The sequence below is a fragment of the Panthera pardus genome, unplaced genomic scaffold, assembly GCF_024362965.1.
Source record: "Panthera pardus isolate Hobbes unplaced genomic scaffold, ASM2436296v1 HiC_scaffold_2, whole genome shotgun sequence".
Classification (NCBI taxonomy): domain Eukaryota; kingdom Metazoa; phylum Chordata; class Mammalia; order Carnivora; family Felidae; genus Panthera; species Panthera pardus.
In genome coordinates, this window is record NW_026526765.1 from 94,880,004 (window position 1) to 95,024,182 (window position 144,179).

Genomic DNA, 144,179 nt, shown 5'->3' on the forward strand with positions numbered 1-144,179 from the left:
TATTATTTGAAAATATGGAGGTAATAAGGGAAAACTGCTAAAATAATTGAAAGTGTTTGGCTCTGGAGAGGGGATTGAAAAGTAGGGTGTGGAGAAGGGAGATGCTATTTTTCATTTTATGTTTTGTCATGTTTTTGACATTAAAAAAAAAACAAAAAACAAAACCATTGTGCATATGTGAATTTAGCAGAAATAAAGGAGAATGCAATTACCAGGAAGAGTGGGGTAAGGGCAATACAGAGCTCTGATTATTTTTCGCTTGGGGTCCCAAATGTATAGCTCTTTGTTTCTAAATGAAGACTTTGTTATTTATTGTAATTGAAATCAATACAATTTCCGCTAGTAGTTTGAGGTCCCTAGAGAGTTTATAATGAAGATTAGAGAAATTTCTTCTTTTTTATTTAAAAACTAACAGAAGGGTTCCTGGGTGGCTCAGAGTGTCCCACTCTTGGTTTTGGCTCAGGTCATGATCTCACAGTTCCTGGGTTTGAACCCTACATTGTGCTCCTTGCTGACAGCTTGGGGGTCTGCTTGGGATTCTTTCTCCATCTCTCTTTGCCCCTCCCCTGCTCATGTTCTTTCTCTCTCTCTCTCTCTCTGTCTCTCTCTCACAATAAATAAATAAACTTAAAAAAATAAAATAAAAACTAACCAAATGCATCACTAGGTTGTTGTTTTTTTTTAAAGGTGAGAAAATTTTAGGGAGTTAGAGTAATTAATTTTATTTGCTTTTAAGCCATTATTGAACTGGACACTAAATTATAATGAAGGTTCATGGGTGTTTATGACTAGCTATTTTCTTTAATAATATGAGTATATACCACTGTTGTTTTTAGTTCAGTGAGTGTTTTTTTTTTTTTTAATGTCTATTTATTTTTGCGAAACAGAGAGAGAGAGAGCAGGGGAGGGGCAGGGAGAGAGAGAGAGATACAGAATCCGAAGCAGGCTCCAGGCTCTGAGCTGTCAGCACAGAGCCTCAGAACCTTGATATCATGACCAGAGCCAAAGTCAAGACACTTAACTGACTGAGCCACCCAGGCACCCTTAGTGAGTGGTGTTTCAAACTCAACATTGACTTCTACTTCCTAAAAAGGAAAAACCAAAAGAGCACTTCAAATTAGGGAGGAGAAAAAAGCAAATTATAAGCTGGTTATTTATAATATTTCATATATACATATATAATTATATTGCATAAAAGGAACTAATTCAGTTAATTTAAGAAAATTTTTGTGGGGGAAATATTTCACATGGTGTGCCAAGAGCTAGTCTTATTAAAGAAGGTCTATTACTGCGTATTCCTGAAAAACCCAAATCAAAAGAGATGGACTGTAAAAGTATCTACATGTGAAGAACACCATGTACAACTGTCTTCCTTGAAAAAAGTCTTCAGAGTACTTAAAATAAAATTAAGGTGCCACTGTTTTATGTTATGTCTGCTGACATTACTTCTCTTCTTGTTAACTAACCACAGATGCAAAGGATGCTACCAACCAGCCCTTAAATAGTAACAGTACAGCCCTCAGAGCAAGGAAGGTGGTAAACCTCTACACAAGGCCACATGCCTTTGAAATCTTCCAGCAGGGATGGGGGAATCAGCTTGCACAGATTAGTTCTCAATATCCTTTAAACTTCTTTATTAATATCAGTCAGGGCTGCTATTCAGTCTGCTTAAGAAGGCCAGGCCCTGTTTGGCATGGTCTATAGGGGTGAGTTTATCTAATCCTTGGAGAGTGTATGTCATTCCTTCCTCCCTTCCTTCTTCCCTCCCTCCCTTCCTTCTTCCCTCCCTCCCTTCCTTCATGAGAGCAAGAGAGAGTGAGAGAGCAGAGTGATCTCGAGGGTGAGCGTGAGTTGGGGAAAGGCAGAGAGAGAGGAGAGAGAGAATCTTAAGCAGGCTCCATGCTCAACTCAGAACCTGCCACGGGGTTCAGGGCTCCATCCCATGACCCTGGGATACCTGAGCAAAAATCAAGAGACAGACACTCAATAAATTGAGCAACCCAGGCGCCCCTTGGAGGGGGCATTATTAGCCTTGTTTTGAAGATGATAAAACTGAGACTCACAGGTGGTCCAGCCAGTTCTGGGTAGAGTTAAAATTTGCAACTTCCTGACTCTGGAAGCTTGGGCTTCCACTATGCTTTTCTGTACCTTGTGGCAGGATTGACAAATCCCTGAGTTATTCTTTCATTAACTCCCCAGCAGGCTGGCAATGATAACAGTCACAGAACCCTCCCACATTAGAATTGATTTGGCAGAAAGGGCACAGGATTCAGGGTCAGGAGGCCTCATCCTGCTACCAGCTCCGCCTCTATCTATCCCAGCAGTCCCTGGTGAGGATCCTCTGCCTTCTTGAGCCTCAGCTACCCTAACTGGATAGGAGGCTTGTATCCCAGACAGCTCAAACGTACATAGATGTCACACCTCCCCTTTCCCAGAAGCTGTTTGGCTCTTCCCAGATGGACAAAAACTCTAGATGTCCAACTAATCTCCCCAGGTGAGAAATGGGGCCAAAGTGACCTCTGTTTGGGATGAGTTACAGGCCACCATGGAGCAGGTTGCTGCACTAGTCTGCTTCTATTTATGCTGTTTTAATTTTTTTTTCTGCTTTATTATTTCCAAATTTTAGTTAGAGCCACTTGTTGTTACTTTCCATGGCTCTGAGTAGGGCCTGCTCCATTATTTTTCTTCCTCTAAACTCAGGTATTTGAGATTCTAGGAGATCCTGTGCAGCTCATTAAAAACTCAGTTCCCATTAGACTTTGTATTCTCCAGCTTCTATTCTTCGAGAGAAGACACTCACTCCTTGGCCAAAGGCTCTGTCTTGAAAGCGAGCCCATTTAAGGGCAGGCTTTGCATCAAGTGCTAGGGGATCAGACAAGTGGATTCCAGTCCCAATTTTGCTTCTTCAGCTTTGCTGTGAAACTTTGGGCAAGTTGTTTAACGTGTCTGGGCTTTAGTTGCCTCATTTGTAAAATGGGTACAGTAATGTTTATTTTAAAGTAAAAGGGCATGGGGCAAAGTTCATAGTAACAAACTCCTCTTCTTGAAGTGGCTGCGAGGAGAGCAGATTTCGGTACGGAGAAAAACTAGGAGTGCTCTGTCTTCTGCATGTAAAAAGCGATTATTGGGGACCCGTTTTTAAAGTAGGTCGGGTGAAAGGAGGCAGGGATGCAAACCAAGTCCCTGGGCGGGGATGGAGGCTGGAAAATAGACCAATATCCAGGGAAGGGAGGAAAGGGCTCTCACTATATCGCCCCCAGAGTGCCTGGCAGAACAGCCAGGTGCCCATAGATTCAAGGAAACTTGGGCAGAGGGGCTTTTCCCTAAAGTAGTTCAGTTTTCTTGACAAAGGAGGGAGGTAAGGGATTTCAGAAACAGGAATCCAGGGGGTGTCTTCGTTGGCGCGAGGCAGTCAACCCGCACTCGGTGGTCCCTACTGCGTCGGTTCGGTTCGGTTCGGTGCAGGTCACTCAGCAACCGTTCAGTTAAGGATTTAAGCTTTACTGGAGCTAGCAACCAGCTCCTTGACTGGAGCTGGGGGTCAAAGGGGCGCTGCGCTCTCCTCAGGACCGAGCGGTCAGGCCGGCGCGGGAGCACGGGAGCGCCGGGCCCGCCCGACGGTGGGCGGACTTCGGAGCTCTCACTGCACCGGGAAGTGATGGCAGCCGCCCCGCCGCCTGACGCCAGCGGAAGTGCGAGCCCCGGGCGAGCCTGCTCCGCGGCGGACCGCCTGGGAGGGGGCGGGCACGGGGCGGAGCAAGGGCTGTCGTGGCTCGAGGGGGCGGGCGGGGTCTGCAGCGGCGGGGCGGGGTTTGGCGGCGGTTGTTTTCACCCTGGCGGCGGTGCCTGGTGCTTGGCTGGGGCAGATCGGCGTGGAGGCGTGAGCTGGTCCAGAAAGGGGTGATCGCGGCTGGAGGGAGCCAGGAGGGCCGGAGGGACGCGGGGAGCGGGCGAGCAAGCCCGTGGTCGTCAGCCGCCAGGATGTCAGCGCAGTGCTGTGCGGGCCAGGTGAGCTGGGGGAGCGTGCGGCGGGGTGGGGGGTGGGGGGAGGTGGATCGGGCTACGGGGTGGGGAGCCCAGGCACCTACGGCTTCCCTGGGTGCAAGTCCCAGATCCACATCTTCGGCTGAAAGTGAGGCGGGTGGTGGGTCGCCCGGGACTGACACTGCGCAGTCTAAGTGAGTGAGTGCCTCGGGCCCGAGCGCGGCGCTCAGCCGTCGGGGAAGCCCTGTGCCGTGCGCGAGCTGGAAGGCACTCGGGGAAGCCCAAGAGGAGACCCTGAGGTCTTCCCGTCCGGTCTTAGGGACTTCGCTTAGGGCGGGGCAGGCAGGGCTCGGGTGAAGGATCCCGACTGGTCCTGGAGAGTGTCGCCGACCCCTCAAGGCAAGGGTGTGTGGGGTTGAGCCCCGTAGCCCACCAGGTTCTGCTTACCTGATGAGTCCAGAAAAATACGTACGTTTGGGCAACGTCTCCTTTCTCATGCGGTGAACAAAACTCGGGTCATATGGCGCAGGCAGTTTGCCCTTGGCATCTTGCAAGCCTAGAGCATTGGCTCTGTGCCTTCCAGAACGTCTCGAAACCTTGTTTCCAAAGTATGGTTCTCAGGGCCGCGCGCAGGGAAGACTAACCCAGCCCTGCTTCCTGAGTTTCCCGACGCAACCCTCGCTGCACGCTACCTGCTGCCTGGGCAGAGCTCGAGCCTTCCCGTCCCTTCTTTCAACTGAACTTGCCAGTTACCCTCATATAATATCTTAAAATATATTTGTCTACTTTGGATAGGCGACTCCTACTGGTTAGTAGCGCATCTGGGCAGAATTAGTAGGTTTTAACTCTTTAATGCTAATTTCACGCCTTCCTGCCTAGTAAGAAAAAACGAAGTAAGCAAAGCCTTCCGGATGTCGAACTCCCTCTTGCCTATCCTCCCTATTCTGTACAGCATTTCTGCACATAATTTTAATGGGGTGTTTTTGTTTGTTTGTTTTCAAATGAATGTAACTCCGGGGGCATTCAGTTACGGGGATATTCTTGCTTCCGAATCCAGTCAACCTCATGGCAGTCAAAGCCTGCCGGTAAGTGATGCAGGGGTTAAACTGTGAGTTTTCGTTACTGGCCGATTATTCCGGCAGATAATACGCCCTCTTTCGAGTGGCCGTGTGACGCTGAGAGGTCTAATACTGTACCTGACATGCATTCGCGTTGTTCTTCTTGGAGATGAGGAAACTATTTTTAACTCGAGGTGTAATGCCTTGCCTTGAGTCCGGCAAGGAGAGAGAGGATGCTTACCCCCTTACCAGGGCTTCTGAGACCAATGTGGACTGGAAAAGCTATTTTCTGAATGTTCACAATCTCAAAACTTTGCACATCTTTCATTGTTTCCAGTTGCTTTCCAATTTGATGCCACACTTTCCATTAGTTAGTAATTATAGATATTTAGGAGCATCTGTCCTCCCCTATTCCCTTGAAAGGCCCTTGAGGCCTTCTGTGACTCCAAACAGCTAATTTAGGGCTTTGAAAATGATTACCAGTACTGAAGTGGGTCTTGTAAAAGAATTATTGGTATGGTTGATATTTTGGCAGGATTGAAGGACTCGTTTCTAAAATCCCCCTCTCAGGACTTTGGAAAGAACCAAATCCTGGCCATTCATCACAGGAAAGTTAACTTCTGCTTTCTCTGGACTGCTTGAGGCAACACTGTGGTGGGTCTCAACACAGTGAGGGGGTGATGACACTATGATTTCCTACGAATGAGGCTGTTAGGTGTCCATTAAAAGGACTCAGCATATCGTAATTAAGTCTACCTACCTATTTATTTAAATTAATTAATTAACTGTGTTATTTAGTTTATCTTTTATTCTACCAAGCTTTTGTTTAATTTGAGCACCTACAAACTTTTTACTCACAGCATTTCTGATACCAAATGTGTGGGGTTTTTCCCCCCTCATACCAACCAGTTTCCCAACTCCCTGGACACCAATTGGACATAAAACAATTCAATTCAATTATGACACCACCTGGATTTAGTGTCCCACAAGTTAAGGGCTTAGTTGGGTAAGACTGCCCCTAGCCCTGAATTTCAGAAGCCAGTCACAGGTCTCCTTGGCCTCCCATACCAGGGAGAAAGAAATAATCATATTTCTGGCTATCTCACGATATCATAACATCTGTTTTGTTCCAGGAGCTAGAGATAGGGCAGTGAGCCAGACAAAATCATCTCTGCCCTCAGGGGTCCATTTATTTGTGGGTGGGGGTATTCCGCAAACCATGTAAACAATGAAACAGTAAGTGCTAGTGCTGGAACAAGACCTGGTGGCAGAGTGCCTTTGGGTGGGACCGAAGGGAGTCCAGGGGGGCTGGAGTATCATCAGTGAGGCCGGTGAGGTAGAGAGGCAGGCAGGTCCCGATGCGGCCAGGGACTGTCAGCTGCCTTTGGAGTTTGGGTTTTGTTCTTGTTTCAGTGAGAACTGTGGTTTGATTTACACTTTGATCACTTCGGGAGCTGTGAAGACTCAGCCATATTAGGGACTGGAGTGGAGGTAGGGAGAGCAGTCAGAGCTGTTCCTTCAGTGAGTATTTTTTAACTGCCCGTTCTGTGTGCAAGCAGGCTGCAGCAGTGAACAAACATGCCTCCTGATGGAGCTTAAATCTTGGCGATCTGCTGTTGCTATAGCCCGAGGAGGAGAGAGTGCGGTACCTTAATGTAGGCTGTTGTGCTTACAGTGGGATGTTGCTGGCTTCTGGGCAAATTTTAGAGGTAGAGCTGCACTTTTGTGTGGATTAGAAATAGGGTGTGGGAATAAGAACGATTCTGTATTTGGCTCCAGCAACTGGATTGATGATGGTGCCATTTATGAGGTGAGATAGGAGGCTTAAAGGGAGGAGGAGGACATTAGGGAAGGAAGAGCCATAGTTGTCTTTTGGCTTTGTTACATTTGAGATGCCTATTATAAATATTTGTTTATTTATTATTTATTTATTTATGTATTTATTTATTTATTTTGAGAGAGAGAGAGGGCAAGCATGTGCACATGTGCAGGGGAAGGGCAGAGAGAGACAGACAGACAGACAGAATCCGAAGCAGTGTTTGCACTGTCAGCACAGAGCCTGATGTGGGGCTCGATCTCGTGAACCATGAGATCATGACGCCAGCCGAGGTTGGACACTTATATGACTGAGCCACCCAGGTGCCCTGAGAAGCCTATTATTATAAATTAAATGGAAAGGGTAAGTCACCAGTTGGATATTTAAGTTGGGAGAAGTGTGAGGCTGGAGATAGAAATTTTGTGGGCTTTAACTGAGGACCATCAGGAACAATGTGTAACTCAGAAAAGAGCCTGGGCTATGGACTCACGTCTGGGTTTGAATTGGGAAATCTGAACAACAAGGGCGGTGTGAATGTGCACGTGTTACCTACCCTCTATTAACCTCAGTTTTCCTCAGCTGTAGAATGGGTGTAATAATACTTCCTGGGGTTATGAGGATTATATGTGATCTAGACATAAAGTCTCAAAGTACATGATTTAGCACACAGTAAGGAATCCCAAAACTCTTAGTTTGTTAGTGGCCCGTACCCACCTGCACCTCACCTCTAGTTCATCTTATTTTTGCCCTAACTCTGCTATACACTTAGATTTTGCTCATGCTGTTGCTAATGGATGCTAATGTAAGGAGAGATGACAAGAGAGAGTGGTCACTCAACACTTTCAGTCACTCAGCACTGTCGTGGTAGGTCCCTGAGGACTGGATGATGAACAAAGAAATTCCTTGCTCTCCTGGAACTTAAGGGCTAGTTAGGGGTGGAAGTGTGGGGGAAACTTGCTACAGAAAATGACACTATACACCGTCAGGTGAAATGAGATGTGTAAGTGAAAAATCCAGGGGTGTGTGGATGCCTCAGTTAAGCATCTGACTTTGGCTCAGGTCATGATCTCACGGGTTCGTGAGTCTGAGCCCCACATCGGGCTCTCTGCTGTCAGTGCAGAGCCTGCTTCACATCCTATGTCTCCCCTTCCCCCACACGCGCAACGCTCTCAAAGATAAAAATAAAACATTAACAAATTTTTTTTAATTTTTAAAAAATTTAAAAAAAGAAAAAAAAGTCCAGACAATGCTTTCAAGGCAATTTGAGAATAAAGCTTGGCAGGGTTTATGCCAGGCAAGTATAAACATTAATGATAGTAAAAGCAATAGCTGAAGTTTTAATTTCATGTCTACAATGTGCTACCTGTTTTTACCTACATTATGTCATATATTTTTCACAGCAACCTTCAGGGGCAATTAATGTTCTAATTGGACTTCTTTTGCAGGGGAGGGAGCTGAAATACAGAGAAATAAATAATTAACTTGACTGATGTTACCTGGTAGTGGAGCCAGGCCTTGAACACTGGCCCACCTGACTCAAGTTGGGGCTCTTAACTGCAAGACTGACATTCCTCATTATTCTTGCTCTGTATAAATAATGAGTAACTGTTGCTTATTATGGTTGCCTATAAAGGACCAAAGGCAGTTGAATACACAGCTATTGGGCTGTTTTGATTGATATTGCTAGCTGCCAGTCGTGGGTGGATAAGGTCTAGCTTCTTCCAGACCAGATTTTGCTGTTCTAGCCAGCACCTGAAACAGGCCCCAACCTCCTTTTCTTAGAGCATTTACCAAAGAGGGCTTACAGTTGTGCATTCTTCCTGTGCCTTTGAGATGTGTAAGTATTCCCTACAGCTCAGAGCTTTTCCAGACTAGAACTGAAAGGCAAAAGACAGATGGGTCATCCCAGGGATGCAGCCTTAGGCTGCCAGAGGCCATGTTAGAGTTTGGTCAAGTTCCTTCATGCAAGGGTTTGTGAAGAGTGGCTTTGTGTTGAGATTTCTTGTAATTTCCACCGTTTCTCACTATTAACAGTGGTTAACAAAACCTGGCTTCCTCAGAGTTAGAGGTAACCAAAGCCCACACAGGAGACTCTTAGACTGTGGCCTCTGAGGAAGTGTGAACTGGAATGGGTCTTCCTCATCAGGGCATCTGATCACCTCCAGATTGTAGCTGAAAACACACACAAACACGCACACACACACACACACAGAGTCCATGAAGACTTCCACAAAAAATAAATAAGCTCAAGAAGCATTTCCTTAGTAATGATCTTCCCTGAGCTTTGAGAGTTCTCTCTGAATGTGCACTTAGATTTGTCCACACCACCTAGTACTTGGTCATCTGATGCACAGGACTTGTTTCCTGGTTACTGCATGTATGAGTTTCCTCTCTCCCTCTAGATGGAGTACCTGTCATGAACTAGGTGATCCCCCTGTTGAGTGCTTTTGGATGGAAAACTCTCCCTATAGCTCTTTGTTAATAGTGATTGGAAATATTAGGTCCTCATTACATCACATGATGCTTCCTCCCTTTGGAAGACATCCAGGCACACATTCTGTTCATGACTGATGTGCTTTTGAATGAATTGGGGGTATTTGTGAGACTCAAAGGGAAAAACATCACACTTACCAACCAGAGAACCATATTCTGATATTTTATAGTCCAGTCACCCATATTTAGTATATGTGATTTTACTTAGCAAAATTAAGGTTATACTGTAGGTGCTGTGCTGTATTTGGTCCTACTCTTTGTGAAATATTGGGTGATTGAGGAAGTTTTGTTTCTGTTTGTTTATTTATTTGTTTATATTTGAAAAATACTTATTGATTTTGAGAGAGAGCATGCCTGAGCTGGGAAGGGGCCGATAGAGAGAATCCCAAAGCAGGCTCCTTGTTGTTGGTGCAGAGCCCTACACAGGGCTCATGAACTGTGAGATCATGAACTGAGCTGAAATCAAGTCAGATGCTTACCCAACTGAGCCACCCAGGCATCCCTTGTTTATTTTTTTAGAGTAATCTCTACTTCCAACGTGGGGCTCAAACTCAAAACCCTGATATCAAAAACCGCATGCTCTGCAGACTGAGCTAGCGAGATGCCCTCTGGTTGGGGAAGTTTTCAACAGGCACTGAGTACTGCTTTGCAGCCATCCATGTTTTCTGGGCTAACAGTCAGGTGTAGGTAGTCTTTTGTCTTCAAACATGATGAATTCTCCAGAGGTGTTAAATAAAGTTGGATGAGTGGAAGTTAATTCATAAGCATATGTGTTAATAGGTTTGTGTGTTTTTCTATTCCTAAAATACCAAAAACAATGAAGGAAATCTGAATTACCCTCTTTCAGTATCATCATTGAAGATTTATTTCAGTCATTTTTAACAATTTCTTTAAATTTGATCTTTATATGTATAGATTTATATAGATACTATCTACCTAGATGGTGTTTGAGTCATTTTTTTCCTGCTGTACGAAGGTGCCCATCTCTGTTTCAGTTACATTAAGTTTGAGTCTTGTCGTATCACTAGTATCAGCACTTTTATTTTTCTGTTCATTTTTGAAAAACACAGGCAGAATGCAGTAAAGTGCCCACATAGTTGCTCTCCCACACTGACAAAGGGTGGGACAAGGGGACTGGCTGATGTTGAACTCTTGACTAATATAGCTCACTGGTGAGCTGAGACAGAAAGAACGTTCAGAGATGTGTAGTTAGCCAAGTTCAGGTTGTTATGAACACCAGTCTGTCACTTACTTTAAGCAGTAGAGAGTGAAGGTGGCCATGTTGGTTGGAGAGTTAGCTTGGGGGTGGATCACTCAGATTTGTTTTCTTGGGCTGCTTTATAGCTGACCTGGGCAAGCTGACAAATAGCTTTCGGCTGTGTGGGATGCTTGGCTGGGAGTCTGAGTGGGATGCCTTGGCTGGGAGGCCTGAAGAGGGCCGACCTGTAGGGAGTGGAAGGCAGCCTCTGACTGTAATGAGATAATCTCTTCTCCATTGTTTGCTTCTGCCTGGTTTTCTGTATAAATGTCACCTGTAGATTTGCCACAGCTATTCAAGATCTGGGAGTGAGTCAGCTATGACCCTTGGAATCTTACCTTTCCATGTCCCGGGTGTTTTAATGTGAACTGCAAGGGTAGAACAAGAAGCATGGCATCGTCTACTTACAATTCAGAGTACATTGTGGCCAGTTCATCCATGATAGATAATTTGACATTAAAAAGGGAGTCCTCATATAAGATGGGATGTCTGCAGAGCTAGCCATTGGATACAATTACATTTTATCTTTTGAGTTGTTTTCAGTACCTGTAATTATAACTATCGTTAAATTAAAAAAATTTGGGGCACCTGGGCGGCTCAGTTGGTTAAGCGTCCAACTTAGGCTTGGGTCATGATCTCAACGGTTCGCGAGTTGGTTGGACCCCCACATCAGGCTCTGTGCTGATAGTGTGGATCCTGATTCGGATCCTCTGTCCCCTCCACCCTTGTCCCTCCTCCCTCTCTCAAAAAATAAATAAGAAAAATCATTTAAAAAATTCAGTTGAGTAAATTCTAAAGATCTAATTGGCTTTATTAATTGTTTCATGAATCAAACTTATCCCATCTAGCAAGTAGAGGGGAGCATCACAGAAATACAAGAAAGGAAAGTTTTTTTTAAAGAAGAGAGGGGTGGAAAAAAGGAAACTATTAGCAAAGAATCCATTGTGTTAGGCAAGGTCGCCCTCTTAAGGGGAGGGGAATGGATGTATCAGTAAATTTCCTAGTGCTGACCAGGAAATTCTCATGCCAAGTGGTTAAGATTACATATTTGGAGGGTTGAAACTGCACTTAGATTAGATACGAGGTCTTGGTTTACTGACTTGGGGGTCTTTCTTTTTAACACTCTAAAGATCCTGTGTTCTGTGTGTCTAGTGAAATTTCCTTACATGTTGAGGTTGTCAGTTGAATTTGGGTTGAGATTGGATCTTCAGAGCAATATTAATCCAGTTACTAATCTAAACCACTGTGATTGTCTTAAATGATCAGGTTTTCCAAGTAGTCTAAAGTGAGCCTTTGCAAGATTTTAGAACATAATGTGGGAATCAGTGTAGTGTGTGTGTAAGGAAATTCAAATAGTGGATTGGTTTGGTTACATAAAACATCTGTTTGAATTTTAAAGGAAACAGGATTTTACTTTGGCTTTTCTGCTGTAGTTTGCCTTGTAAGATTAAAGTTGAGCTGATTGTTTAAGGAAAGCAGCTGTTATGGAAAAAGTTAGAGGAGGTTTTTATCACAGAATAGATTTTGAAACCACTTGCGGGTTTGGAGTAAGGTTGCAGTAGACAGTGATTAAACAACATTTTTTCCCCCTCATGAACACTGTCCAGTTGAAGCAAAAGTGGGAAAAACACGTACACACAACCCCTTAAATCTTATTTATGCAAAGATAACTAGGAGAGCTGGAAAATCAGACTTCGGTTTGTTTATCATTTTTATAAACTGGTCAGCTACACTTTGAAATAAAGCCCACAAGGTCTTCATAGGATTTATTTTCCAGTTTTTTGTTCTTGCCTTGTATCTCCGTGATTTCACTGTGTCTCCTAACGCTGGGATCCTTGGTGTGTGTAGTTCACCAAAACTAGGAAAGAATTCAGTCTTTTGGGGTTCACTCCATGCTCATTGAACTCCTCCAGTGATGTTCTCAGAAACAATGGCAGTATTTTGTAACCATAGTAATGAAAATGTTCTCTGTAATAGGATTCTTTATCAGCACGAATTTTCTTCAGCTTTGGTAGCATTATTCCCGTTAAATAACAAAAGATTCAACTGACTAAATTTTAAAGACCTAATTGGCTTTACTAATCGATTCACAAATTGGGCAGCATTCCATCTAGTAAGTAGAGGGGAGCTCCAGAAGTCTACAGAAAAGGAAGCCTTTTTCAAAGGTTGGAGGGAGAGGGAAAAAGGAAATTATTGGTATAGAATCCATTGTTTTAGGCAAGGTTGCCTTCCTAAGGGGAGCAGAAGGGGGAGGGTTCTATCAGTAAACTTCTAGTGCTGACCAGGAAATTCCATGTTGACTGGTTAACAGTTACATTTTCAAGGATTGAAACTGCATTTAGGTTAACCTAAGTGACACCATTTTGGGCCTGTGGTTTTCTTTTTAACATTCCTAAGGACACTGTCAACTTTTTTACTGTTAAAAAAAAACAAAAAACTTACAATTCTTTTTTTTTTTTAAATTTTTTTTTCAACGTTTTTTATTTATTTTTGGGACAGAGAGAGACAGAGCATGAATGGGGGAGGGGCAGAGAGAGAGGGAGACACAGAATCGGAAACAGGCTCCAGGCTCCGAGCCATCATCAGCCCAGAGCCTGACGCGGGGCTCGAACTCACGGACCGCGAGATCATGACCTGGCTAAAGTCGGACGCTTAGCCGACTCCGCCACCGAGGCGCCCCTAAAAAACTTACAACTCTTAAAGCAATATGTCAGTTGATAAATATTCATTGGGTACCTAGCATAATATTCGTCCAAGGCTACTAAGCCTACTTTCATGCTTGGGAACAACTAGTGAATTGATGCTGGCTTTTCTTAGTATAAGATCTCTCCTGGGGCAGAACATCTTCAAAGACTTATTTGAGGTTTGTGTATCTCAGTTTTGGACCTTTTTTGCCTGTGAAAGGGTCCACTGGGGGAGACGCTTCCCTAGGAGTAAATGAACCAACCCATGGGGACATGTGGGGGAACTGGGGTCCTCAAGAATGTGTTCTAGTGGTTTCCTGCAGTTACACAGTTTTTCTGAATACTTTTCCTAGAAGAGAGTTCTTAGTATCTCTCAGCTTCTCAAAGGAATCTTACAACCTTGGAAAAACCTAATGTAGAATGAGAAGGGAAAGACCAGCAGTGGAGACCTCTCCATTTAAAAGGCAGGCAGGGGGCGCCTGGGTGGCTCAGTCAGTTAAGCGTCCGACTTCTGCTCAGGTCACGATTCCCCAGTCCGTGGGTTCGAGCCCCCCGTCAGGCTCTGTGCTGACAGCTCAGAGCCTGGAGCCTGTTTCAGATTCTGTGTCTCCCTCTCTCTCTGACCCTCCCCCATTCATGCTCTGTCTCTCTCTGTCTCAAAAATAAATAAACGTTAAAAAATTAATAAATAAATAAATAAATAAAAGGCAGGCAGGCTTTCTGAGGCACCTGGCTGGCTCGGTCAGTGCATCAAGCGACTCTTGATCTCCAGGGTGTGAGTTCTAGCTCCATGTTGGGTGTAGAGATTACTTAAAAAAAAAATAAAATCTTAAAAAAAAAAAAAAAAGAAACCCAAAACTTAAAAGGCAGACATTCCTGTAGCAAACATAGAAAGAAAATAAAGTGATGGAGGTTACAACCCGCTTGAAGAGGAAAGAATCTGGGGGTTTGGGGTGGGAGAAGTTTGGGTTTTATCAGACAGCACCCTATACTCTAGAAGTTAGTAAGGGGGAGACCAGGATTCCTGGGGTTTTTGGCATCTTTGGTTTCCAGAGAGCAGAAGCTATGGCACTGGGGGTTGGAGAGTACTGGGGAACTAAGGAATTGAAGCCAGGGAGGGGAGGTTATGATCTTTTAAGACCTTTGGCAATGGAGGGGAGACGAGTAACTAGTGGGGGATGTGGCATTTCAGTGCAATGTGGTTTGGGGTGTTAAAAAACGTGTATTACCTGAGTAAATATGAAGATGTAATTGGCCTTACTAAACACTTCATGAATTGGGAACGCCTGGCTGGCTCAGTCAGTGGAGCATGTAACGCTTGATCTCTGGGTTGTGGGTTCGAGCCCCACATTGGGCGTAGAGATTACTTAAAAATAAAATAATTTGAAAAAAAACCCCAACAATTCATGAATCAGGCAACATCCCATCTAGCAAATAGAAAGGAACTTCAAGTTTTATAAAATGGAAGATTTTTATAGAAAGGAGAGTGGAGCAAGGAAGTTACTAGCAAAAGAAAAGAAAGAATTGTTTCAGGCACTGTCACTTTCCTTAGGAGGAATAACATGGGGTCTTAACTTGTAGATTTCCTTATATCCTTTGGGTGGTGGATAGAGAGGGCCATGCAGCAGATGACCTCATAGGTGCTGACTGCAAAATTCCTGACTAACTGGCTAAGACTATATTTCTTGAGGGGGGTGGGGGGAAGGGAAGACTACATTTTACAGAGGGGTTGAAACTGCATTTAGGTTAGGTATTAAGCCCTAGTTTGGTTACTTGCCTTGGTGTCAGTGACTCTGTCATGGGCCTGTGGTTGATTTTAGAGAGGGATGTGAACAGATTGCCATTGTGAAAGAGGAGTAGGTTACAACCTGAGCAGAGTTGGGGCTGGCCCTTGGTATGAGTAGTGAAGGGGTTTGGATACTTCCTGTCTCCAGATTGCAGGATGCTGAAGTTCATGTACTCTTAAGTTCTGTAACCTGTCAAAATTTAGTCTGGAGGTAGCCTCCATCCCCTCGATTTTTCTCTCCCCCTCTAACTTCCTTCCCCTTATTTTTCTGTTTAAATTTCTTTGATCCATTTGGATTTTATTCTTTAAAAAATTTTTTTTAATGCTTTATTTATCTTAGAGACAGAGCACAAGCAGGGGAGGGGTAGAGAGAGAGGGAGACACAGAATCCAAAGCAGGCTCCAGGCTCCGAGCTGTCGGCACAGAACCTGACACAGGGCTCGAACCCATGAACCAGGAGGTCATGACCTGAGCCAAAGTCGGCTGCTCAACCGACTGAACCACCCAGGCGCCCCTTTTTGGATTTTATTCTTAGGAAAATCCTGTTCAGTGTGGAGCCCAACGCAGAGCTCAAACCCACAGACTGAGATCATGCCCCGAGCTGAACTCAAGAGTTAGATGCTCAACTGAACTACCCAGTCTTCCTTGGAAGACATTAAAAGGCATCCCTTTTAATTCCCCATCTGAAGCTTAGATGTCTTTTTATTTTATTTATTTATTTTTTAAAGTTTATTGTTATTTATCTTGAGAGAGATGTTGAGAGAAAGTCACGGGAGGTTAGAGAGAGAGGGAAACAGAATCCGAAGCATGCTCCACACTGTCATTGCAGAGCCCAATGTGGGGCCCAAGCTCACAAACCATGAGATCATGACCTGAGCCAAAATTAAGAGTCAGGTGCTTAACTGACTGAGCCACCCAGGTGCCCCCTAGATGTCTTTTTAAAATGCCCCTTCTAATTTTTTTAATTTTTAAAAGATTTTTTATCTTTTTAAAGTTTGTTTATTTAGTTATTTAGAAGAGGGGTAGGTGTGGAGAGAAAGAATCCCAAGCAGGCTCTGTTGTGAGTGCAGAGCCCGCTGCAGGGCTTGATCTCACGAACTGTGAGATCATGAATTGAAGTGAAGTCAGTTGCTCAACCGACTTGAATCACCCAGACACCCCTCTAATTTACTTTTGTGGTAATCAAAGAACATATTCTGTACATATTAATTCCTTTTAAAGCTATTGTTTTATGTGAATGTTCCATGTGCTCTTAAAAAAAAAATATGCTCAAAGAACATATTCTGTACATATTAATTCCTTTTAAAGCTATTGTTTTATGTGAATGTTCCATGTGCTCTTAAAAAGAACATATATTCTACAGTTATTGGGTACAGGGTTCAAGTTGATTGCTGGTATTGCTCAAATCTTCTCCATTACTGATTTTTTGGTGGTGGTGGTGGAAATCATCTAATTCTCTCAGTTACTGGGAGAAGGGTGTTTTCCAAACATGATTGTGTTTTTTGTCTCTCCCATTCTGTCATCTTTTATTTAATGTATTTTGAAATTCTATTAAGTGTACACACATTTATGATTGTTGTTTCCTTAATGAATTGATCCTCTTTTTTTTTTTTTTTTAATTTTTTTAATGTTTATTTTTGAGACAGAGAGAGACAGAGCATGAATGGGGGAGGGGCAGAGAGAGAGGGAGACACAGAATCAGAAACAGGCTCCAGGCTCTGAGCCATTAGCCCAGAGCCTGACACGGGGCTCGAACTCACAAACCATGAGATCGTGACCTGAGCTGAAGTCGGACGCTCTACCGACTGAGCCACCCAGGCGCCCCGAATTGATCCTCTTATAAAATGATCCATTTTATCTCTGGTAATATTCTTTATCTTCAAATGTTTGTCTGATGGTTATGCCATCCGTTTAACTTTCACCCTATTTTAGCCTTTTTTTTAAAAGTAAGCTCTATGCCTAATGTAGCCCTTGAACTCAGAGATCAAGAGTTGCATGCTCTACTGATCGAGCCAGCCAGGAGCCCCATCAACCAATTTGTGTCTTATACCGTAAAACCTTGGTTTGTGAGCATAATTCATTCTGGAAGTATGCTTATAATCCAAAGCACTTGTATATCAAAGCTCATTTCAAGAACCATTGGCTCAGTTGTGATCATGTGATATTTGGCGTCACATACTAATTGTATTGCAAGACATGGCTTGTCTCTCAAGTTAAAATTTATTAGAAATGTTTGGTAGTCTTGCGGAACACTCGCAGAACAAGTTACTCGCAATCCAAGGTTTTACTATATTCAAAAGTGTGTCTCTTATAAGCAACATGTAGTTAGGACTTGCTTTTTGATCCAGTCTGACAATCTTTGCCTTTTAACTGGATGTTTAGATCATTTACATTTAATGTAATTATTCATGTTTGAACCTGAGACTATGTATTATTGGCCATTTTCATTTTCCCTTCGGTTCTTAATTTTTTATCTTTTTTTTGAGGAGGGGAGCATTCATTGAATGTTTTTAAGTAGTCTGTCCTCCTCTATTGCCTTTTTATTTCTTAAAATGTTGTAAGCATTATGGTATTGTAGCATCTTGAAGAAGGGATATAAGTCAGAAATTCACCATTAGTAATGGAATCCATTATAGGTGCGTCAGTACTAGATACTGACCAAATCTTTATAGCAAATGATGAATTAAGTAACATTCATGATATTTCAAAACTGTATTTCTGCCTTATAAAAAATAATACATAGTTATCAGAGGAAATCTGGGAAATAACATAAAAGTATAAAGAAGAAAGTAAATATCATTTGTAATCCCAGAGAGAACAAACCCTGTTAGTATTTTGTTTTGTTTCATTCTAGTATTGAAGTACAGTAAATTAGGGGTGCTTGGGTGGCTCCGTCAGTTAAGTGTCCAACTCTTGATCGTGGCTCAGGTCATGAACTCACAGTTCATGAGATTGAGCTGTGTCAGGCTCCGTGCTGACAGTGTGGAGTCTGTTTGGGATTCTCTCTCTCCCTCTCTCTCTCTGCCCCTCCCCAGCATGTGCTCTCTCTTTAAATAAATAAATAAATAAGTAAACTTAAAATGCAATAAATTAGACCATACTGTATGCACTTTATGTATGTATGTATGTATGTCTGTATTGTGCATGAGTGGGGAGTGGGGGCAAAGGGAAGGAGAGAGAGAAAATCTCAAGCAGCCTCCAGGCCCAGCTCAGAGCTTGATGTGGGGCTTGATCTCATGACCCTGGGATCACTACCTGAGCTGAAATCAGGAGTCAGATGCTCAACCAATGGAGCCACCCATGTGCCATGATGTTTACTATTTTATATCCTAACTTGTTATCACATGACATTGTGAGCATTTTTACATAAGACTTCTGTTTACATATATATTTGAGAGAGAGAGAGAGAGACAGACAGACAGAGGATCACAAGCCAGCTCTGCACTGACAGCAGAGAGCCCGATGTGGGGCTCGACCCCACAAACCACTAGACCATGACCTTAGCCGAAGACCAACAGTTAACTGAAAATTCTTAAAAGTAAACATTGTAATTGGTGTATCGCATTTAATCTATCATATCAACATTTATTTCATATTTTCCTTTTATTAGATAGTGTATTTCTTTTTATTTTTAATTTTGTTTATTCATTTTTTAAGACTTTAAAAGTAATCTCTGCCCCCAACATGGGGCATAAACTTACAACCTGAGATCAAGAGTCCCATGTTCCACCAACTGAGCCTGCCAGGCACCCCTATTGTATTTCTTACAAACAAAAACAAAAACAAAAACAACACCACACACACACACACACACACACACACACACACACACACACACAATTATTATAAATAAGTCTTATGTACTCTTTCTCTATGTCCTGCCTCTTTAGGTTAGAGCTCTGGAAACATTCCTGTTGTCACACAATGTGAACATGCATTCCTAAAAAGTCACACTATGCAAAATTGCGTAATAAAAACCACAGGCCTTAAGGGAAAATGGGGACGCCTGGGTGGCTTAGTCGGTTGACCCTCTTTGACTCTTGATTTTGGCTCAGGTCATGATTTCAGAGTTACGGGATCAAGTCCTTTGTGGAGCTCTGCACTGAGTGTGGAGCCTGCTTGGGATTCTCTCTTCCACTCTCTCTCTCCCCTCTATCCTCATCTCACCCCACCTTGTACTCTTTCTAAAAACAAAACAAAACAAAAGGCAAACTATTTAAAATGGTATCACGGTTTTACAAATGTTAAGTGGTTAAGAAGAAATACATAAATACTATGAAAAGTTTGGTACTTGATCTCAAAAAGATGGAAATTTGATTGTGAAAGTAGGTGTTGAAAGAGTTGTAGCTTATGAGTTACTGTGAAGTTGTGGAAGGAGGGTTATCTGAAATTGGATGTGTGTAACACCACATGTGCTTTGGAAGTTCCTAAGTGCTGTTTGAACTGAGGCATGCATTTCAAGTATTCCTGTGTAGCTCCATTCAGCTGAGTGCAGTTTTCTGCCTTCAGTGAGTGTCTCCCACAGACATAATTACACATCCTGCTGTGTTGAAATTGTTCTCTAACATGGCAGGGGAGGAAGAAGTTTTCTTTGACTTTCCTAGTATGTCTGGCTGACACAGACAGATTAACAGGAGAAAGCCATACACGTTTATTTAATATAAGTTTTATGTGATTTGGGAGCCCTCCGAATGAAATAAAGACCTAAAAAAATGGCATAACCTGCTTGCTTTTATATTAGGTTGAACAAAGAGAGGCAGGTGTGGAAAAGTGACTTAACTGTGTGGGGAGATCTAGAAAGAAAAGAATTATTTTAAAGTTTGTATATTTATTTTGAAAGAGAGAGAATCCCAAGCAGGCCCTGCACTGGTGCAGTGGGGCTCGGAACCCACAAACTGTGAGATCATGACCTGAGCCGAAATCAAGAGCTGGATGCTTAACCAACTGAGCCACCCAGGTGCTGCAAGAATTATTTTCACAAGGAATGTCTGTTTAGGATTTGCTCCATCTCAACTTCTGGTCCTTCATGGGTCCTTCATAAGAATGTCTTCCTTCTTCCTGGTAAAGGGAGGACACCTTACCGGAATTTATCCCCTGCTTTCAAGGAGAAAAAGGAAGGCCAGAGTGCCCTTCTTGTACCTGCTGTTTCTCGGGTGCCTTTAACTTAAAATAATCAATATAGCAAAGTATTGTATTTTGGGGTGACATGCTCTAACGTCCTGTAGAATCAACCCTCTTGGAACAAATATAGCTCAGAAGCCCCGGGCATTGGAGACGTTCCTCACTAAGGCTGAGCGACCAATTCATGCTCCTGTTAGCCGTATGAGGGAGTTGGCCCCCCTGCCTCCCTTTGGACTAACTCCCAGAAAGTTGGTGCTGGAAGTGGCTGGAAGGGTCTTCTGCTCCTCCTCCCCAATTGTGCTCAGATTTCTTGTACTATAATAAGCAAATAACTCCAGAGACCGGAACTTCCTATCTTTGGAAGCAGCTCTCCTTCATTTTAGGGAGCTCTGGTTTAATTCTTCCTGTGGGCCTCCCAAGGCTGAAATGACCCAGTGGCTGGGATCTTGGAGGGGGAGGCAGTCATTTTGCATAGTAGTAAGAAGAGGCAGGCAGTGTTGAAGGTGGGCACAGGCTGTAAGAGGACCACAGTTGGGGGCACCTGGGTGGCTCAGTTGGTTAGGCGACTGACTTCGGCTCGGGTCATGATCTCACAGTTTGTGAGTTCGAGCCCCACGTCGGGCTCTGTGCTGACAGCTCAGAGCCTGGAGCCTGCTTTGGATTCTGTGTCTCCCCCTCTCTCTGTCCTGTTCCCTGCTCACATTCTGTGTCTCTCTGTCTCTCAATAATAAATAAACTTTAAAAAAATTTATAAAAAAAAAAAAAAGAGGACCACAGTTGTGTTGATGCTGCTGCTTATGGGAATCCACAGCGTCCATCCAAACCATATACTGAAAATTGGGACATGCTGACAAAGGGGAATTGGGCCTCTGGGTAGGAGAAATTTCAGTTGGAAGCCAAAATATTTGGAACTTTTAGTACACTTAAATAGTTTTTAAGGATAATGGTCAGGCAGTTTGAAATTAGAACCATTTTGGGAAATCTTTGGTTGGTGGCAAGCCACCTAAAGTCTCACTGCTGACTTTCTGATGGGAGCAATAGCTGTCACTCCTGGTCGTGGGTTACTGTTTTCACAAACAAAACACCCAGGTGTCCCATCCCCTCTCTTCTCTTAAACTCCCACGTAATTCTTTAAATTTTTTTCCCAGCGAGGCACCTGGGTGGCTCATTCGGTTGGACATCCAACTTCAGCTCAGGTCATGATCTCGTTGTGGTTTGTGGGTTTGAGTCCCATGTCGGGCTCTGTGCTGACAGCTAAGAGCCTGGATCCTGCTTGGAATTATGTCTCCCTCTCTCTCTGACCCTCCCCTGCTCATGCTTGCTCTCTCTCTCGAAAATAAGTAAATGTTTTTAAAATTTTTTTCCCTAGAAAATTCTACTCTGTGAGTCATGGGATTTAACAGAAAGCAGTTTTTAAGAATGTGCTTTCTTACCCAGTGATGTAGTTTGTGAAAGTTGCAGGTTGCTGAATACGGGATATTAGGCCATTTAGAAAGAGCTGGTTAACCAATGAGCCACTCTATGCAAATTATCATGCTCAGCAGTAGCTTCTGGTTGCAGGCTTTGAAAAGCATGAAGTAGTAAATTATTTCCTTATGATGGGGGGAAGAGAGCAATGAGGGTTGTCATGAGATTACATTTTCTTAGGAGCAAGAGGTCCAGCAGAGCTGAGTCTCTGACTTCTACACTTGATCTTAGCCAAAAGGCCAAGAAGCGATTCTCTGACTTCTTTTACCTGCTGTGGTGTGGCAGAAAGAAAGCAGGGCTTGGAGTGCTGGAGAAGAAGGCTAATTAATGCTCATTCCACTTGCCTCTCATTATGGAGAGTCTGAGGGTATTCCCAGATTACTTGGGAGATGCCCCTCCTCTCTTCCAAGTAGCATTATCCATCCATTACCTCTTCCTGATGTTTGTAAGACTTTGAGAATAGTAACTATTAGTACTGTTAATAAAGTCTGGAGCTCCTGATCACATATTATCTATTCTATAAGGCTGTCATTAGAAGAAATAAAGAGAAAGCTGTAGACTGGTTAAATGAGCTATAGCATTTGGAAGGACGGATGTGAGCTAGTGTGTCCCAGGGCAGTGCTATTGGTATGTTGGGTACGTCAGTTCTTTCTTGTGAGGGACTCTTATGAAGAGCTGACATATAGCATTCTTAATAACCCTCAGATGTCAGTAGCACTCACCAGCCTTTGTGAAAACACTGTCCCCACCTTTATGACCTGTGACCCACAAAGCCCCAGGAGGATGGCCTGGTGCTGCCTAGATAAGAACTACTGAATGCTCTGGGCTTGATTTTTTTTTTTTTTTTTTTCATACAGGTTAGAGTTCTTGCAAAACAGACTGAATCCTCCCCAGTGTGGTACAGCTATAGAGATGAAAAAGGACACAAGCAAAGTAGATTATTCTCTTCCACAGCACCACCTTGACATAAAGGAAATACAGTAAAAATTTGACACAATGATGGCAGGTTGTACTTTGGATGTGGTTTACTTGATTATTATTATTTTTTATTTAAAAAAACTTGTTAAAGATTTTATTTTTGAGTAATCTCTACACCCAGTGTGGGGCTCGAACTCACGACCCTGAGATCAAGTCGCATGTTCTACCCACTGAGTCAGCCGGGCACCCCTGGATGTGGTTTACTTAATTGTTTTATTTTTTAAAGTTTATGGGGCGCCTGGGTGGCTCAGTCGGTTAAGCGTCCGACTTCGGCTCAGGTCATGATCTCATGGTCCGTGAGTTCAAGCCCTGCATCGGGCTGTGTGCTGACAGCTCAGAGCCTGGAGCCTGCTTCAGATTCTGTGTCTCCCTGTCTCTCTGACCCTCCCCCATTCATGCTCTGTCTCTCTCTGTCTCAAAAATAAATAAACATAAAAAAAAATAAAGTTTATTTATTTATTTGGGGGGAGGGGAGACAGAGGGAGGGGGAGGGGTGGAGAGAGAGAATCCTAAGCAGGCTGGAACCCATGAACCGTGAGATCATGACTTGAGCTGCAATCAAGAGCAGGGCGCTTAACCGACTGAGCCACCCAGGCACCCGGATGTGGTTTGCTTTAAATGTTACTCAGAAGTATTATATTAAGATTTAGTGCTTTAGATATGCCAGTTAAATGAGCTTATGTTTGATAGGAAAAGGAAAAAGCATGCTTTATCGTGGGAGAGAGAATTCATTTAGACCTATTTCTGGTGTGCATTAAAAAATTTTTTTTTAATGTTTATTTATTTTTGAGACAGAGACAGAGCATGAATGGGGGAGGGTCAGAGAGAGTGGGAGACAGAATCTGAAGCAGGATGTCAGCACAGAGCCCAATGTGGGGCTCGAACTCACAGACTGTGAGATCATGACCTGTGCCAAAGTCAGAAGCTCAATGGACTGAGGCCACCCAGGTGCCCCTTTCTGGTGTGCATTTTAAAAAGGCTTTTTTTGTTGTTGTTGTTGATAGTCCAGAGGCAGTATAGTTGAGTAGCTGTGATGGGCAGCTTGAGTTTAGATGTAGTCTCTGCCCCTTACCATTGGTGTGCCTTTCATTGGTCCTTTAGTTTACCTACCTGTGAAATGTAGTCACTGATATCTTCATAGGATTTTGCACTTGGAACAGTAACAGACCCAGAATGTGGGTTCATAAATGTTCCCTGTTAGGGGTGGGCTGGCACACTTTGTTGGGATAACAGTACGCAAATTCTAAGTTGTGAATAAGCCTCTTTTGAGGTTTGATCCGTGCCCTTTACATCAGAATAGATAATGTATAGCTCTAATATTTAACCATATTAAAGTAGGTTAAAGGGATCCAAAAAAGTCTTAAGAGAAAAGATTAGTGAACTTCTAAAATAATGATCTTGGAATGCCTAAGGTTTTTCTAGTTGTGATGGAAGATACATAAAACAAATTGATGAATTTGACTATACAAAAGTTTAGGAACTTGTCCTGAGTAAAAGATAAATAAAGTTGAACAAAGTGATTTATAGGAAAAAGGTCTGTTTTCCTTAGTGTGCCAAAAGAGTTTTTATAAATCAGTGGAAAAGACACACAGTGGAAAAATGGACAAAGGGTAGGGATAGACACCTTAGGGGGAAAAAAAAAATGGAAATAGCTGGTAAATATGTGAGAAGGTGCTCAGTCTTACTCATAACTAAAAGAAAAATGTTTTTTAATGTTTATTTATTTTTGAGAGACAGAACATGAGCGGGAAAGGGGCAGAGAGAGAAGAAGACACAGAATTTGAAGCAGGCTCCAGGCTCTGAGCTGTTACCACAGAGCCCGACACGGGGCTTGAACCCATGAACTGTGAGATCATGACCTGAATTGAAGTTGGTTGCTTAACTGACTGAGCCACCCGGGTGCCCCAACAGTCTTACTCATAATTAAAAAATTCAATTAAAAATGGAGATATTTTTTCACTAATCAGATTGGTAGTTAAAAAGTATAATACCCTTGGGGTACATGGGTGGCCCAGTTGGTTAAGCATCCGACTCTTGATTTTGGCTCAGGTCATGATCTCACTGTTCCTGGGATTAAGCCCCGCACAGTGCAGAGCCTGCTTGGGATTCTCCCTCTCTAATAAATAAATAAACATTAAAAAAAAGAAGTATAATACCCAGAGTTGACAAGGTGAAAAGAAACCAACCTTTGTGGGTTCATGGCTCATTCATTTCTGAAGGAATATTTAAATTAGCATAATCATTTTGAATCATCATTAAATTGGTCTGTGTTCGTGGATCTAGTAATTCTACTGTTTTTTTGTATTGGAAGTAAATGTGGAACATCTTAATTCATCATTAATCATGAAAACTGATTTAAAAAAAATTATTAGTCTTCCATCAATGGAATATTAGGTCGCCACTAAAAAAATGAGGTAAATTTGTGTGTGCAGACAGGGAGAGATGTCTAAGATGTGGTGTTTAATAGGGATTAAAGAAAAGTGTGTGTATAATGAACCCAATGTACAGGGGTTCAAAAGGAATAGGCACATATGTATGTAAGTATGTCAGCATTTGTATATGCATAAAAATTTCTGAGCGTTTTAAAGACCTATTGTCATGTGTAGAAACTGTTACATATGGAGGACTATATACTGTTATATATACAAGATATATATAGAAACTGTCAACCGTGGTTATTGCTTTGGAGTAAGAACAGGAGGTTGGGCGGTAGGGGATAATGTAGGGAGCATTTGTTTTTCATTTGATATCTTGATGTGCTGTTTGAATTTATTGTGAGCATGTGTTGGTTACTTTCAAAATTTTCAGTCTTAGATTGTAGCAAACTGAAACAAATGTGTGAATTTCAACATGTTGTATAATTGCGTTTTCTGGCACTGTTTTCATTCTTGATACTACCTCTGCCCCTCAAGGGAGATGGTGGTGGTAGTATATATGTTATATATATGAAATGGGTTTAGACGTAATAGATTTAACTCATTTTTACATTGAGACAGGAAACTGAGATGATTAATTTGGCTGCACAGTTGGTACAGATATGTAGTGTATCTGCATTATCCACAAGTTGCATATGTAAATATAGATTTTTCATAACTAAAGTATACTAAAGTGAATAGAGCTAGAAAAAAAAGAAGATTATAGTTAAACTGTCAAATCAGTTTTTGTAAGTGTCTCCAGCTGGCTGTGGATTATTAGGATGCATTGAGAGGGCTGCTTGATATGACAAGAAAATTGTTGGAGAAATGGGAGCTCCAATATCATCCATTGCCATTGTACAGTCTCTTAAGAAAGCTAAATGTTGAAAGGTCCATGAAATACTTTATGTAAACTTTACAAAGCATTTTATAGCTGACCAATAAGTTAAGCACATGAAACAATTTCAACTTTTCCAAGCGCTAGGAATTTGTCCTTGGGGACACTATATTCCTGTTTAAATTAACAGGTGTTCAAAAAAAAATCTCATAGTTTCATTTTTATTCTTAAAGTGGAGTTGGAGAAATGCCTAAGCTTTTACTTTTCTGTTGTGAAATATCCAACTTTAAAAAAAATCATGGGGATACTATCTGGGTGGCTCAGTCGGTTAAGCATCTGACTTCAGCCCGGGTCATGATCTTGGGGTCTGTGAGTTCAAGCCTCTCGTTGGCCCCTGTGCTGACAGCTCAGAGCCTGAGCCTGCTTCAAATTCTGTGTCTTCCTCTCTCTGCCCCTCCCCTGCTCATACGTTGCCTCTCTTTCTCTCTCTCTCTCAAAAATAAAATAAACATTAAAAAAAATTGAAAAAGTCATGATTTGAGGTTGTCCCCCCCCACTTCCCTGTTTCTTTTTAAAAATAATACTTAATTGTTTTTTTAACATTTATTTATTATTTATTTTTTAAGTTTATTTATTTATTTTGAGACAGAGAGAGCAGGGAAGCGGCAGAGAGAGAGAGAGAAAGAGAGAGAGAGAGAACACTCAGAGCCCGATGCGGGACTTGAACCCATGAACTCTGAGATCATGACCTGAGTGGAAATCAAGAGTCAGAGTCAGACGCTTAACTGACTGAACCACCCACGCACCCCATAATGTTTATTAATTTTGAGAGAGAGAGAAAGAGCATGTGTGTGAGTTGGGGAGAGGTGCAGAGGGAGAGGGAGAGAGAGAGAATCTTAAACAGGCTTTGTACTGAGCTTGATCACACCACCCTGGGATCATGACCTGAGCCAAAATCAAAAGTCAGATGCTCAACTGACTAAGCCACCCAGGTGTCCCTGTATGTCCCCTCACATTCTCACCAACTGTCATTATTGTCCTTTTTTTTTTTTAAATTAAAAAAAGTTAAAAAAAATTTTTTTTAAATGTTTATTTATTTTTGAGACAGAGAGAGACAAAGCATGAATGGGAGAGGGTCAGAGAGAGAGGGAGACACAGAATCTGAAGCAGGCTCCAGGCTCTGAGCTGTCAGCACAGAGCCCGACGCGGGGCTTGAACTCACGGACCGTGAGATCATGACCTGAACCAAAGTCGGACGCTTAACCAACTGAGCCACCCAGGCGCCCCTAAAAAAGTTTTTTTAAACTAGAGTCACCCTAGTGGGTATGAAGTAGCATCTCATTTTGATTTTGATTTGCATTTTCCTGATGAGCGATGATGTAGAACATCTTTTCAGGTGCTTACTAACCATTTGTATATCTTGGGAGAAATGTCTGTTCAGATCCTTTGCCCATTTCTAAACTGGGCTTTTTTTTTAAATTACTGAATTAAAAAAAATTTTTTTTTAAGTGTTCATTTCTTTTTGAGAAAGAGACAGAGTGCAGGGGAGGGTAGATAGAGGAGAGACAAACACAGAATCCAAAGCAGGCTTTAGGTTCTGAGTTGTCAGCACAAAGCCCAACATAGGGCTTAAACCCACAATACCTGAGCCAAAGTCAGACGCTTAACCGACTGAGCCACCCAGGTGCCCATTTTATTACTGAATTTTATAAGTTCTTCATATATTCTAGATACCAACTCCTTATAAGGTAGGTAATTTCAGATATTTTCTGTTACTCTGGGAGTTTCTTTTCACTTTCTTGATGATATCATTTGTAGTATAAAATATTTTAATCAATGTAGTTCAGTTTATCTATTTTTTCTCTCATTGCTTGTGCTTTTGGTTTTGTACCTAAGAAATTTTTACCTAACTCAAGGTCATGAAGATTTAGTGCTGTGTTTTGTTCTAACAGGTTCATAGTTTTCACTAATACGTTTAGGTCTTGGGTACATTTTGAGTTAATTTTAGCATATGGCATAAGAAAGGGGTCCAACTTCATTCTTTTGCATTTGCATGCCCAGTTCCAACATCATTTTTTGAAAATACTCTTTTTTTCTCCATTGAATTATCTTGACCCACTTGTCAAAAATTCATTGGACCATAAATGTTAGGATTTATTTCTGGCCTCTCAATTCAATTAATTTCTAAAAATTGACTATACATTGGAGGAATTATTCATCTGGGATTTAGACACAGTGGGACTGTCAATCAGTGGGCTGGAAATTGCAGTTTGGTGACTGGTGACTAGTCACTCTTAGATGGTTGACTCATCTCTGTGTGATCATGAGATTAAATATTACTGTGGTTTAATTATAAGTAACAAAAGGCTGTTGTTAGAGGCGTGAGAAATGATTTTCTTTGTGCAAATCACAGAATATAAATACTGCAGCAGTAGAAACTGGAGCCATTCATATATCACAGTTAAACTGCTCCTGGGTAATGGAGTTGTCAGGATTAAAGTGCACTTCCTTGCCATATGGAGCAGTAGCTGGTTCTTTATTTGATATTTTCACTTATCAAAAAATAAGTTGGGGTGCCTGGGTGGCTCAGTCGGTTGAGTGTCCAACTTCGGCTCAGGTCCTGATCTCACCATTCCTGAGTTTGAGCCCCGAGTCGGGCTCTGTGCTGATAGCTCAGAGCCTGGAGCCTGCTTCGGACTTGGTGTCTCCCTCTCTCTCTGCCCCTCGCCCGCTCGTGCTCTGTCTGTCTCTCTGTCTGAAACAAACAAAACATTAAAAAAATAAGTTAATTGGAAAATGAATTTTCATTCAGTTTTCCAAAATAATAATTTTTTAAAGCGCTATTACCTTTCTCCTTTTTAGCTTTTTTTTTTTTTTTAAGTAATCTCAACCCCCAGACATGGGTTTCAGGCTCACGACTCAGATCAAGAGTTGCATGCTCTACTGACTGCGCCAGCCAGGTGCCCCCCCTTTTATATTTTCTATATTCACCTGGTTAGGTGGTTAAGAATGCTGACTTTCTTTTTTAGTTGAAAAGGGCTGGCTTTGAAGTCACGTCTGGGTCTGGCCCTTGTTCTCACCCCTAATGAGCTGTGACCTTGGGTGACTTATTTTCTCAAGCCCAAGTATGTCATTACTACAGTGGAGATAATAATAAAAGTAACTGCCTCCTGAGTTGGGAGAGATTGTCCACATATAACAGAGCCATCAGAGCACTTGGAACTGAGTGCTGCACAAATGGGTGCAGTTGCCTTTGTTGTAATTTTTTAGATAGTTCTAACCTACCGCTCCCTGTGCTCCCACCATCCCCCAAGCCCTCTCTGGAAAACGTCGACAAACAGGAACACTGAGGGGATTCGATTTTTGGTCAGATGTGACGTTTGGGTGATGGGGCTAAGAGTGCTTGAGCTGCATGTTCCTGGAGCAGGTTGAGCTGCTGGGAGGAAGGGAACCGCTGGGAGTTTCCTTGAGCGTTGGGAAGCAAGCTGGCAACCAGGGAAGTCTTCCTAAGCGTCAGCTTCATGTTGAGTGCGAGGAAATGAGATGATAGATGCTTTGGAGTAGCTAGGTTCACATCCTAGTCCTGTAAATCTCCAAGCTTCTTCCTTTTTAAGAACACTAAGAATAATATCGGTCACTAACATTGTTGTGAGTGCTTTGAATACCTTTTCTATCCCAATAATCCCATGATGTGGGAAATACTATTATTTCTATTTTGTACATGAGGCAACCAAGGCGCAGAGTAGTTAAATAACCTTATAGTGAATGGAATGAGCGTTTATTTATTTTTTTAAGTTTATTTATTTTGAGAGAGAGTGTGTGTGACCTTGCAAGCGGGAGAGGGGCAGAGAGAGAGGGAGAGAGAGAATCTGCACTGTTAGTGTGGAGCCCAGCTCGGGGCTTGAACCCACAAACCATGAACTCATGACCTGAGCCAAAATCAAGAGTCAGTCGCTTAACCGATTGAACCACCCAGGCACCCCTGGAACGAGCATTTAATATAAGCTGCTGTAGAACACTGATTTATGTGCCAGGCACATGGGCTAATAAATAAGCACTTTAGAGGGCTGATCTCCTGTAATCCTTACAGATGTTCATCACCATAACTTTGATCATGGGGGAACTGTGTTTCGTATTGCCTCGCTGGCTAAGAGATTCTGCCTTACGTTAGGGAGCAAGTTTCTGTTGTTCACTTTTACTCTTTTATAGTGTTGACTTAAACTACAAATGTTTAATGCAGGGGAGTTCAAATTCTTATTTGTTTCTATTGATCATTTTTCAGTCTTTTTTTTTTAACTTTATTTTTGAGAGACAGAGAGAGACAGAGACGGGGTGTGAACTGGGGAAGGGCAGAGAGAAGAGGGAGACACAGAATCCAAAGCAGGCTCCAGGCTCTGAGCGGTCAGCACAGAGCTGGACATGGGGCTCAGTCCCATGAACCATGAGATCATAACCTGAGCCAAAGTTGGATGGTTAGCTGACTGAGCCACCCAGGCGCCCCTATTGATCATTTTTCAGTTATTTGCTAACTTCAAGATTGGTCGCAAAACTATTTTATTTCATGCAGTCTGAAAAGAGATGATTCCAAGATGTTAAATTAGCAAAAATTTGTTTATATGTATGTAAAATCTTCAGGTGATATGTGTAAATAAAAATATATATATATATATATGTATGGTAATTTTTATACGATCCATGATCTTGGAAGGTGGTATTTTGAGGGAAAGGGAATTTTCTGAACTTATCACTAAATTTGCTTTAAGCCTACATATAATTTTTGTTTTCTGTCTTTTGCTTTTGAATCAAGTTGTAATAGTTAATTTCCTATGTATCTTAGAAGGAGTGGAAGGTATTCTAGTATTAGCAATGGGAAAAGTGAATCATGGGACATTTTAGAAATGGACGTTTTGTACAGAATCATAATGAATGAAAATGGAAGCACCTGTAAAATTCTGTACTTACTAGTTGAAAGAAGGCAGCTAATGGTACAGGAAACTTGGATTATGGGTTGGATTCTAGACTCCCTACAAGTGCCAAGCTTGGTTTCACTCTGTTTTATGCTTAGTGTCTGCATTAAAAAAAAGTTGTTTTTTTTTTTTTAAATGTTTGTTTATTTTTGAGAGAGAGAGTGCGGGAGCAGAAGAGGGGTAGAGAGAGGGGGATAGAGAATCCAAAGTGGGCTCTGTGCTGACTGCCCAGAGGCTGATGCTGGGCTCAAACTCAAGAACCGTGAGATCACAAAGTCAAGGGTCAGACACTTACTGATCTGAATCACTCCAGGTGCCCCAGTGTCAGCATTTTTAACTGGGGCCCCAAATAATTGCTAGAAACTTTTTTTCTTTCTTTTTTTTTTTTTAAATGTTTATTCATTTTTGAGAGACAGAGAGAGACAGAGCATGAGTGGGGAAGGGGCAGAGAGAGAGGTAGACGCAGAATCCGAAGCAGGCTCCAGGCTCTGAGCTGTCAGCACAGAGCCCGACGTGGGGCTCGAACTCACGAACTGTGGTGAGATCATGACCTGAGCCAAAGTCGGGCACTCAACCGACTGAGCCACCCAGGCACCCCTAGAAACTTTTGAACATCACCTCTCTCTGTAGAACATAATTTTATCACGAGCATGTATGTCTGCAGATCTTGATGGCTGCTCCATTTTAGAGATGGCACCGGAGAAGTCTGGGTAAGTTTTAGGGCCTTGCTGACTGAGTTCATATCTCAGGACCATAGGAAATTTCCTTCACTTCTATCTGCCTCAGCTTTCTCATGTGTGACAAAATGGAATCTACCTTCTTTTTCTGTGTCTTTTGTTAAATAACAGAAATTCAACCAAGTCAATTTTAAAGATTTGGCTTTATTCATCCATTCATGAAGGGCGACATCTGATCAAGCAAATAGAGGGGAGCTCAAATGGCTAGAGAAAAGGAAAGGTTTTTAAAAGTAGACAAGGAGTGGAAAAAAGGAAATTACTAGCAGAGAATACATTTATTTAGGCAAAGTCCCCTTCCTAAGGGGAGTGGAAGGGATCTGTCAGTAAATTTCCTGGTGCTGGTCAGGAAATTCTATGTTGATTGGTTAAAGGTTACATTTCCGGGGAGTTAACACTGCAGTTGGGTTAGGTATTAAGTCTTGGTTTACTGACCTGGGGTCTTAATCTAAGTGACACCATTTTGGGCCTGTGGTTTTATTTTTACCACATGGCTACTTTACTATTTTGTCTTTCCAATACCTTTTTAGAGTCCCTATAGCTTATATAAGTTTTCATGCCAAAAAATTAAGTAATACTTTCTCATTTGTGAAAAATGGCAAAAATGCCAATGAAAAAATGGTTAAATGAGTATCTATCTTGTGAGGTTGTGAGGATGAATTGAGTCTATGCTGGGGCGCCTGGCTGGCTCAGTTGGTGGAGCATATGATTCTGGGTCTCAGGGTTGTAAGTTCGAGCCCCACATTGGGTGTAGAGATCACTTAAAAATAAAAACATCTTTAGGAAAAAAAAATACGAATCTATGCCAAGAACTTAGGACCCTGCCTGGCACCTGGAAAATACATAACACAGTTTTTTATTATTTAAAGTATTAGTATTACTACCACTGCCAGAATTTATAAGAAGAGTGAAGAATGCCTTTCAGAAACACGGGGATGCCAGAGGCTGTGTCTGTGTTCTTACACCATTGGAGCGGTGGGGGCAGATCAGGAAGATGCGGGTCCAGCGGGCTCTGCCTCAGGCCTTATGTGCATGTATCCATCTGCTTTACCGTCTCTTGATTTTATGTACCTCTGTGGGGTCAGGAGAAGGAGGCTTCAAAACCCTGCACTCCACGTCTCCTGGAGATGTGATGATGTAGCAGAACTGTTTTTGGAATCCTTCTGGTCGTTGAAATCAGAAAGTCAGTTTTCCTCATGTGTAAGATGAGGATTGTGACACTTACAACATAGGGCTCTTTTGAAGATTAAATGGAGGAATGTCACGGAAGCACCTTACTGCAGTGCCTTGATACAGAGGAAGTGTTTAAGAAATGGTGGGTAAGTATTATTTATAATGAGTACAGGGTAGAAGGATCCGGTTGCCTGAGACAGTCTCATCTTTAATTATCAGTGTTTAATAGCAGCACAGCATATAATTCTCTGCCTTAAGTTATGGAATTCTCTGCTTAAATTGTGGAACTTGCTGCAAAGTTTGTTTGCCCTTCTTGAATTCATGTGCTCCGTGCACAAACATGCTTACATATGCAACTGCATATTATACCTGCACAGGAAATAACCCTATGCTCTCAAGGCAGTATTGAAGTTATTTCAACTGCCTTTTCTAGTGTTAGCGATCTCCACTCTCTCCTTGGTGCCATCTAGGTTTTGCTGCTCATTACCCTTATCCTTGCACTGTGCACTGTGCTTATTAGAATAAGAATGAATTCCGAAAGGGATGTAACTTACCTAGGCTTTACATTCAAGTCTATAATGGGAATAATGCTACTCTGCCTGCCCATCATGTAGGGTGGTTAACAGGATAGAACAAGAGGAAGTTTGTGAAGGCATGATCCAAGTGTTACCCTTGAAAAAAAATTTATATGTATACATACATATGTATATATTTAAATGTTTCTTTTTGAGCCAGAGGGAGGGAGAAGGCAGAGAGAGAGAGAGAGAGAGAGAGAGAGAGAGAGAGAGAATATCCCAAGCAGGCTTGCACTGTCAGCTCAGAGCCCAACACAGGGCTTGAACTCATGAATGGTGAGATCATGACCTGAGCCAAAACCAAGAGTCGGGACGCTCAACCAACTGAGTCACCCAGACATCCCCAAGTGTAACCCTTTGATGGGAGTGTAAGAATGGAGTGTTTAGCCTCATGCGGGAAGTAAGTACAGGCCTCAGCAAAGAGTTCAGCCCTTGCAAGTGAATGAAGTCAGGGTACAGCCCCCTGGAACATAGAATTCACACAGTTCTGATTCCATAATAGGCCTACCTGCTGTTATAATCTTTAAAATGAAAAGAGAGGAGCACCTGCCTGGCTCGGTAGGTAGAGCTTGTGACTCTTGATCTTGGGGCCATGAGTTCAAGCCGACCATGTTGGGCATAGAGCTTACTTGAAAAAAAAAAATGAAATGAAACAAACAAAAAAAAAGAGGCAAATGCCTTCTCTTAGGTGGTAGAAATATTTTTATATTTGTCTTTGGTCTATGCCAGACATTTGGCGCTAATAAAAAAACAAATAAGCAGGCAAAATAAAACACGACCTGTCTCGCAAGCATCCTTGATGACCTCAGTTCGAAGTAGCATCTCCCTCTTGGGGGGCTGCACCATTCATTTAGCTCTCTGCCGGTCCATCTCATACCAGTTACTTCAATAAGAGTTCTTTCTCTCCTGGTAGACAATGAGCTTCTGAAATATTCAACAGATATTTACAGAGCACCTGCTTTGTTGCAGGCCTCAGGCGAGGCACTGCAGACATTGCCTAGAATGAGATGGACAGTCTTTGCTTTGATGAAATATAGAGTCTAGTGAGGGAGGCAGATTTTAACTAAATCATTCCCAAGAGACCTAATTCCAGTGTGATTAGTTTTATGAAGTTAAGACAGTTTAAGGAACTTAATCCAGCCAGTAGGATTAAGCAGGTCAGGCAGCAGCTTGGGGAAGCATTAGCCCTAGGGCTGCCATATAAGGTTGCGTAGTACTACGCAAAGGTAACCAGCTGAGAGGGAAGGTGGGAGCTGAGATGCTATGCCTGCTGGCTTGCTCATGCTGTGCCTTTTTCTAATTTCCAGAAATGCATCATGTAGAATACCAAGGGGCAGTTCCTGTTAACCGAGCCCCCCCATCTTTTCCCACCCTCCCAGCCCCCCGCAAAGGTATTACACTGATAATTAAACATTATAAAGCAGTGGGAAAAAATTGACTTAGAAGGCACCGAACTGAAGCAGAAACCCCAGTTCTTTCATTTACTGGGTGTGTCTTGGTTATTTGATCAACTTTCTCATGCATAATAGAGCTGGATAACACCATAGGGTTATGGTGAACATTAAATTCTATAACATATGTAAAGAGTTGAGTAAAGTATATGATGCACAGAATAGGTACTCACTAAATTGTGTTCGTAACAAACTTGTCAGTTGCTTATGTTAGCATTGTTTCTGTTACCCATTTTGTCCTAAGTTTTCTCAGTATTTCCCCAGTTTCTTCCTTGCCTTCTTTGGGAAGACTGGACATTGGCTAGAATTTCTGCATCACGCCTTCTTCCTTTCTAGTTGTTGAATGGGCAGCTGTATCATCAAAGGTTTAAATCTTCCGGGTTTCTCCATGTATGTCTGACAACTACTTTTTGTTTTGTTTTGTTTTTCCTGCTTTGGATTGCTTCATTTCAAGGTCTCCTGGATGCCTAAGGGTAACCTGGAATTTAGTCTGCAAAATGAGTTTTAATTTGATCAGAGCATTGACTCTCAGACTTGTTCTCGGAGTGGGGATCCTCTGTAAAGTCTGGTGTCCCTTATGGAGTATTCTGAAAAACTAGATAAGTTTTTACAGCAGAACATGATTATTATATATGGCCTATAAAATCCCAACATGTTTGTTCATGAAAAAGCAAGCTAAATATCACCTTCTGATTCCTGGTATTCCATTCCATGAATGGTTGTGATGTGTTCTTTCTGCTTGCCCTCTGCCTGTATACCTAATTAATTGAGAGTAGGTGAAGTTTCCCCAGGCCTCCTCCTGTTGCATCCACAGGACTCCTGAAACAATGCTACGGGCACCAGTGACTGTCACAGCAAAGTTTATTGCAACGAGAGGCAAGGCCGACGGATCAGGACTGACACTCTCGATCTTGATCAGAGTGCAGCCTCGAACAGCTGGGGTACAGTTTTTATAGTCGACCACATCGTCTTATCATCACCTGGGAACAGAAAAAAGAAATAGCTCCCAGATGGGGGTGGAAACAGTTCTGCCCTTAAGCCACAACCAGTTGACCTCCTTGACCCTGCCTCTGGCGCCCCTTTTAAAACAAGGCTGTTATCTCTTAGCCTACAGTGTCAACCAAAGCTGTTATTTTTCAAGGCTACAGGTTAGCCCCTACACTACAATTTAACCCTTACACTCCCACCATCACCAGCAAGTCCGGGTCCAGAAAGGTTTCTCAGTTATTTCCTACTTTATTGCCATCCTCCCTCACCCCTCAGCTTCCCACCTGGGAACTCAGGCACAGTGCTGATTCCTTGGTCTCCATGGAGGGTGGGGGTACCCACTTCACTGGCAGCCCCGCCCCAACCTGTCCCACCCCCTGGGGCTCCCTGAACAACAAGACCTTGGATTTCTCTGGTGAAGGAAGGAGGGGCGAGACAGATCTAGAATCTTCAAAAGAGCCCTCTATTTGGTCCATCACCCACTCTGCCTAGATGAGAAATGCTAGGTTTGATTGAACAAATAACAGTAATTAAGGTCCATTTTCTGAACTGCCCACCCCTGGGGCCTGTTTACCTTGTAGCCGGATAACCATTCGTTTGGTGTGTATGTCAGCCTAGCCTTGTCGGCTATTGTGTTCCATTTGATGCTGGGTAACTTCAGTCTAGAGCTGATGGAAGAGCTCTGTCTTTATAGTTTTAAAAGCAGAGGGAACACCACTCCCAATATGAGTAAGTAACTTCCTGCATTAAAAAGAATGCCCCAGGGGAATCCTCTCTCTTAGGCTCCTCTGCTCCACCTTGCACTTGGTCACATAACCAGTGCTCCGATGAGTAGAAAATAAGAAGGCAAAAGCTGGGGTAGGGGTCCCCTCTATGAGAATATTTACACTTCTGTTGGTATTTTGATAGAAAAAATGTGACTCATAGGTTCCTTCATTTGGCCCTGGTTCCTTCTGCAAATTTTAGGAACAGCAACAGGACGCGTCTCAAATTGGGGGTTGGTTGCAGGGGAGGAGTTGCACGTGTATGACACTTCTCTGCTGGTTGGTACCATCGAGGCAGCTATACTTGAAGAAAAGCATCATCATAAATGCTGCCTCGGACTTTGTGCCAGCTGGCTTTGTCGTGAGGACCAGGCTGACAAGAGGGGGTAGTGATGAAATTCGCTGGGCATCTGCACAGCACTTCAAATGAAAAAGGCAATTAACTGCAGATATTTGCTTGTGGGGGAAAGGCATACACCCATTCATTCGTTCCTCTTTATGCTAGAAGTGGGAGACAGAGATAGATTTTGAAGATGAAAGGAGAGCAGAGTTGATAAGGCTTCCTGAAGTTTTGAAGGACTGAGGAAGGGTGGAATTAATGGCGAGAAAGTTTTTTCTCAGCTGTAGGAAAGCAGTACAGCTGTTACTTCAGCTCCAAGAAAAAGCTGTTAAACCAGGAGGCTTTCATCCTGAAAGATAGAGGCAGTTAGAGGGTGGAGGGCGGCCAGTGGGAGGGACGTGAATTTACCCATGAGAAATGAGGAGTCCAGGCCAGTGTGGGCCTTTCCTCTGTCCCCCTCCTCGCTCCTGCCCCCAAGTGCTGGAGCCTTCTGGGTCCGCCCACGGGTTTTCCAAACCAGAGGTCCCACGCCTGACATTTTTGTTTCCAATTTATGTATTCATTTACGTGCAAAGAGGTTCTAGATGTCACCTTCTATTGGGCTCTTTTGTGAATCTTAAAAAGTAGGATCGAATGAAATCCTGACTGCTGGAAAACCCGACGTAGATGGCGCATACAGGTTTTTCCTTGCACAGAGCCACTGGAGCTAGACTAACCTTCACAGAGAGGCGTCTTGCCAGCGCGCGGAGGGTCAGAGGTGTCTCTTGAGTAGTGGCTTCTTTCTATGGCCTGGAAGAGGACTGGCCAGCACTAGACCCTGCACTTAGGTTGTGTGTGAGATTGGGGGTGGGGGAGGGACTTCCTGCTCTCTGTCTTCTCAGAATGGGGGGAGGGGAGAGGAAGGGAGGTACAACAGGGGACCGGGCACTTACCAGCCACAGCCTATGGCTGTTCAACAGCATTCAGTTTTGTGGCCACCCCAGGGTTAACTCATCGTGTGCCAGCCTTTCATTTTAACTGTTTTGTGATGGAAACTTTTCAAACTGTACTAGACACTTAGACCCTTACTGCCTTCTTACTGTGGTCAACAGTGTCATTTAAACCAATTTGTGGAGGGGCACCTGGGTGGCTCAGTCGGTTGAGCGAGCATCTGACTACAGCTCAGGTCATGATCTCACAGTCTGTGAGTTTGAGCCCTGCGTCGGGCTCTGTGCTGACAGCTCAGAGCCTGGAGACTGCTTCAGATTCTGTGTCTCCCTCTCTCTCTGTCCCTCCCCTGCTCATACTCTGTCTCTCTCTGTCTCAAAAATAAATAAAAACATTAAAAAAAATTTTTTTTAAACCAATTTATGGAGACTTCATTTAGTTGTTTTGAATATCCGTTAGTCTTTGGCACTATAGATACAGAAGTGTGGGATCCAAAGGCTTGTCCCTCCTCCAGATGTACTCAGTTGTCTCAAGTGGCGTGTGTTTCCTGGTCCACTGATGCTCATCACTGAATTTGTCCTTGAGCCAAATCACCTAACATTTCTGGGCCTCAGATTTCACATCAGCAACATGAGAGGACTGGACTGGACCAGAGGCTTTCACCCTAAGTGCTGGGTAGAATCTGGGGAATGCTGAATTTGACCTAAATCGACTAGAATGCAAGCTTCATGAGGAACTGTACCACCCGCCCCTGGTAGTGCCTGGTCGCCAGTAAGCATTAGGTAAATTTGGTGTATGAACACGTAAGCACATTTGTAGTATTATAGTGCATCCGTACCTTTTATACATTGGAGTTGCACAAAGGCTTCCATTTGTTGGGGAGAGGAGTGCCCTGCCAACCCACCTGAGCTCTGAGGTCACCCCCGCCCCAACTGTCTGATACGCTGAGACAGGCCTGTTTCTGTTCTCCATCCCAGAACATCCTTGCATCAGGTTGGCTCTGTGGCCTCCATCCCCAGCCTGGGAAGTGCTCTGTGACTCGGTGGAGTTTGGGGATCAGGCTGGCAGGAGGCACCTCTTGGAAGGGGTTTGGCAGATTTTTCCCCTTGCAACATAACCCCATGACAGAATTAGGCGAATTTTGGGGTTTGTGTTTCATTAATTGCTTGTTGATAAGTAGAACAAGCAGGATTTTTCCTCTCTTATTTTGATGAGAAGATTTTAAAAGTTTTAAAAAATGAACACCTCTCTTCCCATCCTACACTTACCATTTTGAATTTCAAGGTTTCATTTTCTTACACTTTTTTTTTCTTCTCCCTCCAGAACTTGCTTAACTCCTCCTTCTTAGGTCTGTTCTGCTGCCGGTATTTGTGGCTTCAGTGGGTGCAAATGAATGTTCTGCCTGCCTTGTTTGTTCCTTACTGGAAGCAAAGTACAAAGATGGCTGTAGCTTTTGGCGGGTGGGAAGTGCTTCTATGTAAGTGGTCCAGCTTTTTCCCAGGTTGCTAGGATGCTCTCCTGGGTTTGGATCTCAGGAGCTTTATTCCCAAAAGTAGTTTCCTTCCAACAGATGGATTTATCAGCCATGTTAGAGCAGGAAATGAAAACATTGCTATAAAAGAGGTATTAATCATTTGGTCCCACCCCCCTCTCATCCTTACCTCTTTCTTTAGAACCTCAAGGACCAAGGAGAATGGGGATCTAGGGAGGAGGGACATGACAGATGGACTGATGATGTGTACACCTGGCTCTTTTTTTTTTTTTTTTTCCTATCACCTTGTGCCAGGCTCTGTGTTAACTTTATATGAATTGTCTCATTTAATCTTACTAACCGTCCTTTGAAGTAGATGTTTTTATTCCCGTTTTACAAATGAGGTCATTAATACTTAGGGGGTGGTAAAGAATTGGTGCACGGCCACATAAGCAGGCAGTATTCAAGCTTGGGTGTGAACCCAGATGGCCTGACCTCATAGCTCTTGATTTTAACCCTGAAAGCTGTGGTTTGCAGCAGAAGGGGGGAGGCAATTGTTCGAGACATTTCTGATTGTCACCACTTGTGAAGGAGACAGGGAGAGTGCTCCTGGCATCTAGTGGGTAGAGGCCCAGGAGGCTGCTTAACATCCTACCGTGCACAGGACAGCACCCCAACAAAGACTTACAGGGCCCCAAAATGCCCTAGTGCTGAGTTTGACCTGCCTCCTGGGAATGTTTGTTTTCTGTTGAACTGCCAGGAAGTGGAGTTAGTTAACCTTTTAACCTTAAACATAATAGATTCTGTCCTCTGACCTACAGAACTATATCAAATGTGGTGTTTTTTAGAAGAGATATAAGTGGAGGGTGGCGTGATGGAATGAGTCAAAGAATCCAGCTGCTATCTGAGGACCGAGAACTTGATCAACTTTTTTTTTTTTAATTTTTTTTAATGTTTGTTTATTTTTGAGAGAGTGAGAGAGACAGAGCGTGAGTGGGGGAGGGGTGGAGAGAGAGACATACAGAATCTGAAGCAGGCTCCAGGCTCTAAGTGGTCAGCATAGAGCCCGATGTGGGGTTCGAACCCACGGATCACGAGATTATGACCTGAGCCAAAGTTGGAGCTCAACCGACTGAGCCACCAGGCCCCTCCCACTGTGTTTTTTGGGTGCTGAACGTAACCCTAACCTTGTGAGAAAAGAGACTCTCAGGGAGAACATTTTTGTCCAGGTACCACTGATCCCCAGAAGCCAGCGCTGGCATCGTGTGTGTTCATAGCGTGCCTGTTTCAGACTCAGTCCCTGGGTACCCAGTGCCATTTAAGGAAGAACACTGACCCTTGACAGTGCTTTTCACTGAAATGATGTTAAGGGTAGAAACCAGTATATTCTGGTATGTCGAAACCTGCGTGAGAAACTACCTGTCAGAAACTCCTTTCTGGCAAACCCCCAGAATCTGGTTCCCACGGTCATGGCCAGGATTGTAAAAAACTCGGAGTTTTAAGGGATTCTTGAACTCAAAAGAGAAAAACTTAACAATTTTATTTATTTTTGATTATTGTTATTAATTTTTTAATGTTTATTTATTTTTGAGAGAGAGAGAGAGAGAGAGCGAGTGAGCAGGGGAGGGCCAGAGAGAGAGGGAGACACAGAACTCAAAGCAAGCTTCAGGCTCTGAGCTGTTAGCACAGAGCCCGACATGGGGCCCGAACTCACGAACTGTGAGATCATGGTCTTAGCTGAAGTCCTATGCCCAACCAACCAAACCACCCAGGCACCCCGAAGAACTTAAGAATTTTAGATGAAGGAAATATAAGAGCAGATTTTTGGGTTAGGCAAATGTATAGCTTCTTGTTCAACTCCTTGAACTTTTAGGTAGTTGTTTAATTTTTGTCGTTTCATTTTTATTTGCTTCAAATTCCACCAAGTAGAGGTTTCCTTATATGTATTAAATACTAACAAATATTACAAGGGTTAAGGAATTATCACTTTTCTATTGTGGTAAAAAATAGAAAATTTACCATCTTAACCAATTTTAAAGATACAGTACAGTAGGAATTTTCTGGTTTTATCCCCCCAGTTACAGAGATGGTTCACTCTGGCTTTTCTCTCTCATATAGCTAAATTAGTAGTTTTCTTTTACTTATTGGCTGATTAAATTAATAAGTATTTGAATGTTTACCACCTGTGAGAACAGAAACTTTGTTTTGTTTTCTTCCAAAATAGAAACGTGTTGTCATGTTTTTCTAATTAGAAGCTATGTGCTTGTTGCAAAGAGCTTAGAAAATACAGAAAAACATAGTTAACTCCTAATCCTACAGGTCTATTAATGACTGTTGCCATATTGGTATATCCTTTCAGATTTTTTTTTTTTTGCTATTGTTACTGCCCTAGGTCTGGGTATGTTGTTACCTCAAATGCTATCATACTCTATATTGTTGTGTGTTATTTATTTTCAGTTAATACATTGTGTATATCTTTCCATGGCAATAAATTTTTCTGTATCTACTATATAATCATTGTGGTGGGTTCATTGAATTCAGTGATGTGAATGTACCATAATTTCAGTGGCTAGTACTCTTTCATTGAACATCCAGGTTTCCTTTATCTCTCCAAAATGGCACGTAGACGGTTGTTCTTAACACATATCTTTGTATTCTTGCTTAGCGAGGGAAGAAAAAGGTCTCTTGTTTTAATTGCTTCATTCCCAGGAACTAATGCTGTGCATAGTAGGTTTGTAGTATAATAAATATTAGTTGAGTGAATGAATGGCTTAGTTATTTCCATAGGATTGGGAATAGGGCTTTTAACGTGGGGTAGGACGCGGTGGTTCAGGGAGCTTGGTGATTGGGGGTGTTGAGCTGCTTGGGACAGGGCTGTATTTAAGCGGGATCATTCAGGTCCACTGAGGCCAGAGATTGCCTGCGAGAGCGAAAGGGGCACAGAGAAGGAGATGCCTTCTTCAGATATTTGTTGAATGCTTACTGTACACCCAAGGGCAGGCAAGAAAAAGCGCTTCCTGTCTTGCTGCCTCCTTCCCACGCAGCCAGCTTCCCTTTTGTAGGGATCCAAAGTTTCAGGCCAGCGTTGTCTGTCCTGCTCACCCTCGCTTGCCAGCAGCAAGGAGAGACAACCAGATTCAAATTCAGGCTCCCCCACTCATCAGCCTTCTGACCTTAGGTTGCCTAACCCCTCTGAGCCCCTGTCTCGGCTCTGTAACTTTGGGGTGACAAAACAGCTAATAATACTATTTGTGCCTTGCAGCAAGTAAGAGATCAATAAGTGTTAGCTATTGTTAGCTAATATGATAAATTAAATAAGCTTTAGTAAATTGCCCTATGTTCTTTTGTATGGGAGAAATCCACTGTAAGCCCCAACCCAATTTACTAATGCAATTGTAGCATGGTTGAGTTTCCGACAGCAGGATCATTTTGTGTGTTAGGGACTACCTGCCAAGTGTATTTGTTCTTTGGGGAGCTCCTCCTTTATTGAGCAGAGGGAGCTGCGTGTTCTTGACCTCCTAGTTTTCAAGTTTTACCATTCCCTTGCACAGCTACCACTAAAGGACAGCACGTGGCCCCATGCTGGCAGGAATTGAAATTTACCACTACCTCTGCCTTCTAGTAGTAGTGAGAGATGTGTACAAGTTTGGTGGGAAGCTGTTTTTGCACTTGGAGCCTGGAGAATGAGCGGCAAAATGTTGGTTGGGGGCTCTAAAACTTAAATAAATATTGCTTGTCAAAGTGGAATCAGTTGATTATCTCTCTGCTAACCCCCGGTGATTCATAGGGGGTTAAACCTAAAGCCTAAAACCTCCAAAGAGAAGGAAGGAAAGCAGGCTGTGACATTGTATGTGAAGTATTGTATATTACCAAAAGATGTGGAAATCCAAATTTAGTTAAAGGATAGAGAACGCTTTTTACCTGAATTAAAAAAAAAAGGGGGTGCCTGGGTGGCTCAGTCGGTTAAGCGTCCGACTTCGGCTCAGGTCATGATCTCACAGTTCGTGAGTTCGAGCCCCGCATCGGGCTCTGTGCTGACCACTCAGAGCCTGGAGCCTGCTTCACATTCTGTGTCTCCCTCTCTCTCTGCCCCTTCCCTGCTCGTGCTGTGTCTCTCTCTGTCTCAAAAATAAATAAACATTAAAAAAAATTAAAAAAAAAAAATGAACCTGGAGCGCCTGGGAGGCTCAGTCCTCCAACTTCGGCTTAGGTCACGATCTCACCAGTTGTGAGTTTGAGCCCGGTGTCAGGCTCTGCGCTGACAACTCAGAGCCTGGAGCCTGCTTCAGATTCTGTGTCTCCCTCTCTCTCTGCCCCTTCCCTGCTCACATTCTGTCTCTCTCTCAAAAATAAATAAACATAATAAAACCCAGTTTTATCCTTTAATGTTTTTCTTCTATTTCTTTGATGTTATAAGCCCTGCAGCATGCTTAGGAACACCTGGGTTCTGCTTTTCACAGCTTCAACAGCTTCAGTATTTGGGGAACTTCCCTACTGCTGCCCCCTCTCTCTCCACCGTTTATTAAGGGACAGTATTAGAATTATTGTAGTTAACAGAAGTCTCTGATGTCTTTCCTGCATTCTGCTAGGGCTCCCATATTTCCGAGTTGGGAAAACCAACTGAATGACAGTTGGTGTCAGGTCAAGATTTCTTTCTTTTTGCAGTTGGGACTTAGTTTAGACAAACCAAAGCCAACTTGGCTATCCAGAACTCTCAAGGAGTAAGTCCTTTTGAATGAAGGTTTTCCACATTGCTTAGGGATTTACATGCTCCTAAACTAAAGCAGTGGAAGTAAAACATGTGACCCTCTTTGGAATGGTTCTTGTGGCAGAAGTATCCTTCTTTGCCTTCCCAAGAGGAATGAAGGGGACGTGGTGAATGAGTTCTCACAGTGCCCTGTGAGCTATCCCCTGAATGCACAGGCCCCAAGCAAGTGCTGCTCACTTGCTCTAGTGGGAGGGCTCCAGTTGAAATGTTAGGTGTGTGTATATATACACACAGATACACTCACACATGTATATGTATGTTTTAAAAAACATCATAGCACTATATAGAGTGAAAGTGAAATGAGAAAAGTTTGAAAAGTCAAATCCATACAATGATACATGACTTTAATGATAGGATAGGAGTATTCTAAGTAAGCAGTATGATTTTCATTTCACACTTTGCATGATCACATTTCTTTTGTTACTATTTGCCTTTGAATAATAACAAATAATATATAAAATAATTTATATAAATATATATAATAAACATGATATAAATAGAATATATATGTATATATATTTATATATACACATCAAATCCATTTATTTTCCCCCTTCTGTGGAGATGGTTTAAATGTTGATTGTACTATGGGAATGTTCTATCATGGGAAGGATTAACTGCTTTAAAAATATTTCTTTTGGGGCACCTGGGTGGCTCAGTCGGTTAAGTGGCCGACTTCGGCTCAGGTCATGATCTCACGGTCCATGAGTTCAAGCCCCTCGTCGGGCTCTGTGCTGACAGCTCAGAGCCTGGAGCCCGTTTCAGATTCTGTGTCTCCCTCTCTCTCTGACCCTCCCCTGCTCATGCTCTGTCTCTCTCTGTCTCAAAAATAAATAAACGTTAAAAAATAAAAATATTTCTTTTGGGGCACCTGGGTGGCTCAGTTGGTTAAGCGTCTGACTTTAGCTCAGGTCATGATCTTGCGATCTGTGGGTTCGAGCCTCGTGTCGGGTTCTGTGCTACAGCTCAGAGCCTGGAGCCTGCTTTGGATTCTGTGTCTCCCTCTTTCTGCTCCTCCCCTACTCGTGCTCTGTCTCTCTCTCAAAAATGAAACAAACATTAAAAAATTAAAAGAAAATAAAAGTATTTCCTTTCCCAAATAGAATAAATATCCTACTGCATTTGAATTTGAAATGCAGTCAGTAAGACTGGTTATTTAAGACCATAGAACTAAAAAAAGTTAGCAGGCAACGAAGGAGACAATTGGGAAAGAATTTGGGAGGCAAGGAGGAGGAAGGCAAGGCCCAGAGAAAAGGCAGCCCTGCCAGTGGGAGGACCCCATACAAGCAGTAGTGTTAGATTTCACCCGTGTGATCTGTTAGCGCCGCCTGAGTAGAGTAGCTTATCTTACAAAGCAGCCTAGTCTTAGGATGCCAGAAGAGTCTTGCGAGGAAGATGGTTTGGAAAGCAATGTAAGATGGAGAGAGCCCATTATAAGCGTGTGAAATGATGAAATACTACACAAAGTGCTCAAACAGTGGTGTTACTGGACAGAGAACCCGTTCTGAACTCTGGTTTGGCTGCTCGCCTCTCAAAAATCAATACTTGAGAGACAGGTGATGGTGGGAAAGGAGAGGTTGGCATTACTGAGGAAGCCAGCAGCCTCGGAAGATGGTGGACTAAGGTCCCAAAGATCATCTTCTCGTCCAGGCGAAGCCGGAGGGTTTTAAAGAGGAAAGTGTGAGACACTGGGGTTGGGGGTGGGCTACCTGGAGGAGAAGGTGGTGCCCAGGCATTTAGTCTGCATATGCCGACATGACCCTCATCAGGCTTGCGGGCACCAGCAGCAGCTATTTTCAGTCATCAGGACTTCTCTTCTGGGCAAGACTGGTCCTTCTCTCCTCAAGGCCAGTGGTCTGCAGATCTCAAGGAAAGTAAGTGAGTTTGGTTCACTCAGACCAAGGGAGTGCATAAGCTTAATGCTGGTTAAGCCCTAAGACCTATTGGAGTGGTGTTACAAAGGCAGTTTCCTGCAGTAAATGAAGTAAGATGTGATTATAGCCTCTTGTCTGATACCTATGATCTCTTCCCATTGGCAGATGAGATGTTTACAGTGTGATGCTTGTTTTCAAACCATTGCAGGGTCCTGAAGTGCCTTCCAAATCATCACCAAGAGATAGAATTTTTAGGTTTTAGACTTCTTCTCTTACTCCTTAGCTGATCCCTGAAATCTTTGTTTCCCCTCAGAGAATGATTATAGTGCTTCAGGTGAACTGTGACTTTTCTTTTTTAATGATTGGGCATCTCCCACGCCACAGTCCCTTCTTTTTATTAAAGACAATATCAGACCAATTCTGGTGAAAGCTTCATTTGCACACTAAACTGTTACTGCACGTTCTGTAGGCAAGATGGCTCAGAAGACTGATAGCCTGGGAGGTCGACCTGCAGCGGTCTGGGGTTAATGGGTCCGTAAATGAATGGCTCTAAGAGGATGTTTTGTGTTCCTTTCCTAGTTGGCCTGCTGCTGTGGGTCCGCTGGCTGCTCCCTCTGCTGTGACTGCTGCCCCAAGATCCGACAGTCCCGGAGCACCCGCTTCATGTATGCGTTGTACTTCATTCTGGTCGTCCTTCTCTGCTGCATCATGATGTCAAAAACTGTAGCTAATGAAATGAAGGAGCATGTAAGTCTGCCTCATCCTCCCTCCCTTCTTTTCTTTTCTTTTCTTTTCTTTTCTTTTCTTTTCTTTTCTTTTCTTTTCTTTTTCTTTTTCTTTTTCTTTTTCTTTTTCTTTTTCTTTTCTTTCTTTAATGCTTTGGATTTATTTATTTTGACAGAGAGATTTAGAGCATAAGCGGGGGAGGGGGGGGCAGAGAGAGAGGGAGAGAGAGAGAGAATCCCAAGCAGGCTCCATGCTGTCAGCACAGAGCCCGATGCCAGGCTCAAACCCACAAGCTGTGAGATCATGACCTGAACCGAAATCAAGAGTCGGACGCCTAACCGACTGAGCCACTCAGGCGCCGTGGCCTCTTTTGAACTCTTCTCATTTGATGATGATTGGTGAGGGTGTGTGGGAAAACTTTCCCTGTAAAGGATGGGGGCCCAGCCACGCTGGTGTGGGTAGAGGTATACTCATTATCTCCAGACCTTCCTGAAGCCTCTTCAGTGCTTTCCTGCCAAGCAAGGGAACCATTCAAAGTCTTGAACTTTAGCAGTAGAACAGATACAGTCTGTTCTTTGGTGTATTGTGTGTTCGGTCTATGCCTTGTTTATAACTGTTCCTCCTAGATGTACAGTCTTTTCTTGTAGACTTGGTACTTTTCCCTTGTTGTAAGGATGGCTTCCAGTGTCTCAAGTAGCAGCTGTTATAATAAACTCTATTTGGCCTACTTGGGAAGCCTGATAAAGCTTAGAAAATTCCACAGATGATGAGGAGTGGGCAGTAGGGCGATTTTTACTTTGCTGACATGTCATTTGTGGTTCGGGTGTCTCCAAGGGTGAGGAGTGGATTTTTAGACATTTCTTGGGCAATGTATGCAGAAGTAGGCCTGGTTTGTGATGCTGATGAAGCAGGGCGTTTTCCTGGACTTTCCCCATAGAAGGCATTTTAATCAGCCAGATGACAGGGGCACGTGTTGGGGTTTTTGAGGGAGCCCAGTAAATAACATTTCCCCTCTTAGTCTCTAAACAAATAGGCAAAAAAGACCGAAGTGTCAGTAGATAGATGCCAGACATCACCCTCTGTCCCTCATAAAGCTCATATGAGAGAGTATGGCTTGAATCTGCAGAGAAGTGGGCCTCTTAGTACTGAACCCTAAAACAAGTTAGACTTTTCCACTGAGGGAGCCTACCCAGGCGCCAGTCCCCCTAGGCTGGGCCATACTTCCCCTGCAGAGATACAATTTCCCGAGAAGAGTGGCAGGGGCACTCTTTGCCAGGGGCAGCTCTTGTCTAAGGGAAAGGGGGAGAGCAAAGGCTAGCTATCCAAACCCAATTTTCCTGGGGCCCAGCAGAATGAGGAGGGGGAGAAGGCTAGGGCCAGCACTCTGTTGGAACCCCACCACCGTGGAGACGCCATCACCAGGAACAACTCCCGAGCAAGTGTCTCTTTTCCCCAACCTCATGCTGAAGCTACAGGCTATCTTAACTATACTCTCAGTGTAATGCCCCCGATTTCGAATCCGAGAGACCACCAAGGAGCCGATACCGATGGAAACGCACGAGGGTTTATTTGCAAGCTCAGCTTGTGCCCAAGTATACCCGACACAGCGGAGCAGGGACTTGGACCCCTAGGTTAAGAGGTGTAGCAGTTTTATAGGGGCCAGTGGCCAATGAGATTGTAACACACACAGAAAGTTGCATAGTCATGTCGGTCCACACGCAGGTGGCCAATTGAATTACAATTTACCCTATAGTTTGAACTAGCCTATCACTCTGGTCGGAATTGGCACGCAAGTTTGGCGGGCAAAAGGTGGGGTTTAAGAATTGGTGTGCAAGTTTTGCAGGCAAAAGGTGGGGTTTACATTCTTTGGCAGTTAGGGGTTCCGCATTCCTATATGAGCCGGTTTCCAGTAAGGGTGTGCTCAGCGGCTTGACTAGGGTGGGGGAGTGTCTTAAGCAATAAGTAGGTCATGTGGGGGTTATACATGAGATGGTGGGTGTAGCACAAAATGGAGTTAGTCTTGCTCTGCTTGTCCAGGGGTAGGGGATTTTTGTTAAATTCCTTGGGTCCCACATCAGGAGATTCAGAACAACCATTTCCTTAGAAACACTCGACATATTCTTATCCATTAGGCTCTCTGAAGTTTTCTGTTGTGCATTACTTTTTTTTTTTAATTTTAATTTTTTATTTTTTAAAATTTACATCCAAATTAGTTAGCATATAGTGCAACAATGATTTCAGGAGTAGATTCCTTAATGCCCCTTGGCCATTTAGCCCATCCCTCCTCCCACAACCCCTCCAGTAACCCTCTGTTTGTTCTCCATATTTATGAGTCTCTTCTGTTTTGTCCCCCTCCCTGTTTTTATATTATTTTTGTTTCCCTTCCCTTATGTTCATCTGTTTTGTCTCTTAAAGTCCTCATATGAGTGAAATCATATGATTTTTGTCTTTCTCTGACTAATTTCATTTAGCATAATACCCTCTAATTCCATTAGTTGTAAATGGCAAGATTTCATTCTTTTTGATTGTCAAGTAATACTCCATTATATATACACACACACACACACACACACACATACATATACATATATATATACACACACACACCACGTCTTCTTTATCCATTCATCCATCGATGGACATTTGGGCTCTTTCCATACTTTGGCTATTGCTGATAGTGCTGCTATAAACATGGGGGTGCATGTGTCCCTTCGAAACAGCACACCTGTATCCCTTGGATAAATGCCTAGTAGTGCAATTGCTGGGTCATAGGGTCGTTCTATTTTTAGTTTTTTGAGGAACCTCCATACTGTGTTCCAGAGTGGCTGCACCAGCTTGCATTCCCATTGGGCATTGCTTTTATAATTGCGAATGTATGGTCTGGAATTTGGGGAAACTACTGTCAAAACCTGTGACACTGCACTTCTCCCCTGATTACTTTAATTTTTTTTTTTTAATGTTTATTTTTGAGAGAGAGAGAGAGAGAGAGAGAGAGAGCAAGGGAGGGTCAGGAGAGAGGGAAACACAGAATCCATAGCAGGTTCCAGGCTCGAGATGTCAGCACAGAGCCTGATGCGGGGCTCGAACTCATGAACCATGAGATCATGACCTGAGCCAAAGTCAGATGCTTAACCCCTGAGCCACCCAGCTGCTCCGTGCTTTAAACATTGGATGTCTCCTCAGTAAGGCACTGCAGTGGGAACTCTGGAACATTCAAACTTGTGAGAAATGGAGCTTATCATCCATCAGTCATCTGAGGCATAGAACAAGGGGGAAATTAGTCAGTGCCATATGAGAGGATGCATGAAGCACTTTGGAAATTTGGAGGTGGGGAGACCCAGAGCTAAGACTGCCTCGTTAGGCTACATCAGGCTGTACTGCACCTTAGTGGTAGTTAACCACCAATTGTCTTCCGCATACCATGGTTTTCTCTTGTATGTTTGTGGCAGGACGTTTGAGAGGAGGAAAACTGAAAGGGCATTTCATCTCCCTTTTATTACCTTTGTTTTTCAGGTAACTTCATATTCTCTTTGTAAATTCAGCAAGCATCGGTTTGAGGATCCATTGTGGTTGTGATAGGAATTCTCAGCGTGCGTCGGTTGTCTGTGGTGCATTTCCAGCCCTTAAGAAGTTTTCAGTCTTGGTAGAATTTAGCTTTGGATCCAAGAAACAAAACCTGAAAGTATACAAATGTGTAGTGGTGAACCCATGAGCAGCATTACTGGAGGTAGGGTTCATTTGGGAGCCACCGGTATACATTTTAGGACATGACTTTCTTTTTTTAAATTTAATTTTATTTTAGAGAGAGAGGGTACAAGTGGGTGAGAGGGGCAGAGAGAGAGAGAGAGAGAGAGAGAGAGAGAGAGAATCTTAAGCAGCTCCATGCTCATGAGATCATGACCTCAGCTGAAATCCAGAGTCAGATGCTCCACCAAGTAAGTCACTGAGGCCCCCCCCTAGGATATAACTTTCATAATACTAATTTTAATATTTGATTGCCATCCAACTAACCTGCCCCATGAAATAGTCCCTGACAACTCCAGCTAGCATGTATGGTTTCTAAGTGTTGGTAGAACATTTAAGAAACAGAAAGCATTTCACTAAGGGAGTGGTATCACTAAGGGAGGCTTCATGGAAGTGACTTGTGTGAGAATAATGAGTACTTTAATTGCTAATATTTATTGGGTAATACCACGCATCAGGTTTTATTCTGAGCATTTTACCTGAATTATCTCGGTTCATCACTGCTGCACTCAGCTAAGCATTATTCCTGCCTTACATATGAGGAAACTGAGGCATTGCATCCTTTAAGTACCTTATCCGAGGTCTCCAGCTCTAAGGGGTACAGTTGGGATTTGAACCCAGGCTGAATGCGTTCTTAGTGATTGGCTGTGTAGGTTGACAGGAGGGAAGAGAACAAGGACGAGGCACGTGTAGAAGGACAGAGATGAGACATGGGGAGGTAAAATGACCTTGCGGGAATTTTATTGCCAAAGTTAGGCATTTGACCGTGGTCTGATGGCCAGTTGGAAGCTATTATCAATTCTTGAGTAAGAGTATGTCCTTGTCAAAACAGATGGATATTTAGGGAGGTGAGCCCAGCAGTTCTTTGTATGTACAGTGTGATTTGGGGTCATTGCAGAGGGAGGGACGGAGGAAGGGAGAGAGCGAGAGGGAGAAGGGGCCGCCCGGACACCTCACACTGGCTCTTGTAAATGTTTCTATGCCTGTCTCCTGAATGTACTTCTTTAAAAATGGTTTGGCTGGGCTTTCTGCATAAGGAATGAGGTCCCTGTGGGCGAAACCAATCCTTTTCCATCTTTAGGGCTTCATATGGGCAGGCCAGCTGGTCACAAAGTCAGCTTGTTTGCAGCCTATAGAGTAGAGGCTGACCTCATCCTCAGGCGATGCTTGAGGGCGGGCGTTGAAAGGTCCCCTTGTGGGGACACACACTGGGCTTCTGCTGCAGTCCTTCCCCCGCTTTTGTTGGACTGTGGTAACGTTTGAGGATGTGACTGGAAGAGGAGAAAGCATGTGTGCTTGTAACTGCCCAGATGGGAGTGTATAATTGCCTCCCACCCGGTATTCTCACCTTTATGTGCAGGGGACGGGGGCTGCTGGGGTTAAGAACACGAGGGCAGCCTTCCTATTCAGTTGTTTTCAGTGTTTGCCTTGGTTTCAAAAGGTGGCCTGTGTTTAAAATTGAGCAAGAGGGAACTGCAGGGAGCCGCGGGGCCGCACTTATGCTGCCTTGTGTCACTAGGCAAACTCCTCTTTCCCGTGAGAACTTGGGCTCAGAGGAAACTGCTGTGCTGGTGGAGTGGGGCGTGACTTCTGTCTTCTCCTGGAGCATGGTTCCCATCTTAAATGGAGGAGCCATTTTACTGCAGGACATTCATGTCATTAGGCATGTAATTCAAGCAGGTATGGTCTTGAGATACTTGATGCCTAGGGGATTAAAAATCCATTTCAGAATGTAGGATGACCAAAAAAACCCCCACAAAACAACTCCCAAATGGGGAGGGTAGCTATTTTGAGAGAGATTTAAGTCTGCCGACCTGCACCACTAAATCAAGATGGAACTTCTCTGGAAGCAAATAATGACACTTTGAGGTTTTGACCCCCCTGTAATCTGCACTGGCTCCCCCCCCCATTTTTTTTTTTTTTTTTTTTACATTTATTTATTTTTGAGAGACAGAGAGCACAAGCAGGGGAGGGGCAGAGAGAGAGGGAGACACAGAATCCAAAGCAGGCTCAAGGCTCTGAGCTGTCAGCATAGAGCCTGATGTGGGGCTCAAACCCATGAACCATGAGATCATGACCTGAGCCGAAGTCGGACGCTTAACCGACTAAGCCACCCAGGTGCCCCTCCCCCCACCTTCAATAAATGTTTATTCACTTTTGAGAAAGTGTGAGCAGAGGAGGGGCAGTGAATGGGGGACAGAGGATCTGAAGCAGGCTCTGTGATCATCACCTGAGCCGAAGTTGTACGCTTAACTAACTGAGCCAGCCTCCCAGGTGCCTAGGTGCCTCTGCTGTTTTTTTTCTTTCTTTCTTTCTTTCTTTCTTTCTTTCTTTCTTTCTTTCTTTCTTTCTTTCTTTCTTTCTTTTTTTTTTTTTTTTAATTTTTAAAAGTTCTTTTTTTTCCCTTAATTTGAAAGAGAGAAAGAGAGAGAGCGCATGCAAGCAGGGGATGGGGCAGAGGCAGAGGGAGAGAGAGAATCTCAAGCAGGCTCTACATTCAGTATGGGGACCAATGTGGGGCTAGATCCCATGACCCTGGGATCATGACATGAGCTGAAATCAAGAGATGCTCAGTCTGCTAAGCCACCCAGGCGCCTCTGCACTGGCATTTTGAGAGGGACAAGAAAGAGAGGTTCTTGTTTCCTGTGGAGGAGGGGCCTCTGAAACCAAACGTACATTGGAGAAGGAAGGACAGGTGATTGATATGGCCCTCAGGCCTTCTTCCCTCTGAGCTCAGTGAGCCAGGCCAAGTAGGAAGAGCCCTAAATGCACCTGACCAGAAACTTCTTAGGTCCTTTCCTTCACTCCCATCTTATGTTATCACCACACTGCTCTAATCCTTGAGATGGGCGGTAGGTCAGTACCTGAGATGGCTGGACCTTTGCATTTTTTTTTCTTCACAACCAAAACACATCTTCCACATTATGGAAGACTGGTTTTTGTGCTGTATGTTTGTTTTAAATTTAAATTTTGAAGAATTAGTTTGTGTATCGAGAGGAAAGGCTACTAAGATCTTTTGTTTTTGATAGCAGCCTTTTTTTTGTTCCTTCATTTGTTTATTTGTTAATTAAATAATTAATTAAAGTAAACTCCATGTTTAACATGGGGCTCAAATTCATGACCCCAAGTTCAAGAATCGTGTCCTCTTCCAACTGAGACAGCCAGGCGCCCCCCTTCATTTGTTTTCCAAGACATTCTGCTTTGTTTGTAATCTTACTTTTGGAAACATGTTTTACTTTTTGCAGTATTTTCTCCTCATGGGTTTAGGTCCATTTTCCTTTAAGGGAGTAATAATGCAGAAAACTGCAGTCCTCCTGTCATTGGTTATTCTTGCCCTGGATGAAAAGAGCTTTTTGTCTATTCAACACAGGGTAATAATGCTACAGGGTAGAGTGGGCTTTAAAAGAACTGTGGACCAGGTCTAATAGGATCGTGAGCAGGACTCTTGGCTGCAGTTTCCTCAGTGTCTTAAAAGCAATTCCTAAACTCCATTCTCTCCGTGAACTTGGTGAAAGTTAGCCAGTCTGACGTTAGAACCCTGCCCTCGCCATCAGCCAGTGCCACTCCCAGAGACTGCAAGTGAGTCTGGCCAGTGGTTATTATCGTTGTTGGTGTTGTTATTTTAAAATTTATATTTGGCTCCTTCAGAGAGGGCGAGCATGCCGTAGCTCATCGTAGGTCCCAACACAGGTTGTTTGCTTACAGTGTCTCACACATTTACCTTTACCCCTTGCCCCGAAGAAAGGCATTTGGATTTGCCACTCCTGAAACAGCTTAAACTCTTGAGAAAAAGCTGTAAGTATGAGAGTGGACACCAGGCTTCTCTTCACCCACCTCTGTTACGGTGAGCAATAGGGAAGTTGCTGAGTGGAGTGTGCTAGAGCGGTCTGTGCACGTCTACACCCGTAGCCCCGGGCTGAGATCCAAGGAACCCTTCTCCACCGGAACTAGTCTACCCCTTGCTTACTGCAATCAGGCATTTTTATCCAAGTAACTATTTAGAATTTTTCTTGATCCCTTTGGTCCACTGGGCTCAATGGACCACTCCATTTCTGGACTAATGTGTGGTGGAGGTGGGACACTGAGTTGGGTCTAAACCAGGCCCTTTCTTTCCCAACTAATAATCATCACTACCCGCCCCCCCCCCCCCCGCACCCCACCACCACTTTTAAGATCTTAACTACATACTGTAATTACAATTTCTACATTTATTGTGAAGTCCAAAATGCATCAGGTAACAGGAAAGGAGGTGGATGTTAAGGCTGCTAACTGTGGATTTAGGCTCTTTGAACAAAGGTAACAAGATAGGCTTAAAGAATTTTTCTCTATTCAGAAAATTCTGTCTCACGACACATTCCCTAGTGTATGCTATATAATTTTTTTTGATCTGTATTTTTCAGTAATTTTCACTGTTCTTATTATCTTAGAAGGAGGAAGGAGAAGGAGATGTGGTAGCAGGAAATTTATGTATATTACCAGCATTAATATAAAATTATGTGGAAGTAGATGAAAGCAAAATAGTTAAAGAATTATTTTAAGCCAGGGGCGCCTGGGTGGCTCAGTCGATTAAGCGTCTGACTCTTGATCTTGGCTCAGGTCATGATCTTAGGGTTCATAAGTGTGAGCCTTGCATTGGGCTCTGGGCTGACAGCATGGAGCCTGCTTGGGATTCTCTCTCTCTCCCTCTTTGTCTGCCCTGCCCCCGCTCAGGTGCACAACATACATGTGTGCTGTTTTTCTCTCAAAATAAATGAACTTAAAAAAAAGAAACGATTATTTGTAGCCAGTTTAGTGCCAAGGCCACATCCAAATCTTGTAGTATCCATCATCCAGAACAAAGGGGTCAACTCCTCCTTGCCTAAGCCTGAGACACGGTCCTCTGCCCTTCTCATCTGCTGCCTTTCCCCTTTCCCTGGGGCAGCTCATTCATTTCTAGCTTTGGTTGTACCTGTATGGATTATCTGCTAGTTAGGGCATGCTCTTCTCAGGGCTGTGCTGGGGACCCTGGGAGTTGCCTTCCCCTTCTTTTTTCCAGATCTAGTGCTGACCACGTACTTAACCACAGACAGGTCATAAAAGTATTGGGTTTCCACTGTGCATTCCAGTCAGTTCTGATTCACCTCTACGCTCCTTGATGTCACATTCCAGTTGTGTTATTTGGATTTGGATTGTTCCTGAATGTCCCCAGCTTCACACGTTCACTTCCTTTTGACATCTTTCTCCAGGTGGCTAAATCCCATGAATGACTGCTTGCCATTTGTATTTCTCCCAGATGACACCCCATTTCCAAATCCTGTTCTCACCACAGTGTACAGATGAGCTTTCTAAGGAAAACTACTTTCCTTAGAAACAACTTTGAGTTCAGAAGGCTTTTTACAAGTACATGCTTTAGTCCATTGACATTTAACAATACTTCGGTAGTTCCTAGTGTTGACAGAGTTCTGATGCAATATGTTTGAGGCTCTGAAATTTGGTAGATGAGCACTTTACTTTTATTTTTAACCTGTAGTATGAAGAGGAATGTGAAGGCATTAGAGTTGGTATTGTTGGTGGGAAAGCCCTCCCTGTGGTAGTCACAGGTGATTTAAAAAGAAAGAAAGAAAGAAAGAAAGAAAGAAAAAAAAAGAAACACTGAAACACAGTTTCTAGGCAAAGGATCTAGTTAAACAGATAAATGGAAAAAAGATCCAGCTTACATTTATGATGTGTTCTACTTTGTGAAGAGACAGCAAGTATCCTATGGTTATGATATGATAAGGGTTATGCAGGGAAAATTATTATCTCTTTTAGAATATGATTTAAATGATAAGTTAGAAGGTATTTTGGAGTTTTTGTTGTTGTTGCTTTTAAAGGTTTTTATTTTTGAGTAATCTCTCTCTACACCCAGTGTGAAGCTCCAACCCCCCAAACCCAAGATCCAGAGTCACATGCTCCACCAACAAAGCCAGCGAGGTGCCCCAAAGGTTAGAAGTTTTAAAATGGGAGAATCTTACATCTTAATCCTAACCAGACCCCTCTTTTGCCAGGTGAATGGGTGGGGCCCCGGGAAGTGGCTTGTCCAAAGCTGTGACCCCAGGTGGAGCTGAGACTAGAACCCAGGAGTGCTGGTCTCCTGCCTGCCTGGCCAGTGCCTTCTTCTGCACCGCTGGGTCTGGTTGTCACTTAGATGGTGATGGAAGTATAACAGGGAAGGCCTTCGCAAACTTCTTCCTCCTGACTGCTAATCTTTTTTCTGTAGCCAGTGGAGGAGGAGGATTCCTTCTGGAAACTACCATCTTTAGCAGCTTTCTTAGCTTATCTCCCCCACCTGCTTCCTTCCTGTTGTGAGGGCCAAAAGCTGGGCTCAAGAGACGACTTGTTGGTCTGAAGTAGAAAATAGGAGCAGTCACAAATCTAGTATTTATTTATCCAGTGGCTTTGCATGGAAAATAGAAACTGCCTTCAAGTTGTGTGTGCTGTAATTATATTTTAGAAGTAAGCAAACAGCAATGAAAAATATTCCAGTTTGATCCAAAACATTGAGTGGTTTGTCCCAGCATAGAATGGCAGGGATTCACACCGAAGCTGGAAAATCTGGCTCTTATTTTGATTTTGATGTTTACCAGCTGAATGTTAAGAAAACTGTGTACCTGAGACCTGGCAGGTGTTATTATGGAGCGTTAGAGCTCTGTAGAGTAGAACTCCCCATTCTTAGCTGGCATTTTATGTTTTTGTGTTAGAACAAGAGTCACATTAGCAGAAAAATAATAGTAATTGCTGACCTGACCCAGTTCTTTGATTCTGGAGTTTGTTCTTTTTGTTTTGTTTTTGTTTTTGTTTTTAAATTCAGCTGGGATAGACTGCTTCTCAGAAGTTGTCTTTCTGAACAGCAGCTGAGTTCATGGTACTGTTGTGCCTTGCATGTACCAAGTTTATGAATGAGTATGTTTCTCAGCTTAAAGGTGGATTTGGGTCATCAAACCCCAAGTCCTTTGTGAGGACACCGTGGGAAAATTCTCACTGTGCCCTAATGAAAATTTTCCTGTGGGGAGCTGGTAGTGAGGTTCCACCTCTTAAATGCTCTGGGTCCCTTCCCTTCCAAGGGGGAGGGACTTTGGGGACACATGTTTCCAAACAGTTTTATCCCATCCAGACCTAACAACATGTGGGAGAAAACAGAGTCCCTGCAACCCTCCCATCCCTCACCCCTCCCCTCCCTCAGGCCTCACCCTTCTGCACACAAGTGAATTCCGAATTCCAGGGGGAAAATGATGGTGGGAAATAGTTCTGTACTACAAGCAGTCATTTGAACTAATGGATACCCTGCTGAGAGTCTTTTTTTTTTTTTCCAGTCTGAACCAAGGGCAGAGAGGTTTGATCCTTGTCCAGTAATAATGAGCTTGCCCGGAGCCAGAGAAAAAGAAACAATAGTTATTGTCCTTAGACCTGCGGGTCTGTTACCTAGAAACTTTGGGGGAGGGGCATCAGGTGTTAAGAGGATCTCTGTTTCAGGGTGGATCTGGCTATGGGAAGTGAAGAATGATAGGATGTGAGAACTCAAGTTTTCCTGCCCCCTTTCTCTGTCATCCTCAAAAGCATCTCTTCAGCAGCTGTCTGCCAACGGGACCTTGGAGCGCTCCGCAGATAAATAGGGCAGACAAGAGCTTACAGTTGGAAATGAACAGTTCTGTCATTATAAAAATGGGCCCGAGGGAGCAGACAAATGGCACAACACAGAGGGAACTAGGAGTGGGTAGCCTCAAAATACTACATAAATATTGTGAATAGTTGAGTCTTGATGCTCTTCAGAATTTAACTGGGTGATCATGTTACTTGGTTACACCGTAATCTGAGTTCGTGCTTGAAAAAGTCTTTTAAGTCCTATAATTCCTTCTTTCCTCCTGTCTTTCCTTCTTTACTATGTAGATGCCAAGCACTGTGCAAAGTGCAGGAGATGTAAGTATGAGTAATAGGGTTGTTGTCCTTAGAGAACCAGACCTCAGGTCGGGGAGAAAGAGACCAGTTTGGTGAGTGTATGCAGAAGGAACCCCTTGATGTGAGAGAGGCCGTATGCACGTGGGTGTGTTTGAAAGCTCCAAGTACGAGAACTCCATTAGCGACTTGGAGACCTTGCTGTCAGCTTAGCCATCATTTCTATTGACCTTTGGGGTCACATTAGCACTCAGGAATGTTTTCTCTGCGTCTTTGGACACAGCGAAGCTAAGGTGAGGTGGGAGGTTTGTAATGGAATGGAGCGTGTTGACCTCTAAAGCAGCCTTGAGCTTAATCACTAGGGGGTCAGGCATTTTGGGGCTGTGGTTTTTACATTTCAGTGAGACTGTTTCTACAGTTTTAAAATAAGTCTAAAATTATCTTCTGAAATGTCGGCTTTCATCAGTGTGGGTTTTATTTTTGGTTGCACATGGCGTGTTTGCATAACAGATGTGAGGACTTTTTTCTGTTAGAGCTGTTGAGGGCTTCTGGCCTGCAGAGAGGAGCATTGGAACTCCCAGGCATGTCCTCCCCCCATCTCCTCCACCACCCAGCAGATAAATTAAAACACTTAATGTACTGCTCTAAAAATGGCATATAGGAGATGTACAGTTGAATTCATTTAAAGCACAAGTTCCATTTTGGGACAGCAGTGCTCTAGAGGAGGGAAAGAATCTCCGTGGAGGTGAGAAGGCAAGGCGGAGTCCTGGACACTCAGAAAATCCTCCAAATGGACCTCTCTGTTCTCTGCTGGTCCTTTGGCTTTTGATCTGTAGAGTAAGTCATCACCACTTGTCATTTGCCTTTGAGATGTTAATTTTATTCACCCTTGCTAACTCCTCAGCTGTTATTTCTCGTAGTCTAGGCTGTTAACTTTTCCTGTGGAGAGTCAGCTAGAAAACATTCTTTGCTCTGACGGCTTTTTGGCCTGTAACAACTACTCAAACCCTGCCATTGTAGGGCAAAAGCACCCAAACAATGTACCGACAAAGGAGCATGGCTGTGTTCCAATAAAACTTTATTTGCACAAACAGAAGCTAGCTGAATTTGACCCATAGGCTGTGAGTGTTTGATTCTTGTGTTTGTGGCTCTATGCTTGTCATAGGCAGTTAATTCTCTCCTCTCTGGGGGGAGAACTTCAGTGGCTTAAACTTTGTGTTGAAGACACCAGAGTCCTGAAGTTGCAGATAACTGGGATGGGTCAACCACATGTTGTGTCAACGAGACAAGAATAATGTGCCAATAAATTTAGTGTGACACGTTTAACAGTCTGTCTTATTCTATGTGGCCTTTTGAAATAAATGGTAAATGATTAAAAAGAAAAGAAAACTTACATTTTTTTTTATATAGCCAAACCAAGCATTTTGGTGGTCAGCAAGAAGTGGGGATGGAGAAAATGAGATTGTGGGTCCCCTGTTGCTGGGGACACCCCATTCCAGGTCCAATAAATGGCAAAATGGGAAAGATGCTGGGTCAGAAACCTGAGTGTCTGACATGTCCTGGTCCTCAGTACGAGGACTGGGGACCAGGATCTCTCAGAAACTTGAGGTCCTGTGTATGGTAGAGTCCGATCTTTTGGGGATTTAAGATTCTCATGTCCCACTTAAGGCAAAAATCATGCATGAGCAGTGAAAATTAACCATGAAAATGCTTGAAATACCCATAAAGGAGAGCACACGTGGTTCTGTGTGTACAGCATTTCACTAGAAAGTTAGCTTCTTGTCAGCATGGATTTTATTATTATTGTTGTTGTTGTTGTTGTTGTTGTTTATTTATTTTGAGAGGACAGAGACAGCACAAGTGTGAGAGGAACAGAGAGAGAATCCCAAGTGTGCTCTGCACTGTTATTGCAGAGCCCAATGCCGGGCTTGAGCCCATGAAGCTGTGAGATCATGACCTGAGCCGAAACCAAGAGTTGGATGCTTAACTCACCGAGCTGCCCAGGCACCCCAGCATGGATTTTTTAAACCCATTTTATTCACTGCTTGTATCCCTATAACCTAGCACAATACCTGCACATAGATGTGAATGAGTGAGTGAACGATGATCTCTGTGCTATATTGTATATTGAATTGTACAATGTAATGTGTAGTATGGAAGAAAGATTTCACATGCAAGCTCTAGTTTCGCTGGTTTAAAGAACTTGGTTATAGAAGACAGTCACACAGTTGAATTTGTGTATAACATGTCATCGCTGTATTGCAAGTCCACATATTCACAAAGAAAGCCTGTTTGGGGCTCACTTAGGCTATAAGCATGTCTTTTGTCTGATAAGTTATCCGAATAGAAAAGTTTTCCTGTTGAGATGTTTAGTCTTCTTGTTATAGAACCCCCAGCATCTCTGTGCTCACGAGTGATTCTTTATTGACCTTTTTCCTCCCAGGACAGCAGAAAGTCCTGCATCCAGACCCTGTGTTCTGTGGGAGGAGTAGGGGGGCAGTAACCACTAAAACAAAGTGCAAACCTCTGTAGTGAGTTTTAAGTTGTCTCTGGGGTGAAGTGTAGATTTTTTCCTTGATCTCAGAGGGTCCCATTCCCACCCCACTTGCCTTGATTATCGGGGCAGTGTGTAATGGGTGAAGACACTCAGGAAAGAGGATTGAGATGCTGACCCCCAGGGGGCCAGTGGAGGATTTCCTGGCTCCCAGGAGTATATATGTGGCTCTCCTGACATTTTCTTTCCTTTCTTCTACTCACCCTCTTACTCTAAGCCTAGAGTTCACAAAAACCCTCCCTGGGGAGAGTTTGGCAATATCTGTTAAAATTTAAAACATACTAAATTTATGACCCAAAGTTACCTTCTTGGTGTCTGCCCTCCTTAATGTTTTACACGTGTGTAGAAAGATATGTACAGTGGGGAAAATATCCATCATGCATTTTTTTTCAAGTTTTTTTAAAATTTGATTTTTTGTTTTTTTTTAAGTTTACATCCAAATTAGCATATAGTGCAACAATGATTTCAGGAGTAGATTCCTTAGTGCCCCTTACCCATTTAGCCCATCCCCCCTCCCACAACCCCTCCAGTAACACTCTGTTTGTTCTCCATATTTAAGAGTCTCTTCTGTTTTGTCCCCCTCCCTGTTTTTATATTATTTTTGTTTCCCTTCCCTTATCTTAAAGTCCTCATATGTGTGAAGTCATATGATATTTGTCTTTCTCTGACTTGTAAGGGTTAAATTGTAGTGTAGGGCTAATGCTTAGCTTGAAAAATAACAGCTTTTTGTTGACACTGAAGGTTAAGAGATAACAGCCTTGCTTTACTCTTGTAAACTAAGCCTCATCCTCTTGTAAATTAGGCTTCACCAATTAAGGAAACAAAAGTTCAAAGAAAAGAGCATCAGAGGCAGGGTCAAGGAGATCCACTGGTTGCAACTTAGAGGCAGAAAGTCTAAAATAAACACCTCATTAGGCAACTGTTTTTAACTCATCTGGCAATTGTTTCTAACTCATCTGGAAGCTGTTTCTTTGTTCTGTTCCCAGGTGATGATAAAACGATGTGATCGGCTATAAAAACTCTGTACCCCGGCTGTTCAGGGCGCTCTCTTATCAAGAGTGTTGGTCCCGATTGGTCCGCCTTGCCTCTCATTGTAATAAACTTTGTTGTGACTGTCACTGGTGCCCGTAGCATTCTGTTTCAGGAGTCGTGTGTATGCAACAGACTGACTAATTTCACTTAGCACAATATCCTTCAGTTCCATCTGTGTAGTTGCGAATGGCAAGATTTCATTCTTTTTGATGACTGAGTAATACTCCATTGTATAGATATACCACATCTTCTTTATCCATTCATCCATCGATGGGCATTTGGGCTCTTTCCATACTTTGGCTATAGTTGATAGTGCTATTATAAACATGGGGGTGCCTGTGCCCCTTTGAAAGAGCACACCTGTATCCTGTGGATAAATGCCTAGTAGTGCAATTGCTGGGTTGTAGGGGAGCTCTATTTTTAGTTTTTAGTTTTTTGAGGAACCTCTAGTTTTAGTTTTTTGAGGAACCTCCATACTGTTTTCCAGAGTGGCTGCACCATCTTGCATTCCCATGCATTATTTTTATAAGAGTGAAAAATCAGAAACAACCTAAATGTCTGGCAGTTGGGTAACAGAAACTAAATTAGGGTTGGTACAGACATGCAACCATCCCCAAGACATAGTGAGTGTAGAATAACACAGCAAAGTGTCCATAAGGGTATGCACGCAGCTGCAACAGTGCTTACCTCTGGGGAGCAATCAAGTTGGAGGTGGGGTGATAATGGTCAAGAGGGTTGTATTTTCTCTACCTTTATTGTAATTTACATTTTCCTTGGCAACAAGAATGTAATTATTAAGTATTGCGTGAATAATCACAAATCAATAAAATTTAGGAATGATCCTTGGCCTTTGCCGCTTGATTTCTTGGAAGTATGGGCAAAAGACCTGCTGGGTTCGCTTCCTGACCCATACCCAGACCTGGGCTATCTCCTCAACCATCTGTAGTTCGGCTTCTGCTCCCACTGGCTCTAGAGAATATTTTGATTCAATGTCCCAAATGACTCTTCTTTGCCAGACCCAATGTTACTTCTCAGTCCCCTCACATTGGCATTATTTGACACTGCTGACCACACTCTGCTTCCTTTTTTTTTTTTTTTTTTAAATGTTTGTTTTCATTTTTGAGAGAGTGAGTTGGGGAGGGACAGAGGGAGAGGGGGGACAGAGGGATCTGAATGGACTCTGTGCTGACAGCAGGCAGTCTGACTCAGGGCTCAAACTCATGACCTCACAAGCCGTGAGACCATGACCTGAGCTGAAGTCAGATGCCAAAGAGACTGAGCCACCCAGACGGTCCACGTTCTGCTTCTTGAATGCCTCTCCTTCCACTTCTCTTCTTCAGTTTGTAGTTTTTCACTTTCTTTCTTGAGTTTTTTCCTTCTTCCCAGCCCCTGAATATTTGCATTCCCCAGCATTTGGGGCTGTGTCCACCCCTGTCCCCCCTCCCCTCCTTCACCACATTCCTCTCCCTGTGAGTTTACCTATGATTGCCTCTTTTACCACTTCTGCTGGTCTACCAAATCTTTATCTCTAGTCCAGCTATCTTCCTGGAGCACTGCACCTTGCTTAGTCACCGGCTCATGCTTCCCATTGATACAGACACCTCCAATGCAATCTGTTTTTTAAGTGAATTATTGCCCCACCACTGGTCTGCCATCAGATCAGCTCTCAAGCTAGAAACCAGGATTCCTGTACCTGAGTTCCTCTGCCTTAATTTGTAGGCTCACATCAAATCAGCAAATGGGACCTATCCATTCCATGGCCCCCATTCCCTGATGCTGTTGCCTTCTGAATTCAGAGCTATAAAAGCTTTCCCTGGGATTAACTCTTACTTCTGTTACTGGTGTGGTGTAGTTTGTACATTCTACCTTCGATCTTACCTAATTCTCTTCTAGAGACTGGCATTAGTTAATCCCTGTTCTCCCGTGGAAGATCCTTTCATTCCATCATAATTAGTCAGTCCTCGGGGAGTTGTTTTGTTTCTGTTGAAAGCTTTTTGTTGACAGTTTGAACAGAGTTGTTTTCTGTCTAATCATATTTGGGGCTGTGCCGATCCTGATGAAATGCTTGAGGTAGAGGAGCTGTGAGTGCTAATGCCAGCTCTGTATCATGCCTCTGTGATTCTGCAGAGTTACTGTTGGAGGCATTGAGTTCCTGATTTCAGAGGTGGCAGGGTCAGATAAAACTAGACTGTGGAATTTCGTTCCTCCTGTGGTTTTTAACAATGACAAATGGAGACTTGCACCTTAAAAATATTTTTAAGAGAACACTCACTCAAAGAGAAGTGAGTGTTGGTTGTTGGTACTGATTTTAAATAGTCCTGCCCCTACCCCCAGGGGGCGCTTGGGTGGCTCAGTCCATTGAGCACCTGACTCTTGATTTGGGCTTACTTAGGTCATGGTCTCACGGTTCCGTTCGTGGGATTGAGCCCTGCATTGGGCTCTGCGCTGATTGTGGAGCCTGCTTGGGATTCTTTCTCTCCCTCACTCTGCCATTCTCCCCTTCTCATGCGTGTGCGCTCTTTCTAAAATAAAAAAATGAAAATAAAAACCTGTACCCCATCACAAAAATGGCCTCAGAGATAATCACTTATCAAGGAATGAGCCCAGAGGTGGTCTACATAGGAGGATGGAAGCTGACTTCGGTGTTCCCCATTTCACAGCTCCTGTCTGTTGGCGGGTGACAGATAGACATCACTGATATGGACCTGACATTATTCCACAGAGAAAAACAAATTGCCTTAGAAAGTTTGAAGATAAGTGGAATACCAGAAAGAGGAGAGGCAGACAGAAAGAGGCTCTGGTTATGAAATTCATTGTCAAGAGATATTAAACAGAACTTGCAGAGCTAGTTCTTCTGGTTTTCATGCTATTACTCATGCCAACCTGCCCAAAGCTTTCCTTGCAGCTTGTATATGGAAATTTTAAATGGAAATGCCCTGGAAATTTTATATAATGTAAGAATCTTTAGCTTTACTAATATGCCATTTTCTCATCTCTCCCAAATAACACTTTCATATTAGGAGGACACACCTCTCATCTTCCTCCTCTCTGCTTCTGTAAGAACCCTCCCAAAGTCCATACTTTTTTTCTAAGTTTGTAGCATCTGGGCCTTGGGCCAACCAGACCTGTGTGTAGGCCTTTCCATAGCTCTTCTGTGGGTTCTTGATACTTACTCCTCTGAGCCTGAAGTTGTTTGGGGGGCATAGCTGGCATCTCTCCTGTGTAGGAAAAATTGTGTGGATTTCCTTCCAGCTTCCATGTCTTTGAGCTTCATACTTGTGTTGATGTTTTGAAAATATCTTCCCTGATTTGGGAGTTCAGATATATTTTCTTTGACCAGTGGCTAGGTCTCTGAAAAACAGATAAATGAATGTTGTTTTTTGGAACTCAGTTCTTATATAAATATACCAGGGCAGGAGTCATCTTATTGGAAGTTAGCCTGTATCTTGCAACACCAATCCTTTGGTAAAGTGAGCAGAGCATCTCCTGATTTCTAAGATGCTTATTCCCCACTGTGTTTAAGTCAGAATGCAGCAACCCGTCAGTTGTTCATGTAATGTGCTGATTCCCTCCCTGGAAAGATCTTTCTCCCTCCCTCCCTCCCTCCCTCCTCCCTCCTCCCTCCTCTCTTTCTTTCTTTCTTTCTTTCTTTCTTTCTTTCTTTCTCTTTAAAATGTTAATTTAATTATTTTGGGAGAAAGATCAAGAAAGCATGTGGGGGGGGGGGGGTAAGGGGAGGGGCAGAGAGAGAGGGAGGGAGAATCCCAAGCAGGCTCCACACTGTAAGTGCAGAGCCCAATGTGGGACTCTATCTCATGAACTGTGAGATCATGACCTGAGCTGAAATCAAGAGTTGGATGCTTAACTGACTGAGGCATGCAGGCACCCTCCCCCTTTTTAATGTTTATTTATTTTGTGTGTGTGTGAAAGGGTGTGAACAGAGGAAGGGCAGAGAAAGAGAAAATCCCAGTCAGGCTCCGAGCTGTCAGCACAGAGCCCGACGTGGGCTCGATCCCAGGAACTGTGAGATCATGACCTGAGTCAAAATCAAGAGTTGGACACTCAACTGACTGAGCTACCCAGGCACCCCTCCTCCAAAAGTTCTTTTTATAAAGTAGATAGTACTTTAGAATTTAAGGCAGTTTATTTATTTAATTTTTTAAGTAGGTTCCGTGGCCAGTGTGGGGCTTGAACTCTTGACCCTGAGATTAAGAGGCTCATGCTCTGAGACTGAGCCAGCCAGGCACCCCAGGAAGTTTAGTTAATGGCTATTATGGATTAGGAACTGTGGCAATCACTTTACAAGGACTGACTGATTTAATTCTCAGGACAACTTCATAAGGTAGATGGCAATTTTATTTCATTGTACAGATACGGAAATTGAAGCTCAGAGAGGGTGTGTAATTTGCTCAAGTTAGTAGGGGAGCTGGGGTTGGAAGTCCACTGAGTCCTTGTTTATTTTTTCTGATAATTTTATGGCTTTGAGTTTGGCTGCCTTGAGGGTTGAAAGGAAACCCTTTGCCCACAGGTCCCTACAGAACCAACATAGATGTAGTGTCCTTGGATGCCCAGGGCCCGACTTAAGGAGGCAACACCCTGAGCCAGCCCATTGCCTTCACCCCACAGTGTGGAGCCTGTGTATGATGTGTGTTTTCTTTTTTAAAAACTGGGATGGAGCTTGGAAGAGCAAATATTGAACCAGAGCAAATTCCCCCTTCGTGAATCCTGCCAGCTTGTTCAACGTAGAGGTTCTTTGCCTAAAAATATTCACCACTTACTGAGGACTAACTGACTAAGTCACCCACAGAGCATAAAGCAGGTCTTAGTACTTGGAGCAGTGGGTAGTTTGGCTACTTTCATTTTGGATGAAACACATACTCACCTTTTGATGAGCTTGAGAGCCTCTGGGAGTAAATAAGGGAGGGGGGTGGTTAGAGTGGAAGTTTAGGCCTCCTGACATTAGTGTTCTCCTTGAAATGGGTTTGGGGAGGAGAGGAGAGAAGTGGATTTGTGGGGAGTTAGGCAGAGAAGCGCCTGAAGTTAAAAGATGGGCTGGTGTAGATGAAAGGGGTACTGACATGCTTGTGTCATAGTTGAGGGGGGAATGTCAGAAATTAGTTTTGCTGACTGAGTGGAAGAGAGAAGGGAAGGAGGGAGAGGTGGATGAGTATTGTAGAGCAATAAGTTCTGTATAAGTAAAACAGCCTAATGGGGTGTCTGGGTGGCTCAGTTGGTTAAGCATTGGACCCTTGTTCTCAGCTCAGGTCATGATCTCACAGTTTGTGAGATCGAGTACTGCGTTGGACTCTGGGCTGACAGTGCAGAGCCTGCTTGGGATTCTCTGTCTCTGTCTCTGCCCCTTTCCCACTTGTGTGCGTGCTCAGTCTCTCTCGCTCTCTCAAAATAAATAAATTAAAAACATTCTTTAAATTAAGCTTTTATCTTAATTCCGGTTAGTTAAGGGGCAGTGTTAATATATTAGTTTCAGGTGTATAATATAATGAATCAATTCCATACATCACCCGGTGCTCATTTTAAGACAAGTGCACTCCTTAATCCCTGTCACCTATCCCCCCACCCCTCTCCCCTCTGGTAACCATCAATTTGCTCCCTATAATTAAGAGTCTGTTTCTTGGTTTGTCTCTCTCCTTTTCCCCCCTTTGCTCATTGTTTTGTTTCTGAAATTCCACATAGGAGTAAAATGATATGGTATTTGTCTTTCTCTGACTTATTTTGCTTAGCATTGTACTGTATAGCTCTATCCATGTCATTGCAAATAGCAGGATTTCATTCTTTTTAACGGATGAATAATATTCTACTGTATGTGTGTATGAACACCACATCTTCTTTTTCCATTCATCTTTCTTTTTAAAAAAAAATTTTTTTTTTAACGTTTATTTATTTTTGAGACAGAGAGAGACAGAGCATGAGCAGGGGAGGGTCAGAGAGAGAGGGAGACACAGAATCTGAAACGGGCTCCAGGCTCTGAGCTGTCAGCACAGAGCCCGACGCGGGGCTCGAACTCACAGACCGTGAGATCATGACCTGAGCCGAAGTCGGCCGCTTAAACGACTGAGCCACCCAGACACCCCTTTCCATTCATCTTTCGATGGACACTTGGGCTGCTTCCATAATTTGGCTGTTGTAAATAATGCTGCTATAAACATAGGGGTACATGTATCCCTTTGAATTGGTGTTCTTCTGTTCTTTAGGTAAATACCCAGTAGTGCATTTGCTGGACCATAGGGTAGTTTTATTTTTAACTTTTTGAGGAACCTCCGCACTGTTTTGCAAAGCGGTGCACCAGTTTGCATTCCCACCAACAGTGCGTGAGGTTCCCCTTTGTCCACATCCTCACCAACCCCTTTTGTGTCTTGTGTTGTTGATTGTAGCCATTCTGACAGGTGTGAGGTGATATCTTATTGTAGTTTTGATTTGTATTTCCCTGATGGTAAGTCATGATGAGCATCTTTTTTTGTGTCTGTTGGCCATCTGGATGTCAACTTTGGACAAATGTCTGTTCATGTCTTCTGACCATTTTTTAATTGGATCATTTGGTTTTTGGATGTTGACTATTTGAAGATTTTTAACCCTGTGAGTTTGCTCACTTATGGTAAAACACAAGCTAAAAATTGAGACTCCTTCGGAAAGCACTTGCTGACTTCTCTTATTACCTGCATGGGAGTGCTCCCTGTGTCCTTGGGCCTAGTCCGAATCGCTGTCCTAAAGCAATTTCCAGACTAGACATTTTCACTGGGATGCCCCAGGGTGCCTCCAACCCTGTATGTTAAAACAAACGCCTGATCTGTTCTAGTTCCCCTGTTTGTCCTATGCCAACCCCATTCCCCCACCACCCCAAACAGTACCCACCGCCCCCTCCTTCACTGCATTCTTGTCATTCATATAGTCCTACCAGTTAGGACTTTTACCTACAGAATTTCTGGTCTCCCTACCAGTGGCTTACCTTCTTCATCTGTTACCTGGACTTTTGAACCAGGGCCTTCCACCTTACCCACCTACTGAAACCAGTCATCTTTTCATCTTTCTAGCATGGAGTATACCTGGCCCCTTCCAGAGAGAGCCTGACTTCTTTTGAACTTTATTTTATGACAAGGAATGCTTTTTTTTTTTTTTTTTTTTAGCATAAGTATGTCCCAAATATTGTATGGAGCATTGTTAGAAGGTAGAAGAGGAAGAGTAAATTATTTCTCCCAAACTGAGAAGGCAACTTTGAGACTGGAAAACGAAGCAGGCAACTCGATACAATTTATACAGAGTTTTATTTAGGGTAACTTACTGAGTGTGGGGGTGAGGGGTTGTGGGGGGTGGATCTGGCAGAGAAGGATCGGCAGCAAGTGCAGTTATTCTCTGCAAATTCTGGACCTTAGTTTGGATTTTACAGAGGGAGGGGACATGCGTGAGAGCACTGTAATGAGGTCAGAGGGTTCACATGTACCTAATTGACAGCTAACCTTTAATTAGATCTTTTGGCACCACCTGTGCCTCAGGAAGAGGGAAGACCATGTTCTATCTAACTGATTCACAGGGCCCAAACAAGCCTCCCCCAGCCTCCATCTGGGCTTGGCAGGCATTTCTAAGTATATTAATCTCCAGGGCGCCCTGAACACCCAGCCCCAAGAGGGGTCATCAAGTGAACACAAACTAGCAGCAGGGCCAAAGATGGAGTCCATACTGTCAGCACTCCTGCAGATGTACTTACACTAAAAAATCTGTCATTGTTTGTGCAAAATTTAACTATACATTTTGTATTTTATCTGGTAATCCTACACATGCTACTTTGTTTTATAGCCTGTTAAAAAATATAGTAGTGTCTCTATTCTTTTACATCTTGAACTGATCTAAAAAAAAGAAAATTGCGGTTGTAGAAACTTTCTGACTACAAAATATTTGACATTTCTTTATGAAATCTTGTGTATCTATCTGTTCAGAGACAAGGACCTATACTAATTGGTTCTCAGTAACAATGCATTTTTGCCTGAGGCATTTACTTGAAAAAACATGCTGTTTTGGAGAAACATGTTTCAGATTCAGGTATTATAATGACTGCAGACATTTTCTTTTAAAAAAAATTTTTTTTTAACGTTTATTTATTTTTGAGACAGAGAGAGACAGAGCATGAACAGGAGAGGGAGACACAGAATCTGAAACAGGCTCCAGGCTCCGAGCCATCAGCCCAGAGCCCGACGCGGGGCTCGAACTCACGGACCGCGAGATTGTGACCTGAGCTGAAGTCGGACGCTCAACCGACTGAGCCACCCAGGCGCCCCACTGCAGACATTTTCTGAGTGGAGGGAATCTTCGTTCAGGAAAATGAACTCCAATTAAATTTAGTTTTCCTTTTGCTGATGGAAATCTGAGTAGCCTTTAAGATAATTTCTGGAGAGGGGCATCTGGGTGGCTCAGTTGGTTGAGCGTCCAGCTCTTGGTTTCGGCTCAGGTCATGATCTTGCAGTTTGTGAGTTCAAGCCCCGCGTTTGGAATTCTTGCTTTCTCTCGCTTTGCTACTTCTCTCTCTCTCTCTCTCTCTCTCTCTCAAAATAAATAAGCTTAAAAAAATCTTTTCTGAAGAAAAAACTAACTTGTCATGCTTCAATTTTACTTCCAGCTTTGTGTCATTTTTTTCCCCTCTGCGATATTTTTTTGTCTTGTGAATAACAGTTACAATGTGATTTTCAGCTTATTGTTTTGTTCTGAAGAATGTTCCACTTTGATGTTAATAAGAAGCAAGGTTTCTTTTCTTCTTTTTTTTAATAACCATTGACTAAATCTTTATTTTCCAACATTAGTTAGAAATATACTGCTTATTTTTATTATGGAAAATTAAAAAAATTTTTATTTTATTTTATTTATTTTTGAGAGACAGAGAGACAGAGCACAAGTGGGGAGGGGCAGAGAGAGAAGGAGATAGAATCCGAAGCAGGCTCTAGGCTCTGAGCTGTCAGCACAGAGCCTGATGTGGGGCTCAAACTCACAAATCATGAGATCATGACCTGAGCTGAAGTTGGACGCTCAACCAACTGAGCCACCCAGGCAGGCGCCCACCCCTATTATGGAAGATTTTAATCATTCTGGTAATGCATATAGGTTTTATATTGAAACCTTATAGTTGGACTAGAAGAAACCATTGCCAACATTTATCAGAAGATTAAGACTCAAATAACAGTGTCAACAGATCAAGAAGAAAAAAAGCTCAATTAATAGCCAATTCACAGAGAAAAATGCAGATAGCCATAAATTTAACAAAAGATATGAATACTACTCATAATGAGGACATTGAAACAAGATAGTGTTTTTTATTTTGGGGGAGGAAAATTTTTCCTCACCCTTCAAGAATTTCCTGGCTGGTCTAAAAATTAAATTGATACAAGACAGATTAATAGGGGAAATCAAACTTAATTTCATACTTTCACAGAATCCACATAATCTCATAAACATGAGATTCCAAAGATAGACAAAATGAGGTATATATGTCATCCTGAACTAAGGAGAAGGGGGAAGGGGCTTGAGACTTCGAGACTCCGATGGGAAGGAAGACAATTTACTGGAAGATAAAGGGTAAATGTTTGGTAAACAAATTTGGTGGGACATATGGAAGCAAGGGACAGAGGAATTTTCATAAACAGACCTTGCTGAATTCCTCCTTGTCTACTACCTAGTTCATAGTATGCTGTAGTTTGTTCGCTTGCCTGCCTTCCTTCCTCTCCTCTCCTCCCCTCCCCTCCCCTCCCCTCCCCTCCCCTCCCCTCCCCTCCCCTCCCCTCCCCTCTCCTCTCCTCTCCTTTCCTTTCCTTTCCAAGAGAGAAGCAGGGCGCACCTGAAGCAGGGCTCAAACTCAACGAATGGTGGGTGAGATCATGACCTGAAGTCAGATGCTTAACTCCCCTCCCCTCCCCTCCCCTCCCCTCCCCTCCCCTCCCCTCCCCTCCCCTCTCCTCTCCTCTCCTTTCCTTTCCTTTCCAAGAGAGAAGCAGGGCGCACCTGAAGCAGGGCTCAAACTCAACGAATGGTGGGTGAGATCATGACCTGAAGTCAGATGCTTAACTGACAGCCACCCAGGTGCACTATGCTGTACTGGTCTATGGTGGTAGCTCCCTTCCTGGAACAAGTCCTCTATTAAATTCTCCCCTGCCCCCATCTAATTTTTTTTTAGGCAATTAGCAAGGAAGGCCAAAGTTTTTTAAGTCTTCTGGAACTTGATTGTTTTCAGATCAATGTAGTTCTTGCACCAAAGTGGCATATCTTGGGGCCATTTGTTATGAACCTTTACTTTATCTTTAAATTGCAGGTTCAGGTTGGAAATGTGAGCAGTCTCAGATATTACTGATGAGACATGAATTGCTACAGTCTTTGAAGTGTGGTTTGACTCTAACTCTTGAAACTAAAACTTGAATCCATTTCTAGGTCAGGAGTCTTTCCTGTATAAATAATGGCATGTGTGCAATGAGGAGGCATAGCAATGTTTATTGAGTCAGCATTTGTAATAGCAAGAAAACATATAACAGGAAACAAAAAATTGTCTCTAACAAGTTCAGTGTGTGAAGCTTACCAATTTTGATCTAGAATTCTTACTATAAAATATTAAATAGTGGTTAAGAAGTGGGTTGGGATTTTATGTATAATTAATAGGGAAAGATCTCCACGGCTTACTGTTAGTTGGAAAGAAACATATCACAGAACAATACGTATAATCTTTTATTTAATAAAGCTGTTTTTTGTATATACTATATACATGGTACCACACGTGTGTGTGTGTGTGTGTGTGTGTGTGTGTGTGTGTGTGTATTGTGACCAAGTATGGGGATGAGGACACACACACCTGAACTAATAAAAAATACCCACCAAATTGTTAACTCTCTTGAGGAGAGGAGTGACATTTTGGGTCAGGAGTGAAGGAAGTTTCTCACTTTTATTCTGTATGTTTATGCTTTTCAAGAAAAATGACAAGTATAATTTTTAAAAATTCCCATGCTAGATTTCAAAATTCATTAGGATAAGTAAAGGTGAAGTGGTATGCTATGAGCACTGTGTCTTTAAAAATGATTCAGAGAGGGGCGCCTGGGTGGCTCAGTCGGTTCAGCATCCAACTTCAGCTCAGGCCATGATCTCACAGTCCGTGGGTTCGAGCCCTGAGTCGGGCTCTGTTCTGACAGCTCAGAGCCTGGAGCCTGCTTCGGATTCTGTGTCTCCCTCTCTGTCTGCCCCTGCCCTGCCCATGCTGTCTCTGTCTCAAAAATAAGTAAAAACATTAAAAAATTAAAAAAAAAATGATTCAGAGAAAATTGTTTGTTTCTCTATGCCCAAAGTACATTTCCACATTGGACTTTGATTTGCAGGCTCAGGGAACACTTCATGACAGCCCCTCTTTACCCAACTTTATTATTATTATTTTTTAGAAGTTTGTTTATAAAGTAATCTCTGCATTCAACATGGGGCTCAAACCCATAGTCCCAAGATCAAGAGTCAAATCTCTTCCGCCTGAGCCAGCCAGGCACCCTTCTCTTTACCCAGTTTTAACAGATGACTTTTTTCTGTTTTTTCCTCAGATTCCTTTTTACGAAGATATTTGTAAAGGCATTAAAGCTGGTGACACCTGTGAGAAACTAGTAGGGTATTCTGCCGTGTATAGAGTCTGTTTTGGAATGGCCTGTTTCTTCTTCATCTTCTGCCTTCTGACCTTGAAAATCAACAGCAGCAAAGGTTGTAGAGCGCATATTCACAACGGGTGAGTCTTCAGTCTTGGGGGTTGGTTTCTCTCTTTTTATTTTGAATAGTAATTTATTTTGAGAGAGAGGGAGTGTGAGCAGGGGAGGGGTAGAGAGAGAAGGAGTAAATCCCAAGCAGGCTTGGCACTGTCAGTGTGCGGGGCTCGAACTCACAAAGCATCAATCCGATCGCGACCTGAGCCAAAATGAAGAATCAGACGCTTAACCGACCGAGCCACCCAGGCGCCCCTAGTTTCCCCTTTCCTGATATTCAGAATAGTGTTCCTTGACCTCTTCTAATCCGACCATCTGACTGCTCTTCCTGTAGTTGAAATTGACACTCATTTTCGGGAAGGGGGGATTTGTCACCCCTCAGTGGCCCAAGAATTAGAATCCTATTGGTCACGCCAGTACCACAGTGAGAAATGCAGCAGAGGTAGGCGTTTTTATTTCTGGTACTAAGACCTACCCCTAGGTCATTTCCAGCCCCCTGCAACAAAGTGATGTTTTGCACAATCAGCGACCATGCTGAATTGGTCTTAATTATGGGACAAGGCAGTCTCCAGTCACTTAATTACTTCCTCTCGATTTGGAAGGAACAGTACCAATGGTAGAAACATGGACTGACATGCTTACCTTCTCTCTCTCTCTCTCTCTCTCTCTTTTTTGAGAGAGACAGAGCATGACTGGGGGAGGGGCAGAGAGCGAGGGACACAGAATCCAAAGCAGGCTCCAGGCCTGAGCTGTCAGCACAGAGCCCGATGCGGGGCTCGAACCCATGAACCGTGAGATCATGACCTGAGCCGAAGTCGGACGCCTAATCGACTGACCCACCCAGGCGCCCCCTGACATGCTTACCTTATAAAAGGTCTTTTGTGCTTCCATGAATATCATTTAAATACTTTTCCTCTTTTTTTCTTTTTTTTCTTTCCAGCTTTTGGTTCTTTAAACTTCTGCTGTTGGGGGCCATGTGCTCAGGAGCTTTCTTCATTCCAGATCAGGAGACCTTTCTGAATGGTACAAATGGGGTATTTGGGGTACCTATTTATTTTGTTCTTACCCATTTTGTAAAATTGTTCAAAAGTGTAGTCCAGGGTGCCTTTGATATTTCGAATTAGTGATTTTCTTGTGGTTTAATAAAAAAAAAATTCCTGCCTTACCTGCCCACACTGTATCCACCTTCCCCACTCCCTATCCCTTCCTGTTCACTCCTCTTTCTCCATCTAGATCTTTCCCCTGTTCCCTCCCTTTCTGGCCAGGTATTGCTCTACAGCCTGGAGAATTCAGTTGCTAATTTTAAGGTGATTGGCCTGAAGGGAAAATGGGGCCCTGCAAGTCTCTCTGAAAAACAGTTTAGCATGTTAGTATGAAACCATCACTGAAGGCGTTCTGGGACGCCTTGTTCTTTCTGAGCACTGCCCGGAAATCCGCCTACGCGGAACACGAGGCTACTGAGTTTTAAATGAGCTGCAGCTATAATGAGATAAGAAAGGCATCATCCAGCCTTATTTCTAAACTTACCTAGGTGAAACTGTATATAATATTGGATTACATTTCTTATTCCTAGAATTTCCCGAACTTAATTTAATTTGGAACCGTTAATCATAGGTGAAACAGGGGTCCTTCTACATGAAAACTAGGGAGATTCAAAACATTGTTTAACCCAAACGAATTCATTTTCCTAATTAAGGTAGTAAAAACATTTGCACTATGTCAGTCCCTAAGGAAAAGACTACGGCCCCTCAAATGGTCACTAGGGTCTGGCTAGTTTTTAGGGGCATAACTAGCTGCATGCACTCCTGAAGGAGGTCCTCTCCGAGTCTTATTTTTTCCTAAAATGCTGTTAACTAGTTTTCTGTTCCCCACAGATGTACTTTTATGTGTTAGAAAGATAGATTTAGAATGGGACGGGGCTAACAGTTCTTTTTATAGCCAACTGCAGTTCAGCCATTTTCATAGACAACCTGTAACCTAGAGACACGGAAGGTTAGAGCATCCTTGTAGCAGAGCAAGGAGTGGATCTGAGTCCGTGGCCCCCAGTCTGACCCTCATTTCCCTACTAATTTCTGGTGGCTCACTGCCTTTTTTCTTCCTAAGATATGTTTTTACTTACAAATCGTGGGTCGTTGTTGATTTTGTGAATAGCTGCGTCTTTTAGGGTAGCTGTCAGTTACAGTGTGTAGGTTCAGCTTAGATGCTCAAGAGCCACACACACTGCTTTGTGTTCACATCCCAGCTACGTCCTTTACTGGCCATGGAACATTTTTTTTTTTTTTTAACGTTTTATTTCTCTTTTGAGAGACAGAAAGAGACAGAGTATAAGCTAGGGAGGGGCAGAGAGAGAGAGGGAGACACAGAATCCGAAGCAGCCTCCACGCTCTGAGCTGTCAGCACAGAGCCCCATTCGGGGCTCAAACCCACAAACTGTGAGATCATGACCTGAGCCGAAGTCGGACACTTAACTGACTGAGCCCCATGGTTGTGGGACTTTGTCGATTTGCATAGACTCTCAATTTTTCTCATCTGTAAAGTGCGTGTAACAATAGCACCCATCTTATACGGTTGCGTGGAAATTAAATGTGTTGCAGGTACAGTAAGAGTGTAGTAAAGATAAACTGTAGTCATTATTCTCCTTTAAGCTCAGCACTTGGAGTGGTCACCTCATCTCCTTTTGGATGGTCTTCTTTTGCAGCCTGGCGCTATGTGGGAGCCGTCGGGGGCTTCATCTTTATAGGCATCCAGCTCATCCTGCTCGTGGAGTTTGCACATAAATGGAACAAGAACTGGTATGTGCAATTTGGGAAGGTTTCCAAGTGAACTCAGTCGTTGCTCGGGGAAACTGCCTGCAATACGGTGTTGATAGAGGGTCTACCCCGAGCTGTGTTGGCAGGGGTGGGCAGCCTGCTCGTGCCAGAAACAGGTTGGCGCACTTTCCCTTCATTCCTCTCCTCTACCGGTCTTCCTCTCCTTTCTTCCTTTCCTTCTTCCATGTTATTTCTTTTTCACTTTTTGGCTTTTCCCTGTGTTCTCTCATTTGGGCTCTGAGTCAGCTGCTGTTGTGACTTAGCCACACTCAACATCCATTGCTGGCACCTCTTGGCCCTGGCTCCCCGGTTGTGACGCTAGGTGCCTGAAAACTTGGGCAGGTTTTATCTTATGCCTCCATCCTCAGGAGATTTAGAAAAAAGTACTTTGGGGGCACCTGGGCGGGTCAGTCAGTCTGACTCTTGGTTTCAGCTCAGGTCATGATCTTTCATGAGTTTGAGCCCCATCAGGCTCTGCACCAACAGTGTGGAGCCTGCTTGGGATTGTCTCCCTCTTTCCCTCCCTCTCCCCCACTCGTGCTGTCTCTGTCTCTCTCAAAGTAAATAAATATACTTAAAAAAATTTTTTTTTGGTTCTTTCTCAATCTGCCTAAGATTATAAAGACCCTTCGTTAGGAAAGTCTGTTGTGCTACCTTAGAAAGCCATCCTGAATTTAAAAATGTAGATTCTTTCTAAGCGCCTTGACATGGAATTCACATCCTAGGATAAGTAGGAAATGCCAAATTATTAATAACTAGTTTTATTTCTCGCTGAGCCACACAATTCAGGAAATGGCAACTAGGTAAGTGTCAGTCCCTTGAGTGCTAAAGGCCAGGCTGACTCCCTTTGTGCCCCCAGGCAGGGCACTTTGCTGCTCTTGTTTGCTTAGCTTCCTTATAAAATAACAAATGAGAATAACTATCTGTTGTGCCTAGGAAGACTTCTTGTTGTTTTGTCATTTTTATTCGTATCATGTTATTTTAAACTGTTTTGGAAAAAAGAAATCAGTAAATAATGTATGAAAATGAAATTTATTTTTTCTCTTGGACAAAACAAAATATATGGTCCAGATTCCCTCAAAATAACTTTTCACTCTGATTGTATTCCTCAGCTTGGTGGTAGTTAGTGTTTCATTGGGTTTGGTTTTGTTTCTTTAGAGATCAAATCAAGAGATGCCTGAGTGAAAGGCTAGTGTTATCATTTTATAATTTAGTGAATACTAAATACCCAAATACTTAATAGTTTCTAAAATATTTACAGCACATAGAGGAGTCACATAAGTGATACTACAGAAATTTATTTTGTCTAATATAAAATCATTCTAAATGTTTCCTAAAATTCTTACCCATATAGGTCAAAATAGGGAACTTCATGGTGGAATAATACCGTTTTTGATACTGGGTGCCTGATTTACCCAGTAAGCAGTATGTTCCCTTGACAATATTTGAGCTTCTTTACTCTGACTTGAATGTTTTGCTCAGTTCTGAAACCATTTTCTGGGACTAATTATTCATGCTAAGTTTTAACAGGCATTTGGAAGAGTTTGGCTGCTGTAAAAACCTTCCCGAAACCACTCAGTAAGAACAACTTAAGCACTTTGCAACCGATGATGTTGCTGTTGTCTACACATTGAGGCCAGTATCCCAACAAAATCCCTTAATGTCAGCATATTCATAGTTGATTTGTCTGCCTAAAATTAGGATTAAGCTAGGCAGCTCACTAATAATGTATTTTCAGATAAATTAATCTAATTTACTAGGTTTGTTTTTTAACAGAGACTATTGCTTACAAGGATAGTGTAGAAAATATAATACATCACTTTTCATGGAACAACCAAACTGCTTTTTCTTCCCTTTTCCTCTCTGTTTTCTCTCTCTCTCTCTTTTTTTTTAAGTTTACTTATTTATTTTAGAGAGACAGTGGGAGAGTGAGAGGAGAGAGACAATCCCAAGTAGGCTCCCTCCCGACTGTCAGTGCAGAGCCCCATGTGGGGCTTGATCTCACAAACCAGGAGATCATGACCTGAGCTGAAATTGAGAGTTGGCCGCTTAACCGACTGAACCACCCAAGTGCCCCTGTTTCCTCTTTTCAAGAAATATCTTGAGAAGAAGATCCCAAAGGCAGTAGGATGGAGGCCATGGGTCCGGAAACCAGGAGACTGCAGGTGTCTGTCCCTCTGCTCCTCTAGATCGCTGTTTCCCTTTGGGCATATTACTTGGCCTCTCTGACCGCTGTTTTCACACCTGTAAAATAATATGGTCACGTTAGAGGTTTAATTTTCTTTTTCCTTTCGACCTCAGATATTGTGATTTGAAATAACGCTTCTATATCAAAATTGAAATAGCAAAAAGTAGAAGGTACATTTAGGTGTTTCTAACAAAGACCCATTTTCTAAATGTGCTAGATTTGTCATTTCTGTTGTGGTTAGGTGTTATTTACTCCAGAACCCGAGCCCAGCCTGGTGCCAGCATACTGCTGGGTTGGTGCACTCTGCCCCGTTGTCTGGTCCTTTTCTAATCTCTTTTGAAGCACTTCTTCTCATTTAGCATTTATTCACAGTTTTGGAGAGTATTAACTGTGTCCCAGACAATGTGGTAGGCACCGAGAGTATAAAGATAAGTAAGTCATGGCACTTGGGTTATCTGCAAAACAAAAGGTCATCAAGGAGGATGTCATGAATCTGGAGCAGCAGGAATAGCAGCCATTCTCCTAAAACACTGCTGCACAAAGTTATTATTTTTTTAATGCTTGTTATTCCTAAGAGAGAGAGAAAGAGACAGAGTACAAGTCAGGGGTGGGGGGCAGAGAGGGAGGGAGACACAGAATATGAAGCAGGCTCCAGGCTCTGAGCTGTCAGCACAGAGTCAGACACAGGGCTCAAACTCACAAACCTTGAGATCATGACCTGAGCTGAAGTCGGACGCTCAACCAACTGAACCACCCAGGCACCCCCACAAAGTTATTTTTTAACAGTTGACATTTCTTACGCTAATATTCAGTAGGCACCTGTTTGCCAGGCACTCGATAGCAGGAGAAGAGCAGTGAACACAGTGATGTCCTGCTCTATGAAGCTTACCTTCTCCTGTAGGGGAGGGCAGGAGGCATGGACAGCCAATTTATGATCAAGTAAATAAGTAACAGGTTCAATGGGAAAAGACCGGAGAAAAAGAAAGCGGGGTGTGGGGGTTGAGGAGAGCAGGGCAGGGAAAGGCTTCATGATCAGGTGTGAGGGAGACCACTGCAAACAGAAGGAAGTGTGGAGGCTGAGGCGGGACTGTGCCGGGCCCATGCCCGGCTTGTTTGGGGGCAAATGGGGGCCCACTGTGCTGCACCCCTGTGGTAAGGGATGGGCACCAGAGGTGAGGTAGGAGATGCCATTTGGCCAGACGCTGTCGGGCTTCTGGGGCATTTGTGTGAGGTAGGAAGGGCATTAGTGGGGTTTGAAACCAGAGGAATGTGATTCAAAGTCTATTTTAATTCCAGGAAAGGTTAGGGGGTGTCAGAGGTGCAAGTAAGGAGGCCCGTGGAAGATAATCCAGGTGAGAGATGGCTGTAGCTCAGACGATGGTAGCAGCAGTCAGATTCTAGTCTATTCCAAAATTGGAACTCATGGACTTTGCTGATGGTGATGAGGAGGTGGGGTTGGGTGGGGGGGAGGGAAAAAAGACTGTAGTCACGAGTTCTTTTCTTTTTTAAAAAAAGTTTCCCTTCCCAAAAGGAAGGAATGGAACTGCCATCTTCTGAGTTTGGGAAGATGAAGAAAAGCAGGATTAGGGGGTAGAGATGTGCATTTGGGAAGTTGGTTTGGACCAGCCCCCTTCCCCCACCCCCTGCGCTGAACAGTTGGATAATATGAGTCTAAAGATGAAGGGAGAGGTTAGGGTTGGGAATTTAACTTTGGGAATGTAGACCTATATTGACTATAAGAAAGTCTTCATATGCTAGCGACAGCCCAAAAGACCAGTAAAGGAACAGTTGCACCCCACCCACACACTGGTCAGCAGTGTTTGCCTTTCTCTATACATTGCATTCTGTTCCTGTCATCGATTACCATTTGGCTTCTAGATCCACTCCCCCCCACCCCTTCTCAAGTCTTACTCTATTATTTCCTTCGTGTGCCTTTTATGTTAGACTAATTCTGTGGTCCCTGGCGTGGTTTCAGGAATATGATGGTCATTATGATTTTGGTCTTCCCTCCCTATTTGTCTCTGGCTGCAGTAACTTTTTCATCATTAAAACATTTTAGCTGAGTTGCCTGAATACTTTCCAGTTCTGTGAAAACATTAAGCAAGTTGCTTTCTCTGTGAAGGTTTGTGAGAACGTGGTTACAGTGCGGCAGTTTAATCATAAGGCAGATGACAGTGATTCACCCGTGCTCCCTATGGTTCTACCGTCTTGATTGAGCGGTTTTGAACTCTTGTTTTGTTTTTGTCCTCAATGATTTCTATAGATTGTTAAACCACCGCTTAATTCTCTTATCCCTTTATTAATATTTACATAAACTAGAGAGAAAATTAATCTCTTCTTTAAGGGTTTTTATTGTAAATCCCATTACAGTTTTTTACTCCTTTCCTAGCTGATTTTATTCTTTTCAGACTCTCCCTTGGAGCATCTGGGTGGCTCAGTCAGTTGAGCGTCCGACTTCAGCTCAGGTCATGCTCTCATGATCTCATGAATATGAGCCCCTCGTCAGGCTCTATGCTGACAGTGCAGAACCTGCCTGGGATTCTCCCTCTCCCACTCTCTGCCCCTCCCAAAATAAATAAACACCCCTCTCAAAATAAATAAACTTAAAAAAAAAACAAAAAAACAACTCTCTTTTAATCCTATGTGGCATCGCTTTGGAGAAGCAGTACCACTACAGACCCTTTGCAGCAGAGGGATGAAAGGGCCGAGGTCATCCAGTCTTTGAGTCAAGTTTGTCTCTCCCTAAAGAGAAGATGGACATTAGCAGAAGCTGCTACAGCAGGCCCTCCAGGCTCTGTGTTGAGAGGGAAATCACAAAGAGAACTTAACTAAGAGCTACTTTTTTTTTTTTTTAATTAAAAAAAAATTTTTTTTTTTTAACGTTTATTTATTTTTGAGACAGAGACAGAGCATGAACGGGGGAGGGTCAGAGAGAGAGGGAGACACAGAATCTGAAACAGGCTCCAGGCTCTGAGCCATCAGCACGAAGCCCGGCACGGGGCTGGAACTCACAGACCGTGAGTTTATGACCTGAGCCGAAGTCGGATGCTCAACCGACCGAGCCACCCAGGCGCCCCAAGAGCTACTTTTTAATACTGCCGAAACCTATCCCAGGGCGATTCCTTTTCAGAATGGGGAGGTTACGGAGCGCCTGGGTGGCTCAGTTGGTTAAGTTTCCAACTTCAGCTCAGGCTGTGATCTCATGGTTTGTGTGTTTAAGCCCTGCATTAGGCTCCACACTTGGAATTCTCTCCCTCTCTCAGCCCCTTCCCCGCTTGCACCCATGTGTATGTGTGTGTGTGCACTCTCTCCCTCCTCTCTCTCTCTCACAGTAAATTAAAAAAAAAAAAAAAAAGAATGGGGAGGTTAGAGTCAAATCTGTGCAAGTACATTTTAGTTGATGAATACATATTTAAAAACGGAATGTTGTAGTGTTTAGGAAAAATTCTAAGCCTGAACCAAAATTGTTTTGAGATGTTTACCTGTACCTTCTAGCTTTGATTGAGCCTAACTGTTGATAAAATGATAGTCTTCCGGACAACTGGGGTGATAGCAGCCTGGGGGCTGATAGCATTAGTTACCGCCTGAGAGACGGTCAGAGAACAGGGGCCTCATCACCTTGTCTTCTCTCCTCTCCCTCTTACCATTTCTGGAGAAACAGGACTGCCGGCACAGCTACCAACAAGCTGTGGTATGCCGCTCTGGCCCTGGTGACACTCATCATGTACTCCATCGCCACCGGAGGCTTGATTTTGATGGCAGTGTTTTATACCCAGAAGGACGGCTGCCTGGAAAACAAAATTCTCCTGGGGCTGAACGGAGGCCTGTGTCTACTTATTTCAGTGGTAGCCATCTCGCCTTGTGTCCAAAATCGTAAGCACAAGTTTTTTCCATCCCTCCTGATTTATATATTTTTTGTGTGTCTTTGACCAAACCCGGTGTTTTTGTTTGTTTTGTTTTGTTTTGTTTTGTTTTTAAATTCTGGCCACTCCATAATTTATCATGGATGGGTCAGCAGTAGGAAGGGTGGGATTGAAGTCTTCACTTGGGCTGAATGGGATAGTTGGCATGCTTCTTATCAAGAAAGATCTCAATGTAGTAAAGGCAATAAATAAGATAGCTATTACCATTATTATTTTTTTAATGTTTATTTATTTTTGAGAGAGACAGAGACAGAGCGTGAGCAGGGGAGGGGCAGAGAGAGAGGGAGGCACAGGATCCGAAGCAGGCTCCAGGCTCTGAGCTGTCAGCATAGAGCCCGATGTGGGGCTTGAACCCACAAACCGTGAGATCATGACCTGAGTTGAAGTCAGACGCCCAACCAACTGAGCCACACAGGCGCCCCAGCTATTAACCATTATTAATGAATGCACCACAAGGAGTGTTTAAATGGAAGATGCCCTGATTGTATATTAAGTTCTTCCCTATAATCTCTGTGTAAAACTTGAATGAGAAGGCTGAGGAAGGAGTGCTTTCTGGGCTCATCTTTCACTCAAGGCCTGTGGACCAAAAATCAGGGACCATGTGGTCTAGGAGTCAAGAAGCAGGAAATTTGATCTGGCTGAGCCAGCAGCTGGCCCACAAGCTAACCTTCCTCAGATCCAAGTCCTTTCTCAGTAAAGCCAACAGAAATCTGTAAACCTGACATGACCTAAGGTTGTTTCAAAGGCAAATGGAAGAGGGGTGCCTGGCTGGGTCAGTCAGTTGAGCATGTAACTCTTAATCTCCTGTTGATGAGTTCAAGCCCCATGTTGAGCATAGAGCTTACTTAAAAACGAACAAACAAACAATCCACAAAGGCAAAGGGAAGAAATAATGGGATTTTGGAAGTGCTTTAGAAAGTACAGACTCGAGTTGTCTTTTATAAACAACTTCTGATGTCTTAAGCCAGACTGCCATCTTTGGTTATAGAAAGAAGTGTCCATGGCCTAATTTCCTTGTAGAAAACCAAATGACATTCAGGTTTCTAGATAGGAAAAGGGCAATGTGGCCAATAATTTATAGCTCTTCAAGTCATTTCTAAAATGGTGATTTAATAAGTTAACTAGTATTGGTGTACCTGGATGGTTTAGTCCCTACTGGAAGAATGATCTCCAGGTCGTGAGTTCAAATCCCACATTGGGTATAGAGATAACTTAAATAAATAAACTTTAAGGAAAAAAAAATGAACTAGCATTGGATAATTTAAAGGTTTTCTGGCAGTGAAAATTTCAAGTACATTATTGAAATTGAGAGTACTAATCTTCCAGTCCCTTTAACTGATCAGTTAAGAATTCCCTAAAACATATTAGTGTTCAGATTAAAATACTGTTTGGGTTAAATCCTACCTTTTAAAATAGTTGTAATATTTTGAAATATTTGGTTTAATGTCATTAGTTGCTAAGGTGAGTCTTACTCTCGTGCCAAAGAGCAACATTATAAAAGAGTCTATAACTCTTAATAACTACAACTCAAAACACATTTAATCAGAGGGAAGACTGGATGAAATAAATTTTTTCATGTAGACAGGTGGTAGAAAATTTCACCAAAATTTGATAAATTCCTTTTATCATATCTTGGTTATTCTGAATGATAAAAACACTTAGTTTAGTTTAAATATTATAACATATTAAAGCCCTTCCTCAATGAATGCCGAGCCCCAGTGCCTTCCTCTCTGACCTGAACTGCTATTCCCACAAGTTTTTTTTGTCTGTTAACAGATTGAGCTTTTTTCTGCTATGATATCTCTATCATTTACCTCACTAAGCTATGTGGTCTCACAAATAATGATGGTGAATTTTCTTCTGAGATCTTAAGATTTAAGAGCTAGTGTTAATGAACCTCAGGAAGACTAGGCAGAGCGTTTAAGTACAGTTGTAGTTATTATTAAAATAACGTGATGGTAGGTAGAGAACTCGGCAGAACTTTGGAGTTAGGTTTGGCCTAATCAACCTTTTTAATGTTATTTGGAAAACATGTTATACCTCTTCTTTCCTTTAAAGATGGGGGTCTCAGTTTGAAGAATATCATTTAGGGGTGGGGAGCTTTTTTTTTTTTTTTTTTTTTTTTTGGCTTATTTATTGTTGAAATGTAAAATGCTGTGTTGAAATCTATCACTTTCACTTTCTAGGACAGCCACATTCCGGGCTACTGCAGTCGGGGCTCATAAGCTGCTATGTGACCTATCTCACTTTCTCAGCTCTCTCCAGCAAACCTGTAGAAGTAGGTAAGCCAGCTGGCCTCTTAGGGAGCAGGTGTTTGTGGTATTAATATTTTCATTGCGGAGGAAGGAATATGTCTGCTGAGCTGTTGTTTAGAATGTCAAAGATGCAATAAATCGAAATAGAGAGATCTAGATTTTTCTCTAAATAAAGTCCTTAATGTGGGATGTGAAAATGAAAATTCCTTCTTCTGAGTCTTCCTGCTGTGTAGGAAAGACGGAAACAAAGATGGGCTGTTGAGTTTGCTTTTGGGCCTAATCTGTGTTTTCGAAGAACTTTCGTGTTTTTCTTATTTTTTTTTTTAATTGATTATTAATTAATTTTCTTCAAGTGGTGGTCATCTCTCTGTCAGAGAGACTGGGAAGAACATGGGAATGGGAAGCAGGAGACAGGATTTGACTTGCCTCTATCATATGCTGGCTGTGTGACTTCGAATCACTCATCTTAAATAATGTTTATTTTTAGAGACAACAAAACATGTGTGAACTTTGGAGGCGGAGCGTCTGGCTTTATAGCCTGGTTCTGCCCCTTCAGTAACTTGTAGAAAGTTATTTACCTCTCTCTGCCTAGATACCTTGTCTTTAAAATAAGGATTTTAATTATTATTTTAACAAGGTAATTAAATAAGATTCTTATTTCATAGGATTGTTTTTAAAGAATTCAAAGAGAGAGAGAGAGAGAGAGAGGGAGAGAGAGAGAGTGAGTGTGTGTGTGTGTGTGTGTGTGTGTGTGTGTGTGTGTTCCTGGCATGTAATAGGTGCTCCGTAAGGGTTAGCTGTTATTACAGAGTAGTTGAAATGATTACTGAAGAACTATAAGAGCCCTATTATATTATAAATTGTTATAATAATGAGCACCTGAAACTTGCCAGTAAAAGACCAAAAGACCATTCCATCTTTTGATTTCTAAGCTCATTTTATTTCATCATCTGTTTCACTTTTGTGGTATATAAATGTGGATATAAATGTATACACACATATATACACATAATTATATATAAATGTGTGTGGGGGTACATTTTGTCTTGTATAAATAAGGTTAAATAAATATACTGTCTTTAGGAAATTGAAGTTGTTTTCCTTTTTTAAATGTAGAAAAAAATGCAAAGATAATTTTGAAAGTTTTATATACACATACTGTGTGAGTCTTGTCTTTATGGCTACTTTTGGTGCAAAACGATACAGTCGTAGGTCTTATATTAATTATAGTCTATCCTGGGTTCAGTTTTTTTAATAGCTCTATCTTGACTCTACTTAAAAAAATTTTTTTTAATGTTTATTTATTTTTGAGAGAGAGGGGAGGGGTAGAGAAAGAAGGAGACGCAGAATCCAAAGGAGGCTCCAGGCTCTGAGCTGTCAGCACAGACACAGGGCTCGAATCCATGAACCCTGAGATCATGAACTGGGCTGAAGTCGGCCTCCCAACTGACTGAGCCACCCAGGCACCCCTAAGTCTAGTTTCTTTAAGACTTTCTTATATATGTATGTGTGTATTACACTTCAGCAGGGGAGGGGCAGAGAGAGAGGGAGAGAGAGAATCTCAAGCTGGTTTAGTGCTTTCAGTGTAAAGCCCAGGGGGCTTTTCCCAGGAACTGTGAGATCGTGACCTGAGCCGAAATCAAGAATTGGATGCTCAGTCAACTGAGCCACCCAGGTGCCCCAACACTTTCTTTTATGACTATTAGTTTTTGGTTTTAATTTAATGAGGTTTTTGGTTACAGAATTTTTCTTCTAAATGGCAAGTATCACTTAAAAACAGAAAAAAAACTTATTTTTAATTTCAGGTGGTACTAGTTAAATAGAAAAGTTAGTATTTTGGTCAATTAAAAACATTTTATTGGGGTGCCTGGGAAATTTATTTTTTGTTGGCCTAAGAATAAAGATTCCTTAAACCACAGCATACACAGTTATTTTTACTGTTTCAAATGTGGGTACCGGTAATAATTCTGGTCTGACTTCAAATACTTAGAATGTACATGTGTGTAAGATGATTTTTAGACTGTTAATTTATGTTTATGTTTCTTATTGGCAATCAGATCTAACTTGGATATTTAAAATTGAAGTTCTGGGGGTGCCTGTCTGGCTCAGTCAGTAGAGCCTGCAATTCTCTATCTCAGGGCCATCAGTTCAAGTCCCATGTTGAGCGTAGAATTTACTTAAAGATAGATAGATAGATAGATAGATAGATAGATAGATAGATAGGAGATTCTGTGTTAAGTAAAAAGTACCACTGATGGTAATATGATAGAAATCTTTATTATGATGTAGGCTTTCAAAATTTTTAAGAAATCCTGAAAATCTCAGAATATTCCCAGATTAGACAATATTTTTTCCTCCATCTTTGCACAGGTAATTTTATTCTCTCCCGTGGGTATCGGCAGCACTCATAGATTGTAATTTGAAACATTCAGAAAGCATGTACCTGAATATTGTCACATTTCTTTTTTTTTAATGTTTTTATTTACTTTTGAGAGAGAGAGAGAGAGAGAGAGAGAGAGAATGAACACGAATGGGGGAGGGGAGAGAGAGAGAGAGAGAGAGGGAGACACAGAATCTGAAGCAGGCTCCAGGCTCTGAGCTGTCAGCACAGAGCCTGACGTGGGGCTCGAACTCATGAACTGCGAGATGGTGACCTAAGCAGAAGTCAGCTGCTTAATCGACTGAGCCACCCAGGCACCTCTCACATTTCTTTACATTATGATTTAGTAACTATTAGCCAGTTATGCCTATTAAATACAGTGAACAAAATGATGTTTATACCATCCCCTTGTAAGCAAGGTTTTTGTACATAATAGTAACAAATGGAATTAATGCACACCGCAGTATTGTTGAGGAAAGACCTTTTCTTTAAATAAGCTATTCTGTTTATAAATAAACTGATTTTTTTAGCACCATAAATTTAGATATCTGATCACTAAAAAGAAACACGACATATATATAAATTTTTTTAACAAAAGTGTAAAGAATTTAAAGAAATGAACCGCTATGGGAGAACTTTCCTGGGAAAGTGGGTAACAAGCAAGCAAAGGATACTAGAGTCATGACCATCCTGTTACTGGCAATTAAGGGACTTCACATCTGGGTAGAGGCTGTTGGTCAGGTGGCTGTTGACCAGCTAGTCATGTCTGGTTGTTGAGTAGCCTCACCACTCTTCCACAGAGGATAGACAACAGTGGAAACTTGCTAATGTCTGCATCCTACCTCTGTTCAGAGCCTGCTGAGTCAGCTGATAAATGGATCTAATGTTACTTTTTGCTACTGTTTGAATAGTACTGAGAAGAGCAAGACTCTTACTACATCATGGAACAGAAGAACCCTTTGGTGCTGGAGCTGGAATCTGAGGGTCTTGTGCTAAGAGGGTGCTTAGGTGGGAGGGAGTGCTTTGACATAGCAACAATCTAGTCTAGTCTGAGTCAAGTTGGGCTGTGGACTAGAAGTTTCCAATGATAAGTCTTCACTCTTCTAAAGATGCGCAGATTTTCCCAAAATGAATGCGTCTGTGAGTTACAAAAAGCTTTTCTGATTAACTGTGATTATTTTGTCTTTTCCTCGTAAGTTCTAGATGAGCATGGGAAGAACGTTACGATCTGTGTGCCAGAGTTCGGCCAAGACCTGTACAGAGACGAAAACTTGGTTACTGGACTAGGTACCACTCTCTTGTTCGTGTGCATCTTATATTCATGGTAAGTCTTAGGAGATAACTTGAGACCATCCTTGCAGACTTAAAAGTGCAGAGAAAAATTTAAGTAAGTTGTAGCAACTATGAGATAGCAAAACAAATCCCATCTGAGGAAGAGGAAAAAATAGCTTGAAGTTAAAAGTTTGTATTACAGCATGGAAGCACAGTGTTTGGACTTCACTTTCCTTACTTGCATTTATATGCATAAATAAATTAGATACATAGTGCATTGTAGCCATTCAGGAGACGGTTGGATATTAGTTGCTAAAGCATTATTGGAGGGCAAGGGAATACAAAGCAGGGAAGAGATAGTATGTGCCAGAATGTTTTGGCAGCTTTCTAATCCAAGGGAAGTATCGTTTGTTCTGCTGCTGATGGAAAGAATACAGAGCAGTACTTACACAGTCATTTTGTGTTTGGCCCGAGAAAGACAGGAAACGTCCCTTTTCTTTTATGCTAAAACCCACAGTGCTGTTAAAGCAGACTGTAGTTCACATGCTAGTCGTGGGGTGTGTTCCACCTCTATTTAGAATGTTTAAGAGTTTGCCCAAGGGAGAAAAGTAACAGGTAGAAATGCTTAGTTACTGATTCTGGTATGTATTTCGCTGATCACTAAGCTTCCTTTTGACAGTGACTTTTTCATGTTTAGGTTTTCCGCTTTGTTTATTACGTTTCAGTGTATAAAAATTTCAACTTGGCATAGGTACATTATGATCATCCCTTGGCTAATAGAAATAAAATGTCTTTCTGAGAACGTTGGCACGTTCTCTTACAGCTTCTAACACTCCCTACTTTTAGAAAGGGACTGACAGACGTTTTGAAGATGCGGGAACTGGGTCTTGAGTACTTGTTCAGTCACGCATCAAGCCATGAAATGCTTGCTTGTGTTGCAGGTGGTTGTTCCAGGGACAGTTGTGTGATACTGGTTCTTATCCTGCCCCTGACATAGTGACAGATTCTCCTTCTTGCAGCAGAAAGGACCATGGTCACCATTTCGACCTTTCATTCTTATTAATTCCATAGTTGTTCACTGAGTACCTACTACGTCCAAAGTAGTGGATGGGATTCAGGCTCAAGTTCGTGAATGTTTTCAGGAAAACCATAAAGCCAGCCAAATGCTGACTGCCAATTCTCAGCTCTCCTTTTTCTGAGTAAGCTTTTCCTTCCTGAGTCTGTCATTATTGAGCTTTGGGGGAAATGGCAGTAGCGTGACTAATTTCATCATTTATCACTCAGTTTTTTCGGTATTAGTATGTAAAAAAATATTGGCAAATTATGTGGGAGGAAGTAGATTACTAAAATGTAATGACAGATGGTTCCATTTTAAAAATAAAATATAGGTGGGGTGTCTGGGTGGCTCAGTAGGTTAAGCGTCTGACTTAGGCTCAAGTACTGATCTCGCGGTCCACGGGTTTGAGCCCCATGTTGGGCTCTGTGCTAATAGTTCGGAGCCTGGAGCTTGCTTCGGATTCTGTGTTTCCCTCTCCCACCCCAGCCTGCCCCCTGCCTTGCCCCCCCCCCCCCCCGCAGTCTGTCTCTCTTTCTCTCTTTCAAAAATAAATAAACATTAAAAATTTTTTTTGAATACAAATGAAATATGGTTATGTTTACTTATATAGAAAAAAATCACCAAACCTATAATAGCGGTGGTATTAGAGATAACTTATTTTTGTTGTTGGTTTTGTTTTATAGGGAGGTAGCATTTCTTTTGTTTTTGTATTATTTTAAAAAACCTAGAAAGATATTTGACAGAATAAAACTCTATGTTTGTGTGGGTTGCTGAATGCCTCATCACACATGAAAAAAGGTGTCTGCTGCTTAGATGAAACAGGGCCTAGATTTGCTATAAATCTGTCAGTGGAAAGATGGCAACAATTCTACTTAGTGTGCTGATAGAACTGCCACATGGTGTTGTTTTGCAGCATGGACTTTTCACCGTGTCAGATTTTCACTGCCACCCTTGCGTGAGAGGTGATAAATAAAACCTCACCCCTTTTGGTTGATATTCCCAAAAGATAACAATTTTCAAAGCTGACCACTGCTACTTAAAATCTGTCTGAATGCCGGTAACAAATACTCTGAATGCTAGTAATGAGACCTGATTTGGGGTGGGGGTGGGGGGCGTTAACAGCATCTCCATGAGCGGGGTGCAGAGTGACCAGGAGTGTTTGTGGGATGCAGGGCAGGAACACACTCCCTGTGATGGGCAGCTACTTCTCCCAGGACTCAGTGAAGCGCCCCTCCGGAGGCTGGTGATTAGTGTTCGCTGCGAGGATCTGTGCAGCTCCAGGAGGAGTCAGCTTTGAGAACTCTCTAGTCAAGTGTCTTGGGCTCCCAGGGAAGTGAGATCAGGCCCAGTAGAGCCTCAAGTCAGGGAATGCTGCTGGGAAGGGGAGGCAGCCCAGTTTACGTTTTCGGATCTTGACTTTCTAGAGATTATGTCTCTTCCCAGACTCAGAGGAATGAGAGATTGGAAAATGTTACAAAATGAGGCTCCATTGCTTGCGTGGAAACTGTCATTTAAACATGATTGCAGAAAGGGCGCCTGGGTGGCTCAGTCCATTAAGCATACAACTCTTGATTTCAGCTCAGGTCATGATCTCACGGTTCATGGGATTGAGCCCCACAACGGGCTCTGTGCTGAAGGTGTAGATTCTCTCTTCCTCTCTCTTGTCTCTTGCTGCGCGTGTGCTCTCTCTCTCAAAAAAAAAAAAAAGAAAAAAGATGATTGCAGGAATATCTAGAATTCCCCCCCCCCCCTTTTAAGGAATATTTAGAATTCTTGATAGACATTGTAGGAAAACTGAAGACTGTGTAGTTTGAATGTTACAAGGAGAAGAAGTCACACATTTTCTTTTCTTTTTTTTATTATGCTTTGAAATGTCTTTTTAAATTTTAATTCCAGTATAGTTAACATACAATGTTATATTAGTTTCAGGTGTACAATAGAGTGGTTGAACAATTCTATACTCACTGCTCATCGTGATAAGTGTTTTTTCTTTTATTTAATTTTTTTAAAAACTTATATCCAGGGGCGCCTGGGTGGCGCAGTCGGTTAAGCGTCCGACTTCAGCCAGGTCACGATCTCGCGGTCCGTGAGTTCGAGCCCCGCGTCAGGCTCTGGGCTGATGGCTCGGAGCCTGAAGCCTGTTTCCGATTCTGTGTCTCCCTCTCTCTCTGCCCCTCCCCCGTTCATGCTCTGTCTCTGTCTGTCCCAAAAATAAAAAAAATAAAAAAAAAAAATTATATCCAAGTTAGTTAGCATATAGTGCAACAATGATTTCAGGAGTAGATTCCTTGATGCCCCTAACCCATTTAGCCCATCCCCTCTCCCACAACCCCTCCAGTAACCCTCTGTTTGTTCTCCATATTTAAGAGTCTCTTATGTTTTGTCCCCCTCCCTGTTTTTATAATATTTTTGCTTTTCTTCCCTTGTGTTCATCTGTTTTGTCTCTTAAAGTCCTCATATCAGTGAAGTTACATGATATTTGTCTTTCTCTGGCTGACTAATTTTGCTTAGCATAATACCCTCTAGTTTCATCTATGTAGTTGCAAATGGCAAGAAGAAATCACACATTTTCACTGAAAGTCACATGATTGCTTGGGATTGGGGTTAACTTTTTTGTAAGGTCCTGGAAGGCTCACTGCACTGTGTCTTTCCCTATCTGGAGCCAGCCAGCTCCACTGTCCCTCCGTCAATGCACAGACATACATGCTTCTTTAGGGAGCTCTCATGACTCACTCTGAGTATGTTTTATCTTTGCTGTCTTAGCTTGAAAGAGGGCTCAACCTAAACCTACTCCCTAGCTTTCCAACTGAAGTCAGTTTTCCTCCAGATGCCCCTTCTACTGTACCCAGGCATCATTGCTGTGAAGAAGTGTCACAGCTTGGACCCCATGTAGGAGTTTCCCCAATGGCTCTTTCTATAGATCCACCCTCCTACCCCCCCTTAGGCCTGGATCTTTGCTGTAATGGGCCCCACCCTCCACTAACTATTCCTTAATCCCCTTCTTGGTCTCTAGATTTTTAAAAAATGTTTTATTTATTTATTTCGGAGAGAGAGAGAGTGTGAGCAGGGGAGGGGCAGAGAGAGGAAGGCAAACAGAGAGTCCCAAACAGGTTCCACACTGTCGGCACAGAGCCCAATGTGGGGCTTAAACTCACAAACTGTGAGATCATGACCTGAGCAGCAATCAAGAGTTGGACACTTAACCAGCTGAGCCACCTAGGCATCGCTAGGTGATTGAAATTACTATTTTGTTGGCTTCAAGTTGAGACTGTGCAGTCTGGCAGGATCCTGGGGGCAATAGCGTCAATTCCCTTGTACATAAAAAGGAAACTGAGGGGCATAGAGCCTATTTCTGTGATTTTCTACCCCCGATCTCAGGAAACTTCTCCTTGAGTCTCCTTTGCTAGAGTACTGGGAGAGGCATGTTCATAATCACTTTTGCCCCTGGAATTGCTTGGAGTCAGGTGCTTCTCTGAGGTACAAGGATAAGCTGTATGATTTGTCTCATTTTGTTATCGGGGGAGGTATTTGTGCTGTAAAATGGTCCTGGCCATTTCAGTGTTAACTATGCCTATGAGAAAAAATTATTATTTAAATGTTAAGAAATTTGAATAGAAAATTAGAAAAACTACGGATCTTTATTAAATGTCAAACAACTTGCTAGGTCAAAATGAAACTTTCGTGGCAATGGAGTAGACTATGTAGAAGTAACAATAAGGTTGGTAAGAGAATTGGAGAGAAGATTGGCTTAAACTGAGAATTGGCAAATCAAGGTGTCTATTCTTTTGGTGTGTTTTGTGTCTGCCACTTTTATTTAAGAAAGGCGGATCTATTAAAAAAAAAAAAAAGGAGGAACGGTGTACAGCCTTTATTTTAGGAATCCTGCCACTTCCTCACCTATCAGAAATCTTCCTGGCTCAGGGCACCTGGCTGGCTCAGTCAGAAGAGTATGCGACTCTTGATCTAAGGGTTAAGAGTTCCAGCCCAAGGTTGGGTGTAGAGATTAGTAAAAAATAAAGAAACTTAAAAAAATTTTTTCCTGGTTCTGCATCAGGGGCATGTTAAGGCATCCCCCCCCCCCCGCCCAGTTCACATGGGATGGTGGTCTCCTTTGGGAGCTGTGAATCACCACTTATACTGTGTACCAGGAACATAATTGAACTTCCTCCCTTTAAGGGTGGGAATAGTCATGGGATCCCTCAAGGGCCCTGTAAGTTTGTCAGGGAGCAGAATCTATGGTCTCCAACAGGAAAGTCTGGACATGTTCTGTAGAGATTTTCTTTGATCTGGGGGAGTTTGGCCAGTTCCAAAAGCAGCTGAAGCAGGTGCGGAGGGCCACCTGCATTTTGAATCATTCTGCCGATATGGAAGAGGCCCTGGGCATGGCGGTGGGAGGGGGTGGGTGGCTGGAGGGGAGGTGTTTTTTTTTGGTTGTCACAATAACTGCAAGACAGTGCTGGCTTTTTGTGAGTGAAGACTAGAGACAGTGAATAGGCTATGACTTATCTGTATGGTGATACACTGTCCCAACCAAATGTTGTCAGTCTCCTTCCACCCCCCGACAGGAAGCACTGGGTGAAAGTTGCTCGTACCTTAGCCCTGGAAAGGAGGAGGTTATGCATAATCCAGGAGTTGCTGTTTAGCAACTCGTCTTGTGCTCACCAAACAGATGGCTCTGAGTAATAGAATGCAGACAATAAGAATTTCCTAGGCTTTTAAGGAGTTTGTAAAACAACGTTTCTAAGGTAATTCCAAGAAGAGTATTTTGTGGGTAAAGGCCATGACTGAATTATAATAATATTTTATAGTAGCATCTATTTACAGAAGTTCTGTGTCATTAATGATGAACTGAATGCAGGTATTTTTAGAAGAACAAAAGCTTAGTTTATTGCTCTCTGACAATGGAAGTAAAGTAACAGAGGTGCCAGAATCAAAACCTAACTTTTCCTTCACAGAAATGATATATTAAATCATAATTTACATGCAGAAAATACAGCATGCTCTTACATGCAGGAGCAAGGTGTGTGTGTTTCTTGGGTGCACAACCATCAGGAAGTATCTCTACAATTCCTCTGATTAGGCTCGAGGTTAGGAAGTGGGAATGGAGTGGGCCTCCATTAGCATCCATCTGTTCAGAGCAGAAACCAAAGTGACGCTATTGGGCTTGAGTGGCTCACAAAAGGAGTGCGCTTGGATCCCAGAAGACTTTTTTATGAGGAAGTCTTTTTATTGTTTATTTGCATCTCATTGATCTCTTCTCTCCTTGAGAAAGAGGATGAGAATGAACAGAGAAAGCAGTGTTGCCTCTTGGGGTTTATTTGGTTGAAATGAACCTGCTAATTCCTGCTTCTCCAGTGGCCACACTCCCTACCCGCCTCCAGGCTGGCACATAGGATATGTCCGTGCGTGCGTGGTTTCGTGCAAGGGGCTAGGGATTGTTGTCTTTTTCACTAAATTCCCCGGGGCTTAGAACAGGACCTGACACATGGCAGGCCTTCAGTAGATATTTGCTAAAGGAATTTATAGAGTTAGCTGGAAACTTAAGTATTTATACATTTCTGTTTGCTTAAAGTATTTCCTTTTCTTCGCCCCAGAAAATATACCTTTATTACCCTTGTAAGCCAGATTTTATAACATTTTACCTATCTGGGTGTAGGGAGAGTGGTAGGAAGAATTTTTTTTTTTTTTTTAAATCACACTCACAGCTACTCTATTGGATTTGCAAACAGAAAACCTTGTTCTGCCAAAGGTTGATTATCACAGTAAGTAACTGTGACCTTTGCTTTTCACGCCCTTGCTTTTTTTACTGCTGTATCTGGGTTCTTTTGTTGATTTCGATCCCTTCTAAGTGAGAGTAGTCAAAGAGAGGGGAAAGATAAAAGGGAAATCAGAAAATTATTTTGGGCAGCTTGAGAGAGAGAAGTGAAAACCAAGATAATAGGACCAAAAGATTTATTTCTTCATCTGCAGACCTCTCTTTGCTTAAAATGATCTAATGCAATCCGTGTAAAAAGACATGAACTATAAAAATGGTGCATCTATTTTGGAATAAAGTGGGGTACTGAAAGATGAAATAGACTTAAGCAGCCCCAACAAGAGGGTGCAGGGACGCGGCTCTGCCCTTCCTTTGATGTGATATAACATGTGTTTGTTTCTTAGCTTGACGTCCACGACAAGGTCAAGTTCTGATGCTCTTCAAGGCCGATATGCAGCCCCTGAACTGGAAGTAAGTTCATTTCCTCCCCTTGTTCTGCTTCATCTCAGAAGACCTATTTTCCAGGAAGGCTCTTTACGTGTTTTTGCATCTTTATTGATTGGCATTCCACGATCCCATTTTTCTCCTCGAAGAAGAATACCATATTTTTGTATAGAACAAACAATGCCTTGTAGATACTATGGGGATTCAAATGCACCTTTGATTTTCCTCCAATGAAATTAGCCTCTGCTGGCCCTTGCTGCCCATCTCCACCAGAGGCCTGGGTAGCTTGGTCCGTCTGCTCTCTGCTCTTTTCCTCTGTCATAATGGAATGTGTGTGAGTTTTGTTTTGTTCTGTTTTAACTTCTAGTGCATTCCTCTGTTACATACCTGTCTTTGTCCTCCGTATATAGCATGACCATGAGGTTATATGTAATAGCTGTTTGAAGAAGGAGAAAAAGACGGAGAAGGGAAGGAACCAGCATCTGCTCCATGCCATACTGCTGAGCAGTGTCGGTGCATGAGCTTATTTAACTGTGTCTGTTCCTTCACTGCGTAAAGAATTGTGAACAGTAGGCGTCTAGAGAATCAGGGTGGTGAACAGATGCCTATCAGTCAGCAGAATGCCTGTTATTTCCTTATTTGTGCAAAAGTCTTTTGCTGGGGCCCTCTGGAACATCCACTAAGGTCAGGAAAGTTCTAATCGCATGGAGGCAGCCAGGAAAAGACTCAACCCTGAGCCCAGGAATGGAACAGGAGGTTCCAATGATGGCTGAGACTTACAGCACTTGCTATATGCCAGGCACTATTCTAAGCACTACATTTGTGATTTCATTTAATCCTCATAAAAACCCAGTAAGGGTTTGATCTCTGTTTTACAGAGGAGAAAAAGCAGAAGTTATTTAAACTTTTGATTGGCTGGCATGTAAACCGTGCGCTCTGGCTCCAGAGTCTGTGTTCCTGAATGCCGCTGCCCGAGAGCTTGGCTCCTGGCTCCTGGCCCTGCTGCCAGCCCTGCCTGACACGGGCCCCAGACAGTATCCTGATAGCTTTCCCCGGATGGAAGAGCCCTGGTGTCTCTCCAGATACGGGCACTCTTCTCTGCAGCTGGGTCTCTGGGGAGGGTCTTTCCTGCACCTGACCTGGAGATAGTGAACATTATGAAGGGTTGTCAGTCTGCCAGCAGCATTCAGCAGCTCTCTCTGTCACTTGAAAAAGGAGAAATCTGTGCTGAGTCTGAATAGGTTACTGCTTATTACACAGAAAAGAATGGTCTCTAGAAGGCAGGCATTTGTTCTCACCACTGGCTGGGTGACCACCTGCTGCGGTTGTGCCACTGTGGCTTCAATGTCCCGATTGTGTAGAGCGTAAGCTCAAAGAACAGCAAGTCTCTAAGTTAGATTTAAGAGGATGTTTTCCTTCTCATTCTAAGGAAAGTGTCCCAGTGTTTCCTTCTGAACCGAAGAACGTGCAAAACAGAAGTTGGTTTGCTCTCCTTCTATCCCGTTTCACAGGATACACCTTTAAAAGAGAGAGTTGGTAGTTTCTTATGCTAAATGAAGCTTCAGAAGAACTAGGACCCCAGGGCACCATGTCTTGAGCCCACTGAATGATTAGACTGTGTAACTTGATCCAAGATTCTGTCAAGGCCAATCCCTTTATTAGAAGTTTCCCTGATGTAGTAGGGAAACAGGGGCTTGGCCTTGAAGTATATAAAAGAGACAAAGGCTCAAGCACCTATGTCCTTATCCCTGGCTCTCTGTTCTTTCTAGTAAAAACATGGTCAGCCAGGAAGTGCCAAGGACCCAGCATTTCCCACCTTGTCTTGGTACATGTAATGTTTTTTACCCCGTTTACCAGAATCCTTCTGCAGTCGTGTAGTAATTTTTCACAATCCAATTTTTTTTTTACTAGTTTCTTGTTTTGAGTAGGTCATGAACATGGTACCACGTTTAAAAGGTGCCAAAGAGTCTTCAAAGGAAAGCATCCCATCCATCCCGGTCCCCGGCTCCCCTGCCTCCATAGAGGCAGACAGTTGAGCAGCCTGATTTCATAGGAAATGGAGGTGGGCCTCCTGCTTCCAGACCTCATAGCCTTAACCATTTCTGATTCTGCCAGCTCCACCGTCTCCTACATTTCACATGCTACCTGTTGCGTTTTGTGAATTGCGGGCCTTGGATTTCCCATCCTGCATTTATATCCCAGCTCTGTGACTAAACTAGTTTTGTAACTTCAGGCCAGTTACTCACCCTGCCTGACCTCAGTTTCCTTACCTGCAAACGGGATAATAATCCTAGCAAGGAGAGCAAATCATCACCAGGAGTGAGCTCCATGAGAGTGAGAATCTGTCTCATTCACCTTGTGATTCAGGTTGAGTTTTCCAGAAGCAGCTGCCAAGGCAGAGTTGATGTGCAGTGTGTCTGTTAGTGATCAACACATGTGGAAGGAAGGAAGAGGAAGGAGGCAGAATTGGGCAGAGTGTGAAGTCAAAGGGCACTGGAGGCCGGACAAAGCCACTGTTGACTGTTTTGGTGCTCCAGAGCCATCAGAGCTGTACCCAAGGGTCAATGGCTGTGCCTTTACACCCCTGCCATGTGCAGTCATTTAATGTAGCAAAAAAGCTTGCTGTAGGGCAGAGTAATGCTCTGTGGCTGAGCCAAAGCCTGGGAGCTGCCATCCAGAGGATGCTCACAGCATTCTAAGTAGCTGAGCAATCACTAAGTGAACACCTTTGAGGGGGTGTGCGTGGCTCAACCCATGTGTGTTGTGTTTCCTATCACCAGCACAAGAGCACTTGGGAAGAACAGATGCTTAATCAAATCCTTTGGAAGGGAAAGAATGTGCGCAGTTCAGAGCCTGGGATACAGTTCCCACGGGAAGGCTTGGCACATCACACAGATGGCCATTAGTACTTTACTGATGCGGAGGTAGAAAAGTGGGATGCAAGCCACCTGACTCTGTTGGGTTTGTTCTTCCAGGTGGCACGCTGTTGTTTTTGCTTCGGCCCCGATGGAGAGGGTGAGTAGAGAACTTCCCCTTCCTTTCAGCCTTGTGGTGCTGCGGACCTGTGGCACTAGGCTGTAGGTGTAGGTATTTGGGATTCAAGCAAAATTACTTGAATGGTAAGAGGAGATTCTTACTCCAAAGCTGGTTTACTGTTGATATACTTTCCATATTCTTTCTGAATGGTTACTGGGTTTTATTTGTGTTCATATTCTAGGAGGCAGGAATCAGTTTATGTTTTGGTTCACATGTAAGTTAAATTATACAGAGAGACTTAGGGAAGGAGGAAGTACATTTTTCAAAGGAATGAACATTTGGATCGGAGCATCCCAGGGGCTTGAGAACCCCTGGTGTGCTCCCTCACTGTCATCTGAGCTTATCATAAGTTCACGTTTGGAAGGGCTCTCTTCTGCTCTGTTCAAGTGAATGTGATGTTAGATAACTCAGCCTGTGGAGGACAGTTCTAGAGTTGGGGCGGGGATTGTGTTTAGGGTGTGGATGTGGGTAAAGGTGGCTTTCGACATCTTCCCTACTCAACAGCCCCTGGGATTGAAGTTAGTGAGTGTGGCTTTGCTGAAGTGGCAGGCGTGCATGTGTTCACTCTATGAGCTTGCACTCGCTCTGTTGTTCACAGACACTGAAGAGCAGCAGAACGTGAAGGAGGGACCACGGGTCATTTATGATGAGAAGAGAGGCACCGTCTATAGCTATTCCTATTTCCACTTCGTGTTCTTTTTGGCTTCCCTCTATGTGATGATGACGGTCACCAGCTGGTTCAAGTGAGTGTGACCCCTTGTCTTAGACTGTTTAGAAGGGATGATCTTTAGAAAACCAAGTGAAGTCTTATTCTTTAAGTGCTGAGGCCCACTGAGTCACAGACCTGATCTCCTACAGTTGGCTTAACTCTTCTCCAAGTCCTGCTGTGCTCACCTACACAGAAACACTGCTGGGGTCTCAACAGTCTGTGGTTATGCTCTTAATTAACCCTTGGAATTGACGATGCTCCCTGCAGCTTTAAGAAAATGAAAGGTTGGGGCGCCTGGCTGGCTCAGTCAGTGGAGCATGTAACTCTTGATGTCAGGGTTGTAAATGCAAGCCCCATGTTGGGTGTGGGGATTACTTAAAAATAAAACCTTAAAAAAAAAAGAAAGAGAAGGAAATGTTAACCGCATATGGGCGGTCTTGAGGAACACAGTAATAGTAATGGAGGAAGAACTTGGAATTCTATTTCTTGTGTTTTTAAAAATTTTTAAGTGTTTATTTATTTTTGAGAGAAAGAGAGAGACAGAGCATGAGCAGGGGAAGGGCAGAGGGAGAGGGAGACACAGAATCTGAAGCAGGCTCCAGGCTCTGAGCTATCAGCACAGAGCCTGATGCAGGGCTTGAACCCATGAGCCATGGGATCATGACCTGAGCCGAAGTCGATGCTTAACTGACTGAGCCACCTAGGTGCCCCAGAACTTGGAATTCTTAAGCAGTCATCTGCTTTTTTTTTTTTTTTTTTTTTAAGTTTTAATTTATTTAAGTCATCTCTATGCCCAACGTTAGGCTTGCACTTAAAACCCGAAGATCAAGAGTCGCGGCTCTTCTGACTGAGCCACACAGGCACCTCAGCAGTCATCTGCTTTTTTTTTTTTTTTTTTTTTTAACATTTATTTATTTTTTGAGAGACAGAGACAGAACATGAGTTGGGGAAGGGACAGAGAGAGAGGGGGAGTCACAGGGGGAGTCCGAAGCAGGTTCTGTGCTCCAAGCTGTCAGCACAGAACCCAATGCGGGGCTCGAAGTCATGAACCATGAGATCATGACCTGAACCAAAGTCGGCCGCCTAACCAATTGAGCCACCCAGGTGCCTCAGTCATCTGCTTTTAAGGAAGAGAAAATACCTGTTTTTTCTACTTTGTATTTTGTGTTTTTAAATTTTACACTTTTATTATGAAAGTTTTAAACATCTTTTTTAAAAAGACTGACATAGAAGCATGGGAAGTGACAGTGTCCTCTCCCTGACCCCCCGCCATGCCCCACGACTACTGCTAACGTGGTGCATACTCTTTCACTCCTTTTCCATGCATTTACAAGCCTGTGTCATCTTGAAATTTTTATTTATTTATTTATTTATTTATTTATTTATTTATTTATTTATGTCTTTAAATGTTTGAAAATTTTTAAGTGTTGAGAGGGAGAGAGCCCACGAGCTGGGGAAGGGGCAGAGAGAGAGGGAAAGAGAGAATCTCCAGCAGGCTCCACACTGTCCACGCAGAGCCCGACGTGGGGCTCGATCTCATAAATGTGACATCATGACCTAAGCCGAGATCAAGAGTCAAATGCTTAACTGGCTGAGCCACCCAGGTGCCTCAAGCCTGTGTCATTTTTTTAAATATAAGTATGATTATACATGTTTCCCCTTGAGATTTTTTTTGTTTCATTTTGTTTTTAAAGCTAACAGTACGTGATGGGTCTGACTTTCCCTATCACTACATGGAAGTTCTTTTTAATTCTTTTTTAATCACTTTTCACTGATCCAAAGTTTTTGTTGGATAATAATTTGTTATAACTCAGAATAAACATGGGATAGACATTAGGCTCATTGTGCTTTCTTTTATCCATTCTTTCAGCAACTGTGTGAGTGGCTCCCATGTGCCATGCTGTTACAAATGGCAGGGCTTATAATTGAATGGAGGACACAGACCATGATCCAAATCAAACACAGTGTGCCAGGTAGTGCTAATAACTATTAGGGAGAAAACTGAGGAAGAGAAATGAGGAGTAACAGGTGAAGTTTGGGGATGGTGGAGATAGCAAAATGCTTCACTGGGGAGATTTTTCCAGAACATCTTGAGGGAGATGAGAGGAGGGAGCTTCTAATATGTCCCTAATGCTTCTAATGCTTTGATAATCCCTAGAAAGTTTTGGTGTGGAAAGCTTAAAGGAGGGAGCTTTAATCAATAAGGCAGAAAGGAACAGATGTTGAGAATGTGGGAAAAATTGGAAGCTCTTACACTCCTGGTAGGATTGTAAAATGGTGCTGCCACTTTGGAACACAGTTTGGCAGTTCTTTGAGATGTTAAACATAGAGTTATGACACAATCTGGCAGTTCTAATCCTAAGTATCTACCCAATAGGGAAAAAAAAAGTACGTCCACACAAAAACTTTGACATACATGTTTATAGCAGCCTCATTTATAATAGGGAAAAGGAGAAACCACCCAAATGCCTATTGGCCGATGAATGGATGAACAAAATGTGCCATATGCGTGCAATGGAATGTTACTCAGCCATAAAAAGGAATACATGGTTAAACCTTGAAAAACAGTGTGCTTGGTGAAAACCAAGAGGCCACATGATTCCATCTCTGTGAAATGTCCCGAGTAGGCAGATACATAGAGATAGAAAGTAGGTGGAAAAATGGTGTAAGTTGTATCTGAATTGAGCTGTTAGGAAAACAAAACAAAAAAACAGAAAGGCTGGAGGGGATGGCATCGGGGAGACACCTGCTGGAAGATACCTCCCCTCCCCCCCCCCCCCCCCCCACCTCGTTCTGTTCCTGCTCTGACCACAGCTGGGTCTCTTGTTTCCACAGCTATGAAAGTGCCAACATCGAAACCTTCTTCAGCGGAAGCTGGTCCATCTTCTGGGTCAAGATGGCCTCCTGCTGGATGTGTGTCCTGTTATACCTGGGGACCCTGGTTGCTCCCCTCTGTTGCCCCTCTCGGCAGTTCTCCGTGTGAGGGGCATCTGACCAGGCCCGCAGGCTGGAAGTGACATCCTTTGAACAAGGGTCTGAGTAGTGACTGGTGCTTTGTGAAAAGCTAACATCTTCAGGCTGGTTGAAGTGGGTCTGAAAAGGCCTTGAGAAAAAAAAAAATCACCTGATTAGCTTTTTAATTCTGAAAATCAAAAAGAAATTACCAGTTTATCCCAAAAGAACTGAAATTTTCAGCCAGGCTGATCCCGAGTGATCATGTATTTTGTGTGTGTCATAACCCTAAAAACTGGAATAGGCTAGTATTTTGCTTCTGTATGTTTTTACCAAAATAGGGTTTGGGGCACGACATCTTATCACAGGGATACAGCTTCCTTTGTGTGGCCTGTCATTCTTATCCTTGGAATAGAAAAACATGCCAAAATCTTGAGCCCTCAGCCCCTGATAGAATGCAGACCCCTCTCACACACCTCAGCTCGGAGTCTCATCCCCAGCGGGCTCTGCAGACAGAACTCAGCCTGCAGGCCCCTTGCTCACAGCTACTTGGTATTTATAGGGTCCAAGAGGAAGCACCTGCTTGCAACTCCACCCTTGTGCTGTTTCCTCCTGGCCCCCCAGCGTTTCCCTTTGAAACTGTGATGCTGGGAATCACAGCTTCACTCTGTACCCTTGCCCTTCCCAGAGGTCCCCTCTTCTTTCTGGGCTGAGTATCTTTGCTTAATAATGTGAAAAAGCACAATTTTGCCATCACTACCGTGTGGTCCCCACTGTATTCTTACTACCTGATCTGAGTTACTGCAATAATTATGACTCCCATTTGTGGTGTTTTTCACATGATTATAGAACAGTATTCGGGTTGTTTTCTTCGCTTGAACAATGGAGGGCTATAGTTCTTATAGTTCTCACATGTTTGTACTTATTAATAGTAATAATATTCTAGGACCTTACCTGAAAAGTTGCTTCTTGACTGAAGCCTGCTGCACCCCTCTTTCATTTATGAAAGTCAACCAGTTTCTCTTCCACCTTGAGGCCTTTGAAATTCTAACAGCAAAAGGGCTTTTGTTTCCAGGATCTGTGATGTGACCATGGCATTAATATCCACTGTGGTTTTTTAGAGTAGATTTGCTGAGGTAAGGATCCCAGGCAGCCCCTCAAACTGGGCTGACCAGATAAAAGCCTATTATACAAGTTGTAGAAATGGCCAAATATACCTAGAAGAAATGGTGAGGGGTGGGCCGTGGGGAGGGGTATTTAATTAAGCCATAAACAGCGTCCGTGGCGAGTTCCAAAAATACATACTTGGAACACTCCTAGGAGATGTGACTTTACGCAGCTGCCCAAGAAGATTTCCATGTTCAGTGTTGCTCTCCTCAGTCACGGAAGAGTTTTCTCAGTGGAAAGGCCGTTAGAGACCCCAGTGGAGGCATGGTGGGGGTGCTTCTGTTAGTGTCTCACACAGGGTGGAAAGAGTCCTCTCGAGCTCCCTGGCCATAGAGGGTCTGAAAATGGAGAGACTCAGCCTGTATTTTTTGTGCCCTACTGTACGAGTTGGGCAGAATTGGGTCCCAGTGTGCCAAAGTGCTGGTGTGGGGAATTAGTCAAATTCTTCATTTCTACTCCTTTGCCCTCCTCCCAGGAAAATCAGAGGGGAAACAAATTCAGTGGATGAATTCCTGTAGACTCTTGCCTTGTTTATAATGTTTAAGGTTCCATTTATAAAGGCACTCGTGTGTGTGTGAGGGCCTTGTTTTGTAAACTTTATCCATTTGATTTTTTTAGGCCAGAGTCTTCTTGGAGCTTGGCAGTTGACAGGTCCTCTGGAGTCACAAAATGGATAGCCGCTGTGTGCAGCCCCTATTAAGCTGACGGGACTGGGAGCTCTGTGGGTCGGGGACAGATTGAGGGAGCGGGCTGTGGGTATGTGTGACAGCCCCCCGGGAGAAGCCGCCACAGTGCGGTAGTGCCACGGGGCTCTGGGTAAGCTGAGGTTGGCTTTGGGAACTTAAGAGCTGGGATGCCAGTTTCAATGTGGGTTTCTTCCTGGTAGGGTCTAGCTGGCTTGAGCAGCCAGCTGTGTGACTTTAGAACTGGTCCTCGGCAGCTCACAGTCCCTCTGACAAGGCTGCTGTTACTTGGCTGTCCTTCGTTGGCCGACTTCCCCTACAGAAGGAAGCTCAGGGAAACACAAAGGAAAAGGACATCCACTGCCAGTGGCCGAGCCCTCAGAGCTTCCTTCTTTAGCTGGCCCAGCCAATCCCATGGTTGCCAGCTGCTTAAAAACTTGGTTTGTGGCCCAAAGTTCTTGAAGTTTAGTCTGACGCGAGAGGAACGGTTGCAGCCACTGATTTTTATGCTCAGCTGGGTATTTAAGCAAGTTTATCTGAATGGTGCACGCGATGTGGATATACTCTAAGGATTGAGGGCATACAAATAAGTTGACTTTAATGATTATTAATTGTAATAAACAATACTCAGGTGATGAGTCAACGTTTGTGGGTTTAAAGAACCTACATTTTTATGCTACCGTGATTTAAGAAACTGGAAAAATTGTGCCAATTGCTTTGAGTTGCTGTCATGGTGTTCATTTGAGAAATTCGCTGATCTTTTATGAATATAATTTTGCTTCCTACAACTTTTTGTATGTGATTTAAAAAAGTACATTCCCTGTAGCTGCTGGTCAGACTCCTTTAGTGATAAAAGTGGAAGAAGTTTTTTTAAAAAACTATGTGTATGATTCCCCTGTGCTATTCCTTTGATGTGGAGACTTTTTCCCTTCTCGTTTTCATGAGTGAAAACACTAAATGGGGGAAGGGATTCTTCTGGGAATGTTGCTGTGTACCTAGATGTGTCACCTCACTGAAGGCCAGAGATGTTTCTGTCCAAGGCTTTTGGCAACCCGACTTCATCCAGACTGGGTTGAGTTTTTTAATACTGGTTAGTTGGTTTTGCTTTTGTCCTCTTGGTTTCTTGGAAATGGCTTGAAAGAATTGTTCATCAGAGATAGTTGGGGCTCTTTTGTGAATAGATGGACTGTGTGCATGTGAGCTGTTGGAGGGTGGGGTTACTGGAGATTTGGGGAACTGCCTCCCATTGCACCCCCACACCTCATTGTTTATTTCCAGTTCCTCAGAGGATCCTTTGTTCTGGATGACCTTCATGCAGTGCTAATCCCACTTCCACCCCCATATTGTCCCCCTCTGTCTATTTAAGATTATGTACTTATTTAATTTTAGCCAGAAGTTTACCACCATTGGTGCTGGTGCTTCATGTTACCCTGCAAAGGGAATTCGATAGCCTGTGTTTAAGCTGCCTTGGCTTTTTCCTCCTCTGACTGCCTTTCTAAATAGCATTTCGTTTTGGCATACATTTGTATTCTACTCCTCTTGGAAGTGAAAGTGATTTGGGCTAAGGCCCTACATGTTCAGAGAGAACGCTGGGTCCTCCTTAAGGACAGTGCAGTAGCCAGTCTGCTCATAGAATTCTGCTCATATCCAGTTCTATCAGGATATTCTCCTGTTAGAACGAGCTCCCTCTGCTTTGTTCTTAAGGCAGCCACCATGTGTCCCACCATCTTTAAGATGCTTGTAAAGCCTCAGACACTTTAATCTAGTGTTGCATTTCAGGCAGAGGTATGTTGGACCTGTTGGACCTACCTTACAGGACTAGAGAGCTGTTCACACAGATCTTTCAGACTAATGCTGGTCATTCTAAAGATCTTTCTCTTTTTAAAATTTTCTTCACCAATAGATCATTTGCAGAGGCGTTCGTTTTGAAAGGAAGAAATATTTGGCTTTTACCAAAGAGGGTTTTTTGTTTTTGTTTGTTTTTAGGCAAAATTCCTTCAGAAAAAATTAATTGGGTAAGGATACATTAAAAATGCCTATGTCCAAATCTACTTCTGTAGGGGTTTGATCATATTTATGTGAGTAAAATGATGAAGCATTCTTTAAGGTAATCCTCTGGGTGAAGGATCCTGGGAAGTTCTCTCAGGTAAAGAAAGCTTGCAACAGATGTGTAATATATGTCTTGAGAGTTATTTATGAGAAATTTAAGAGGATTATTTTGCTTTCCTATATTAAAGATTTAAGTTCTTTTTTTACTTTGCAAAAAAAATTCTACGAAAGTTTTATAATCATAACTTTGTTCATTTTTTAAACTTTTGTGAAATAATTAGCTGTAGCCAAATTATTGGTTATGTTTTGCTATATTAGAATTTGAAATGTATAATGTGTGGTAAATTTACTGTTTGAAATTTATAATAGTCTTGGATATGGTTATAGTTTTGGTAACTTTTTAAGAAGTTATTTTCTACCCTCTAGACACAAAGGCAACTGTGGGTTTGTATTTGTTTTTTGAATGCTAATTTTTCTATGAAGCATCTGAAGTTGACCAGTCTTTTCCTAGGTAGAAAACTCAAAACTTGTTAACTCTGTACTTTAATAAAATTTAAAATGGAGAACTATGTTGTTGTTTTGTGTGTGTGTGTGTGTGTGTGTGTGTGTGTGTGTGTGTGTGTGTGTTTGTAACTGAAGTCTTCTAGGTGGTGTTTTCCAAAGTGTTGAAGTGTTAATCAGCTTTCTCTCAAGCTTCGTAGAGTCTGTTCCAATTCTTGAGAACGAAAATAAACACAAAAACCCAAGTTTTTTGTTTCCTTCACCCCTGAAAACTTCTGTGGTCTTGCTTTCTTTTTCCCATTCTTGGGCTGGTGCTATACTTCCTTAAATATGAGAATTAGAGTAAGTCTTCTGATCTAGGATAGTGTTTCACTTATGTAAGTTTTAAAATTTTTTCCTTTTTTTTTAAGTGTTTATTTTTGAGAGAGAGTATGGGTGGGGGGAGGGGCAGAGAGAGAAAGAGACAGAGGATCTGAAGCAGGCTCTGCGCTGACAGCAGAGAGCCCAATGTGGGGCTCGAACCCACCAAGTGTGGGATCGTGACCTGAGCCAAAGTTGGTTCTTCTAGTCTTTTTTTTTAATTTTTTTTTTTAATCTTTATTTATTTTTGAGAGACAGAGTGTGAGCAGGGGAGGAGTGGAGAGAGAAGGAGACACAATCCAAAGCAGGCTCCAGGCCCTGAGTTGTCAGTACAGAGCCTGACACGGGGCTCAAACTCATGAACCTTGAGATCATGACCTGAGCCGAAGTCGGACTCTCAACCGACTGAGCCACCCAGACGCCCCTCTAGTCCTTTTTTAAATGTGAGGTTAGTTTCCTGAGTTTTTAAATTGTGCATATCACATAATATAAAATTGACCATCTTAACCATTCCAAAGTGTACAGTCAGTAGTGTTGAGGACATCTATACTGTTGTGCAGCAAATCTCCAGAACTCTTCTCATCCTGCAAAGTGAAGCTCTACACCCATGAAACAGCAATTTCCCACCAGCCGCTGGACAGCACTATTCTACTGTCTCTGTGACTTTGTCATTAGCTTCATTTCCTCCCCACATCTGCTTCTTCCCACATAGAAGCGGATACTGTTCAGGTCTTCTGGCCCATTTGCACTTCGGGGTTCACTACTTCGTGTTGCAGATGTTGGCCGTGTGTTTTTGGTTGCGCTAATTCCTCTTTTTATGTGGGAATTCAGGAATATCCAAAATCTCTGCTTCTTCCTTTCACTCGAATTGAACCCTTTGCAACAAGGCTTTACACACACCTTTTCCCTGAAACTGCTTTTTCGGGTCATTGGTAACCTCTGTGTGGCTGACTCCAATGTCCTTATCTTATGTGGCCTATCAGATGCACTTGACGGTATTAACTAAATTACCTTATTGAGATTCTCATCTCCATGGTTTGAAACGGATTGTCTATTATAGTTATCTTGTTCCTGTTGACATCGTACTTAAGATCAGAAGAGACAGATAACTTTTCTTAGCTCCCAGTCTCCAACTCACAGAATCACAGCCAAGGAACCACCTTCTGGATCATCCTCTCTTTTCCATAAGGCCTGATTTCTAGCCAACTAGTTTGCTCATCCTGAGTCCTGCCCATAATGATTTGGGAGTCGGTGGCTTCAGGTTGAATGGTTCTTGTCTTGTAGCTTAAGCTGGTGGTGCTTTTGTTCGGTTCTCTTAAAAACATTGTGTTCTCTGTGAATCTTAATGGGATTCACTAGGTCAGATAGAAACCATCTCTGCCAATCTTTTCCAGATACACGTCCGCTACTTCAGACTGCAGGTCAGAGTGCTGTGTGACAATACCCTTAATCTTGCAGGCGCCCTTTTGTCTAGCCTTGAGGATCTGGAAATCACTCCCTTAAGTCTTTCTGAGGTCTTAGCAGAGAGGGCTTTTGTCTTGACCCTGAGGCCGCATTTTGCTTGTGGCATCTTAGAAATGATAAGTAACTAATAAATCAATGCTGTTGAAAGTATTTCATTGAGGGGCCCCCGGGTGGCTCAGTCGGTTAAGCGGCCGACTTAGGCTCAGGTCACGATCTCGTGGTCCGTGAGTTCAAGCCCCACGTCGGGCTCTGTGCTGACAGCTCAGAGCCTGGAGCCTGTTTCAGATTCTGTGTCTCCCTCTTTCTGACCCTCCCCTGTTCATGCTCTGTCTCTCCCTGTCTCAAAAATAAATAAAACGTTAAAAAAATTAAAAAAAAAAAAAAAAAGAAAGTATTTCATTGAATGTGTTCGGGTGTGTTAGTAAATGAAAAATAATTTAGGAAACTGTATTGCAGGGCAATCCACATCGTGTGTGTGTGTGTGTGTGTGTGTGTGTGTGAACTGTTAAAGATACTCTGATGCTTGTTACAACTGTAAGGAAGATTTTATTTGGGACTATTGCAGTTGGAGTTTTGCAATAGGGCGGAGATCAAGCAGTTAAAAACAAGACGGCAGGGACACCTGGGTAGTTCATTTGGTTGAGGTTGAACATTAGACTTTGGCACTGGTCATGATCTGACAGTTGTGGGTTCAAGCCCCACATCCAGCTTTGTGCTGACAACACAAATAGTGGTTTGTGTTTACTGGTTGTAATAACCAGTCCATTTTTTGGCCGGTATAACCTCATTCCTACTCCCTTCTGTCTTTGTCTTCCATTTCGTGCTGCTCATAGAGCTCCTTTCTATCTGCTAGATTGGATGCTGCCCAATTTTAATCCAATTTTACTCAAACTCTTAAATTTTTAAATATGTCTCAGTTTACCTTTTAATATGCTCAACTCTGAACGCAACAAGGATCAGTGGGGATGTGTAGCCAAGAGCAGAGGGAGAGGATAAGTGGATGGAGATTATGAGAGGAGACATCAAGTGTAGGGGGATTCTTGTTCAACTGACAAAACCAAGACTCTTACTAAAGCCAGGCCAAGGATTTATACATCGAAGGTGAGGAATGAAGAACATGAGCGGATATCAAGGGTGGGGGATTCTTGCTAAGATGGGGCTGTGCAGGCCCAGCAACGAGAGGATGGACACAGAAGGCCCAGACCTAGTCAAGAAGAGGGCCCAGAGGAGCCTGACTACAGTTTGGTCGAGAAGAGAGGGTCTTTATCAGAACACATGCACAAGCATGCACATCCAGAAAATGCACCCACATGTTCATCTCTTGTCTTCATGGCAGCACCCCTCTGGAAATTTGGGCTTAGGACTGAAATTAGAGCTTTAGAGTGGCTGCTGTCTTGAACCAAAGAGGTGGGAAACTAAACGATGTTGTTAGTGACTTAGGGAAGAAGCCAAATTACAGGAAAGCTACAGGATTGAAGCAGACATGCAGAGAAATAGTTGTGAAAGAGAAAGGGGAGGCGGAGGGAGCGAGGACGGGCTTCTGCATGTCCTATGGCATCCAGTCCCCCCAGCTCTAATCCATTCTGGAATTCCATTTTATTTATTTTTTTCATTTTTTAAAAATGTTTATTTATTTTTGAGAGAGACAGAGACAGGATGTGAGTGGGTTAGGGGCAGAGAGAGAGGAAGACTCAGAATCTGAAGCAGGCTCCAGGCTCTGAGCTGTCAGCACAGAGCCTGACGTGGTCGAACTCACGAACCATGAGATCATGGCCTGAGCTGAAGTCGGACACTCAACCGACTGAGCCACCCAGGTGCCCCTCTGGAGTTCCGTTTTAAAACCATAATGGTAAATTCAGGTTTATGGAGTCCTTGATGTTGTGCCTGGCATAATTCTCACAAAGATCCTATGGGCCTTAGTGTTTTAACCCTCATTTTACACATGAGGAAAAAGGGCAAATTTTCTTAAGATTCTTACGAAATGCATTTGTTTTTACAGAGGTGGCCAAATCTCCCCTCTCCCCACCCCTTTTCCCTTCTTTAGTCTCTATGCCTCCTACCCCCGTCACCCCTTTAGATCAGTTTTTCCATTTTACGTGTATAGCTTTCTCTTGGTTTTCTATTTGTATCACAATTATATTGGTGAGAAATTGCATTTGTGTGACCTACTGGACCTCAGGGTCTTAAACACCTGAGATTTTGGTTTAGCATCTCAGGGATGTCAGGCAAAAGGTTACTGTGAATTTCTGATTTTTCCTTTGTGGCCCTCAGGGGCTACTTTGCAAATCCATCTTCTGTACATTCCAGGCAAAAGACCAAGGTAGGGTTCAGGGCTCCCTGGTGAGGAGAACATTGCACATTTGAGGGCAGGAAATCTAAGGGTCTGGAATATTCCGTTATTGTCAGTAAATAAGAATACTTTCAAAGACTCTGATGACAAGCTAAGTTATGTCTAGTTATGAATTTTACCTAGAAATAAGTTTTGTAATCATTATAATATGTAGTGTGTTTTTCTGCTTTTTAGGGTGAGAAGGTGAGTAAAGAGACTGATTTTAGAATTCTTTCAATAATTCATAAGAAGATATAGGTAATTAAGTTTGAAGTCAATGTTTAAATGTTTAAGTTTTAATGTTTTAAATTTATATGGTTAAACTTTTTACATTTAGTGTGTGTGTTTTTTAGGGTTATTTATTTTTGAAAGAGAGAGGGAGAACAAGCAGGGGAGAGGCAGGCGGGGGGTGGGGGCGGGGGGTGGGGTGGACAGAGTATTCAAAACAGGCTCTGTGCTGACAGCAGAAATCCCAATGAGGAGCTCGAACTCACAAACTGCAAGATCATGACCGGAGCCGAAGTTGAGTGCTTAACTAACTGAGCCTCCCAGGTGCCCCAATTTAGTGTGTTTTAAATATTTAGAAAGATTTAGTCTATAGGAATGTGAATCTACTTTTTTTTTGAATTTGAAGAAATTTGACAAGATCAAATTTATTAGATTGTAATTTGAACTTTGTAAAAATTTTAAAAAGCTGATAAATATTGGGGTGTACTTTATCAAATTTATAAGCCTAATTACCTAATTAGGCTTATAAATTTATTAGTCAAAAACAAATGAAATTGGACAATTAAGTATTAACACAAAATTCATCAATTTGAAAATAAAATTACCTGAGTTTAAACGCTTAGAAATTAAGTTTTAAAATACATTACTTAAATATATAAAATGTAAGTTGAAACTCCACTTATTTATTGCAGTGCATGAAAGCTCTCTTCAGACATAAAAACTCCTGTTGACAGTGGGTGTATCAGTCAGCATAGGCTTAGTTATGCTGTGGTAAGGAGCAACTCCAGAAGTCTCAGTGATTCACAGTGACCAAAATTCTGTTCTTACTCATGTTACTTGTCAACTGCGGGCCATCTGCTTAGTTCTCTTCACTCTGGGAGCCAGGTTGATATAACAGCTTCTATTTGGGAATAGCTTCATTCTCTAATGAAGGGTGACAGAATGTGTCACACCAAAATAGGCCACTTTGGCATAAGGATTATTGCGAGCTGAAGGTAAGTGAGAAGAAACAGAAGAAAAGCTCTGCTCTCTCCCTATTTACCTAAAAGCAGGGCATAAAATACAAAGTTATCCCCCAACCTCTCTGTACCAGGAAGGAGAAATGTTAATCCCAGAAGTCAACAATGGAGGAGACACTGACTTAATTTTTAAACCTTACTCTGGTTTGCCGTGCTCTTTCTGGTTACCTGTCCGTAAATGACCTCCCCTCCACTTTTCTCTCTTTTGTCTTAGCTGAAGATGTTATTTAAGCCTGAGTGGTAAGCCATTTCTGAGAGTTACTTATTTTATCCTGGGTATCTCTCATGTTTACATGGGGTATAGAATGATGGGTAGCAGACATGCCACTTGGGCATATTGATTATTTTGAGCTGTATGAACTTTAAAAACAGCAAATGCAGGGAGAAATTTTTTTTCAAATCTCCTTGTCTGTGTAAAGATAGATCCTCCAAAAGGAACTCAGTTATTATAAATCCCTCCCTGGGATTTTCATCAACCAGGGAGGATTGACTTTCATCACAGGAGAGACTAGAAGTTGACACCACACCCAGATGAACCATCCCAAACTATCATACCTCCCATCCATTCTCCTAAGGGCCCATTCATCTTTCCTAAAAATCCTTTACTCTCCCTATGAGGCCTACATCCCATCCCACTGCCTCATCCCTTTTCCTATTGAGATTGTAGTTAAGCCTGAATTCTAAGCCATGTCAGGGAGTTACTCATTTTCTCCTGGATATCTCCCATGTGTACATGAAATATACACATTAATAAACTTATGTTTGTTTTTGTCTTGCTAATCTAGCATTAATATAAGAATCTCAGCCAAGAACTCAAGGGTAAAGTGAAAATTATTTTCTCTTTCCTATGAGATGTCAATAAACTTCTGTTTGTTCTGTTTTTAAACTCTTGTTATAGGGTCCCCAGTCTAGAAGTTAGAAGGGTAGAGGGAAATTATTTTTTTGCCCCTACACTGGTCTTTTGGAAGAAAGAGAGAAGATGGCAGAAACACATGGTGATTCCTAAATCTTCTGTTCAGAGGTGGTACACATTTTCTGTTACCATTACATTGCTCAAAACAAGTACTATGGCTACTCTTGAGGTCAGCAGGGAGGGGATATATAATCCTCCCACATGGAGGGCCACACAAGTCACATACCCAGGGCTGATGTAATGAGACAGGGAAGTAATATATCCCCCCAAGGGTGGGGGAGCAAATATTTAGAATAATCATATAATCTCTAATAGGGGAATAAGGAGATTTTACATTTCTTTAAATATTTATTTTGAGAGAGAGAGAGTTTGGGGCGGGGAGGAAGGGGAGAGAGACAGAGACAGAGACAGAGAATCCCAAGCAGGCTCCACACTCAGCACAGAGCCCAATAGAGAGCTTGATTCCATGACCATGAGACCATGACCTGAGCCAAAATCAAGAGTTGGATGCTCAACCAATTGAGCCACCCAGGTGCCCCAAGAATCAGGAAATTTCAAAAAATTTCTTACATTTTCCTTTTTTTCTGTCACACATGTTGTCAATATGTCCTAATTTACAGAATTGATTGCTGCCAACTGTTAGAATTATATGATTTTAATTTTCTTATTTGGAATTTCTACAATGAAAATGGCCAGATACTGTGGCCAGATTAAACACTTTAAAGTTTTTAAAAAAAATTCTTAACGTTTATTTGTTATTTTTGAGAGAGAGAGAGAGAGAGAGAGAGAGAGAGAGAGAGAGAGAAAGAGGGAGAGAATGAACAGGGGAGTAGCAGACAGAGAGGGAGACACAGAATCCGAAGCAGGCTCCAGACTCTGAGCTGTCAGCACAGAGCCTGACGTGGTGCTCAAACTCATGAACTGCAAGATCATGACTTGAGCTGAAGTCGGACACTTAACCAACTGAGCCACCCAGGTGCCCCTTAAATTAAAGTTTTTAATTAAAAATTTATTTGGTAGCCAGATTAAAATTTATAAATTTTATTTGGGCAAAAAGGCAGTGGATAACATTGTTTCTAATAACAGCGGGTGGTATGTGTGCAACTTCTAAAAAGATAAATGTCACAACATTGAAGGAAAAATGATTGTTGGCAAGCTTACATTTTAGGTATATCTCTATTCAACCTGTCAGCATAATAAGAACATGGCTACGAAATGGAATGTGTTTTTTAAATATATCAGTCAGTAAATGATGAATGTTAGTTAATTAGTGGGGAGAGCATAGTCTCATGATGGCTTACGGACATCTTGTATTACAAGATACATTCTTTTGTGGTTATCTGGCTAATGTTATGAAATTCTGACTTTTGCCACCAGGGAAGATTATATTTCTCCTTGGCAGGAAGTTTCATATTTAGTACAGTTTGGATCTTACTGCATAACATCACAGCAAAACTTTTGTGCTTAATTGACTCTTCATTTGCTTCTGATTTTATAGTCAGTACTGATCTTACTGATGAACTAGCTTTTTATAATCCAAATTGGATCTCTGCTTAGTTGGTCATTTTTGTCCCAGTTCTACTTGATTGAGACTCAATCAAATTTTCAGTTCTCCTCCCACCCCCACTATTTTGACTTTGCATTGTATTTAACTGAATTTTCATAACAATGACGCTGAAGTGTTCTCTTCCTCTTTGTCCCATGGAGACAGAACCAAGACCACATTGATAGATGACCCTTAAACTCCTCACTCAGATAGTCTCTGAACTGCACAAATTTTAGACTAAATTTACAGAAGATTCATGATTCAGCCTTGTGTGTCTGCTCAATAAATGCTGATAGAATCCATCTCTTAATCTTTTTTCCACTATTTCAAGTAATAACTTTATTTATGTATCTTTCTCTCACCACCCCACCCACTGCATGGCCTTTTCTTGCCCCATGCAATGACATCTCTTGAATCACTTTGCTCTTCTCCATCTTCAAAGCGACTATCTTAGTTCGCCTTGGTCATCCCAAGGTCACTGCAACAACTGCCCACCTGCATGTTTCCATCTTCGGATACTCCCAATCCATTACAAGCCACGCTCACCTTTCAAGAAGGTAACTCAAGTTACCTACATCATGCCTATATAGGAAGCCCATTGCCTTCATTATATGCTTATGTTTTTCATGTCCCTTCAGATCTAGTCTCTGTCCCCTTTTCTAGTGTACCTCCCAGTACTCTCACCCCGACATACCTCATGTCAACCTTTCTGTACTACTTTTGGTTTCCCCAAATGCTCTTCCTTGGCAATGAACCTTACTGCTGCCTGGTACACTTTTCCTTCCCCTATTTCTAACAACCATGCTAATTTTCAAGATTCCCTTAAGGTATCCTGTTCTTTAGGAAGCATTTCTTGACAGCCTTCTCCTCAGCCCCACCCCTGATCTGACTTGGGTTTTAGACTATAATATTTTGTACAGTATTGTGATTTTCCACTTATGTGGTGGTATGGCCCTCTCCAAGAGGGCATAGATTGTAGTTTTACCAAGTACCTAGCGTAATGTTGGGTTTGCAATTTCTATTTGTTAAATGAATGAATGGGTGATTGGCTGCATAAGGAAATCTGACTATACCACGTTGGTTAGTGATACTGAGATACTGGGAAGCACAGAGTCTAGCACCACATAAATACTATCTCTGTATCACTGTGCTATCAGGAATGGGGTAAACCCCTTTGGCTTGTCTGCCCCTCTACATTTTCTCTGGGAACTGTCCTCGCCCCAGCCTTTCCTCCGAAACGTTATAGGGGTGGGATGATTGCCACATTCATAAACAAGACTGCCCACAGCCACTCACCGCCTGCGTTAGGGGGTTGGGGACTTAGTGAATTATTCTAGAATGGTTCTTGACCCAAGGTGGTCTGGTTTGTGTCCCTTCCCCTAGAATTTGTAATCAAGATGGGGTGTGGAGTGGGGAGGGAGAGTCGTCTCTCTACAGGTGGCCAATCTCCATTAAACACAGGCCATTCCCATAGTCACATTTTTTGTCATGTGGACCAGAGTACAGAGAATGAAGCCTGTTTTCAATTAGACAAGGAAAAGAAAGATTTTTAAGAGAAGATGCAAGACAGTGAGAGATCTGTGGCGGGTTTTCCAGACTCTGGTTCCAGTGTCTTCCTGTGGCTCAGATGCTTTCCTGACCTTGAGGTTCCACAAAACACTCTTGTAGCCTCCTTATATAAAAATTCCCTTTTTATTATTGGAATTAGTGTGAATAATTCACATTACTAAAAACAACTAGTATGTTACTTTATCTCAGAGCCCTCAACCTACTTGAAAAAGAAGTCTGGTGTAAATAGATAAAGACCTCCTACGTGGGAACAAGCAACGCCTATCCAGAGCTTGCTACAGAGCAGGAGACTCAGCCCCATTACTTGAAGGGAAGTACATTGGCCTTTGAAATCACTTTGCTCAACGTTTTTTCTTGACAGCAGTGCCACTTCTAAGTTTTGGATGTGGCGGCTGGTGAAGTGGGGGGTAGATTGTCACTGCTATAAAGCTGAAGCTAACATCCAGCCCCTGCTGTGCTCCCACCGCAAGGAGCAAGGAGCTCCTGAATATACAACTGGGCACTAGGAACTGAGCAAATGGTATTCTCCACACATTTATTTATTTATTAAAAAAAATTATTTAAGTTTATTTATTTATTTTGAGAGCTTGTTTGGAGGTTCTAGCAGGGGAGTGCAGCTACTCATATACCCTTGACTGAAGAGCGGTCCTCCTCTATCTGGGAAAGTCATCCTCTTTGACCAAGCACACAGCTCCTGGAGGGACACACATGGAGAGGTGAGGGAGGAAGGGGACGCCCACCTAGCCAGCCAGATCAGCCGAATCAACCCTGGTGATCTTGAGAGAGAGTGAGTGAGAAGAGAGAATGGCAGAGAGAGAGGGAGAGAGAGGGAGAGGGAGAGAGAGAGAGAGAGAGAGAGAGAGAGAGAGAGAGAATCCCAAGCAGGCTCTACACTGTCAGCACAGAGCCTGACACGGGGCTCAAACTCATGCACCATGAGCTTGTGACCTGAGCCGAAACCAAGAGTCAGACACTGAACTGACTGAGCCACCCAGGCACTCCCATACCAATATTTTTTTTTTTAAGTTTTTTTTAAATGTTTATTTTTGAGAGAGAGAGAGAGAGAGAGTGAGAGCCACATGAATGGGGAAGGGGCAGAGAGGGAGACAGGGGATCCAAAGCATGCTTTGCACTGACAGTGGAAACCCGACATGGGTGTCTACTAACTGCAAGATCATGACCTGAGCCAAAGTCGGAGGCTTAACTGACTGAGCCACCCAGGCACCCATCCCACACCATATTTTTTACAAAATAAGTTAAAAAAAGGTTTAGGGAACGTATTACTCTTCTATTGTTGTTATAACAAATTACCACAAACTTGGTGGGTTAAAACACAAATTAATTAGTTCACGGTTCTGAAGGTCGGAAGTCTGGGTGGGCTTGGCTAAGTTCTATGCTCAGGGTATCACAAAGCTGTAAATTAGGATGTTGGCTAGACAGAGCTCTTATCTGCAGGCTCTAGGAAGAATCTTCTTTCAAATTATTGGCAGAATCCAATTACTTGTGGCTGTATGTCTGAGGTCCTTGTTTCCTTGCTGGCTGGTAGCCAGGGGCCGACCTCCCATTCCTTCTCACAAAGCCCTCCATCTTCAAAGCACCAAGGACATGTGGATTCTTAGCACACTTGAATATCTCTGACTTCCCCTTCTGTCTTTTAAAGGGTTCAGGGGTGCCTGGGTGGCTCAGCCGGCTAGGTGGCCGACTTCAGCTCAGGTCATGACCTCACGGTCTGTGGGTTCGATCCCCATGTCGGGCTCTGTGCTGGCACCTCAGAGCCTGGAGCCTGCTTCCGATTCTGTGTCTCCCTCTCTCTCTGCCCCTCCCCTGCTTGCTCTCCATCTCTTTCTCAAATAATAGCCATTAAAAAAAATTAAAGGGCTTATGTGATTGAATCAGTCCCATTGGGATAATCTCCTTACTTTGAGGTCAGTTGTCTTGGACCTTTAATTACATGTGAAGAATTCTTTTACAAAAGTACCTAGATTTGTGTTCAGTTGATTGAATAACCAGTGGACAGGAATCTCAGAGAGGCCGTTTTTAGAGTTCGGTCTATCACAGAGAGATCATGTTTTATCCTATAAAGACATTTTGAGTAGAGGGGTGCCTCAGTGGCTCAGTTGTTTAAGCATCCGACTCTTGATTTCAGCTCAGGTCATGATCTCATGGTTCATGAGATCGAGGCCTGTGTTGGGCTCTTTGCTGTCTGGAACCTGTTTAGGATTCTCTCTGTCTCTGTCTCTCTCTCTCTCTCAAAATAAATAATTAAATATCTAAAAGAAAAAGACATTTTGAGTAGAATAAAATTTGCACCAGTTCTGGGTAATGTGTAATGATTATTTGGAGGTGCAGAAAGAAGATAAACATTTCCTGACCACTTATATATTAGTGGGAAAAAATAGATTCCAAAAATATACAGGCTTAGTTCTCATTTGCAAAAAAAAATTCCAAGGCAAGTATTCTTGGTGGTGGTGGCTCTCCTCTGTCGAGTGATTCAGAGACCCAGGGTTCTTTCATTCTTTCATAATTGTAGCTTGCCTTTTCACTAGGACTAATCACCTATACCCAATTGGTTCAAAATGGAAGAGAACATGGAGGAGGCACATCTGTTCCTGAAACCTTGGTCTAGCACAAGCACACAACACTTACACTCATTTCCTTGGTGAGCACTAGTCACAGAGTCATACCTAACCATCAGGAGTTTGGAAATATCGCCCAGGTGTGTAGCAGTGAAGAGGAGGAAATGAATTGGTGAACGGTGGCAGTCTCTGCTTCAACCTACTGCTGGCATTCTACATAATTGTCATTTAATCAACCCTGCAACCCTGAGTGATATATTACTCCCACTTTACAGAACTGGAAGCTGAGATCCAGAGAAGTCAAGTAATTTTCCCAGGGTCCCACAACTTTCATGTGGAGGACCTCAGTTTGTAATCTTTATTTATTTTTGAGAGAGAGAGCGAGACAGAGACAGAGCATGAGCAGGGGAGGGGCAGAGAGAGAGGGAGATAGAGTCTGAGGTAGGCTCCAGGCTCTGAGCTGTCAGCACAGAGCCTGACATGGGGCTTGAACTCACAAACCATAAGATCATGACCTGAGCTGAAGTCGGATGCTTACCCGACTGAGCCACCCAGGTGCCCTGAAGACCTCAGTTTGGATCTCAATCCTGTTTGACTCCCAAATTCTTACTCTTTCCAGTTTGACATATTGGCTCTCAGGTAGAGGGTTTGGAGACTGAACCCATGGCTCTGGATGGGTTGGTTGGGTTATAATTTCCTTATCATGGCTGGTTTTCTCCAAGTGAATCAGAATTACCCAGGGCACTTGTTTAAAACGGTTAGTTCCTGGGGCACTTGGGTGGCTCCGTTGATTAATCATCTGACTCTTGATTTCTACTCAGGTCATCATCTCAGGGTTTTTTAGTTCAAGCCCCATGTCAGGCTCTGTGAGCACAGAGCCTGCTTGGGATTCTTTCTCTTCGTCCCTCCCTCCCTCTCTCACCTGGGTGCTCTATCTTTCTCTCAAAACAAATAAATAAACATTTAAAAAAAATAATAAAATGGTCAGTTCCTAGCCCCACTTCACTAAAGCTTCATTCTGCCAGTCTGGGGGGCGTGGGCAGGAATATGCATCAGCAAGCTCCCTGGGTTATTCGGATATGTTGTAATGTTTGTAAAATGCCAGTGCAGCTGGCTCTTTCAGAACAGGAGAAATGATTAGGTGAATTCCCAATGGAGGTCTGGAAAAGTGCCCCACTCTGGGAATTGGGGTTCATGAAATTCTGGGGCTTCTCCAGAGTAGCTTCCCCTGCCCCACTCCAAGGAATGAGGTCACCAGGAAGGGAGTCCAGAGAATGGTAACAACGGGGCCAAATGAACACAGTTCTGTGCCTGCCCTGGTTGCCCTATTCTCTGCTCACAGCCCGTGCAGCTGGGCCCTCTAGCAGCCTCTTTCAGAACTCTGGAGAACTTGAACCCAAGTTTGCTGTTCACCTGTGGGGTCTCATGAACTTAGTGATGCTTGGTGTCTAGGTCACTGTTAAGGCAAGTTTTCCGCCCATCTTCGCTGAGCGTGGCCACATGCACTGTGCAGACCCGTGAAGGAAGCAGAGGGCTGGCAGCCTAGTAGGGTAAACCTACCATTAACGTGAGCTAGCGTTTGCTCAGGACTTTTTTACCTGTTGGCTTCTTGAATTCTCACAAACAATCCTGAAGAATTGGCATTGTTGGCCCTTTCCCAAAAATGGAGGCTCAAAGATGTGAAGTAATTTAATCAAAGTGATGTAACTAGTTAGTGGTGGTGGAATTGGTAGGAGTCCAGGTCAATATGATTCTAGAGTCTGTGTTCTTAGTTACCCTGAGTGGTGGATTAAAAGGTGGCTTCCCTCAGATGTGTCCACATCCTAATCCCCAGAACCCATGAGTGTCACCTTTGCAGATGTGATGAAGTTAGGGAACTGGAGATAAGAGCATCCTGGATTAATAAGGTGGGTGACAAGTTTCTTTATAGGAGACACCATAGCAGAAAACAGACACAGAAAAGAAGGTGTTGTGCCCACTAGGCAGAGATTGGAGTGAAGCAGCTACAAGCCACCGAATGCCAATAGTCATCAGAAGCTAGCAGAGGCAATGGATGGACACAGAGGGACACAGAGGGAGTGCGACATCTTGATTTCAGACTTCTGGTTTCCAGAACTGTTAGAGAATAATTTCTGTGTTTTAAGACACCAATTTGTGGTAATTTTTTCCAGCAACCACAGGAAACTAATACAATCTGTTTGTTTGGGGTTTTTTTTTTGGGGGGGGGAGGGGGTAACTTATTTTTGAGAGACGGAGAGAGAAAGTGTGAGTGGACGAGGGGCAGAGAGAGGGAGGCACAGAATACGAATCAGGCTCTAGACTCTGAGCTGTCAGCACAGAGCCCAATGCAGTGCTCGAACTCACAGACCATGAAGTCATGACCAGAGCAGAAGTTAGACACTCAACCACTGAGCCACCCAGGTGTCCCTAACCATTTATTTTAAGCAAAAACATCAGGGAGCATTCAGGGCTGATGGAATGGCATGTGCTGACAGATTGGAAAAAAAAAAATCAGAGAAAGAGATTGCTGGAACTGGGGAGTCAGTGTGCCCATGTAATTATCGGTCAGCATCTGCCGCCTTCCTCTTGGTTGTGGCAAACTAATGTCATCATCAACATCACCTTTGTCATTTCTAATATTGAGCACCTAATGCGTGCTAGGCACCAGGCACAGTGCAGACCAGCACACCTCAGTTAAACCTCCCACCAGTTCCCAGGTAGGTACCTGTATTAGGCTGTTTTACAAATGAGGAAAAGGAGGCTCAGAGAGGTCATATTCCCTCTGTGGTTGGATGGCGTTAAGTGGCAGAGCGAGAAATGGAACTCAGGTCTGTCTTACCTCCAAGTGTTGGATTAAGCCATTCCCTGCACCACTTTCCTTCTGAGTTATTTCTCTAGCGCGTGCTTAGGTTAGTCATTGCAGTTCAGGGCTCCACAACTTTAGATGGCCAGAGCAGGGATGTGGAATGAACAATGGTCTCCATGAGGCTGAGCCCTCCAGGCAGGTCTGGCTCCGCAGAGGTGTGCTAATGAGTCAGATGCATGGGGCTAGATGCCAGCTGAGCTCTGGCTGCTTCCGGGCCACTGGAGGGGTGTATGACATCCTCTTGGAGGTAAGCCACCAGTTTCTGAGTTCTGCCACTGAGCTTCTGCCCACAGTGGGGGAGAGGGTCTGTGAGAGCTCCCTGTCACTCCTCACCTCAGCCACAGGGCATGGAGAGAGAGCACGCAAGTCCCATAGAAGGAAATGGGGACTATGGACTGAAGTTTCCTATAAGGTTCGTGGTGACCTGGACCGATTCGGCCTGTCCCACCCTTTTTTCAGTTAGAGGAGGCATAGCAAGGCTGGATTTTCATTTCTGTTTTTTTCCCAGAAACTATCGACGTTACAGAACTTGAGGCCCAGGTAAAATATCCTCAGTTCAAGAGGCAATGGAAAGTGTCTGGCCCTGACTCTTGACAGGAAAGCCTGGTTTTAGAGTTTGTAAAGGAGATTGAATATAGCCTGCCTCTCCAAGGAGAGGAAAGACAAGACAGAATGTCAGCCGCGCCAGAGGTAAGGGGCCTGATTTTGCATTGCAGCAGCCAAGACGAGGCTTTCAGCCCTGCCCCATACTCATCTACCACCCCCAGCCTTCCTCAGCATGGCTTTCCCAGATGAGGCCAGATTGTTGATTTCTTTCACATTTGTTGGAATTGATGTCTTCTATCCATTTCAATGTTGAATTGACTTTGTGACCAATCTATTAAGCACCCCAATCAAGGATATCCTTCCTTTCTACAATTTTCTCCATTTGTTAGCAGAGGTGGGAATCCCCACTGAACATTTATCATAGATCCATAGGAGAGTTCTAGATGGCCTTGCTTGCAGAGGGTAACTGCACTTGACCTCTATTTGTATTTTTTGTAATACTCTTACCTAGCCTTCCGAGATTCACCTGGTATCGAAATGAGCAAAACCGTATAATCTTTCATGCAGTAAGCAATACAGTCAGGAAATTTTCATTTATTCAACAGAAGTTTGGTGAATACCTACTATTTGTCAAATTCTAGGGATATTAAAGGGAACAAGTCCTGCCCTCAAGTTGCTCAGAGTTCATTTGGGGAAAGTATTATGTAGCTATTGAAAATCATGCTTTCAGGGAATCTGGGGAGCCCAGTGTGGAACTGTATACTGATGGCACTTAAGTACATACAAGATGGGAAGGACATTTTTCAAAATGTTAAAATGGATTATTTTTTGACTTCTAGAATTGCAGGATTATTTCCTTCTTTATACTTTTCAATGTCTTCTAAATTTGCTAAAGTGAGTTGCATGATTTTGATAATCAGGGGGAAGAAAGATGCCATTAAAAAAGGATTGCACCTGATTAGCTGCAGTCCGCGCTCTCGGTTGCCAGCTGATACTCTGCCTTTGGCAAGAGACAAAATTCATAAGCCTGGAAACCCTGCCAGGAAAAGTGCAATTAACCAGAACGAATCCTCCCTGGGGCCTGGGCCAGCCCTCACTGGAAGGAGGGAAGGTGCAGAGAAGTCCATCTGGAGAGGGGCTGCGTTGTCCCTGAGAAACAGTTCAAAACTGAACTGTGCCCACCTATGGATTCCAGGGCCCTAATTTACAGATTAATTGCTGGCGCCGGACCGAAAGCCAGCTAAACGCCACCCTAACTCTGGGGCCGTGTGCCCACCTTGAAGTGTGTGCAAATGTGTCTGGGCAAAAGCTCAGGCGGATCTGCATCCCCCTCTGAGCCACCGGGGAGAGCGGCACACTTTCCTCCAAACAACCATCAAGCCGCTTGACTGAGAGTCCAGGTTTCTGCCACAGTGCGTGTGAGACTCCAATTCCCTCCTGCTGTATTGTCTAGCACTTTCCCACCCTGACCAGTAACATCTGTATCACCAGGGGGAAATGCAGAAGCTAGAGTCTGCAGGCTAACAAATCCCCAGGTGCACTAAGTTTGCATAACACTGCAGGGAGCAGGAGGAGAGGGGCCGGCTGAGGAGCTGGAGCCTCTGGGAAGCCTCGCCTTCAATCCTGTGGGCTAGAGGCAGCAGGGGCTCCTGAGGCCAGGGCAGCTGGAGAGAGCAATGATGCACATCTTCTGCTATTTAGGGTAAAGGAGGCTGGACAATAGCCTATTCCAGGGCAACCTTCTCTAGGAATGTGGGGGCTTAGTGGATAATCTTTCCCTGTCCCTCACAGGGTCCTTGGGGCTTGGTAGGAAGCAGAAGGTATTATTTTCATTTTCCAGATGGTTGTGTGGGGGTTGGGAGGAGGGGGGCTGGGATGTTGCCAGCCTGCTGAGAAAGCTCAGAGCCCTCTCTTCAGTTCAAGGGTGCCAGCTGGCTGTCGGGCCAGATATGAAGGCTGCGTTTAGGCACACTATCATTTCGGATCTCCAGAGAGTTGACAGCAGGCTGCTGGATTCTCTTCTCACAGCAGAGACACGGCATCCGGGCTGCTCAGAGGTACAGAGAGACCCGAGCCGCTTTCATTTTTGAGGGGTGGTAGTGGTTTCCAATATATTGAAAAGGCAGAAATGCCCAGATTAAAATGTTATAGTCTTTTAATATTTTCATTTAAAAATTAATGTGGAAAGGGGCACCTGGATGGCTCAGTTGGTTGAACAACTGACTCTTGGTTTTGGCTCGGGCCGTGATCTCACGGGTTTGTGAGTTCGAGCCCTATGTTGGGCTCCGTGGTTGGCAGCACGGAGCCTGTTTGGGATTCTCTCTCTCCCTTTCTCTCTGCCCATCCCCTGCTTGTGCTGTCTCTATCTCTCTCAAAGTACATAAATACACTTAAAAAAATGTGTAATAACACACACGATAGGAATATTGATAGGAATATTGATTTGCTAGGACTGTAAGTACCACAGATTTGGTGGCTTCAACAGCAGAAATTGTCTCACAGTTCTGGAAGCTGGAAGTCTATAATCAAGCTGTCTGCAGGGTTGGCTTCTTATGAGGTCTCTCGTCTTGGCTTGTAGATTTCCATCTGTTCCCATGTTTTTTTCTGTGTTCTGTGTCCAGTTGTCTTCTTATAAGGACACCAGTCATGTTGATCAGGGCTCACGCTAATGACCTCACTTTAACTTAATTACTTCTTTATAAACCCTATCTCTAAATCAAGTTACATTCTGAAGTCATGGGGGTTAGGAACTTCAACATTAGAATTTTGGGAGTGTTATGCCCAGAATTTGTGATCCCCAAAGACCACCAGGGAGCTGAGTCCGATGCAAAAGCAAAGAGCCTTTATTTGAGGTAGCTCGAGCTCAATCCCCTACCTGCACCCACGCAGCAGTGAGATGCTGGGGAGAGAGAGCGAGTTTCAAAAGCACAAAGGTTTTATTGGGGTCTAGGGGCAGTTGGTGAGGTAATGGCTGTGACCTCAGCCGATTGGCTGGGGAAGGGTCATGGCCTCGGCCGATTGGCTGGGGAAGGGTCGGAGTCCTGTTAAGCAGGTCGCCGGGCGTGTTTTGATCGGGAAGTTTGAATGAGTGAGCGGGAGGTTACTCAAGGGGTGGAGGCCTGGTCTGAGGTTTCACTCAAGGTGGAGGACACAGAACAAGATGGAGTTGGCCGGCGTAGGCCCGCCCTTTCTGGAGCACACAACTCAGCTCATAACAAACACATTTGGAAATAACATCAGAAGTAAAATGTAGATCACAAATGTAAGGCAGAGGCCCCGTGGCTCTCCTTCCTCTACCCTGTCCGGTCCTGGACCCATAAGCCATTCAAGAGGGCAGGGGGAGGGGCTTGATTTTTCCGGTTTTTGTGTGTGTGGTGGTGGTCCTCCCTCCCCCTTAGGCAACTCTGGCTGCTTGCTGTCCTCTGAATCAGTCTCCACGATGGTCCTCATGGGGATCCCAGCAGATTTCCCTTTGGTGGAAAAACTGGGGGACTTGGTTTTAGCCAATGCCTATGGCTGGGCACAGTCTCCTCAGAGGCCAGGATTCTGTTTTACCCATATGTGGGGCATATGCACAGGCATAACGAAGGCCTCTGCAACATGGTATCTTTTGGCCTTGAAGATGTTCCTACAGTTCCAAATCCTACAATTAATTCAGTAATCACAAAGTGCAAGACTACCCAATACCTATCTGTGCTTGGGGACCTCCCCCTTCAAATGGCCAAATTTCAAGTCTTTCAAGTCCCCCTCCCGGAAGCCACCCATTACAAGTTAAATTGTGTCCCCTAGAAAAGATATATTGGAGTCCTAACCCCCAGTACATCAGAATGTGACCCTATTGGAAAAAAGGGTTTTTACAGAGGTCATCAGGTTAAAACAAGGTCATGAGACTGGGCTCTGATCCAATATAACTGGTGTCCTGGTAAAAATAGGACATTTGGAAACAGATATGCAGAGAGGGACAGCGATGTGAAGAGAAACAGGGAGAAGATGGCCATCAAGAAGTTGAGGAGAGAGGCCTGGACAGATCCTTCCCTCTGGGCCCTCAGAACAAACTTTGATTTCCAAGACGAATCTCTGGAACCGTGAGATAATAAATATCTGTGGTTTAAGCCACTCAGTTTACACAACTTTTTTACAGCAGCCCCAGCAAATTAACAGAATGCCTGTGGTAACTTCTGCCTCCCCGCCTCCCCGCCCCCCCCCACTCCTTTACAGTTTGCATAGCTCACTCTTCATTACACAGACTTGTCTTGGAGAGAACTTGCTCCTTCCCGATGGTGTCTGGTCTCATTCACTTATGTGAGAATCGTGGTTCTCTTCAATGATCATAATAAGCTGCTTGAGGACAAGGATCAAGGCTATGTTCCTTTTAGAAGTTCCGCTGGCCCTTTGCCCAGTACTGGCTAGAAGATCAGTGAAACTATGTTGATCTGAAGAATTTTCCTCCCTGGCTCTGTTCCTCTTATGCTCTTAGACCTGCTTGCATGGTTAGGGTGGGGGGCTGAGCGTAATGTGATCCTTTCAGGTGGGCCCGGGGCACAAGAGTAAATTCATCCATGGGACAGGTTCTTGTGACTTGCTCTCACTTTGACCTTTCAGTTTGATCCTGAGAACAAGCCCTCTTAGTAGTGGAGAGTGTCATTATCTCCTTGAAAGGACATTGGAGAGCAAGCGTGAGAATCCCCAAGAAGGGAAGGAGAGGCCACATAGAGAGGGGAGCTCCGAAGTGGGTCCTGTAAAGGGAACAAAATAGACTCACAAGTAGGGTGCAGGCCTCAAAGCTGCACACAGCCCCTCCTTGCCCAGTGCTTAAAGAGGGAGATGTCGGCTCCAACTTAGTAACCAAGGACGGGAGCCTGGGAGGCACCAAGTGCCAAGGGCATTTTAAAGAAGAGACCACATCAGGAGAGTGGCAGGAAAACATGTTTGCTTTGCTTTGCTTCTCCCAACCCCCACCCCAACACACACAAACTTGGACCTGAAAGCCGCTGATTTTCCAGGCCCTTTGCTTCAGGTAAGGAATGTGCCAGAGAGGAGAACAGGACCAGGCCTCAGATTCTGAAAGCCTAAAGCCACTCCAGGACAGAAAGGACTCTGGATCTAAGCAAAGTATTTGGGATGTAGTATTTGTTGTATTTGAAGAGAGGGTGATTTCCTCTGTATATGACAAAAGATCCCTCTGGGGTGGTGGAAGGGAGGGAGGAAAAAACAATGACAGGACAGAAATGGTGGTTCCTAGATGGAGAATAGGGGGTGTCCTCCACCCTGCAAACTAGAAAGAACCTTGGGAGATCCCAGATAGGAAATAGCTTATGTGGTGTGTTCAGGCAGAGGTGATACCTTGGCCTCTAGAGGTCCCATCCTGGTGTGGTTCAGAGCAGAGCAAGTGCCTTCCCATGACAGCCAGAGTAATAACAGTGAGGCTTCAGCATTAAGAGGACCATGACCTTGGGGCACCTGGGTGGCTCAGTCAGTTAAGTGTCTGACTTGGGCTCTGATCATGATCTTGCAATTCACAAGCACAGAACCCCATGTTGGGCTTTGTGTGACAGCTCAGGGCCTGAAGCCCACTTCTGATTCTGTGTCTCTGTCTCTCTCTGCCCCTCCCCTGCTTGCATTCTCTCTCTCTCTCTCAAAAATAAATAAAAACATTAAAAAAAGGACCATGACCTTGAAAGATTGGCTCATGTTCCAGTGACCGTGGGCTGAAGCAGCAAGCGATGTCTCAGCAGCTCCCATGGCAGCTGCAGGCACACCTCTGGAAAGCCTTCACACAGGGGTCTCCATGGTAGTTGGAATTTCAGAGATCCCTCCCTGATCCCTGAACCGTTCTCCCACCCTTGTTATTCAGATCAAACACCAATTTAGTACAGCTGGGAAGGGACTTTACAGGTGGAATTAAGGTTACTAATCAGCTGACCTACAATAGGGATGCTAGGGATTAACCAGGTGGGCCTGATGGAATCAAGCAGAGGAGGAAAGTGGAAGAGTCCCTCAGAGAGCTGCAGCAGGAGTCTAAGTCAGAGGCTTAAGCATGAGAGGGATTTGCTTCTTCTTTGTTGGTGCCCACGAGTACCATGAGCTACCCATGAGTAAGGCCAGGGAGGAGACCTCTAGGAGCTGGGGGTGACCCTGGCCTACAGCCAGCTGGAAAATGAAGACTTCAGTCCCTCAAATACAAAGAACTGAATTGTGGGGTGCTTGGCTGGCTCACCCAGAAGAGCATGTGACTCTTGATCTCGGGGTCATGTGTTCAAGCCCCACATCGGGCCTAGAGATTACTTACTTAAGCAAACACACTTAAAAACAAACAAACAAACATCACAGAATTGAAGTGGGCCAAAAACCTGAACAGGCTTGGAAGATGACTTTTCCCTATGGCCTCCAATAGAAGCCCTGCTCAGCCAACACCTGAGTAAAACCTGTGTTGGACTTCGGACCTACAGAAGCCTTAAGATCATATATTTATGTCGTTTTAAGCTGCTACATTTGTGGTGATTTGTTACAGCAGCAATAGAAGAGTTTTGGATGGTGCGTCTGCAGTTGGCAGGGCACAAGGTAAGTGACCGTATGTGACACCCTCCAGACACCGAAGACCCCATCCCTCAAACCCCAGAACTGTGACAAGATCTGGGGTTCAGGGGGTAAATTCCAATTTGAGATTACATCCCTGCCATGTCGGTGAGACAGGGATCAAAACAAACTGAAGGATAGGAAAAGTTTGTTTTTCACACACCTGAATTTGTGGCCTGAGATTGGGACCCCCTTCAAGAAGTTTTTAGAGATCTCACATTCGATGGACTTGGAATGTTTCCTATGGAACTAGAGTGTATTATGCTAAGTGAAATTGTCAGAGAAAGACAAATGCCCTATGATTTCACTCAAATGTGGCATTTAAGAAACACAACAGATTAACACAGAGGAAGGGAAGGAAAAATAAGATAAAAAACAGAGAAGGAGACAAACCTTAAGAGACTCTTAAATACAGAGAACAAACTGAGGGTTGCTGGAGGGGTGTTGGGTGGGGGATGGGCTAAATGGGTGATGGGCATTAAGGAGGACACTTGTTGGGATGAGCACTGGGTGTTATATGTCAGTGATGAATCACTAAGTTGTATTCCTGAAGTAAAAAAAAAATAAAAAATAGAATAAGAAAAAAGAATTAATGTTTCCTAAAGGCTGAGAGCTTCTCTGTCCAGGTCAGCATTTTTTAAAGAAACGAGCAAGGGAGAGAGAGGCAGAAAAAGATAGAGGTAGGGGCTCCAAGGTGCGTCTCCACCGAAGCCATAGCCTGTGCCCACTGAACCTTCCAGTGCCAGATGCTCTTGGCATAGTTGCTCTTGTGCTGGTGAAGGACTGGAGGCCTTGTCTGTTGTTGCCTGGGAGAAGGTGTCACCTGTGTGGGGCGGTCTCAAAACCACCCGAGCTTCTGCTTTGGCAGCCCCTGAGTGAGATGAGGGAGGAGAGGTGAGGCTGGTGGTTCCTGGGTGTGGGAAGGCAGACAAAATGTGTAAGAGGGTCTAAAGGTACACACTTCCAGTTATAAAGTAAGTCCTGGGGGGGGGGGGGGGGCCTTATGTACAACATGGTGACTGTAATTAACAATACTGTATTGTTTATTTCAAAGTTACTAAGAGAGTGTTAAAAATTTTCATCATAAGAAAAAATTTGTAATTGGTGACAGATGGTAACTAGAGTTACTATGGTGATCATTTTGCAACATACACAAAAATCAAATCATTGTGTTGTACACCTGAAATTAATGTTACATGTCACTTTAAAAAAAACTGAAAGGTGAAGTCTGTTGGACCGCCTCTGGGTGGCCTGGGTGCCAGAGGCTCCCTAAGCTGAGGTGTTGAGCTCCATGCTCCTGGTGCATTGCTCTGCTCAGGTTATCATAACCGTTTAATGACCCACCTGCCATCCTCTTTGGGGATCTTAAGGGCAGTGGGGCAACTGGGTCTCGGAGAGAGAGCACTGGTAAGAGGAATATAAAGTCTTGGGGATGGATAAGAGGGCAAGCTTCATGGTCAGATGAACTTGGTCCAAATCCTGGCTTTCATCATTAGCTGGTGAACTTGCTTCTCTTTTTTTTCCTTTTTAATTAATTTTTTTTTTTTTTAAAGTAGGCTGCTTGCCAGATGTGGGGCCAGGACCCTGAGATCAAGAGTTGCATGTTCCACCGACTGAGCCAGTCCTACGCCCCAAGGGTGAGCTTGCTTCTTGACCTTTCTGGGCAGTAGTTCCCTCATTTGCAAAATGCGTCTGTTGCTCTGTTTTAAGGCTTTCTCGAGAGAACCCATGTGAAGCAACTGGCACGTAGGACATGGAGGAGCGACCTTACCTATCTGTGATGATGCACAAAACGTCTGGAGGGGGAGATTACACATTTGATAGGATTCTCAGATTCTATTAAAGGTATTCCATCAGAAGTTAGAGAAGAATGTTTGCCTACTAGGAGGCAGCATGCATTCCTGATTAGTGGCATTTGTAGTTTCTGGGTGTCCATTGATGAGGTTTTTTTGGGGGAGAGTGGGGTTTGCGGGGTCCAGAGCCAACAGCCCAGAAATAATTCTTGAAGACATCTTTGGTGCAAGAAGGTGATTTTATTAAAGCACAGGGATGGGACCCGTGGGCAGGAAGAGCTGCCCCGGGACCATGAAGAGACACAAGTGATATACTATGGAGCTGGGGGAGGCAAAGTCCAGGGGAAGTTTCCAATGAGATTTTCATGTGCTAAAGAAGACTCACAGGATACTGGGAGCCCAGCTATTGTCAAGCTAAAGTTGTTTTTCCCTCTAGCAAAACATCAGCATTAAGGCAGTAGGGAGTTTCTGGAGAAACCACCCTCACTGGGCTGCAGGTTGTAAGGAAATTTTATTTTATCTGCCATTTCCTTCTGCCTTTGTTTCCCACATCATCCAGCAGCTCACCCTCTCTTGCCAACAGCACCTATTACTTTACGTTTGCGGACAGTGTTCTTGTTTGTGGTCAACTTTGAGAAAATGCCTTGTCTTGTAGAACTCAATGGGGCCAGATCCTCCCCGCCCCCCCCCTCTAGCTGTGGGTTGTGCAAATGTCTTTGGCTTAGCCAATTAAACTTTTAAAATTAAACTTTTAAAATTTCCTGGAAATTGTCTCTGATTTTTTTTTCTGGACTCTATTATGTAGATACTGAACCTTCTCCGTTGGTCATCTTTTCTCTTTCAGTTTCTACCTATTTACTTTGTTCTCTTGACTGGATAGTCCCCTCCTTTTATCTTTCAGAGTTTCTGTTGAATTTACTATCTTAGCTATCATAATTATAACTCACAAGAGCTCTTTTCTGTTTCGTGATTATTCCTTTTCTTTCCTACATATAGTATTCTGTTCTTGTTTCATGGATGCATATTGCCTTAGTTCTTTCAGGCTGTTCTAGCAAAATACCACTGACTGGGAAACTTATAAAGAACAGAAATAGATTGGCATGGTTGCCTTCAGGTGAGGCCTCCTTCCTGATTCATAGCCAGCACCTTGTCACTGTGTCCTCTATCGGTTCAGTGCAAGAGGGTGGGCTCTCTCTAGAGCCTTTTTTTTTTTTTTTTAAATAAGGCACTAATCACATTCATGAGGGCTCTACTCTCTTGACCTAAACACCTTCCAAAGGCATACCACATGATACCATCACCTTTGGAGATAAAGATTTTAACATTTGTAAATTTGGGGGAGACACAAACATTCAGTTCATGGAGAGTATTATTTAGTTTTTTTTCTTTTTTTTTAAGTTTATTTATTTTTTGAGAGAGAGAAAATGAGTGGGGAGGGGCAGAGAGAGCAACAGAGAGAAAATCCCAAGCAGGCTCTGCACTGTCAGCTTGGAGCCCACTGGGGGGCTTGAACTCACAAACTGTGAGATTGTGACCTGAGCTGAAACCAAGAGTCGGAAGCTTAACAGACTGAGCCACCCAGGAACCCCTATAGTATTTTTTCTTTTAAGTTTTCCTCTTTTTATGGTCCTTTTCTCTCCCCTCTGAGTTGCTTTTATTCTCTCTCTCTCTCTCTCTCTCTCTCTCTCTATATATATATATATATATATATATATAATTTTTAAAAAAGTTTTATTTATTTATTTTTGAGAGACACAGAGACTATGTGAGCAGGGGAGGGGTAGAGACAAGGAGAGGGAGAAAGAATCCCAAGAGGCTCCGCACTGTCAGTGCAGAGCCCAACATGGGGCTTGAACCCAAGAAATGGCAAGATCATGACCTGAGCTGAAAACAAGAGTCAGACACTTACCTGACTGAGGACTGAACCACCCAGGTGCCCCTGAGCTGCTTTTATTCTGATTGCTTGGTGTCTTGCCTTTTAGAGGAAGACACTAAAAAGCAAATCAAAAGTTCTCTGGGCATTCCCACCCTATCTCCCCATAATTAACAGCAGTCATGATATTGCTTCTCTGTTCCACTTCTTTTCTCTGAATGTTAACACTTTCCGTTGTTTGATGTATTGCACTACATTAATGACTTTATATACTATAATTCCCAATTGTTTTGTAGGGTATTAAGGTTTTTTGTTTTTTTTTTCCTTTTACAGGTACCTTGCCAGACATAGTTTTCCACATATGGCTTTTTTTTTTTTTTTTTTTCATCTAAATCACTGTCTTGGAATAAATTCTGGGAGTGGGGTTACCAGGTCAGAATCTTGTGGGCATTTCCATTACTTTTTCCTGTGTGTTGCCAAATTTCTTCCTAAAGGTAGTAGATACAGGTCCAATGTCAACAGCAACAAATGAGTACAACCTTTCAAGCATATGATTTCTGAGTCTTTCTTGTTAATTTCAAAAGTACAAATTAGCACTGTTTAAATCTCATTATTTAGATTTCTCTTTTCTTTGGTTACTAATGAGGTTGAATAGTCTTTCACATGGATCTGCAAAAACAGCCTGGAAAAACACAAGGAACCCCACTGGACATAGAAAAGCTCCTCAAAGAACTTTCAAACAGTTGCGAAAGCAAAATATTTTGTGTTGGTGTGTTGGCAGTGTGTGTGTGTGTGTGTGTGTGTGTGTGTGTGTGTAATTGACATACATCACCATATACATTTAAGCAGTATAGCACGTTTCATATGTATTGTGAAATGATTACACAGTTGGTTCAGCTCACATCCATCATCTCATATAGATACAATAAAAAGAAAATTTTCTTTTTGTGATGAGAATGCTTGGGATTTGCTCTGTTAACAACTTTCCTACATTTCATACACCGCTGTTAGCTATAGTCATCATGTTTATGTTATATCCCTAGTACTTATTATCTTAGTTATCTTATTTGTCTTTTAACTGGAAGTTTGTACCTTTTTGTTTAAGATTCTATTTTTAAGTTATGTCTACACGCAATGTGGGGCTTGAACTCATAATCCTGAGACCAAGAGGTACACGCTCCACTGACTGAGCCAGCCAGGTGCCCCAGAATTGTGTACTTTTTGTCCACCTTTCTCTAATCCCCCTTCCTCTGACCCTTTGCCTCTTGTAACCACAAGTCTGAGCTTGATTTTCCTATAAGTTTGATTTTTTTTTTTAGATTTCATGTGTTAATGAAATCATAGAGTATTGTCTTTCTCTGACTTATTTCACTCTGCATAATGCTTTCAAGGTCTATCCATGTTGCAAATATTAGGATTTCCTTATTTTTTTTTAATGCTGAATAATATTCTGTGTATGTGTGTACGTGTGTGTGTGTGTATACCACACACATATACCACAACTTGTTCTGTTTTAATATTTACTTTGAGAGAGAGAGAGAGAGAGCGAGTGTGCAAGTGGGGGAAGGACAGAGAGAGAAGGAGAGAGAAAATCTTAAGCAGGCTCTGCAATATCACCACAAAGCTCGACATGGAACATGATCTTAGAACCATGAGATCACGACCTAGCTGAAATCAAGAGTTGGATGTTTAACCAGAGAAGCCACCCAGATGCCCCCACAACTGCTTTATCCATTTATCCATTGATGGACACTAGGTTCCATGTCTTGGCTATTGTAAATAATGCTGCAATGAATTTGGGGGTGCAGCTTTCTGAATTAGTGTTTTCATTTCTTTTGGATATATTCCTAGAAGTGGAATTGCTGGATATAATAATATAATTTTTGAGGAGCTTCCATATTGTTTTCCACAGTGGCTGTAGCAATTGACAATCCCATAAAGGTTCCTTTTTCTCCACTTCCACACCAACCCTTGTTATCTCTTGTCTTTTTTGGTGATGGCCATTATAACAGGAATCAGGCAAGATCTTACTGTTTTTAATTTGCATTTCTTTCATGACTAATGATGCTAAAAGCATCTTTTCATGTACGTGTTGTCCTTTCATATCTGGACATTTCATTGGAGAAATAGCTATTCAGGTGCTCTGCCCATTTGTAATTTTTTTTTCTTTTGCTGTTGCATTGTATGGGTTCTTTATATTTTTTTAAAATATTTTCCCCTTATCAGTTTTATTATTTGCAAGTGTTTTGTACCATCCTGTAAGGTGTTCTTTTCACTTGGTTGATGGTTTCTTTTGCTCTGCAGGAGTTCTAGTTTAATCTATTCCCACTTCTTTATTTTTTATTTTGTTGTTTGTGTTTTAGTCGTCCCATCCGAAAAATCATTATGAAGACCCATGTCAAAGACATTTATTGCTATATTTTATTCTAGGAGTTTCATGGCTACAGGTCTTACATTTAAGGCTTTTTATGTCTATGTATTTATTTTGAGAGAGAGAGAGAGAGAACAGGGGAGGGGCAGAGAGAGAGGAGAGAGAATATCCCAAACGGGCTCCATGCTGTCAGGGTTAGAACCAGGCTCTGGGCTTGATCCCACTGTGAGATCATGACCTGAACCAAAATCAAGAGTTGGTTGCTTAACAGACTGAGCCACCCAGGTGCCCCAAGGCTTTAACCCATTTTGAGTTAATTTTTGTGAATGACGTTAAGGTATGGATCCAGTTTCGTTCTCTTACATGTGACTATCCAATTATCCCGGCACCATTCATTGTAGAGACCACCTTTACTCCACTGAGTATTCTTGGCTCCCTTGTCAAATATTAGTTGACTGTATATACTTGGGTTTATTTTTCAGCTCTAGGTTTTGTTCCATTGGTCTATTTTTCTATCATTATTGCCAATACCACACTTTTGATGACTATAGCTTGAAATTAGGAAATGTGATGCCTCCTATATTGTTCTTTTTCAGGATTTCTTTGGCCATTCGGGGTCTTTAGTGGTGTTACATTAATTTTAGGAGTGGTTTTTTTTTTTCTTTTTTTACTTATGTAAAAAGTGTCTTTGGAATTTTGATAGGGATTTTGCAGAAGTTTTTAACCTGGGTGTCATGGGCTGCAGTGGGTTGACTTCCTGAAATGATATGCAAAATTTTGTGTATATATGCACATTAGCAAGAGGGGAGGGTCCTTGACTTTCATCACAACCTCACAGGGATCTGGACCTAAAAGGCTAAGTTATATGATGAAATGTTTCTGCCCCAAGTAACAAAAAGGTAATACAGGAAGACTCTGGAGTAAGACTTCCTTGGTTTGGAATCTCATTCTGCCACTTGTCAGCTCTACAATCTTGGGAAAGCTACTACTGTCTCTGTGCTGTGAGATGGGATGATGGTGATAAAGAATTTGCACATAAAGTACTTTTAATAGTACCAGGCACAGAAAAAAGAAAAAAAGAAAAAGAAAGGGGCTCCTAGGTGGCTCAGTCCATTAAGTGTCTGATTCTTGGTTTTGTCTCAGGTCATGATCTCACCGTTCGTGGGTTCAAGCCCACGTTGGTCTCTGCACTGACAGCCTGGAACCTGCTTGGGATCCTTTCCTTCTTCTCTCTCTGCCCCTCCTCTGCTTTCTCTCTCTCTCTGTCTTGAAATAAGTAAGTAAACTTTAAAAAAATAGTACCTGGCACATAGTAAATGTTTAATATATAATACATATATATTATAATACATAATATATGTAATACATATAATACATATATAATATGTATTATAAATTAAAAAATAATAAATATTTAGGGGCACCTGGGTGAATCAGTCAATTAAGCATCCGACTTCGGCTCAGGTCATGATCTCATGGTCTGTGGGTTCAAGCCCCGTGTCAGGCTCTGTGCTGACAGCTCAGATTCTGTGTCTTTCTCACTCTCTCTGCCCCTCCCCTGCTCATGCTCTCTCTCTCTCTCTCTCTCTCTCTCTCTCTCAATCTCTCAAAAATAAAATAAATATTAAAAAATTTTTGAAAATAGAATTTGTCTAAAAACTTAATAATTAGAAACTTCTAACCATAGGATTGGCTATGGCATGTAGCAATGAGTTCCCTGTTGTTTGAAGTGTTCATGAAATAGATGACAAACATCAGGGAGGCTTTTGAGAGGATCTCTGAATTAGAAGAGGGGTTGAATTAGGCCCTCTTAAGTTTCTATGAATTAAATTTTCCTTTCGGGCAGGTGGCAAGGGTGAGACCAGCAGGCCTCCAGCAGGAGTGACAGCTGCTCTTGCTAAAATGGAAATGTATTTGTGAACAAGCAGGCTGTTTCAAGAGCATATTTTTGGCACACTCTTCAAGACCAAGTGAGATTCTGCACCATTATGAGCAGAGAGAGTACGAGTGGGGGAATCATCCTGGGTGCCCTGGGAGATCACATAGTAGGGGATTAGGAGTGGAGCCTTGTGGAGCAGAGGCTGCCTGCTCCAACTGCTCCTCTGATTAACATATTTAATGAGGACTTACCAGGCCTGAGGGCTGGGTGTCATGGTGGGTGGTGGGTGGGGTTAAAAGATGAATGAAATCCAATACCACTGTTCCTTCACTGTGCTAGTTTTCATTCCACTTATTGGACTTATGGGCTATTCATGGAGGGTTAATAAAGTCCAGCCAAGTGACTGAGTAATATGGATGTCTTTGGAATGGTTGGTTCAGAGAGAAGTTCTCTGTGTGGATGTATTTTTGCTCATGAGCATAGGGTATCCATGCAAATCTCAGATTCCCGAACTCTGGATTAAGTAAAATTTGAGTGGGCTTGTGCTGAGTGAAATTTTCTTCTGGTTGGTTTATCCAGAAACAGACTCTGAGAGAAGGATTGCAGTACACCCTGTTTATTTGGGAGGTGAAGGAACCCTAGGAAGGGGAGGAGAGAATAAGGCAGGGATGGGGAGGTGAGTATCACTTAATTCCCCTGCACTTGTAGCCTGCCAAGGGAGGGGGGGGTGCGGAGAAGGCCTGAGTGCCAGAGAATGCTCTGAAATAAAGAACTGCAGGTATTGGCAGTTGGACATCAGTGGGTGACAAGTGGTAAGAGAGATGGACAGGCCACCAAAAGCATCTGTTACAGTGTTTTTGAGTACAACACTGATGTAAGCAAGGCCCAGTGTGCATTGAGAAGCAAGTCCCAGTGAGTTCCTTCTCAAGCCTGAGGTTGACCAGGGGCCCTGTATAAAGTTGTTGGGTCTTTGTTCTTCATAAAGGCAGCTGGCCATGGAGGCACAGGTGGGGCTGAGAGAGCCAGCTTCTGCTCAGCATATGGCACCTGAGTAAGAGATACTACCAGTAAACCCAGGTTTGAACTCTGAGGGAAGATGAAAGCATGAAGTCTCAGAAGGGTGAGAGGAAGGTGTAGAGAAGGAAAGTGGGGGCTTCGGAAGTCCCAGGATGTGCCTACCTTCTGCTAGGTCTTCACCAAGACCAGCAGTGGGGATGGCCTCCCACGAGATCCCTGGAACTTTGTCACATATGCTCTGTCAATACTTTCTGTTTAAGTACCCTGAAGCCTTTCATAGTTAGTGGAGGAGCATGAGCCTACAAGTCCCCAAACCTGGGATCTAGTCCCTGCCCTGTTGCTAACAGCCATGTGACTTTGGCAAACCAGACATGACCAAAGTTCAAGTTCTCAGACGCCAGTCGAGGGCCAACTTTGCAAACAGGCTTTTAAAAGGATAACAATCTCAGGCCTGCTATGTTACCTGTTTCTGGCACAAACTGATGAATATTTTCTGTAACTATATAATAACTTCAGGTTTGGAGCTAGTGACACTGAGTTTGAACCTTGCCTCCAACATTTATAAAGTAGGTGTCCTTTGCCAAGTCCTTACCATCTCCTGTGCTTCAATTTCTTCACCTACAGAAAGAAATTCCTTCCCCTGCAAGATTAGAGGGAATGTGTGCAAAGTGTTTGGAAGGTAAGCTGAGCTATTCCTGTTGGTGTCCATCTTTTCTCCTCCCTGTCTGTTGGCAGTATGATGTTTTGGTCCGATGCCTGGGGCACAGGGCAGTGTGGTGGAACTTCACAGAACTTCGAGATCAATTCAGGTGGAGGAGGAGTTTGTTGAGGTCTTCTCTGTCTGGGGCAAAAGTGAGGCCCACTTCCTGCCTGCTTCCACCCTGCTTTCCATCTCACGGGGCTGGATGAACATTTCGCATTAATGGACCCCCTTGTACACCTGAGTGCTGAGTTTGAATAACTGGAGAGGGGGGAGGACATGGGGTTGGGCTACTTATTTCCTTGGTTCCTTCTCCCTACGGTTTTGCGGGATTGCTGTGCCCATCTATCCAAGGCCACAGCTGTTGTCCACTGACACTCACTGCACTCCTGTCCTCTCCTGGAATGATGATTATTCTTTCCACTTGCTCTGTCAAGGCTGGTGGGAAGGGGTGGGAGCAGCTCCCCCCTCTTGTTTGGCCAGTGGAGGGGAACGTGGGGAGGGATACTGTACTCTCCACTTTGGTTTCCTGAAACCTGCCCCAACCTCATAAATGGCCCTTTTATTAAAAATCCAAATTACCTAATTGAGTGTGCCATCTGTTTCTAGTAGAGCCCTGCTGGTAGGAGGAGTTAGGACTCCTGGCTTGGAGCCCAGGCCTTGCCATTCGGTAGCTGTGGAAGTAGGAACAGGTCACCTAACAGGTGTCGACCAGAGGGGTGGAGTCTAACCCTCCTCTGTCTGTGCCTTCAACATCACAAGTTGAGGGTTTCAGACTGTCACTTCTAGGGGCTAGACAAGAGCTCCATGAGTGAAGAGGGTTGAATGAAGAGGGAATGTGGAGAACGCAGCTCTCTCTAAGATTCTTGTGCAGGAATGCAGATAGTGTGGCCAGAGCTTTTCATTTTTATTACTGTTACTCTGCAATACATTTTAAAATTCTACAGTAAGGGCAAACACAAGTGTGTTTCTGCCCAGGATTGAACTGGGGACCTTTACACTTGTGAGGTGAATGTGATAACCACTACACTATGGACAGCAGTCAGAACTTTTGATTTCTTAAGAGAAGCTGAACATCCAGATTTTAATGTGAGTTCTTATAATTTTTTTGCTTCTTTATTTTGAACTTAAAAAATTTTTGTTCATTTTGAGAGAGAGTACAAGCAGGGGAAGGGCAGAGAGAGAGAGAGAGAAAGAGAATCCCAAGCAGGCTCTTTACTATCAACACAGAGCCCAATGCGTGGCTTGAACCCTTGAACTTCGAGATCATGATCTGAGCCAAGATCAAGAGTCAGATGCTTAACTGACTGAGCCACCCAGATGCCCCTCTTTTTTTTTTTTATGGCTTAATAATATTCCAATGTGTGTGTGTGTGTGTGTGTGTGTGTGTGTGTGTGTGCGCGCCACTCTTCTTCATCCATTCACCTATCACTGGACACTTGGGTTGCTTTCATACCTTGGCTATTGTAAATAATGCTACAGTAAACATAGGGGTGCATATATCTTTTCAAATTAGTGGGTTTTTTTCCTATTGGGTAAATACACAGTAGTGGGATTACTGAATTGTATGATATTTCTAATTTTTTAAACATTTTTTGTTTTGTTTTTAAGTAATCTCTACACCCAATCTAGGGCCTGAACTTACCACCCTTGAGATCGAGTGTCACATTCCATTGACAGAGCCAACCAGGTGCCCCATATTTCTAATTTTTGAGACACCGCCGTACTGTTTTCCACAGTGGCTATACCAATTGACATTGTCACCAACACTTAAGGAGCATTTGTTTTTCTCCATATCCTTGCCAATACTTGTTATTTCTTGTATTGTAAAAAAAAATTTTTTTGTTTTAAAAAAATTTCTTATTTAAAAAAATTTTTTTTAATGTTTTTATTTATTTTTGAGACAGAGAGAGACAGAGCATGAGCCCGGAAGGGGACAGAGAGAGAGGGAGACACAGAATCTGAAGCAGGCTCCAGGCTCCGAGCTGTCAGCACAGAGCCTGATGTGGGGCTCGAACTCAGGGACTGTGAGATCATGACCTGAGCTGAAGTCAGACGATTAACCAACTGAGCCACCCAGGTGTCCCCCCACCCCTGCCAAATTTTTTTAATGTTTATTTATTTTTGAGAGAGAAACAGAGTGTGTGTGTGGGGGGGGGGGTGGGGGGTGGCGCAGAGAGAGAGGAAGACAGATACAGAATCTGAAGCTGTCTCCAGGCTCCGGGCTGTCAGCACAGAGCCTGATGTGGGGCTTGAACCCATGAGCAGCGAAATCATGACTTGAACAGAAGTTGGACGCTCAACTGACTGAGGCACCCAGGTGCCCCATTTCTTGCCTTTTTAATACCTGACAGGTATAAGGTGATATCTCATGGTGGTTTTGATTTGCATTTCCCTGATGATTAGTGATGTTGAACATCTTTTCATGTATCTGTTGGCCATCTGAATGTCTTTTTTGGAAAGGTGTCCATTCAGTTTCTCTGTCCACTTTTTAATTGGAATTTTTTTAGTGTTGTAATAATTTATAGATTTTGGATATTAACTGCTTATTGGATAGATTTGAAAATATTTCCCCCCATTTAGTAGGTTCCCTTCTTGTTTTGTTGATGGTTTCCTTTGCTGTTCAAAGCTTTTTATTTTGGTGTAGACTCAACAGTTTAATTTTGCTTTTTGTTTCCCTTGCCAGAGGAGACATATCTAGAAAAATATCGCTAAGACTGATGTCTAAGAAGTTACTGCCTATGTTTTCTTATAGGAGTTTTATGGTTTCAGGTCTCATATTTAGGTCTTTAATCCATTCTGAGTTTCTTTTTGTGTATGGTGTAAGACAGTGGTCCAGTTTCATTCTTTTGCATGTAGCTGTCTAGTTTTCCCAGCACCATTTATTGAAGAGACTGTCTTTTCCCCATTGTATATTGTTGTCTCCTTTGTCATAGACTAATTGGCCACAGAACTGTAGGTATATTTCTGGGCTCTCTATTCTATTGATCTATGTGTCTCTTTTTGTGCCAGTACAATACTGTTTTGATTACTACAGCATTTTAGTATATCTTGAAATCTGGATGGTGATACGTCCAGTTTTGTTCTTCTTTCTCAAGATTACTTTGGCTATTTGGGGTCTTTTGTGGTTCCATACCAATTTTAGTATTATTTTCTCTAGTTCTGTGAAACATGCTATTCATATTTTAATAAGAATTGCACTGAATCTGTAGATTGCCTTGGATAGTATGAATATTTTAATAATATTAATTCTTCTAATCCATGAGTGTGGAATATTTTTTCATTTGTGTCATCTTTAATTCTTTTCATCAACATTTTATAGTCTTCAGACTATGTATTTTAATTCCTTCGTTCAGTTTATTCCTAGGTATTTTATTCTTTTTGGTGCAGTTGTAAATGGAATTTTCTTAATTTCTCTTTCTGCTGCTTTGTTATTAGTGTAGAGAAACACAACAGATTTCTGTATATCAATTTTGTATCCTGTATCTTTACTGAATTATTACTTCTGATAGGTTTTTTTTTTTTTGCAAAATCCTAAGGGTTTTCTATGTATAGTATCATATCATCTGCAATTAGTGACAGTTTTATTTCTTTCTTACTAATATGGATGTCCTTTTTTTCCCTTGTCTGATTGCTGCGGCTAGGACTTCTAGTACTATGTTGAATAAAATTGGAAATCCTTATCTTGTTCCTGATCTTAGATGAAAAAGTCTCAATTTTTTACCATTGAAATGATGTTAGCTGTGGGTTTGTCATATAGGGCCTTTGTTATGTTAAGGTATGTTTCCTCTACACTTGATCTTAACTGTAAGGCTGAGAAGTGATGGGTATGTTTCCTCTAAAGCCACTTTGTTACCAGTTTTTATCACGAATGGATATTAAATTTCCTCAAATGCTTTTTCTGGATCTATGGAGATGAATGTATGTTCTTTATCCTTAATTTTGTTAATGTTGGGTATCATGTTAATTGATTTGCAGGTAGTGAACCATTCTTGCATCTCTGGAATAAATCCCCTTTGAGTATGGTGAATGATCCTTTTAATGTGTTATTGAATGTGGTTTGTTAACACTTTGCTGAGGATTTTTGCATCCATGTTCATCAGGAATATTGGCCTGTGGTTTTCTTTTTCTGTAGTGTCTTTGTCTAGTTTTGGCATCAGGGCAATGCTGGCCTCATAGAATGTATTTGGAAGCTTTCTTATCCTATTTTTTGGAATAATTTGAGGAGAATAGGTATTAACTCTTCTTTAAATGTTTGGTAGAATTCACCAGTCAATCCCTCTGGTCCTGGACTTTAGCTCATCAGGAGTTTTTTGATAACTGATTCAGTTTTATTACTAGTATTCATTCTATTCAGATTTTTTTATTTTTTTCTGATTCAGTTTTGGCAGATTATATGTTTCTAGGAATTTATCCATTTTTTCTAGGTTGTCCAATTTTTGGTTATCATTTTTGATAGTAGTCTCTTATAATCCTTTGTACTTTTAAAAAAATATTTATTTTTGAGAGAGACAGAGTGTGAGTTGGGGAGAGGCAGAGAGAGAGAGACAAGAACCTGAAGCAGACTCCAGGCTCTGAGCTGTCAGCACAGAACCCAACATGGGACTCGAACCCACTAGCTGTGAGATTATGACCTGAGCCAAAGATGGATGCTTAACTGACTGATCCACCCATGTGCCCCTAATCCTTTGTATTTTTGTGGTGTCATTTGTTACTTCTCTTTCATTTCATTTCTTTTCTTTTTTTAAGGTTTTATTTTTAAGTAATTTCTACACCCAACATGGGGCTCTAACTTACAACCCCATGATCAAGAGTCACATGCTCTTCTGACTGAGCCAGCTAGGCACCCCTCCTCTTGAATTTCTGATTTCGTTTATTTGGGTCCTTTCTCTTTTTTTCTTAATGCGCCTGGCTAAAGGATATTAATTTTATTTATCTTTTCAAAGAACCAACTCTTGATTTCATTAATCTTTTCTCTCTCTCTCTCTCTCTTTTTTTTTTTTTGTCTCTATTTTATTTGTTTCTGTTCTGATCTTTATTATTTCCTTCATTCTACTAATTTTGGGCTTTGTTCTTCTTTTTCTAGTATCTTTAGGTATAAAGTTAGATTGAGATTTTCCTTGTTTGTTGAGGTAGGTTTGTATCACTATAAATCTCCCTCTTAGAACTGCTTCTGCTGAGACCCAAAATTTTTGAATTGTTGTCTGTTATTTTCACTTGTTTCCATGTATTTTTTAATTTCCTTTTTGATTTCCTCATTGACCCATTTGTTGTTTAGTAGCATGGTGTTTAGTCTTTATGTGTTCATTTTTTTTCCCAGTTTTTTTTTTCTTGTAATTGATTTCTACCTTAATACTGTTGTGGTCGGAAAAGATGTTTGATGTGATTTCCTTCTTAAATTTGTTGAGATTGTTTTGGGGCCTAATATGTGATCCATCTTAGGGACTGTTCCATGTGCACTTGAAAAACAACAACAACAACAACAACAAAACCCTGTGTATTCTGTTGTTTTTAGATGGAATGTTCTGTATATATCTCTTAAACCCATCTGGTCTAATGTGTCATTCAAAAACATTTCCAAGGGAGGGAGGGAGAAAAAAAAATTTCCTTATTGATTTTCTGCTTGAATGTTCTATCTATTGATGTAAGTAGGGGTTAAGTCTCCTATTAGTATTGTACTCTTGTCAATTTTCCCCTTTATGTCGGTTGATATTTGCTTTATGTATTTAGGTGTCCAATGTCGAGCATATAGTTATTAAAA

At 42.9% G+C, this 144,179-nt stretch overlaps 1 protein-coding gene and 1 long non-coding RNA gene across 2 annotated transcripts; one reads left to right on the forward strand and one right to left on the reverse strand.

Annotated features, from left to right (window-relative positions):
* Window positions 1–3,682: 3,682 nt before the first annotated feature.
* Window positions 3,683–106,858, forward strand: SERINC5 (serine incorporator 5). Its single transcript, XM_053907245.1, has 12 exons — window positions 3,683–4,008; window positions 46,508–46,675; window positions 73,460–73,638; window positions 74,553–74,635; window positions 76,311–76,404; window positions 82,272–82,483; window positions 84,720–84,815; window positions 88,366–88,492; window positions 95,657–95,723; window positions 98,672–98,711; window positions 99,331–99,475; window positions 102,277–106,858. The coding sequence occupies exons 1-12, from the start codon at window positions 3,982–3,984 to the stop codon at window positions 102,422–102,424; spliced, it is 1,386 nt and encodes a 461-aa protein (XP_053763220.1). The 5' UTR covers window positions 3,683–3,981; the 3' UTR covers window positions 102,425–106,858.
* Window positions 35,641–37,716, reverse strand: LOC109274928 (uncharacterized). Its single transcript, XR_008423815.1, has 4 exons — window positions 37,605–37,716; window positions 36,359–36,452; window positions 36,186–36,272; window positions 35,641–35,777 (listed from the first exon to the last, which is right to left on the reverse strand). It is a non-coding gene; the product is annotated as an uncharacterized LOC109274928 (long non-coding RNA).
* Window positions 106,859–144,179: the final 37,321 nt, after the last annotated feature.

Coding starts and splice junctions, on each gene's coding strand:
- SERINC5 (XM_053907245.1), top strand. CDS start 3,982: ATGTCAGCGCAGTGCTGTGCGGGCCAG. Junction 82,484..84,719: donor CTCGCCTTGTGTCCAAAATC/GTAAGCACAAGT, acceptor TTCACTTTCTAG/GACAGCCACATTCCGGGCTA. Junction 88,493..95,656: donor GTGTGCATCTTATATTCATG/GTAAGTCTTAGG, acceptor TTTGTTTCTTAG/CTTGACGTCCACGACAAGGT.